Raw genomic sequence first — 121,538 nt, forward strand, 5'->3', positions numbered from 1 at the left:
ATGTATATAAAAAAAGACAATGCCCGTTGTACTATAAAATAAAGCACGTAGTGTAAATGGTGGACACCATTTGTAAGCTGATAAGCGAATTCGTGCCTGTGTGATGGATCGTGATAACCAGGTGACACTGAGCCAAAGGAAGAAGCTGGACTCCTTCCATTAATGCACTGCTGGCATTGTAACTAATATTTTACCAATCAACTGAAGCTAGTAGACAGATGGATGGAGAAATATCCCAAGCTTTGAACATTTTTTTTTCCTCTGAACCTGAATTATTGCCGAGCTCACTTTAGCCACCGGCTGGTTGTAGAGTACAAGCTTGGTGTGCGTGCACACATACAGAGCCAAATTATCTCTGGAGACCTGCTGATTCTACTTTTTGCGAAAGCTTCTCATCCAGCTGCAGGAGAAATAAAATATTCATCATGAGTGTTGAACATTCGGTGGCTGCACCGCAGGTTTATTTGTATGCCTGTTCAGGTGTGAAGAGTAAACAGGCCAGAGACGAGCAACAGAGAGTCTAATCTGTGTATTCTGGAGGCAGCAGTCATCTTGTGTACTGCTCTCTTCATCTTCGAGGACATGAAAACCCACCCTTAGCGCTTTCGACAACAAAAGGCAGCACTGTCAACCCCAGACAGACAACATCAGTGACAAACATTACGATACACTGCCTTAAAATGTGTGCAATGGGGGACAATAGGACCTAACAAAAACCAAAACGATCAGTTGTGTGTATTTCTTCCCTGGCAAGATAAATTAATTTCATTTTCTTTTGAAAACTATTACATAACACATAATAGGTCAAAGTGGTGTACCGTAGGTGGCTTCTGATTTGAGAGTAAAACCTGCACAGAAACTATTTGTCCTGTTAAATAGCAGTAAAGTGCTAGAAGCCAGATTTATAGTTTCTCCAATAACAACAAGAGTTTCTTGCTGTAAAAAATATTATAGAATATGAGCATTAAAGTGCGATACTATTACCTGTTTGTGTTCCATTATACTGTTGTTTTAATGGTCCTATTGTAATCTCTATAAACAGCAAATTGTAAAATGTATCAAAGTAATGTATAGTAAATGGTATGTTTAGAAAAACGCTATTCCTCATGCTGCACCATGTCCCTATTCATGCTTCATTGTAAAGACAATGTTATTGTAATTAACATTCAGCCACCCTGAAGATGAACACTGGCTGTAGGTCATAAATCTCCGTGATCATGTTGCTAGCTGAACCTTTCTATTTGCCACACAGACACCGGAAACCACAACCTACATCTGTACATACAGAACTGTACATAATCCAAACCACTGTTGTTGTTTTTCTTCACATTACTAAATGACGTGGTTATAATTAATGCAACAGGATTTCATGCAGATGAGCTGCAGCAGACTCAGACTTGTGTGTCTGTCCAGTTGTCAGTGGTGTTCCCCAGGGCCCTGTCTTAGGTCTCCTTATATTTATAATTATTATCTTCTACCTCTCATATAGTCATATTTTTAGGAAAGTCACATTTTCATTCTTACACTGATGACCCACAACATCATCTGTCCACTAAGCTCTACTCTTCCACCTTGTTCTCTCCACGGTTTGTTTACTTGAACTTGAATTGTGGTTGTTTGCTAATTTCCTCAAATTAAATAGTGACAAAAAAGTGTTGGGTTTTTTTGTGGTAAGAACTAAAACTGTTTAGACAAACTCGGTATGTAATGTATGTAAATGGAAGTTTTCGCACTTCCATTTACGTAATATTAGTTGTCTACGTCCATTTTTTACAGCTAACAATGTTCAGGGTACATTTTAATTCTACCCTCTCTAGCTTACCAAACAAACATACCCGTATACTTCAAATGTTTCAAAATGCGGCTCGTTACCAGAATCCCTTCCATAGGACATAATACTCCTATCCCTCAACACCAGCTTCCTGTAAAATACCACATTAATTTTAAGAATCTGATTCTTGCTTTAAAGTCTCTCCTTAACCTTGCACCTCCATATCTCTCTGATATCCTGCATATGCCCGCTCATTCCCATACTCTGAGATCCTCCTCCTCTATTAATCTCATTATACCATCTGCTCGTCTGACTACCATGGGCTTTAGAGCTTTTAGCTGAGCTCAGCTTCAGCAAGCCCGTACCCAGGTTAGAACCCAGGACCTTCCTGTTGTGAGGCAACAACAGGAAGGCTAACTACCAAGCCGCCCTGCTCCATTAACAAAGAGTGGTATACAAAATCCCTCTTATTTTAAAATGTTTGCTATTTTGATGCACAGATACAGATGAATAGATGTATATCCTGAGACTTATATGTGATTGGTTATGAGCAGAACAGGTTGTAAGGTGCTTCTGAGTTAAAACTCAGGTCAGGGATCAACTGTAAACATTTAATTTGATGCTGAAATTTAAGGTGTTGCACTAGAATACTTTTAATGCAAGATGTTCATTGTTTGACTACTACTATACTATTACTGTAATACCTTAAATTAATTAAATGTGTCACTTATGGCCTTTATGTTCTTAATGTTATCCATTCTGCAGTTTACATCAAAACAGCTTCATCTTTTCAGTCCCTTCTCAACTTGTTGAAAAAGTTTTATTCTTTTAAGGATCAGGGCTGCATGAAATTGGATCAAAGTATTGCAGTTCTGCAGTTCTGCAGACAGTGGCTAAAGGAAAAAGGTTGGCTAAATCTGAGAGAGACTTAACCTTTTATAACGAGCTGCACATAAATAACGTTATTATTCTTTTCTGTCTGTGGGTAGGCACGCAAAGAGCAACCTTTTCCCCTTGCCAGGAAGAGTGGAGATTACCATTCAGGCTGACCACAGAGGTTATGTCAGACGAAGCAAGCAGCTCATTCATTCTGCGAAGATAGCATCAGAGTTGCAGACACAGGGTATAACAACTATATTAATGCAGGAAGCATTCCTGAAACAGAGGACAAGTGAGGGTGAGTTCATTTACTTCATTCACTTGGAGCTGGAGGTGGAGGGTGCGTGCAATAAAGTCAGTGAGCCAGTAGATTTCCCTGCTGTGTAATTTCATCACCCTGCACACCTCCATATTGGACAAAAAAGTTATAGGCAATGTGTAGGAGGACAATGTGTAGGAGTTGTTAATGTCAACTTTTTATTATTCATAAGCAGGCACGTGGCACAGAATGTGCTTTTTGATGAAAAAAGCACATTTAAAGGAGCCCTCCATGGCTTTTGGACTTCATGGTATGTTTGCAAACATTTCCAATTTAGTCTATTATACTTATAAGCTTGTTTCACAGACTTGGGTATGGAGAGACTCTGGATATTGGTGGGCTTTAACAAAAGATACGGTTTAATTGTGGGAATTGTAAGATTTGGTTTTTTAAGCTTGAGCTCAAAAAAAGAGGATCAGAGCCAGGATTTGTTGGCCTGCTGCAGCAGTTTGAGTGCTGTAACTTTTCTTGAGTACTACATTTTTCTTGCACAAACCAATATGTGCCAGTTAAAAGACAGGAAAATTAAATCCATCAGCTCTTTGGTAGCAAGTCTTGAGCCTTAAAAGAAATTTCCTATTTAACCTGCAAGCATTGAACCTTTTCAGAGATGTCTTAATAGCATGTGCATCTCAGATAGAAGCTTTCTTGAGATTAGAATCACATTTTATAATCTTGATATGCTTCATTAGGTGATCAACATGTCAGAAACAAAGGCTGAATTGCAAATCAAGCCAAAAAGGCATCAGGAAACTGTCCTGAAGAGAGCAGAAGGCTCACCATGTGGTGCTTGTGGGAGTGTGATTGATTGCATATCTGTTCATTATTACTGTATGCAGCACGACAGTACAGTCACAATTAGGTGACACATGAATTATTACGTAATCCAGAGGCCAGTTTTATAGACTGGTTAAGTGATTATGGACCTAATCTCTATAAACAGCAATCTGCATGTGAATATCCTGAATCTGCAGGCAATAGACATCATGGTGTTTGGTACTGGAAGCTTTCTGGTTTCCTTCTCCTTGTCTGAGAGCGACTAATGAATCGCTTTGATGATCAGATAATCTACATTTTTCACTCGAGTCCCCGTAGATCCATGGGCAGTCAGGCCTCGGGTCTAGTTTTATTTTTCAGATCACTCAACATTTTCTTTGAGTCATAAAATGCTCACTTATGCTGCGATACAAGGCAAAGCTAGCAGAATGATTGGGACTTTACATTTCACCGAGATCTGCAGGTCACCACTCACAGCGCTGGCATCTAAACTGAGCTGCTTAAAGATAAACTGTTGGCAGTGCTGAGTCACTTCTCTGGATTCGTACTCCTTGGTCTGGCCTCTACTAGTTTTCACATCACCATCATTCACTGCAGATGATTCAACCTTATTACACGGCCCTGTGGCATGCTGGAGAGTTAGCAGAGGCGTCTGCAGTGGTAAACACAGGCAGCTAATCTTCATCATGTTTACAGAACTCGAATTAATCATCAGCAGGGTCTCCTCGCAGCTCTAAAGGTGGTGTCAGCCATGTCACATCAGATAAGGCCGCTTCTCTCTGATGTGCTGAGTGGAAAGAGCAGGCCAGCCAGGTTGCATTCTGCTGACTGGCTGGAACCACATGTCAGGCTGAATGCAGTTTTGCTAAGAGGCTGATACCGCCTTCACCCAAGAGCACATTGCCTGATTCTATTGCCTGTAATGCCTTAAGTTACAGACAAGCAACTGGTCAGGTTTGTTTTTCCTCCAGGAAGAGAAGAATGCACTGTTTATACCCAAACCAAGCAAAACAATCTCATGTGATCTGACCTAAATATTGACTCACACACACATGATCATTAAGTCATCCACATGTCTATGCCAGGGACTCAGCCAGGATCAGTCCCGGCTATGAATGAACCCCACAAAACACATTGTTTTATCAGAAAGGCAACATAGCAGCTGCAGCATTGTGGACTGTGGATAATCTGGCAGCAAGAGCCATCGTGGATTTGTGCTTGTGAGCTTTCCTGCTGTGTGGATGAGTGTGAAGAGCAGGGTGCATTAGAGGATCACCGCTGTAATGGTGTAATTCAGGATTCCTGTTTAACGGGATGTATGTTTATTTTAAAGAGTGGGTGGGCATGAGTGGTTCCTTTACTGGAGTGACCATTAACACAGGAAGATGCACAGGGATTACCCATGAAGGGAGGAATTAGGAAAGAGATGGAGGGAAAAGGCAAGAGCTTGAAGAGGAATTAAGAAGAGAGGAGTTTAAAAGAGAGAGTAAGGGGGGAGGAAATGAAATAAAAGAACTTCTAAGGCAAACACAAACCTTTTACAAGCTAGTTTAAGATTGTAAATATTGTTTAAAACGTATTCTGTGCATTTTTATTTAAAGGAATTATTCAAAATTTGGGAAAAGTTTAAAAAAATACACCTGTTGACACCTCTAAAGATCAGTAATTAACATAACACATAATACCTCGTTTGTTTAATCTATACATAATCCGAAATGTTAAGATCTTAGGAAGTTGTAGTTCAACAGGAAATTATGCTCTATATTTCATTAATCTGGATAAAGTGTGACCCCATGATCAACCCCACCTACCCTTTTGCAACATCTGTTTTTGAGAAAAAAGACTTTCGGAGGATAGAAAACATTCTAGCATTTGACCTTTCGGGAGCATTTCCCCAAGGCATCAAGCCAAGGAGAAGAGAGTGTGCTCATCTACTGGAGCAATTTCTATTAGATGAAAGATGAGAACAGCTCATCTGTGAGAGCACTAATTTCTTAGTATTTTAAACATTTCTCCCTGCTACACTTTTACTGATGATTAATTCATCAGTACGCCATCCATAAAACATAAAGCCTAGATTACAAAAAGCTCATAATGCAGCAGTCTGTAGAAGACCTTGTTTCACTGGTAACTGGTATAGAGGAACCGCAGGCAGGCGCAGCAACTTCTTGTAAGTCAGGAAATTCTTAAGGTGTGTTCAGAAGCAGAAGCTAATTTTAACCTTGTAGCATTCATGCAAATTGGAGCACTCGTAGCTTTAAGCTACCTAGCAATGAACACAGCCACTTCACATGTAGGAGCGTGCCTGATTATGTGTGACAACTCAACCCCAGTTGAGTTTTTTCCCTCATGTTTCTCTAGTTGTACTCCTTTCCTATCAGTTCTGTGATTCACTTGATTAAATATATGAATAATACCGCAGGATTAGCGAAAGGTTTCAAAAGAAAATCCACATTGAGTCACACCACCTGCAAAATCTGCCTTGTTTCTGTCCAACTCTAAACTGGGGATGTGATAAGTAGTAACTACCAAACCCGAAGATGACACCCACTCAATACAGTGAAATTGCTCTCCTGGGAAGTGAGCCAAAAAAAAGTTTTCCTTCACACCACTACATGTGCACATTTCCTTCCCCTCCTGGCCCAGCTGTGGGTTCATGCTCAGCTCAAAGAGTTTTACATTTTACAGAAATACAGCTGATTATTGTAAGCTCTGTGGAGGTTATACAAATGTGATTAAAGCTTCATAATAGAGGGGAAAAAACAACCTTGTTTAGAAATCTCTAGCTGGTTTTTATCATCCTGGTGTGTGGAAAAATAGTTTTTTGGCCATCAGGGAAATTTCGCGGTTGTTGTTGACCACTGTGAAAAACTGGCAGCAAAGACGAGTGGCAGCTGCTTATATTGCCAAATAGATGATAATTTTAACCTCTCCACAATGTTCAAACAGCAGTGCTAAAATTCCCATGTTTAAAAACTGATTTATTTACTTTTTTTTTTTTTTTTTTGTAACACTCAGTAGCTGTTGATAGGATATGCTCTGTTTCATTATAGGATAGCAAATCCTTCACCTGTATTTTTTACAGCCCATTATAAAAAAAAAAACATTATGAGCCAGCAGCAGTATTGAAACTGACTGCATAATTTCAGATTTCCTTAAAAAATAATTAATTTCTCTCAATAAATGTGTTTTCTGCAATTGCATAATTCCTCTGGAATCCCCCAGAACAATATTTTAACGTTTCACTTTCTTAAATATTGCATTTGAATCACATACATCAATAGTCTCTTGACAGATATATATAGAAAATTACATTTTTATAGTAGTTTAATTTTAATGAAGAGAGACAGAATATGAACCAACAATCCAGAAAAAAATGAGTGAAATAAGTATTTGATTTCGAAGCAAAACAAGCCTTAGTATTTGGTGGAGAAACTCTTGTTGGCAACTAGACATTTCTACAAACTCAGAAGGGATTTTGGCCCATTCATCATTACAGAAACTTTCTAAATCCTTTAGGTTTCTTGGCTGCTGCTTAGCAGCTCGAAGTTTCAGCTCCCTCCACAGACTTTCTAGGCCTGAGCTGGATACTGGCTAGGCCACTCCATGACCTCAATGTGCTTCTTCTTTAGCCTCTCCTTGGTTGCCTTGGTGGTATGTTTTGGGACATTGTCATGTTGTAATAACCATCCATGACCCATCTTCAGTGTTCTGGCTGAGGGAAAAGGCTCTCAAGATTTTATAGCCTCATCCATTCTGTCATTCTGTACCCTTAACAGAAAAACTGCCCCAAAGCATAGTGTTTCCACCTCTGTGCTTGACTGTGGGGATGGTGTTCTTTGGGTCAAATTCAGTGTTTCTGTTCTTCCAAATACAGTGGGTTGAGCTGATGCCGTAGAGCTCAATTTTGGCTTCATCTGACCATAGCACTTTCTGACAAACCTTCTCTGAATCATATACTGGGAAACTTAAGACTTGTACATGTGCTTTCTTCAGGAGGGGGGGCCTGCAGGTGCCACAAAATTTCAATTCATTACTGTGTAGTGTCTTACCTATGGTGTTCTTGGTGACTGTGGCTCCAACAGCCTTCAGATCATTAACAAGCTCCTCACATGTAGTTCTGGGCTGATCCAACACCTTTCATATTTCTTCCATTACTGAATAATCATACCAACAGTTTTCACCTTCTCACAAAGCTTCTTGCTGATGGTCTTGTAGACCATTCCAACCCCGTGCAGGTCTACAGGCTTGTCCCTGATGTATGCCAAGACTTGACAGCTCTTTGGTCTTTCCCATTGTGGTGGAGAGTTGAATGGAAGAAATCAGATCAGAAAGTAGATCAGCAGTTTCTGAAATACCCAGACCAGTTGGCTTGGCACCACCAACCATGCCACACCCAAAGTCACTTAAATCACCTTTCTTCCCAATTCTGATGCTCAATTTAAGCTTCATCGGGTTGTCTGGACCATGTCTATGTGCCTAAATGCCCTGAGTTGCCACCATGTGATTGGCTGATTAGAGTTTTTAACAGCTGAACAGATGTACATGATAATGTTTCCTATGGGTGTATTTATGTCACAAGTTCTTACCAAAAAAAATACAAAATTTTAAATGTCCTGAATCTTGTAATGTCTTTATCTTAGAGTCTTAGAGTATAGGTACAAAGGTGCATAAAATTTTTCCAAATCTTTCAAATGTCTAGTTTTAGCCATGATTGTTGGTTATTTAGAACCCATGCTTAATCTCAAAACCAGTAGAATGTCATCACAATGTCCATTTGGGCTGAGTGACAGTTCCATTTTTAGAGCAGGACATCATGGGATTTTTGTGCCTTATGTTATGTTTGAATATTGTGTGGTTTCATAGAAATTTGTCCCCGTTTCACATTATTACATTGATGTCATTGGCATTAAGTGGTCTGCTTAGTGAAGAGACCAGGAATTCAAAAGGGATTAAATTCATTCATCCTCCGATCCACACAGATGAATGGGTATGCACGACCAAGATGCTTGTTTTTTGAGTGCAGTTTGGTGCCAGTGACTACAGCGTGAAAGGCACAGGGGTGGTCAACCTGGGTATGGGTTCATGATATGACATCAACCGGCAGATTGGAGGTGCATGTTGAGTGGAAAGCAGCTCTCTTAGTGGCCTCCAGAGGGCAGAGTGGCCTCTCTGCCCCTGGGCGATTCTGCCCTGTGCTCTGGGCTTATCTGCTCGTTACATTAAAACAGGGGCTTCTGTGACAGAGTCAGCATTATGAAAGCTAAGAGGATTAGCTGATGGACATTTCTGGCGTTGCCGGTCAATTATCAAAATGAAAAGCAGTGACTGGGCAAGGCCTGGCATGCTCTATGGCACAGAAGAGCTCCTCTCTCTCCTTCTCATCTCCACTCTAGCTCTTCATCTCCCACTCAGCTTCTGTCTGTCACAGGTTACTGAGGTTTAGGCAGGGAGGCGGAGAAATAAATAAAGGCGTCATTGGTGCCTTTCTGAACATGACATGGTTATCTGTGTGAGCCACGGATTAAAAAAGAGCATTTAAAATTTAATGTTTCTAAAGTGCAAAACTGTATGTTATGCAACTGTGTAAAAACAGGCCTGCATGTGAGCCAGCCATCCATGCTCCTCCAACTATGTGCATGATCATCCGTCCCCACATACACTCCCTCACACTGCGTGCTTCGCTACTGTGTACGTGTGGGCATGTGTGTGACTGTGTAGCCCCCTGTGATTGTTTAGCACGCTATGATAATAGGAGGAGTCTCCACCACTGTGATGTCACGCTGCCAGCACGTGTGATGCTGGAGTGTTGGGGGTGATTTGTGGGGAGGCAGGATGGGGAGAGGGTTTGTTTTGGTATATCCAGAAAAGTGACATTCCACAGCTGCCCGTGTTAAGGATCTACCCCGGGGATTCACACAACACTGCGAATGTAATCAGCCGAGTCAGTGTGCCACCACGGCTGCAGCGGACACATCACGCCGGCAGTGACACCGTGCCTCCCCTTCCATCCTCAGCACTCGCTTTTATCGCCCAGCTTTAATACAAGCAGTCACACCTCACTGGGGCACGGCAGAGGTGAGGCTGTATATCCACGTGTGCCAGAAAAAGATAAGAAAGCAAATTGATCAAGTGTTTCTCTTATTATTATTTTAAAGCCAGGAAGGCAACATTTATGTTTATTTCTATAACTGTGAGACAGTTACTTAACATATAAAAAGAGCAGTAATCCTGGCTTACTACAAGCAGGCAATCCCAATTATCACTTGCGGGGACAATGTCATCTCGGCGCTGTATTACAGATGGTCCTGCTGCATGGGCAGATTTGATATGGGTATTCAGAGGCTGCTTACATACAGCTGAAAAATGTCTCCATCTGGTGTCACTACACAACTAGCTAAACTAATAGGTAGCAAAGTATTTGTAGTGATAGACCGATCAGCATATGTGACACATCATATGCTTATTTTTTTTGCGTTATCAGTCTGCAGTTAGTTTTGCTTATTGGCTTATTTTCATTTTTGCACTGGTTAGGTTTATCATTGTCTGGATTTCTGTTTGGTTGTGTGTTTATTCCTCAATATCAGTTGATCTGAATTCATCTCAAAGTGTAGATTCTGAGAGAACTAATATGAAGCTCTGGAGCTTTGTCAAGCCCAAACTGCTGGAACCCTGTTCTCTTTCCTTGCCAGTGTGCCTCTGCCGTGCGCAGTGAAAACATACCGAGGTGGAAGAGAAGATTATCGAATTAAATCGGCCACATTTTGGATTCGAATCTCCAGGTAGGCCGGGGCCTTTCTGTGTGGAGTTTGCGTGCTCTCCCTGTGCCTGTGTGGGCTTCCTCCGGCTTCCTCCCACAGCCCAAAGAAGTGCAGTGGTGAATCTAAAGTGGCCGTAGGTGTGAATGGAAGGTAGATAAAGAGCTTAAGTGCACAGCATAAAGTCCTGTATGAGTATATGTGAAATACGAATGTGGGCTTGTAGTATAAAGTGCTCTGAGTGGTCAGTAACACTGAAAAAGCACAATATACATGCCAGCCCAGTAAGGATTCTGAGAAGTTTTCGATTTTACCTTATATAAGCAGTAATGAATGCGTGAATAGGCAAGTGACACAACATAACTGTAGGACTGAATAGCCAGCATTTGAAGTTATGGACATTTAAGACAAACAGAAATACATCTTGGAAAAAAACGATTTTTAATGACAGATCTGGAGGCCCAAAACATTTACTTGGATGTGATTGTAAAGAGGGAGGACTTCAGAATCTGTTCACACAAAGATGTCAGTCCATGGAAGCATCTGCCTTTGCCATTATTGAGGTAAACTACCAATAAAAAAAATTACCTGGAAAAGAAATTATAAAAGGTACAGGAAAAGGAAAATGTACAACACGTTTTGCAGTGAAACAGTCGGAACTGCTCATAGGGATGAGGTACACGCATCTTCTCTGGGTAAAGTCCTTGTAAAGGCTTGTCTCTGTATTTCCATGGTGTGCTCTGCTGCAGCTATACAACAGCGTACTGCTGATACAGCAGCTCTCGGATCTTATAGTAGTCGTCACACAGGCAGCCTTCCAGGCCAATGCGTCCGGCCTCCGTCTGGACAAAGAGAGCGCAAACATGCACAGGTCATCCACCAGGTCCTCACACAGCAAGCCTTCACCAGCCTTGTACATCACACCAGACCTTAAAAACAAGTGTGTTCCCCATTCCTTCCTACAAACTTGGATGAAAGCGTCTAATGAATCTGCATCAAGATTTTACAGTTAAACACCGCACTCCTTTACGAGTCTCGGCTCTCTTTGATTTCCTTTTCTGGGTTGCATCTATTTTAAGTTCTTGTCAATTATGCAGGTTGTTGTTAGTATCCTGGCTCACTCCTACTTTCTCTGTAGCTCTGAAGCTTTGCCTGTGTTTCTTATTTGCATCTTTTTTCTGAGGTGAGATGTTTTAATTTGCTGCTGGGGCTTTGGTAGCCTACTTACGCACGCTGTATTTGTTTCTCTTTGTGTATAAACCACCATTTGGGGTATTTGTGCTTAAGTAAAGAAACGTTAAAGTACTCAATTTTTCAAGTCTGTCTTAGAAAAACAGTCAGGTACCTACAGAGTATCAACATTAAAACCAGTTTTCTTCCTCCTGTTCAGGCAAATACACTTTAAGAGAAAACAGGAAGCAGATTTACAGCCTATTGCTTCCACCTGTTTTTCTCTACACCCCAGATTTTCCCATGACATATAAAATGACGTGCTCAGTACACCGTAAGGAACTGCTTGGGATCCACAATCTATCATCAAACAAATGGACAAGCACGGTTTGTTGTAATTTTTTGTTAGTGTGTCTCATGCGATTAATTTTCAACTGTGCATCGCTGCATCCGATGGCTCAGAGTCTCATGTCACTATAGCCAGGAGTGTAAAGAGAAAAGGTCTTTCAAACAGCATTTAAAACACCATTATTTGTCATTATTTGAAACACTGGCAGGTTTAATATGACTAATTGACTGGTTTTCTATCTATCTAGTATTCTTTCATGGGAAGGAAGGACACTTACTCTGCGGACGGCCACCATGTTGTTGCATACCAGCACTCCTCCCACAAACTCGGCCTGGATGCCCTCTCTCAGCAAGACTTGCTTGAAGTCAGACAGACGAGGCTCGTTGATAAACACCGACTGATGCCCTGAAATCTGAAGAGAGAGTGAAACAGGGTCAAACTTGTCCTACAAAGACTCCTTATTCACTCTTTTGGACGCAGACTATCACAATCACATCACGAGCCTTGGGAAAAGTTTTCTTTCAGGGATCATTTCTGCATCATACGTTGGTCAAATGACATTAAAATGCCAAAATAAGTTTTACGCACTAATTGTAGCAGCTATTTGGGCCTAAAAGTCGCGTGCTGCTCATGTTGTTTCATTTGCCAAAACAATTTGCATTACTGCAAGGAAATGAGGCTACCTGTCAAAATGAGCAGCAGCAAAAACAAGCCTTACGATCACATATTCTCTCTGAGCTGAATCGAAACAAAGCGCCCTATTTAGCATTCGTTCCACCCTCTTTAGCTTTCTTCGCAGTCAGAGGTGGGACCACTCACTCGTACAACATCACTGACCCATCTAAATGTTTGGGGCACACTGGGAAAAACAGACTGTGTTTGATCTCTCATTCAAAAATATCTAACAACTCTACAGCAGCAAAATAAACTTGAAAGTGAATATTTGACAGTCCTCCACTCAAACATGTGTTTAGAACATGTGCAGAGCCTGACACTGGGAGACGAAGAGAAAAAGTTTAGAGCTGGAAGATATAAGCAGAATTTTGTGAGCTCACAATTAGGAGACTATCTCAGAGCAGCTAAAGATGGTTCATGAGAGTTGGCTGTAGCCCCTAGGCTTGAAAAGTAAAGTCAATGAAAACATGCCTTAAATGGCTATTGATCGACAGGGGGGTGAGAACTCTGTGTGAAAATCTGTCCACTCTTTTCTTTGATTTATGAGCTCATAAATGTTTTTCTACTTGTTTATGATCTCAGTTGCTAATTTCAAGTGTTCTTCAATAGAATGTGACAGTATTGCGACAATTATTTTGCAGGCCAAAAAGTTCAGCTTATTGGTGCGGCCGTGCATAGTCCTGATTTTTATGTGGCCCCTTGGGGGAAACCCCCTTCCAAAAAAACGATGAATAGATTAGAGTAGGGCTACTCTATGAGTCACATGTAACAATCAGTCTTAATCTAAGTCTAATTTCTGTACAGCAAAACAGCTGTACAGAAATTTGCTGTTTTGCACAAGCCAAAATTAACATCTCATTTCACATCACTAGAAAACACAATAGCACATTGCTAACCAAGCTAGCTTGTGATATCTTGTCTAAATATGGGCATGGTTGGAGATGGAAAGAAAGTCAAACTTAAAGTTTTAAAAAGAAAAGTTAGAAATACATGGAAGATTGTCCAGCTTTTAAATACAGTGTGTGGATGCATTATGCAACATAAACCATAACACAGTTTATAGGGCTAAGAAATGGTTATGCATTTTTTTGTCTTCTCTGAGGAGTCTCAGAGTCTCTCAGAAACTTAATTACTCATAATCAAATAATCAAAAAGAACTGCAAAATCATTCAAGACAGCAAGATTTCTGCTCCCCACCTCGTTTGGTGGCAGTGGTTCCAGCGTGGGAATGACATCACTCTCTTCAGAAAACTCCTTCTCGTCCTCTCCGAACAAGTTCTTCATGGCTCGCTGTGCCGTGACTGCTATGTTGATGGTGTCAATGCCAAGATCGGGGGCGATGTCCATAGCCAGCTCGCTTTCTTCCGCCTCGTCTTTCACACCCTCCTCCAGTATCACGCCGGTATCCACCTTCACTACACGCATGTCCAGCACACCGTCAATCCACGCTAGCTCCGTGTCTTTGGCCTTGCAGAACTGCAGAGAGCTCACCAAGGAGTCTTTTAACCGCACCTTTACCAGGACAGAAAACAAGATAGTATGAAGACCCTGACGAGTCTTGGAAGGACTGCAACACAATACTTCATATTTAAGGTCATAAAACACATTTAAGGTATAAGATCAAATGCACCCATTACTAAATTTTGGGGGAAAAAAGACAAATAAACACACTTTATTAAAAATATAATTACACAGGCCTTAAATGAAGCTAACCTGGTAGATGTGGGTTTCACTAGTGGCATCCACAGTTTCCTGCAGTTTAGGCGTGTAGACTTTGATGTCCTTGCTAAAAGCCTTGCAGGACTCTGCCAGGTCCAGACTGGCTTCTGGTGGCCCACGAACAATCACCAGCTGTCTGGGCTTCATCTGATTGATAATCTTCTTTATGGAGTCCCCGTCAGAGCGACCCTCGTAGTCTATGTATGTGACCCTTGCTCTGTGAAGAAACAGAGATGAGGTCAAGCTTTTGAACACTACCCTTGCTAGAACAAGAACTGCCCCAGAGACACCAGAGACACCAGAGACTTGTTGACTACACATAACAATTTTGGAGGTGGATTCTACTGTACTGTTTGCCAATGGCCAGTTAAAATGGCTGAGAAAACACAGCCAAATTATGACAATGATCACTGACCTTATTTCAAGACTTTCTGTGCTTGAGATGCATTTTGTGGGGACTACAGACAGATCCTGGTCCATAGGTTCATCTCCATTGGTCAAACCAGATTCTAATTTGCTCTTCTCCTCCTCTGTGGCTTGCAATTCAGGAACTAGAAACTCCTCTAGCCTTTAAAAGGTAACATTGGTTTTTATTATTATATTATCATTGATAAAAGTCAGAGTTTCACATTAGTGGCCTCCTGGATTCATCAGTCATCTGATGTTTTTGTGCATTAGTATCGAGTACCTGATGATTTCTCCATACTCGTCCCATTTGATTCTCTCCTCGTGTGTGGGGAACATTGGATATGACTTTTTGGCCTGTTTGAAGAAACTGCCTTTACGGTTGCCCTCGCCCTTCATCATCAAATCGTGGTGTTTGGTTTTTACTACAGCCGACTGATCCAGATCATCATCCATATCGCTCTCATCGCTGGAGTCCACATCCACCCTGCAAACCCATAAAATAAATATTAATTCTATACTTAAAAGTTTAATTTATCAAGGAGCAGACAACTTATTTTTGCTCGGTAGCAGAATATAAATGTTTGTCATAAAAGTGTTATGACTCATCTCGCAGTTACAGATTTCCTTTTAAACAGCATGTTTGAGATTTGCAGTCTAGACCAGTTTGCATTTGTGATGGCATTTTTTCCAAACCTAATTCGCTGTCATACTCGTGAACTGATGAAACGTTTTGTAACACCAAAAGCGTCACGGAGAAAATACATGCAACCCTTAAGCTACGAGTCATCTCATGTCTTTTTCTGTAGAAACTTACTCTTTTGCTTGTTCAAGTTTTTTAGCAGTTTCTTTCTTAAGTTTCTCCTTTTCCAGGTATTCTTCCAGCTCCTTGCCTTCAAGTTTTACTCTCTTCTTGACCTGTTGTAACAAGAAAAAGTGGCAAATGGATACGGTGTAAATGACAAACTGAAACGTTTTGTTTCTTCCTAAGCCGGGTCTGCATATTAGCATCAGGAGCTTCCCATGGGGCAGATATCAACCCTCTGGTACAGCAAATCAACATTATGACTGCAGGCCTCACCTCCAGATCCAGCATCTTTTCTCCAGGGTTGTCGATGAGGTAGCGAGCTAAGGTTCCAGGTGTGGTGCGGTACGTCAGGATGATGGAATTTTTTGCATTTTGACACCACTGGATAAAAAGTTCTCGAGAAAACCCTGACTCAAGGTCCGGTTGGCTGCAGAGCACCACCTTGGGGCTGGGTACTCGGGCCAGGTCTGCCAGACTGTGGCACAGGGTCAAATGTCGGAATTGGAACGGGTTGTTCCTCTTGTCCTCAAAACACCTCATGAGCTTGTCACTCATCCACTCCACCTAGAAAGGATCAGTGATTAATGAATTCATGAATTCTAATAATTATGTATTATTTGCTGTGCTCTCTCTGTAACAAAATTAAAGTTTTGACTGGAAAAATCTGAATATTTCAATAGTTTCTCCGATGTGAAAAAAAACAAACAGTTAACGGTACCTGGGACTTTGAGAACTCCACTACATTGTAGCTAACATTGTTAAGCAGAGCGAGTGGGTAAGCTCCGAGCCCAGCATCCTTCGTCCTCCAAATCTGGTCCAGGAGCTGAGCCAGTTCCAGCACACGCCCAGCTGTATCTACGGCAATAAGGACGTTGCCATCACCACGCAAGGTCTCCATCACATTGGCTGTGGAAGAACGGAAAAAGAGAATTACAAATGTACATAATAAAATCTGTAACCGTTAGAATATGGCAGTTTGAACTCGCATACTATTGATGTAATAGTGTTAGTGTTAAAGCGCCCAGTGGCTATTGATACGTACTAAGTAGCTGCTCATCTCTTTGCTTACGACGTGGTTGTACATACGCCGCATTGAAGGAGTCTGTAATAAGTAAGGATGGACGGCTGAGGCTCTCCAGTGAGCAGCCATTGAGGTGGCTGGAGTACACAGAGAAAAAGAATGCATTAACAATGAGCCAAACTAAAAACAATAAAATTTCATTTCACATTAACGTTTTCTTTGCTTACATTTCTCTTTTGTGGTTAAAGTCCACGGCGTAAACAATCTCCTCCTCCCCATCCTTCACAATTTTCCAAATAGTGCCTCCAATCATGTGACCGGCTGGAAGAGGAGTAATGGAAAGACCGTGCCCTTTTCCTGTCAGGTAAAAAAAATACATAAACAAACACATTGTTATATGTGGTGCATAAACAGGGAATAACACCTGACTTCTGATGTTCTGCAAATAAAACACACCTTTCAAATTGACAATCTGAGAGTATTTCAGCTGCTGGATCTTATCAAAAGCAGCATCCACATCATCAAGTGTGAACAGTGTAAAATCTTCACTGTTGTTTCGGGACTACATGGAAAGAAAGAGAGAATTTAATAAAGCAATGGTAATCAAGCCAAAAAGAACCTCTGTTAATTAAATCATGCATTACCCACATCCCCTTCTTACCTGATACAGATCGTACATAAACATCTGCCCCATCTTGTAGACAGGAATCGTGGCATAGATAGTACAGTTCAGCCCCAGTTTGCCCACAGCGTATGGCAGGGCTCCCAAGTGTATGGGGTCGGGATGGGAGAGCAGCACAGCGTCGACCTGATGAACATGTCTGGAGAAGAGAAAAAAAGAGCATTGCAGCAGGTTCAAGTCCCAGAAAAGTGGAGTGGTTTAATTCAAATCGTTATTCAATCGCACAGTCTCGTCTCACAAGATCAAAATTTCTTCTTTAAAGGAGAACAATACGCATTCACAAGGGGTCCAAACAGATAATAAAGCTTTACATTTTACAAGGGAAATATAGGCTTCTAGTGGCCTCTACTTTGAGGACAGTTTGCGATTCATTCAAGATTAGAAGGTGCACAGTTCCAGAAACAAAGCCAACTAACATGTGCACATGGGAAAGTTTTATTTAATGCTTTCCCCCTCAACAAAGATGACATTTCATGAACTGCCCTGTACCCTTAATGATGAGTTTTTGACACCTCAATACATATCAATAAAGACGTGACAACCACTGAAATAGTTTTGGTTTTTTTTCCAAGGGTAACTGAATAGGCAGAGACCACCCTCACCAATTTCTGATACAAACCCAGTCATTTTGCCCTATAAGCAAGAGCTTCAAGGGTTACTTCTGATACTCCTGGTGTTAAGATAGCTATTCAAATTGTGTAAAAATCACTTTAGAGGTTTCCTGAGTTTGCACTAAAATAAGACTTTAAAAAACATTTTTTCTCTGGAAGTTACAATTCAACCACTGTCTCTGTAGCTGTTGTTATTAGATGTGAGAAGAGAGGAGAGTTTAGGTAGTTTGGAAGCCTCAAGAGTAGAGCGGTGCCTTTTATTCTTGACTCTATAGACGTTCATCCAACCGATACAGTTAGAAATGATGAGTATGAAATTCGTCATTAGTGATAAAGCACTATAATACACAGGGTTTTACAGCTGGAGTGCTGATAGGGCAGTATGACTGTGTGTGTGTGTGTGTGTGTGTGTGTGTGTGTGTATATATATATATATATATATATATATACACACACACACACACACACACACACACACACACACACACACACACTTTGTCTCCAAACTGTTCAACCGGAACTGTCCTTCTGATCTAATTCTTTCGCCCAGTGAAAATCTTAACATCTACAAAATTGCCATTAGAGTATTAATTAGGATAATTCATGTTGTGTATATGTATAGGAAACAGCAATAGAGCAAGAATTAGAAGACATACATTTATCCATGCTAATGAAAGCATAAAGAAGCAAAGGAAAGAAATCTCTCCATATATGTTGAACCATCTCCTTGTGCCTGATATTCTTCTACTACAAGATTAGACAGAAAAAGTACAAATTCAACATAAGTGAGGTACATTGGGTTTTTGATGTTAAGATTTCTTCGGAGATGACTCTCAGTCTCAAACAAAACCTACACCCATCGTCTAATATGTGGTATGACAGAAACCAACAAACAGAACCATATAATCTGTGGACTAGAAGCTTTTTACTATAGTATTATAAATGATGGGCTACACCTGGACCCATCTAGAAAGAATGGCCAGGACAGAAATCTCTGGAGATCTACCTTTGGCGGTCCATACCCTGGGAGGGGTGACGGGCAGTAGTAGTAGTAGTATTATAAACTTTCTTTTATGGCAGTAAAAAAGTCGGCACAAGCTTTCTACCCCCTACTTCGCGGTGGGGAGGTCAGTCATCAACAAACCAGACTGCTGTGGGTGTACTGTTTAGTGAGTTCATAAAGGCACATTTACTTTTTGCAAAGAGTTTTAAAAAAAAGAAACATCAGCTCTTTCTGAAAGACTGGCGGTATACCGACCTCTTCATAGCATCTATGATTTCCGTGGAGAAGTTCTCATCCCACCCGCAGTCCAAGAGGAAGCGGAATTCATCCACCTGCAGCAGGTAACAAAGGGCAGACTCCTCCAGAACCCCTGACACGGCTGTCAGCTTGATAATGGACGTCATGGTTCTTCAGTTGTCGAGCTGAAATATAAGATTTGTGATTGCATGTTATCCTCACCACGAAACCTTTCCTACTAACTCTAAGGCGCGTGGCTCTTTATGTGTGTGAGTGCGACTCTGCGAAAAGTCATTCAATTTAATCAACAAAGAAAACAAACACAACCATGGTTGGAGTTTTCCATTAAAATGTGTGTGAGGCTAACAGCGTAATGTTGCACAATTTTAACCAGTGATGTATGCAGCTTACAGGCTGTAAGTAAATAAAATGTAAACATAGTTTTGTCGCTAGCCACAGCTAGCTCAGAGTTGTTAGCAGATTGCCCAGCAAAGTGTATTTACAGTGCTAGCTAATGAGTGTAAATGAACTAACAAAGGAGCGTGCACCATACCATTAATTGTAAAATAATGGATTAGTCTTCCGGAATAAAAAACAAACAATCTTTTTTCTGTTATTCCCAAATTAAACCATTTTGGCTCGCGTTTTTGATAGCGGCAGACATACTTGCCGCTGCATCATGTGTGAGAGGGCAAAGGAGCATACCACAAATGGTGGTGTCGTTACTAAATAATTCTAAATCTCTTCTAAAACACTACATTTAGATTTTTTTCGAAAGGTATCTGAACACATCACCTTTAACATCATATTTTCAGTGTTGGAACGTATCTAATATTCCACTACTTGTGCTTTGACATTAAAATTTATTATTTAAAAATATGAAACCACCTCATCGTAAGTTAACAGTTGGTAGAATCCGATGTCCTTCGCTTGCTGAATGAGGAGCTCAAGGCCGCGGCTGGTGTAAACAGAAGGTATTATTTTAGATATTAATATTATATTCATTATTCTTTTTTGGTCGAGTCAGTGCGTTTTAATGTGTTTGTTGTACTAAAAATACAGTAACCAGTGCAGCTTAGAAATAATCCTTAACTACATCTTGAAACATATTGCTAAGGCTAACTAGCTGACAGGCTAGCTAGCCAAGTGACTCTCTCTCTAGGACAGCGGTCCCCAACCCCCGGGCCTCGGACCGGTACCGGGCCGCGAGAGTTGAGGTTCAGGTGTGAAATGTATAGTTTTCAGGGTTTTTATCGGTTTTCAGCGTTATTTTGTTATCGTTTTTATCGTTTACTCGGTTTTCCTGGGTCTTTTCACGTGTGTTATGAATATTTTTTCTTTTTTTCCGGTACCGGTACTAGTTTTATTTTGTTGTATTTATCCGCGACACCTTAAAGGCCGGTCCATGAAAATATTGTCGGGCATAAACCGGTCCGTGGCGCAAAAAAGGTTGGGGACCGCTGCTCTAGGATACCAAAAGTTTGTGATGAACGATCTGCAGACTTACCGGATATTTAGTATTCAGCTTCATATATATATATATATATGCTGTAATGTAATGCATGGCTACCATATGATAACTGAAGTGACCGTGGTCTGTTCTTTGACATAGCTTGATGTGCATGCATTTAATGAGGTTTGCCTGTCAAACCTCATTGAAGTGCATAAAGAAGTGTTGTAAAACATTGTCAAGGTGTACACATTCTTAGAATCTAAAGTAGGCGTTTAAAGACACTCGGTTGTCGTGCTTATTGTGCAAGCAAATGTCTGTCATTTTTAGTTGAGAACATTAGCTGATTTTGTTTTCTAGAAGTTTTTTGCATGTCCTTTAAATCTATGAACATGGGCTACCCCCAGAATACTACATGTTGCTAAAGATTACAACGTCTCTTTTAATGGTTGGGACTCGCAGCATGATCAAAATAATGATGGTGGCACGATATAGATGTAGTGTTATGAAAAAGCATTCTCCCTTTCCTGATCTCTTAGTGATGATCTCTCCTGATCTTTTTTAAAAAAATATTTGTTTCACTGAAATGTTTGAGATCAAACAAATTTTAACATTAGACAAAGATAACCCGAGTAAATGCAAAATCTAAATCTGTGTAACTAAATGGAATTAAAAGCAGAAAGCTGTCGTTGCGTTCATTATTACTTTTAATAAGTCACTTCAGTTGTAAGTGATCTGATTTCCTACACTTTTAACAGTATTTCCCCTAATTTTATTTTAGTTAACTTTTACCCTTATTCATTTGAGAGCCTCGTTTAAAATCATGAATTAATAACTGATTTGTTTATTTAACAGGGGTATCTATGTGGTGCCAGTGTATCAATGGTGTATCTTAAAAGAAAGCAATAAGATATTGCTATATTAGTATTTAGCCTTTCAAATAGCTTAAAGTGGTAAATGTTCTTGTATCATGTATGCTTGTGCTTTCCTGTATCCATTCTTCTTATTATACAAATATGAATGTCCAACTGCAATCATAAGTTTAATTTGGGAGTATAAAACCCATGCTCTTTTTCCTTTTTTTAAGGTAGGAACCATGGTGAACTTGGCAGCCTTTGCCCGCCAGTACTGGGCGCACATATTTGTCCCCACGGGCTTTGTCATTGGATGGTACCTTGACAAGCAACAGGACCAGAAGTTGACAGCTTTCAGAAACAAGAGTGCTTTGTATGGAAGGTAAGAACGAGTGACTGTTCACCAAATAAAAACAAAACAAATCCCTCAGGTTATTCTTGAATTTAAAGACAAGCTACTATGTTGAATTCATGGTGATGTTTGTCACTGTGTACACAATAGCCCGTGGTCTGGAGTTATTAGTTTAGTGCATGGATATTTTCAATTTGGCAAAGTTATAAATACATGAAATCTGCAATTTCATAAAAAATCCACCTGTAAATTTTCCTAAAAAGCTAGTGCTATAAATCCTTAAGGTTACTTTGACTCCTATCTCCTTTTTTTTTTTTTTTTTTTTCCAAAAAAAGGCTCAATTAATAACCAACTGCCTTCTATATCTATGCAAATCCACTTTCATAGATTACCATATAACACTTTTTGTTTCTACACTTTTCCACTTTCAGCCGATAACTCCAGTAGTGATCTTCTGGTGTAAAAGTGTGCTCATACATCATTCTGTTCTGTGAAAGCCAAACATCTTACAAAACTTCAAATTTTTCTTCTTCTTATAGGGAACTGAAGCCTGGAGAGGAGGTGACCTGGAGGTAGACTGCTCTCTACTTGAAAGCCTGTGTCGTGTGGTGTGAACGAATGGGTGTCCTCAAATCACAATATTTAAGAAGACTCCTGTACCTCTGTTTTTAAGTTGTATCAACCAATAATAAAGATGCCATTAATTGAAATCATTTGGTACTTGTTAATGATTCTGGTTGTACAAGATCAAAAACGATATTAAAAAAAATTATTTTTAGTTGAACAGCAAAATCACAAATGCATTATCCATTTCCAGTCGAGCTAATGAAGGCTACTTGGAGCAGACATGTTCTCTGCTGAAGATCTTATTTTGTATAAAGTGATTTGATTTCTTCATGCAGTCACCATGATGGAACAATCTAGTGCTACAGTGGTTCTGCAGTGTGGATAATCCCCTTCTCAAAAAGTAGTTCAGCCAAAGCAATCTGGGAAAAAGTAAAGGGAAAAACATGAGGATCAACCACTAATGAGAAACACAGGACCAAATAAGTGATTTCACTGTGCAGAAACCCCGTTTATACAGGTACCTATCTAAAACACTGAAGATAAGCTGCCACATACGACACACCTTCTGCCAAAAACAAAACTAAACATAACAGAGTGTGTGAAGGTAATAATTACCCTGTCCTGCGCAGATTCACATGGGAGGCTTCCTACTGTCACAAAGCCGGGATATGAATGGATCAAAAACTCGACAGCATCTGTGTACTAAGAGGAAAAACAAGTCAACCCCATCATTAGCACAGTTTACGAGACCTGACATTTGATGACAAACACATCTACCAATCTTTACCTCTGGTTTTATTTCAAAACTCTTGAGCTCCTCTTTGTGGTAAACTCTGGAGTTGTCAGTGGTGTAGTAAAGATGAACGGCATCTCCGTCATTGCATAACCTGGCGATAAAGATTTACAAGACAAATGACAATGACACTTTTCTGCTTTAATTGGTAGCCTTAACATATAGTCAATAAAAAAATCCGTGTTACCGGGCACACTGAGCACGTAGAATTCTGATTTGAGTCTGGGTAGTGATGTGTACACCCACATCCTTTACTTGTCCACCTTCCCACCTCGTAGGTGCTCCTTTCACACTGGTGACCAGTTCATCTGTGGGTGATGGTATGAATTAGAATCAAAAGCAATATCGTGACATGCATCTCATTAAAAAAAAAACAAAAAAACTAATGCAACAATTACAGCTCTCTCCATCACATACCTGGAGTGAGAGTGGGAGGAAGGCAGTCAAGAATGAAGTCTTTAGCCTTCTGATCAACAGCAGCATCCACTGGTGCGTAATTTGTTAGCCTCTTCATCAGATTATCAATTCGAGAGAAGAACTTTGCCCTGCGCGGGTCTTCCTACACAAGGATAAGTTTTGTCTTTAGCTAGTAATTGGGAGTAAATGAGGACAACACCTGAAAAGTTGGTAAAAATCACTTCATTTAAATACCTTGTCGGAGTTCTGTACTCCCATGTACGTCAGGTAGTCCAGAGGTAAACCCCGTCTAAACTCCACGTCCTCCTCCATTGCTACTTCCAATGCTGCTGGGACCAGCTGAAAAAAAGAGCAGTAAATTATGAATACCCCTTTGTAAGTATAACTGTCTTAGGCAATCCTTAGGTTAAGAAAGACAGGTGATGTATGAACCGTCAGCGAAATACTCGCCACAGAAATTATTAGTATCATCTGTCAGCAGGAAAGACTGCTTTGATTATTACTCTTCACCTGCAATGCAAAACCACTTCATGCTGGATGCAAGATTTATACCCTTTTGCTCACTACTGGCACTGGTACTGGTTTTAGAGTTCGGCCGTTGTCTTCATCTGCATGCATCACAGGGGGAAACAGGGAGGTTTTTTCTACCTTTTGCAGCAGATCTCCCCAGCTGTTCTTCTGGTAAGAGGAGATGGTGATGTGCAGAGAGTGTGCATCTGGTAGGCAGTTGCCTTGATGGATAAAACCTCGAGGGAAGTAGATGAGATCTCCGGCTTCTACCACCACATCTAGGATTGGCTTACCAATGTCTGCCTGGTCGAAGTTTGCTGAAGAGAAATCACAAAGCAGACACCCCTGAGCATTAATTATATTTATTTATAATTCTGTTTTCCAAGCAAGAGAGACCATTTTATTTCCACAAATCAGTAATTTATCAATCAATCAATCAATCAAGCTTTATTTGTCACAAGCAGGTTGCCCTGGAGTGAAAATGGGACCCCCCACGACCTTACACACATAACACAGACATCACATGGGGTTACAAGTCGGAGATCGGTAGCGTTACAGAAAAAGAACACTGAAATGTACACAACAACGGGAAGGTACAAGAGGAAAAAAAGAGACCTCCACTCATGCTGTGCTTCCATGGTAGGACAGCACGAGAACAGGAAACAAAAAAACTCCTCTGCACAAAAAAAAAAGCACATGAATGGCCACAGCACAACATTGTGAAAGACATGACAAGCCACAGGGTTGGGTAGGGGATATCATAACACAATAAACACAGTGTGTACATCTGATCTGGGACTGCTGCAATCTTTCGACTGCGCCGCCAGCTGACCCGATGTCCACATCATGGGGGAGGTAAGCATCGAAGGCGTTGGAAGGGGAGGGGGGATGAGTGAGTGCTTATCAGTGTAAGTGTATGTGTGTGCGTGTCCATAGTTCAGCTGAGACAGTGTCCTTCGCCCTATCAGGCTAAGTAAACAGTCCTCCAGCCAATCCAGGTGGCCTTGCATGGGATGGGAAGAATAGTCATCACACAGTCGTTATCAGGGAGTGATTATTCGGCTCCAGCCTTGGGCCTGCAGCTGGCGCCGTGGTGGTGGTGTCCGCATTACGATGTTGATTTTGTTGATTTTCCATGCGAGCAGTCCAGGAGAATTTCAAGATGCTCTTTAACACTCTGACGCTGGTCTCTCAATCTCCCGTTGGAGAGCCGCGAGCCTCCCCATGATGGTATCAAACTTCTGTTCCGTGGTGTTGTCATTCTTTTGATTCTGAGACCTCACAACTGCAGTGATCCGTTCCGCGATGTGTTCCAACTTTCGCTCAAGGGTCTCATTTTGAGCAGGCCTCTCTCTGATGTATCCCCCCCATACGCTCAATGGTGTTGTTTTGAGCCTTCACAGCAGCTGTAAGCGTCTCCAAGGTGTTAACCATGCTGCGTTCGTTGTAAGAGGTCGCGCCTCGTCCCATCGCTTCGATTCCAGCGGGCAGCCTTGGGGGGGGTTTGAACAGCCGGTTCCGCTCTCTTATTTCTCCAATAAACCAGGGCCAAGCCAGCTCCGATCAGCAAGAACCCTGTTATCATGGTTCCGAATAGGTAGATATCTTCAGCGTCCTCGATCGACAGTCCCGCTAGGCACATGACCCTCCAGTTCTGCCACCCGTCCATCGTGTATCCGGCAGGGAAAGTCCCTCCAGGGCACTCGGGCTCTCCCGAGCCCAGACTTCTCGTTGAGAAAAGGGTGTCAATAGCATTCAGAGACCAGTTGATCAAATCCATAATTCTCTTTTAGGTTTTAGAGAACGACAGTGAGAGACTGTTCCAGGGAAAGTAATGCAGACGAGACAAGACAAGGACATAGAGGCTAAGCAGGGAAGATAAGGGTAAGGAGGAGAGGAGGAAAAGTGCAACCGCCTTCGCTGAGAGCCAAAGTCTGTTTCAGGGCTAGCAAATCTTTACATATTCATGCATTTTCTCCATGTATAATAATGTTTACATATTATGATTAGAAACTGTTTGTAATTTTTTTACTTTATTTGTAAGTGACACCACAAGACATGAAATATTTCTTTTTCTGCCCTCCTTCATCAAACCCACTCCACCATCATTCTCTTACTTTTAATTACAAGTGCTTTTTACAAAGTACCCATTCCCCTGCTGCCCCAGGATCCCATGAGGTTCAGACTCAAAGGCATCAAATAATTATGCTAATAAAACGCAACCGTTAAAAACTACTAAGACGATTAGTTTTGTTTTTACTCACGACTCGAAAGCACGGGCAAGACCTCATCGTCTGATCTAAAAGAAAAGGAAAAAAAGAGAAAATGAAAGAGTAAAAAAAATTATATATATATAGCAAAAATGAAACAAATTAAAACCCACATATGCAAACTGACTTAATTTATTATTGTTTTAATTGGTCTGAAGGTTCAATAAACACCCCAGTTTCACAAAAATGAGAATTTTCTGCCAATTATTTTATGGTTCAGGCTTCGCTGGGTTCAATCAACACTGATTTGGATGCTTAAGTAGTTTTGTATAAAACTTTAGTCCATCATGACCCACATACTATAAATAAGTCTGTTATGCAAGTTTGCTGATTTAAAACATTTGCAGAGGTTTACTAATGTAATGACATTAGTATAATGTACACTTTAAAATTGTGGTGCTCTTTTTTGAAAGTTTCCCTGCCGTTTTTCACCTTGGGCTGTACACTCGCCAGTGTTTCTTCCCCTCCAGCTGAACCACAAAGGCTTCAATGTCATCATAATGTGGAGCAAATCCTTGTGTGCCAGGTGGTGTCAGGTATCTGGTTGAAGAAAACACATACACAGATCAAGACCAAAACAAATGGAGTATTTCCCAATGTGACCGATTTTTGCCCCAAATACTAACATATTGGCTCCCGCCATGCTGCCAAACTGCTCTTGGAGGATGGACAGCACGTTCCACACCGTGGAGGAGAAAGCCTGAGGATTCAGCATGCGGAGGGAGCAGCCACTCTGGGAATTGAGACACCAAGATGACTACTAATCTGCAGCACAGAGCAGATGGCGCACTGATGCAGCTAATGGAATGACTTCTATCATGCGGCAATGAAAAATATTCAAATTAAAATATTACTTAGTACATAAATATACATCTGATTTTTCTCTTAATGAAGGTGGTCCCAGAAAATATGAAAATGAGGATAAGCTTTAATGATCCCCACAGAGAAAGTGAATGCAGCTAATTTGCATCAAAGGGCCCAATTATTAGGAAAGTAATCAGGACATTAAAAATGCAGAAATCACTGAAATCTTGCTTTAGACATAATCATAAATCAGCAGCCTGCAGCACTGTGTCCCCACCTCATAGAAGTCCCACGCAGTGTATGGGAGCACTCTCCCTGGAGGATTGTGAGTCTCTCTCTTGCCATTAGTGTAACTTGTGACATCCAGGTTCACTCCATACTGAACATCTTCCTTAAATATTAAAAAAGTCAACAAATATTCAGGACCTTTATTCCTTATTTATACTAACAAATATGACCAAACTGCTCTGGACGATTATTAGTCTGCACAATTAGAGCAGGGTTGTCTCTAATTTTACATGGCGGCTACATACGGTCGACCAGTGAAACGCCCCTTTCTATCAGTGTAAAGAAGTTTAACTAAACACTTAATCCCTGAGATATCTTAATTACTTTGGTAATGTGAATGGCTGTGGCGGAGGTCTTCATCAATAGGCAAAGCTGTAAAACTTCAGAAAAATACAGTTAAAAGCCCAAAATTTATGTCCGACTTCACGTGTTCCAAAACTGTCCAGTGGGCCAGATTTGCCTTTGACGGGCCAAATTGACATCCCCAAATTAGAGGTTTAAAAAAGGTGCCAGTTTGGTTAAAACATTTGTGAGACTTCCAGTAACAGATTACAATCCTTAAAAGTGCCAATAAAGCCTGCCATCCATCATGTCCCCTGATAAACACAGATGGGGAGATTATGTCTTCTGTTTATCCACCCATTCTCCAAACATTTCAAGTACTTGGTTCCACTTGCACCTTCCCCTGACTCACCTGGTGCTAATTCAATGTTTTGAAAAAGAAAAAAACGCATTATCCATTTTTAAGTTTAAGACTTAGTTTCAGGTTTCTTACCTCTCTGAAAATGCGATCGAGCTCTGCTGTGGAGAACAGTCCCTTGTAGTAATCAGGATTCTTACGTTGGACAAAGATGGGCTTTTTTTCCCATGTTTCCCTGAGGAAAGAGGGAAATGTATCAATACCCAAGACCTGTACTAAGAAGCATGATTTAAGTTAGTTGGTTAACCCTGGGGTTTGAGTATTGCTGCAGCAGTTCATTTCTCAGACAGGTCACTTGTGCTGCAGACCTAACCTGCTCCAGAGCAGTTTATGTTCAAGATTAAAGATCAACATGTATAAAAATCACTGGCTAATGGCCAATCAGGTCTCTGGAAAATGATATCACCACTCCGAGAAGATCCCCCAGACTACTGTGCATAAATAATAACGTTTTAACAGTGTCTAAAGTCTTTGGGCTTTCCCTGATGAGCATCAGAAAGAAATACAGATTCTCAGGCACAGCTTTCCTCCTTTCCTCCCCTATTAGCTTCAAACAGTTTTATTGTTTTGTGAGCATTAATACATGATCCTAAAACAAGGCCCCTGTTTGTGCTTGGACCTTATCACATGTAAATGACGTAAATGAAAAGTGAGGTAAAGTAACTGAAGGAGCAGAATATTAAAGTGTGTACTAAAAGTTACTGGGTGTCAACAAAGGTTGAAAAAAATATATATATACACACGTTACTTTATATATAAAGAGCTTCGAGATAAAGAGTGCCAGCTGTTTGTACCTGAAAAACATCTTGTCAGGAATGGGGGTGATGAGCCACTGGAACAGCTTGCTCGCTCTCTCCCTGCTGTTGTTGACTTTTGCCAGGTCTGCCAGCAGAGTCTCGAGAGGCTCAGCGCTCACACACTCCACCGTCACCTGATTCTGACAAATACACACTCTATTAGGCCTTACACGTTTTTGAAATTCAGAAGACATTGAACCTCTATCTTTACACTAGCAGGTAAACACACTCACGTGCGGAACTTCCTTCTGATTCTCCTCTTTTTGTGACGGCTTGTGAAGCTTCTTTCGCATCTTCTTCCTCTCAGCTTTCGCTTGAACTTTGACTTTGAGCTTAAAGGCTGCATTGTCCTTTTTCTTTTTCTTCTTAACTTCCACCTATAGAAACACAGAGGTTAAAACAATGCCCAGAAGACAGACGTGTGCAGATAAAGAGGAGAGGGCTGGAGTCATTGCTGCTTCTCGTGCAGCTGTCAATCAGACACTCAGTCTTTGGTTTTAAGTGTGTGTACCTGCACTGGAGGCTTCTTAGCCGGAGGAGGCTGGTCCGGTTTTAAATTTTGATACAAGGCAAAAGCTGACATGTGTTTGCTCTCCATTTCACACCCGATGTACCACCAACCCACGACTCCTACACATGCTCCTGTGCGGTCCTTCTTCTTCTTCTACGAATGTTGTGTCGATTTGTTCTCTAATGGACTCTTTACCGCCACCTACAGACGTGTGCTTGATTTGACCTGATTCAATTATTTCTCCTCTTCTCCTTGTTCTTCTTCTTCTTAAGTAAACCAGTGTGAATTTAAAAATAATTAAAACAGTTTATTGTAAAAAATGTTTTGTTGTACAGCAATATGATGGCAGGAAAATAATCAAAAAATTTACCAAAAACAAAAAGGTTTTTCCCAAAAGATAATGAAGCAACAGAGAAAGGCTAATGTTTTTTCTTTATTTATTTATTTTATAACGTTCTACATTGTTGATAGATACTGAAAACATCAAATATATGAAGCAAAATATGTGGAATTATGCAGCAAATACAAAATAGATTAGTAACTCAAATATGTCTTATATTTTTGATTCATCAAAGTAGCCATCCTTTGCTTTGTTGACTTGGTCTTCTCTCATTGAGCTTCATGATGTAGTCACCTGAAATGGTTTTCACTTCATAGGGGGGCCTTTTCACCCGCTTCGGATGTTATCATCCTATTCAGTGGGCGTTATTAGAAAAAATCATCAGTCCCATAGATATGGGCCTTCTACACCTGCTAGTTTGTTCAGAAGTGTTCTCGGGGTTCATTTGTGGAATTTCTTGCCTTTTTAATGGGGTTGGGACCATCAGTTCTGTTGTGCAGAAGTCAGATTGGTACACAGCTGACAGCCCTTATTTGACTTTATGTTACCTTAAATAAATAGACTCACATTAAAGGCTCAATTAGGTAATGGACAAATTCACATACAACAGTGATACAATATCTTAATAAAAATTAAACAAGAAAAAGAATGAAGGCAAATAATTGCTAATTAATGAACTCGTCAGTTGAACAATTAGTTAACTATAGGCCAACGCCAACTATAAGCAACTTCACCGTTCACCTGTTAGAAGACATCTGTTTTTTATAGTCCATAATGCCGGCACCAGGTGGCGCAGTTTCACTGCATTTCCAGCGTTTGACGGCACCGTAGCATCGACACAGTTTCCCATAATGCTTTGCTGCGTGCGGTCGGCGCTGTTTGTCCAGCCGTCGCTCCAACAGTGCAGCTTTTAATGGTGCTGGAAGCGGTGCGAGATGAAAATGCTGCAACACCGCAGGCTTGTCCCGAGACTGTAGACCTGCAGATTCAGCACACGGAGATTTCTGCGGTGTGTCAGATATTCCTGGCGCCTTTCACTCAGTTTTTTAGGACATCTTGGACTCCTCTATCCCGGTGAGTTGTAGCCGCTGAAGCTAACATCAGTCTGCCAGTGTAGTACAGACCAAATGCGTTTTGTTGTGACCACTGCTGGCTAGCACGCTAGCTAGTTGGAGAGATGAGATTTGTAAGCCCCTTGCGTGGTTCCCTGCAATCCCCTGGCCATCTTTAATATGTCCTCTCGTTCTCGTTGGTTCCTAGATGTGAATTTTCAAAGTCCCGAAAGGTAGTTGAGTGGGTTTCTGTAGCCCCTGCTAGTCGTGAGTGTGTTTTGCTTTGATCTCGGCACACAGCCGGTGTAGTCGAGGCTTTGCTGTAATGTTGTCTGAATATGACCCACCTGGGCTGCCCCGAAAAAATTTCGATCTTTAATATTTGAACCCCCGTTGTTTTTTTTTATTGTCACCTGCAAAACCTGCGCCACTTTTATGGCGTGTAGATTGTCACAAATGTTGCTGCCAGTTCAACATCGAGCTGCTTGTCAGTCGTGATAATTCATATTCATGTTTCATGTTAATACACTGACGACAGTTTCAGCATCTCACCGGTCATCGTTTACACACCAATAATAAATAATAATTTGCTTTTATAATAGGCAGTCAATTGTAATGACATTTTTTAGTTTTAACACAACGATTGGAAAAGTTTAAAAATGGCTTTAAGTCATGGACTGCATCTTAACCACTTAATCAGTTGGCTTTTTTCTCCTTTTTAGATATTATTTTCAGTGACTTTATCTCCTGGCTGTTCCACCCCATTAACTAGTATTGATTCCCATAATATGAGTAATGTGCTGCCTTGTGTTTTTTGACTAAACTCCGCATTCGTTACTCAGTTGCCATCTATCATCTCGTTTATTTAAACGAGGGTAGACCGAAAATTACGTAAACTCACCAGATAACCACAAAATTAAACTGAGCTCAAACAAAAACTGGACGTTATTGTTTAAGACTGAGTGCATGAAACTTTTTAAAAGCAGTAAGGGAGTTTTCCAGAGTATTGTCTTACACTCAGTGGCATCTTCTTTTGTTACACCTTTCTAGTACCAGGTTGGACCCGCCTTTGCTTTCTGAACTCTTAATTCTTTGTGGCATGGATTGAACAAAGTGATGGAAACATTCATGAGTAATTTCGGTCCTTATTGGAGTGATAGCATCACACAGTTACTGCGGATTTGTCGACTGCACATGTGGGGGTCATTTGAGTACAGTAAATTCATTGTTGTGTTTAAGCACTTTGAGATGATTTGATCTATGTAGGAAGACTGTTATCCTGCCGGAGGGCAGGGATGGACACTGTGAGCAACAATACTCTGGTACACTGTGGCATGTAAACGATGATCTGTTGGTACTAAGGCAACCAGAGTGTGACAGTGTTCCATTATACAACCAGCAGCATCAACCATTGATAAAAGGCAGAAAAGATCCAAGCTTTCATGTTGTTTACTCCAAATTTTGTCTCTATCACCTGAAAATCACAGCAGAAATGGAGACCAGGACCAGGTAATGTTTTCCCAGTCAAAGGATTGCAAAAAAGTGAAGTTATTTACATGCTTGGTTTGACCTTCAGCGTGCCTAAATGTCTGAATGCAACGAGGTGCTGTCATGTAATTAGCTAATTAGATATTTGCATTTATGAGTGGTTGTACATAACGAAGTGGCCAGTGAGCTCTTTGCAGATGTGGAATATAAAGCCCTGTAGCTGATATTAAGGCAAGGCTTGGCATGTTTTTGGGAAGCCTTAGGTTTCTGCCTGGGGCACTGCTTTTAAAGCATGTTTCTATAACCAGCGAACCAGTTTTCACTCACATGTCTTTGCCCAAGGTCTCCACTTAATAGCTGCTGTATCAGAGTTGTAGAGCTGTAGCTGTGAGGTTAATTCATTTGTGCCTTTAATGAATTGCATTATCAGATTATACCTTTTGTTTACTTTTACGTTTAAGTCAGTAGATCATATTTAAGAGACAAATGAGTTTGAGTACATGTTATATTTGTACTTGACGCTTGGTGAAAGCTGCTGAATACACTCTGATTCTGAAAGAGGAGTGCAGGGAAATTGGCTTCTGTGAACACTGCACCTGGAGCTTATGTACTTTCCCCTATCTTAAAACCAGTATTGATAATCGTGTCTGTATTTGTCATGTGTTATTAGAGTTCTGTCTGAGACTGGGCAGCAGTTTCTTCCTATCCGGTTAGTGCCGGTGTCTGATGTTATCACAGGAAGTGTTTTTATTTGAAGGAATTCTTCCATCTCTTGATGTTTTGCTTGCTGTGCTGAGATTTGAACAAGAGCAGGTTGTTAAAGTGTTTGCATCATGATAATAAACAAAAGAGACTTGTGTTTTTGTGATGATGCAGCACAAAATCTATCATAGAGCATGCCAATAAAGATCTGTCCAAAAGCTGAAATATCACCAAACAGCTGTTTGTGTGGTTAGAAATTTCCACACTTATACGGTTAGATTGTACGGAGCCCCTCTGATGACATGGTCCAAAAAATAAATAAATTGTGGCCACAAAATACTACTTTGTGGGCATGAAATGTATCAGTATATTATATGCTATACGATCAATAGTAATATAGGAGCTTTAGGGAAGTACTTGCTGCTTATGAACGGTGGGAGTCACCTTGTAGATGAAAATATGAGGCTCTGGATTTGAAGTCAGGTTTTTTTGGCATGGGATCCTGTTTGGGTTAGAAGTGAATATGCTTGATTTAAACCAAATGCATCTGGCAGAATCCTACTGTATGAGAACCAGTATAACCAGGTTCCAGACTGGTCAGTAGTGAAATATTGATAAGCACCTGAACAACCACAGTCGTTATCGGTGTTTATGCTAATGCTGGTCAGCTAGTCATAATGAAGCTGTTTACATTCTTTGCACTCTATTCAGGGCTGGCAGGGCAAAATATTCATAAATGTTAAATTACTTCACATTTTAATGAAAGTACACCTCAGTGCAATACACTGTATGCAAATAGGTAGTCATATGTAGGCAGGGTAACTCCAGCAACCTCAGGAAACGCACATGTGACCTTCCTTAAAGCAGTGCAGTGTGTTTGGTTGCTCTAAAAGCAGCAAAGTGGTTGCACTACCAGAGTGAGGTTTCCTGGCCCTGTTGCTGATGGGATTTTCCAAACTAACAATGTGACACTTGTTATTTTTAAAATAAGTCTGTAGTTACTCACTACTCATGCTTCCATCCATATCCAAAGACATTGATGTTAAATTAATTTTGTACTGGCCAAGGATGTGAGGTAGATGAAGGGCTTAAGTACAAAGAGTAAAGTGCTGTATGACTGTAGACTGATATGTGGTCAGTAAGACTAGAAAGCACTGTATGAATGAGCATCCAACCCATTCTCCACTGCCAAGTTCATTTTGGTACAGTATCCTCTTCCTGGTGTGAGCTGCACTGACAGTGAGGAGTAACTCATTTTGGTTTGCTCATGAATGTTCAGATGTTTATTATTATGATGTCGCCTGTGTAGGCAGCTGGACTTATTTTATAAGTTCAATACTCCCCATCAGCTGTTAGAACTGAAGAAGCTTATTGGATGAGAGGTGAAACATCTTCAGGAATTAAAAAAAAGGAATCCATTTGCCTTCAGCTCAGCCACTTGAGACCATCCCCATGTTACACAGCTGATTAAATCACATGAATAATTCTTGAATTCTGTTTAGGTGTCTGTTTCTCAGCTTCAGACTGCTGGGTATGTCCTTGCCAGCTCACTGAGATTCTCACACCTGTGCTTTTCTGACTGCTATCGCAGGCCAAAATATCTAAATATCTGCTGTGAAATGGCCCAGTTGTTATTTTCTCACTGACTGTGATGAAGAGAAAAGTGGTCAGAATTTGGCTTGATTGCTCGCGATGATAATTATACCGTGGAAGGAGATGGAGGTGCTTCTTTATGGCAGTCCTGATTTGTTTTTTACCACACTAGAGTGAGAGGGTTTGGCTGTGGTTTTCAAACACTGATGACATTAACTGCCTCGTCTTTGTGATGAGGGCCTGGATGAATCATCAAATAGAGCTTGTGCCTCTTGACTTGGATTCTATCAAACTATTCTGCTCTTGTCAGAGAAAATGCAGAGGTTTAGAGCTACTTGAATAGCTGACTGGTCACACTATGGAGGAGTGAGCTCTGCTACTCTGCATCATCCTCTAAATCTGCTTTAAACGGCAGGAAAAGTTAGGCAACATAAACCATGGACAGCTTGTTCTATTTGTTTATTGAAACACAGAAGAATGGTTCCTTTGCACTAGAAGACAGAAGTAAATGTTTTGAGTGAAGCTTCTGACAAAAACAGATGCAGCGGCTCAGAAAATGAGAAAAGAGCAGAATGACAGTCCTGCTTTTACTTAGCAAACAGCAGCTCTTCATGCACCGCCTGCAAGCAGTAGGATTTCTCGGCTCACTCATCTCCAATAATACTACAGTCACACTAGGGAAAACAGTAGTTTGGGACTTTGACATGATCAAAATTACTGCAACAAATAAAGCACAATAAACTTGTGATCCTTTTGCTTTTTAAATGGTTGTTTTGAAGACGGGTAGGGCAAGGCTGTGACTACTTGCAGTCAGTTCCCGTCCTTAGAGGGACTATGAGGCTTCAGGATGGAGATTAAACTGAGTCGGAGGGCTGAAGAGGATTCGTAGCAGCTTTTGGAAATTGGAAATAGTTTTATAGAAACGAGTTATCATTGAATTTGAACAAATATAAATGTTTAAAATATTATTTAAATTTGTTTAGATCTGTGTTATACTGATTGTCATTTTCTTTTCATGTTGTCTGTCCAAACATGGATGGAGTGAGTTCTGTTGACGTTATATTGACCATGTTTCAAGACACTAATTAGGAGAGTTTTGTATGATAATTGCTTTAAGCATTTTATCGGCCAGCTCCATAAAAATCTTTACTTCAAACATTTATATAAACTTATAAAATCCCCAATTAGGATCATTAATGATGTAGGATTTAGAGACCACACGATATTTTGTTTTCAGGTAAAAAACTGTGAAGGTCATGGATTTCAAAAAATGTAAAACTGCACAAGTTTTGTATAAAGTCAGATATAATCTGCAACTAGGAAATGTACAGAGGATTTTTTTTTTTTTTTTTGACAGAGAGGGAGACTATAACCCGAAGGCTAAGCTAAACTTCAAGACACCTAATGCACAAACAATAGTGAAAACCTTTTTTTTCATTTGTGGAGAGAATAGTTTCCCATCTGTTTCTGTCTATCTCTCTGTCTATCTATCTACTGAATATACATTTTGAGGCGAAGTCAAGGTGACGATTGTAAGTTGCTAGACTGTGGCGCATTGGGTAAGGATTATGAAGTGATTTATAAGCGTGCATAATTGAATGGGTCAGGTTTGCAATTACATGCAATCTGTTTGTGGTAATACGATGATAAATTGAAAATGGTTGCTATCTGCATACACAGAAATTCACACGAACTACTTGCCTTTAGAGTTCAGGCAGATCCTCATAGATTTGAAACAGAAATGATGAAATTCTGCCACACATGGTTACAAAGTTGCTGCAAGATTGCGAATTACCTGCAAATTCACCTTGCCAGTTGGCAACTAGTGAGCTGAGTCCTCTATTGTAAAGTGTTGTGGTGTTGATGAGTTGATTGCCAACACGTTGCAATCAGTCTGTCTGTTTAGAAATTAAATGGTAGTTATTTGCAAACCTTCACCGATCTGTTTGAGAGTGATTGTCGTTGCTCCAAGTTATTCTCTACAAGATACGCAGAGATGTCACCAAACTGGAGCTCTGGGAGAGATGTCACCACTTTCAGGGATTAAATGAAGCTGCCAGGGCAGACTGTGGATCACAAGTCCCCAAAATTCCTAGTTTCAGTGAGCGTTTGGTTGCTGCAACTATTGCCAGTTGGTTGGCAAATGTGAAAAATTTCATTGTGAGAATCCGTTGTCCAAGTTGCTTGGAGGTTGACTTGCTATATTGTACTTTAGCTTGACTGAGCAATAAGCAACGTGTTTTAAATGGGAAAAACAGCTTTGTGCACACCTAGTGGACCATAGTCATTTCATTGTTACCCTTAAGGTACTGTAAGAGCCACTCGTGACTGAAGCAGTTGAAAATAACTGCTTTATTGCAAAAGTTGATTGTCAGTCTGGAAGACATTTCCTTCACTTTTTAATACATTTGATTTAAACACGTGGTAAGATTTTTCCTTTTTTTTTGATCAGTGTAGCTTTAGAGTTCAGCCCATTGTGAGGCTGAGTAGTCATTAACAGCATCACTTAAAGTAGTGTGAAAGCTCTAAATTGACGCTCAGGTGCAGTCTCTTTTGGGGTGGTACACTGCAATAATTTAGCCTTGTCAAGGGGCTAATCACCCTGGCTCCCCTCCCACAATCCACCAGTGTCTGGAGGATGAGGCTTGCGGGCTTCTGGCAGCTGTTGTCAGGCTGAGTCAATCTGTTATGGTCTACGCCAGCCTGCACGGGAAGGGGGAGAGAAAGAGCTCTCAGGAGGACACGGCAAGCGGGGCTGCTGCCACTGCTATAGCAAGATAACAGGAGGAGTTATATGTTGAGAGGGCAGGATTTTACTATTTGTGTGCTAAATTTCTCTGTGTTATCTGCTGACTGTTCTGTCTGGAAAGTATTCATAGGGGAGAGTCAGGTTTGAGCATGTATGACTTTGTGAGGACCTGCCTTGACATTAGGTTTAGCTGTTTTTATGTATAGCCCTTTATTGTTGGGGTTGTGTTTTAACTGTTGACCTTCAGTTCAGACATGTCTTTGATTAAACACTTAATTGATAATTAATGACATAATAATAATAAAAACGGTTGGTAGCTGGTGCGTGTGTTATGTAAGTGCATCTGTCCCTGGTTCATTGCAATGTTAAGCTATTCTGCTGGTGTGAAATTTATCAGTTGAAAAATAATATACTTCTTGTAACTCTAGCATAGTGCATCACAAAAAGACAGCACCAGTCTCTGTTTAAGAACAAAGAACATCCCTAATTTACAGTCTGACAGTGCCAATAATTTCCAGGGTTTAACTCAAAGCTGCAGCTGTTTTGACATAAACAGCTTCCATGTCTTAAAATGAATTGTCAGTGGCGTAATATATTTACGCCAACACTGTCAAAGAGAAATGTGCTGAAATTGGTTATATTCATGGAGCAAAGACAGTGCTCTGTGGATTTAAATCACTTTTGAGTTTCAGCCAGACATAGGCTATTTTTCTATGTGATTATTGAGGCTTACAAACTAGTCCTATTTATGGCTTTAGCCCAATTGTTGATATTGCAGCCCTGGCACAGAGTGGTGTTGATGCTGGGAGAGAGAACTGGCAGAGACCTCACAATAAGACTCAGTCGTCAAGCAAATATTTGGAGGCATACTTCCATTTGTAGTCTGTTCAGAGTGGATGGCTGTCCGCAACTTTGCGAGGGCAGACAGAGAGGGAGAAATCTTTCAAATCGTGTTGGTGGATGTAACACTACATTTATAAAATAGCCAAAGGTCACAATCAAATGATGCAGCAGGGGCTTGCAGGAGTGGCCTTCTTTAAGGTAGATGTTAAAGAAGCAGAGGTGTGATTACTACTGCAGTAATGATTTTGTTTTATCTATGTTTGCCACAAACCAGGACGCCTGCATAGATTTTTGTTAGTGCATGATAAATTCTAATTTTGCAGTGAAAAAGATTTAAAAAAAATATCTGATTATGGCAGAACTTTAAACGCATGTAGCACGTGATAATGTAAGAGCAGCTTTTGGTCAAAGGAATAACAGATGATCTGCAGATCCTCTGCTGACAGCTGTCCATCGCCACATGGAGATCCCTCAGATTAAGTCGATGATATTGATCTCTCTCTGTGACTTAGTCACTATGCAGCTTAAAAAATATTGTCACAACATTTTTGCTCATATTGATCAGTATTGATCATTTTTACTGGGAATGCACCCATTGGATATTTGTACGGGATATTGGCCTGATGCTGACAACGTGCTGATCTGTTCAATTCAGTTCTATTTTTTTTTTTTTTCCATTTAATTTATTTGTGCCTGATTGTTTTCTCAGTTCTCCAGCCTGTAGCTCAGAAATCAATCTCAGAATGCTATGTTCCCTAAAGGGCATAACGAGGCGCGGCACACATGGCAAACCACGGCAGGAGGAGGACTCATCAAATAACTATTCCAATTATTTAGGATGATACATTTTTTTGCCCTTAACTGTTTCTGTGATCATTATAATTTTTTTAAAACGATAATGTTTTATCTGATTATGCCATATTGTGTTGTATAATGAAAAGTCTTCCTAAATATAAAACACGACATTAGTACAGTTAAATCTGAGATCATAAAATACAGCTGTAGTTGCAGCTATAACAAAGTTATTTATGATGCACTTGGGTTGTATTTAATCAGTGTTGCTCTAAAGTGACTGCTCCAAGGAGAGGATATGTTATTTAGTTAAGTGCCTGTTGCCTCGACCCCTCTCTCCTTGTGTCTCTACCACGCCTCCTCCACTTGCATCTCTGGTGGGAGGCGCTAAGGCGAGAAGAGGAATTGAGGATGGGCGGTTTGGGAAATTGAAGAGGGTGGTTTATTGTTCTGTGTTTACTTTGCCGCATGACAGCAGCAGCTAGCAGGACAGCTAATGTAGCATGAAGGAAGCTAATGGCAAAGACACAGCAAATGGGGAGTTATTCAGTGATTGAAGGACTTCAACGAGATGATGCTTTAGCTTCTCTCTCTCTCTTGCGCTAAGAGTAACATAAAGGTTTATTAGTCAGTGCAATCTCTTACCGTGTTTGTGTGAGAGAGAAGGTGCAGAAAAAGGAGAAACCTGCGTCTGCAAAAAACAATAGTAAGCATAAGCCTATGGACTCGCCTTGATTTAAGAATTTGAGAGGATTAGTCCAAAAAATTAGGCATATTAAGTAAATTTGTCAAAAATGTGTAATATTTTATATTGCCTTAAATTTAAAGGATTGATTTCAAGTGTATTAGTTGAATACTGTTATCAGATTTGTGCTCGATATCAGTAGTAATCAAAGCGTCTGTGTTGGTTTGGAAATGGAAAAACTTGGATTGGTGCAGCAATTATAATTACTGCTTGCATTTGTTACTATGAATGATGCAGGAGCTGCGCTGATAATAATGTAAACATAATGTGTTTGTGTGGTGTCAGCTCACAACGGTGTTGTTGACTTCTATAAGCTTAACAGAGAATTGGATGGTATTCTGCTTGGGTTTATAAAGATATCTATCTGTTGTTTGACGTTAGCATTGCAAAAGTCTAATATTAAAGAACTGTTCAGTTATTTTTTATTGTAAATAATACAGGTCTTTGCTTCTCTGGAATGAAAAAGGTTAATAAAAACAAACAAATTATGTATAAGCTCACTTAATTACATAAGCTAGTTTATTTTTATAGTTTCAAGTTTTATTGTCGTGTTTTCCAGTACAATGAAATTATTGCTTGTCAGGTGTTTATTGGCAGTGGGGTCGATTACTACCAGACCATACTCCATGATTTTAAATATCAATGTAACAACTACAAACCTGCTACAATTGGCATCAGTTTGGGTTTACGTTTATTGGACAAATTAACTGAAAGGAAGTTCAAGCAATATCATCTCCCCTTCTTCACCTACTTTCTCTACTTGTTAACAGGATAAAAGTAGGTCTGCTGTATCTGTGTTGAGACAAACTAATTAAAAAGTAACAAAGTTGAAGCCAACTGTGAATAATTGCATTCGGTTATATATACATAACCACAAAGTCTTAAAAGATGCAAGGCTATGGAAAAGGAATACCAAATGGGATGCTATAATTTAATAAGGAAAGTAATTTTTAATGTTGTCAGACATCTCTCCTTAAGGTTAGCATAAAGACCCCACCTCCTAGACGCAATCAGGCATTCGAGTCAGCAGCCGAACTTTTCACCAGTCGGTGCCAGACTTGTCTAAATGTAAAAATAAAATAAGCTACTTCCCAGCATTAATTAACTCATTCAGCCACATTTGTTGCTTCATATTTAATCCGCAGACATTAATGGTGTCGGTCTTATAAGTCAGTTTAACTTCAGTAAGAAAGAAAGTATAATCCACAAAATGCTTCTTTTTTTTTGTCCTATAATATATTCAGCATACATAGACAAAATCGGGATTTGGAACTCCCTGTGCTTTAGTGTATGTTACACAGCTTTACTTTAGATGTTGCTTCTTTGAGGAAAAAAGAGGGCTTTTTGACACACCAGAGCCTTTGCGGCAGTGAACTTGACATGTGTTCAATCAGAGAAGCAGTTTCCACTCTGGAATACGGAAAAACTCTTTCATTTTCTCTGCCCTCATTCTTCTTCCTGCCTCGGACGAACTGTTGTAACACAGAGAGACTGAACTTCGTGTAGTTGTGATTGCTGGATTCACTTTGCTCCAGATAAAGTGTGATAAGAGCCAAAGCGACTAATTGGGGTCGACCATGCCTTTTCAAAATTGTGACATCTGGGCTTGTGAAATGTTCTAAGATGGTGATTAATGAGATGAATACTTATTTTATTATGAATCTGCATAGCTTTAACAGGAAATGGATAATGAAGCACCTGGGCCCCCCAAAAAACCCACAAACTGAGAGATTCTGTACTATTTTGGCTGAAGATAAGAGTATAAATGTGAAGTGAACAGTATAAATACAAAGGTGAGAAATATACAGAGGCCACATATAATGAGTTAAAGTTATTTTTAGCTTAAATGGCCGTAGTTTCCATTTAGGGTGAGATTTTACTAGATTCTGCCAGGAGGAAGAGTGCATGAGAGGCTTGTTTGTGGCCTCAGACTCTTCTGTCCTATTTCATCTCTGACTAAAGTAATTATGCAGACTCAAATGTTTAAATGAGTACCATGTGGCAGCCTGTAATTAGATTTTTGGTAATGAATGGGTGAAATACCAGTTGCAGGCATTCAAGCACAGAAGTTCCCTGTAAAGATGAGGTTTGACAGTGTAGCTTGACAAGGGACAGGGATGTGTCATTTAGACGCGTCGTTACTTAGAGGATGAAAAGACGGTTTGAACTTTGGTTTTCCGAAAGTCTTTTCTTAGAACTGACTTTGCTCATCACTCGAGAGACTGACTGAAGTTCTCATTATTCTGGGTCTAACAAAAAAATAATTGATGAATCAGCGCTACTCATTTGTAATATTACAGAAGTGAATTTTAAAAGAAAATACCAGTGAGAGTCCTCCACATTTTCTGTGCGCAAAGAAGCAAATTCAACACACCTAGGGTATCTTCTCGTTATCTAGATTTACGTCCCTTACTAATGTCATCAGCATACGCAGTCACGCGAAGCTGGTTATCAACTCATTAAGTTAACCTAGAGTTTCTTCTGTGCATTCACATGCAAGGGATGGCATTGTCATCCTCTGACCAATCACAAACATGGATATATGTAAGGCAGTAAAGCGGCTGGTTTTCCAAAGGAAGTTAAAATTATACAGCAGCTGCTGCTGCTGCAGTCAAAGCACAAGCAGGAGTGCGTGTATGAGTGGAAGAGCAGTGTGGATAATATAGTATTTAAAGTGTGCGTTTTAAGTGCTTTGGTCAGTAAGACTGGAAAAGAGCTACTCTATTATTGAGGTATTGGTTATGATTAAGGTTTTATTAAATTCATGTTTAAAGGATAGTTTTAGTTTTTATTCTTTCTGCTGCAGCCTCTGTGAGTGTAAAGATAAAAGAAAAACTAAATTCAGTTCAAATGTAGGCTTAGTCTATGTGCAGTAGGGCTGCCACGATTAGTCGACTAGTCACGATTACGTCGACTATCAAAATCGTCGACGACTGATTTAATAGTCGACGAGTCGTTTGAAGCTTTGTAAGATCCCAAAACACGCAGGAATAAGTAGTAGGATTTAAGAGTGTAATAACGGACTGAAACAGAAGATGGCAGCACTGCATGTACAAGGATACCAGCTGCCGTTAAACTCCGAAGAAGAAGTAGTATCTCTGTCCCAGAATTCATAGCGCAGCCCAGCTCAGTTTCCAACAATGGCGGCAGCTAGTTAGTTTTAATATTACTCTTATTATTCTTTCTGGGTCACAAAATAAACGTTTAGGCTAGAATGTAACTGTGTAAACCTCAAATATCTGCTGTTTATCAAGACACCACATATTTTCAAAAGCGCTCCGACGTTTTCGGAGATGTCTGTTACCCACTAGCTCGATAGCTAGCCGGGGGCAAGGCTCACTAGAGCCCGTGAGAACACCGGACTCTCACGGGCTCTATACTTAAAGGTATATAAGTCACTTAGATAACTTAAAAATGTTATTGTTTGGCTTTTTTTTTTTTTTTAGTATTTTATTTGTTCCTGAGTAAATCGGTTTGGCTGAGATTAAAGTTATAGTTTTTACACAGCTAAATAAACGTCAAGCAGACAGCTGATTATCAGAAGTGTGAGATGCTGGAGAATATACTCCGGTGTCCTGTTATATTTTAGATAGCAAGGAGTTTATTAAACTTCACCGAAACAATTTCATTAAAATTTAATAAACTATCATCTTGTCTTTATTTTTAGTTAGCACATACCTTAAACACTTAAAGCTGTAAGCTAATGATAGTTATATAAGAGCAGATGCTGCTGGTGCAATAAGCTGTACGTTTTACGTCCAATGGATGATGATCTGATTAGTCGACTAATCGCAAAAATAATCGGTGACTAATCGACTATCAAAATAATCGTTTGTGGCAGCCCTAATGTGCAGTATAGGTGCAGGGACATGCAAAGACATTGGAAAATATTCAAAAACATTAAACCCTCGTACCATCTGCGTACAGATTGTTTAAGGTATTCCCAGAATGCTAAGGCTGTTTTCCAGAGCATTGATTGGTCAGTAGGTGGTGATTTCATTCTTGTTGATCTTAAATCTGGAGTCTAGCCTGCTCCAGAGCAAATTGTATTTGCATGATATGTTATCATGGTGATGTACCCTGGTAAGAAAGGAATCACCTTCACAGTAAAGAAAACCAAGCGTTAAGCCTGAAGTTACTTAGATAAGCTCAAATCCTGCTTTGTTGTTCAGACCTCTGGCAGCACTAGAAGCTCAAAAAACATTGATTAATCCATGCAACCAGTAAGCCCCAGTAAGGCTGTAATGTGGCAAAAGTCATAATCACAATTCCTGCTTATTTAAGTCACACACAGCTAGAGACTGGTTGCAGACCACCTGAGAACCACTGGTCTTAAGAAAAAAAAAAGTGGATTCCTCGATTGGTTGACGAACAGTTGCTAGCATTTGGTCACAAAGACGTATACAATTCCTTTGGTTGTAAGCAGATTACACTGGTTACCATTAATTTGCTTGGAAGACCCCAGCTTGTCTGTAAACACTTGCAAACCATTCACCAAGTCATAGTGAACCTATGAAAAGTGCAACACAAACCAGAAACAAGAGCATGTTTGCCTTCAAAGTAAAACTTGTGCCAAATGTGCAATTTCACTTGTATTTTTATTTTTTATTTTTATTCCTATTTATTCTATTTATCCCCTTTGTATATTTTATTTATATATGTCTCTGTATTTATATATGTGTGTGTATATACATATATATATAATATTCTGTAACTCTGTAACTTCTGTCGGTGCTGTGCTTTTTTGGAAACCGAATTTCCCAGAGGAACCCACCCGAGGGATTAATAAAGTTTTATCTTATCTTATCTGAAGCGTGTTGGTTGTAGCAGTATGGCACAGTTTTTACTTTAAAGGCAAACATTCTCTGTTGTCGGTGTATGTCACAATTTTCATAATTCAAATGCCGCTCAGAGAGTAAATTACAAGTGTTTGAAAACAAATATGTGACTTCCATGCAAACTACAGGTGACCGTGCAACCAATTTCATCCAGCAGCAGCCAACAACCTCCAGCAACCACTCTCCAGACTGTTTCAAAATATATATTTTTCCATAGAGATCGCAGGTTGCCAGATCTGACATGATTACTCTTCAAAGTCTTTTTAAAAGTTTTATAAATACATGGGCTTGGCATGAGCTTCAAATGCATTTCAAATGGAAAAACAAAGAAGTGCAATTAAAGACTCGCAGGTGGTTGCGGACAAAAGTTTGTCGTTTTGGGATTTGAGCCCAGACCGGCCTGTGATTTTTGGACAATGGAGCCTGTCTGGCACAGGCAACAAACTGACACCTCCATCACGCTGCTGAAAGCAGACCGGGTGAGAGACCTTTGGCAATCCGGAAGCAACTAACAGCAAATTATAGTTTATCTTTTATCTCTGTAGATGTAATTTTCTCCCTTAGCTTGTCTCCTCTCTGTCACAGTCAGATATTGTCTGCACTGTGGATAAAGCAATAACTGTGAAAAACCCAGTCAATTCTGTATGTCACAGTCAGTCTAAGCTTTTAGTTTCACAACAATTCTCGATACAAAACAATATCTGGGAAACTCTTTCTGCAAAGAGACCGCAGAAGGACGTTGGAGTATGTGAACCAATAGATGCTCTAGATAACACTCAGCTCCTAAGTAAATACAATTTTAACATAAAAAGCATGACCGTGCTGTTGGGGAAGAGGAAATGCCAAAGGAAAATAGTCAAATGCTGCTTTTCATACCACTTCAAGAAGAATTAGTTGCGCATCTCGCCTGAATTTTGCTCAGCAGGCACCTCATCTCATGCATCTGTTTTTCGGTAATGTGGATTCAGTGTAACTTGAGCGCATTCACTTCTCCTTCCTGTCCTCTGTAGCAAACTCTAATTCTTTTGTTGTATTTTTAAAATCTTTTTTTCTACATTAAATTGGACGTTATTTTGTCTGAGTTTGTGTACAAAGAGAGTCTGTCCAGCATCATGAATACGTGTTTTCAAAAAGCAATAAAACTGGAACCTTAATTAAAGGAAAGCGACAAAAACCAGCTTCATGTTTTTCTGCCAACTCTGCCCTTTGTTTTCAGGAAGGAGCAAAGTAACAAAGCTAACTAACCAGTTTTGGAAAACCGAAGAATACGTGATTATATTTTTGCCTACTGTGCGAATTTCTGGCAGGAAAAAAAGGCCAAATAAAAATTAAAGATGTCAGAGGATCTCTTTGGAGGCTTTTTGGGAGCTGAAACTCATTAGACAAAAAATGTGTGAGCTATTGTGTGGTGAAAAATGGAGGAGTCCTCTGTGTCTCTATGTCTGCTTTGACTTTAATTGGCTCTCACATTCGCAATTCTCACCACCACGGCGAGAGACTCTCCGTGCCTCACCCCTGCGGGGCAGCTCGTGCCACAGCAGTTAAACAGCAGAGGCTTCACTGACAGATTAGCACCTCCTGCAAAGGCAGAACGATTCATTTTGTTTATCGCTCTCCGAGCGCTAGGTCACCAAAGATGTTCGCAGATGTTGGTCTACATTACCGGTGTAGGGTCTTTCGATCATGTGGGTGATATTTGCATCTGTGCATGCATTTCATGTGAGATTTACACTGGGTTGTCTCTTAAATGATAAATATGTGCACTCCAGAAAGGACACGGGACTTTTATTTATTTATTTATTTTTAAGGCTCGTGTGTAATCGTTGTCATACTGCAGGAGCTTTGGAGGTTGGAAGTTACCCAGGCCCATCTGTCATGAACTCATTCCTCCTCTCCCGCCCCTTCCCCGGTCATCACTCTCTGTCTCTTTCTGTTTATCTACATCTCTGTCTGTGTCTGTCTGCGCAAAATGGTATTCAGCAGAGTTATAAATACTCATGATTAGACCTAGTGATATTCGCTTGCAAACAAGAGGGCAGTTTAGTGTGGATTTTCTGTCTGCCTCTGTTTGTCTCCGTCTCTTTTAATGCACACACGGATATATAAAGGTCATCGCACCCATACATTATGTACGGAGTAGGAGGTGATCCACACGGAGGGCGAAATTAATTGCTCCTTCTCTGGGCGATCATCGCACCGATACCCCTGATAGTGATAACGGCCTCATTGTCATTTCCTCAGCATTATTTGATAATGAAAGAGGGAAGAAATGAGCATCCACCGAACCGTTTTCAGTTCATAGAGCAGTGTGGAAAAGTATTTCATTCTTAAGTTGGTGTACAGTCAGAAATGTTTCTGCATGGTTTTTGGTGTGGAAGAGGTGTGTGTGCGTGTGTATGTATGTATATATATATATATATATATATATATATATATATATATATATATTTCCCCCCCCCCCCAATGTATATTCCAAAAAATAGCTTCTCTGTTTATGATATGTATGTTAAACACACTCAGTACCTGGTGGGGGTTTTTGTTTTGTTTTGTTTTTTGATGAGAATACCTTGGTAAAATCACTGCAGTCTCTCTGCAACACAAACTGAAGATTGTAAAACTCATAAAGTAAGGATTTATTGCAGGAATCCTGCCTGTGAGAGGCAATTTTTTTTCAACTGTAAGATCATCTTGGAGGGTGTCGCTTGTGGTGGTGTTGAACTGCGTTGCATAATATAGCAGTGTTTAGCCTACCCCTACAGTGCTTTTCAACAGATTTAGATTGATTTGTGACAGTTGCGGTTTGTAGGAAATGTGTCCATGAGTGTGGCTCTCTTAAATGAAATATTAAGCAGAAATATTTTTGTTTCTCATCTTCAGATATTTTATTTGTTAAGTACTCTATGACAAACAAACAACAATATAATCAGTTCCAGATGAACTTCAGCTCCATTGTCTTGGATGAAGTTGATGGCTATCATTCTTGTCCTTGATCTGCAGCATCTGGGCTTTCATTGTGCTTAGTGTGATCCTCTGCTAGCAACAGACCTGTCTAAAACTGAGATAGAGTACATCTGACTACTGTATGAAATCAATCAAACACAATGAATTAGGGGAAGCATCAGGGCTCACTTTGGGGTGAAAAAAGAATGTGAGGATTGTTTACTAGATTGTAGATGACAGGATAATGATGATGATGATGATGATGATGATGATAATAATAATAATAAAATATGTTAGACATTTGGCAAATATACCCTGGAATTTCACCCAAACCATTTGTGGAAAGACACTACTAATATAAAAGAGAAAAGTCTGATCATTTTTCATTTGCATGCACAGTATATGAGTAATGCCTTATGATATGCATTTGGAACATGAAGAAGTAATTAATAGGCTTTCATATATATATTATATAGTCTGGTATATAAGATTGCTCAGGTTAAGCAGTTTGGAAACAAAGCCAAAGAAGAGAGGCTGAGATGGTTTGGACATGTGCAGAGGAGGGATGGTGGCATTATTAGGAAAGGATGCTGAATGTGAAGCTGCCAGGCAAGAGGAGAAAAGGACAACCACAGAGACAAGTCATGGATGTGGTAAAGGAGACATGCAGAGGGTTGGTGGGACAGAGGTGATAGGGTGAGATGGAGGCAGATGATCCATTGTGGTGTCCCCTAAAGGGAAAAGCTGAAAGAAGAAGACGAAGATAATAGTCAGAGGTAGGTGTAGATTGAACTAGTTTGGGATCGGTGTGATTTTTATAATTGTTAAACCACATAAAGTTGCAACATCATTCACTGTTATGCGCTTATTCTGGAAGCATATTTACAACCACAAAATGAAACCGCAAACATCACAAATGAAATAAAATGCAATATTTCAAGCAAGGTTTAATGCTACTCATCAAGTAGCTTCAGCAATTTAAATAGGACCATCAATTGCTAGCTTTAATCAAGTACTCTCGTCTTGTCATAACTCCTATGAGTGCCTTACAGTTATTTCTGTAACATGCTAGTGATAAAAGTCCTTGAGATGCCTCTGTCAGCTGTCTGCAGATGAGCTGTGATCCATGGCTACAACAGCTGCTCCCCTCACACAGCCCTACCACTGTGCCTTTCCTGCAGCTGCCTCCACCTCCCCACCACCCCATCACCTCCACAGGGAATGCCATGCTTCGAACTCCTCGATGAAATTACAATTAATTATGGGAAAGGTAGTATGCAAGCACAATGAGCCCAAAGTCCCTTAAGGAGAGAGTAATGCATCAGGGTAACCTGGAGTCCCAGCAGGCATTAAGCTTTTCTCAAGTGCAGAAGCGTGTTCTCCGAAGACCTGTTCTTACTGGCCCAGTAAGCTAGAACTGTGTACATTTAAATTAAGGTTTCGGTTTTGCCTAGTATTTAACTACAGCGGTATGTTAGCGATGCATTAAAGTGACAAGAAAAACTGTTTGACCTTTTACATATGCTCCCCAGCTAGAAAAATAACAAGTAGTAAAATGAAATGCAAATATGATAAACTCGATTTCCCCCTCAGAGCTCTACTGTAAGGTAATAGGTGTTTAGATCATTTTTACAATAAGTGGTCCTGGTCCTACAGTGCATATAAGCTTCACACTGCTGCAGTATGTGCTAAGTGGCTGAAACTAGAGAGATACTGTAGCCTACTGCACTGTATTGTGTGATGCATTGCAACTTTGTCCTTGAGCGGTGTTATTTTTGAACATTGTCTTTTAAGTATACTGCAAGCTGTGGAAACAACAGGCTCAGCTATTTCACGTCATTGACAGTGGTGTAACCGTGTGTTTTTCTACAGGAGTGACCAGGTTTATTACTTATTCCTTTAATATAAGGATTCATAATGGAATAATAAGTAATTCATTGGATTTATACTTTTTTTATGAACTAGATTTGATTTTTAACATTTAACTGAATAAAAATCCCACATTGGAACATTTACTTGTGCAAAACTTGTGCAACATAACTGCTAAACAACTTGTTTTCTTTAGATATATAAAAAAAAAAAAAATCAAAACTGCTTTTGCAAGAGAATACAGGCAGTTAAATATTTCCTTCTGCCCTTGAATCTATGACTTCTTCTCGCTGTCTGTCAGACTCGTCATCTGCTGGTAGAAAAAAAAACCCTCGCTCTCGACTTTGTTGCAGGATATGTCATTCCTCAGAAACTTCAGCTTTTACTCATTCACCAGCTGCTCCAGCAGCAGCCTTCCTCCGTGTCACCCCCCAACTCATGAGATGTGGTCCTTGAGTCGGACCGATTGTAGCCAAGTAAAAACCTGTTATAGCTGAATGTCACTGCTGTCTGTGTTCTGTGTTTCTTAAAGGAATTTCCGGACCGTCTCAAAAAGCACTGCCAGGTTGCAGAGACTGTTCAAACATTTATACAAGCTCTTGCCCTCAAATGCCAGCAGCACCCCCCACTTCTTCATTCAGGCTCTGAGCCGAGCACCTGCTGCTGTCATTCTTTTCACCTCACATGAATACGTGTGTTAATTCCACACGATGAATTGCAGAATGTTTGCAAGCATCACAACATAGATTCTGTCCCACTTTTTTTTTTCTTTTTTTTTTTTTTTAAGGTTTTGTTTCCTGATTTGTCTCAAGCTGTGAAATTGATCTGGATTAATTTAAAAACCAGTCCTGCATCAAACCAAGTTTTATTCCTCTAAATCAAATTAACTCTCCTGGACTCCCACAGTCTGTGTTATTCATAGGACTGACCAGCAATTTGCTGACTGAGTCGTTGCTTGCTCATTGCACACCATGTTGAGCAAGAGTGTTTTTTTAATCTGGGTCATCAGCTAGGCAGCTGTGCTTGAGCTTCTCCTTTCCCTTGAGAAGACTACAGAACTCCTGGTTTAACTGCATCAGAGGATTTCATCCTCTGAAAAATGAATGGATTGCATATCAAATGCATATTGATTTTCTACTTGAGTAATGTTATATTTGTACTATAATATACAGTGATTAGCCATCATAATGGAAAATCTATGTGAATAATTATGACATTTGCTGCCTGCGGCCATTCAGTTAGAGTTGCAAAGTGGCTTTGTGTAACATTGTAAGTACACACCGTGATGTATAAGGTGAAGGCAAGGACAGGCATGCCGGTATCGCTGCGTTTCAGTGTTTTATGTGGCGCACTGTTACATCTCTTCTGCAAAAACCCACAAATGGAAATGGCTACAATAACAGCTCTTTAGGTGCTTCACACCAAACCAGCTTGCAGCTCAGCTGTAGGTAATGATGGCATTATCATTGATCCCCCACAAAGTAAGTCCACAGTGATCAATGCTCTCCCATGTGTTTTCCATGCAGACAGCAGTGAGATTAAGCCGCCTGTAGCAGGAGGCCAGACAGTCTGCAGATTAGAAAGTTACAACTGAAGGGACTGAGATTTGGTTTTATCTATGTGTGTGTTGCTCTGTCTCCCAGAAGCAGCTATAGGAAGAGTTTTAGGCCAGCATGTTTTTGGCTTTGGATTAGACCCGGCAGTAGTGTTTGCCAACATCTGCCTGCCATTACCCGGGTGACACTGGCAGTCATGCAGTGATTAATTGGACTGTTGTGATAGTTCCCGTTCGGTCACTCTGCACCTCAGGCACATCACTTAGCAGCAGGATGGGGGTCAGCGTTCACAGGGTCATATGTCCTGGGAGCTTTCTGTGTGTACCTTCCTAACTAAAGCAGAATGCAGGCCTGTAGTTACTGTGCAGGGCTATCTCATATTAACCTGTCATACTCTGCATTCCTGTGTGCAGTTCCACATTTGTAGCCTGCAATATATCTATTGCACACTGATACCCCGAGACTAAAACGTGTAGAAAATTTAAATCAGCTACAGATGGTAAAGTTATTTTAATCGTGTAAGTATGTGTGTTGCTGTATTACAGCTCTGATTTGCACTAGTTAATGAATGCTTTTGGCAATCTGTGTTTGGTTATTAAATTATTGTTTTTAAATAATGATAAATAAACATCTTTGACAAACTAAGCGATTAATGGTTCATAAAAGCAAACAAAACATCACTACTTGCTTTTATGTATTTAGTGTTTATCTGGTCGTTTCGGTGGTTTTTCAAGCAGAACTTTTTGAGATTTCACTCCTGGTGATGTGAAGATTTTCCCATTTGGGGTGGCTGTAGCTGAGAAGGTAAAACAGGTCATCCACTAATTGGAAGGTTGGTGGTTTGATCCCTGGCTGCTGCAGTCTGCATGCCAAAGTATCCTTGGGCAAAATACTTTCTTCAAGTTTCTCTCTGATACATCCTTTGGAGTGTGAGTAAAGAAAAGAGATGAAGCGCTGCCATGTTTTTACAAATATTCTAAACAGGTGCTCATCAGTAGGGTGAAATGACTAAAAAAACTTGCTGAGATTTAAAAATATCTAATAAAAAACTAGAAGCAAGGAAATGCACGACCTACGCGTATCGACTAAAAAGTCTTCATCAGGGAAAGATAGAAAGCACTTGGAAAATTGCTTGTATGAATGGGTGAATGAGGAATGTTGTATAGAGGTGGTTTGAGTGCTCAAGTAGAGTAGAAAAGTGCTCCAAAAGAACCAGTTCACTAAAACGTTGCAGACAAAATGGTTAGTTTATTCAAAATTGTTGGCAAAAAAACCTCGTTACTTTCCTGTGTTGTAAACCTATTTTTGAGGGATCAAAAGGAAAAAAAACCCAAAACATTTACACAAAGCTGCACACAAGTTATGAAGAAAAGATGTCTTGTCATCACAAAAACACAGATTTCCCTTATTGATATTATGCAACGTTTTCAGACTTGCGGCTTTCACAAACTTGCAGATCTATGGCGGTCATTCTAGGCAAGACGGGATCACATGCCTGTCGTGTGATTGGCCGGCCCTTTTCCTCATTCCTCTCCTTGACAGGCACGCTCACAGACAGATGCACAGCAGCTGTATTGCAGGATGCAGTTTTTCAGGGCGCAGTAATCTCTAAACATCAGAAATGCCAGCCACATGGATGCAGCAAGGCGAAGTGATCACTTGAAGCAGACAGAATGAAAAATGGCTTTTTCCCTCAGTTTGTTTTAAGATCTTATCTGCGTGCGCTGTGATCAAACCAGGCTGCAATGAAAGCGTTACATCCACAGATGTTTGAATCTACCAGTAGCCCGGGGAATAACATCCTTATCAAGAGGAGCTGTTATGTTGGAAAAAGGTAAACATCACCTGCATTCATCTGGTCTCTGCGACTGTGTCAGTTGGACCCGCTTTATCGAGGCTCGCTCTCAGTGTTGTGGGGTTGGTAACGTATTTGATAAGGTCTGTTTGGCGCTTGGCCTCTCGCTCGACATCCTCAGGGCTTGTGGTGTGATGGATTTGTGGCATGCTGCTTCTAGAAGGAAACGGTCTGTAGTGAAATTTAGATTATGCTTATGATGTAAGAGTCTTTAAGAGACATTCAGGGCTGTGGAAAAAGAGGTGCTGTGACTTTCAGTATTGCTGGTTTTGCCCTAGAGCTATCTTTTCCCAACATCTGCACACTGAAAATGCAGCTCCTGGGGTCTTTTTTTCCCCCCCTCTACTTTCTTTTTATTTTTTTTAACCAGTTCTGAGCTGTAATGTACGCAAGGTTATTCTTGCACATACCTCCACTGGCCTCAGGAACTGAAATAAAACCAGCAACCCTACAGCTGGTTTCCTTTGTGTGTGCCTGAGCCTTTTTCTTTCCTGAGCTAGTGAAGATAATTCAGCATCACTCTCTGGGATAAACTGTTATCAAGGATGCTGAGTAATTTGAGGCAGTGATGAGGCTGGGATGCAGGCGGAGGCCTTTAATGAGATTTGCTCGAGGTACTCTTGGTGTTGACTCGCTGTACGTTTGTAGTTTCGCAGTGATGGCTCTCCCTGGTTTTCTGCTCTTTCTGTGTGACTTTAAAAAGAGAGAACAATTGAAAGAAAAAGATACCTACCCCCTGGTATTTTGCAGCATACGGATGTTTTTTTCTTCAGGCAGTCATGCACAGAATGCAGCAAAAAAAACAAAAAAACAACTGGATGAGCTGCAGAGTCTTGCTCTATACAGAAATATTTATTGTAGCTGGATGTGGAAAGCTTAGCTGTAAATATTCCATATACACAGTTATTAACTGTATTTCTATTTCTGGGCTTTTTACCTCTTGCATATCTAAGTAAACAAACTAGGCCGCCCTTATTAATGGGAAAGTGACAAGTGACCAACCCTGCTGCGGCTAATGAGTTTGCTTTACTAACTGCACCCAGCCTTCATCAAACAGAATTATACATCTAGCTCAGCTTTAAGTTTTGAGGTGCATAAAAAATATAAATATTTTGCCATATTAAAGCTTAATGCCAAACACCTTTTCTTGCAGTTAAACAGAAATTCTTTTTTTTTCTTGCTGCAGATAATTATTGTCATTCATTAGTTCTTTTTTCTGCTATTCTCCCTCTCAGGTTTCTGAATCAAGGAGGAGGAGGAAGAGTGGATTTCTGAGGCACAGTCTCTGGAGAAATTTCTCATGAGGGGTGGATGAAAGATGGATAGAACCGGCCCCTCTCAGCTGTCACACTCTGACCTCTAAGTAGCTATGTATTCCCTGCACCCAACGAGGAGGAACCCCTCCCCAGATGTGGGGCTGTCTTCTCACCCAGAGTTGGATTAATAGCCAGAGCTCACAAAAACAGAATGGCATTAGCTTGTGCAGACTATGACTCATCAGAGTTCATATCAGAGTACAGGTGAGACTCAGTCTCTAGCCGATACCTGCAGGACTCTTAAGGAGAAGTAATCAGCCTTGGATGACCTTCACAGAAGGATAGAGTTATACCCCAGGTTTGATGAATTAGTGTCTATTCCACTACCTTGTTGACAAGGTCGGCCATGGCTGCTGCTGATCGCCAGAGCAATGGTTCCCTGAAGGGACGAAGAACAGACTGAGAGAGTCAACAATGCAGCGTAACGGTGGCGGCGTGGGCGTCGGAGGCCAGCCGTGGATGTTTCGCCGCGTGCGTCTCACGTGGCTCAGTTTCATGCTCTTCTTCATCCTGGTCTTCTTCCCGCTTATTGCCCACTACTACCTCACTACCATTGATGAAGCTGGGGATCGCGACAAGCACATCTTTGGGCCCCGGCCTGGCGGTGAGCTGTGCGAGGCCAAACATGTGCAGGACCTGTGCCGTATCCGCGAGTCGGTCAGTGAGGAGCTGTTGCAGCTGGAGGCAAAGAGGCAGGAGCTCAATGGGGAGATCGCCCGACTTAACCTGCGCATCGAGGCTTGCAAGCGCAGCATCGACAGCGCCAAGCAAGATCTGCTACAGCTGAAAAATGTTATCAGCCAAACGGAGCATTCTTATAAAGAACTGATGGCCCAGAACCAGCCCAAGCTGTCGTTGCCCGTCAGGTTACTTCCCGACAAGGAGGATCCGGGGCTGCCACCACCCAAGTCTCCACGCTCCTGCCGCCTGCGCTCCTGCTTCGACTATGCGCGCTGTCCCCTTACATCTGGGTTCCCTGTATATGTCTATGACACAGACTCCTACCCATGGGGAAGCTATATTGACCCTCTGGTAAAGCAGGCTTTTGTTGCATCAGTTAAGAGCAACATTTATGTAACTAATAACCCCAACATTGCCTGTCTGTATTTGGTTCTGGTAGGAGAGCTGCAGGAGTCCCCTTCCTTCCCACTGCCATCTCCTTCAGAGCTGGAGAAGCAACTGAAAGCTCTTCCTTACTGGAGGTCTGATGGACACAACCATGTACTGGTGCATCTCTCTAGAAAGTCTATGACACAGAACTTCCTGTATAATGTGAGCACAGGGCGAGCAGCAGTTGCTCAGTCCACTTTCCTGGAGCAGCAGTACCGTGAGGGTTTTGACCTAGTTGTGTCCCCGCTAGTTCATGCCCTCTCTGAACCCAACTTTTTAGAAGTGCCACCTCAAGTTCCCGTGAAGAGGAAATACCTTTTCACATTCCAGGGGGAGAGGGTGGAGTCCCTGAGGAGCAGCTTACAGGAGGCACCGTCCCAGTCTTTCGAGGAGGAAATGGAAGGAGATCCACCAGCCGATTATGACGATCGCATAATCGGCACCTTAAAGGCAGTGCAGGACAGCCACTTGGATCAGGTCCTGGTGGAATTCACCTGCAAGAACCCGAGGCCAAGTTTACCAACAGAGTGGGCTCTTTGTGGAGAGAGAGAAGACAGACTGGAGGTCCTCAAGGTTTCTACCTTTGCCCTGGTGATTGCTGCAGGGGATGGACAACTTGTAGCATCAGCAGGCTTTGGGATGAGGCTGTTTGAGGCTTTAGAAGTGGGGGCTATCCCTGTTGTCCTGGGGGACCACTCCCGACTGCCTTACCACCAGTTTATTCGCTGGAGTGAAGCTGCCATTTTGGTCCCCAAGCCCCGTGTAACAGAGCTACATTTCCTCTTGAGGAGCCTGTCAGACAATGACATGTTGGCTATGAGGCGACAGGGACGCTTTCTGTGGGAAACGTACTTCTCAACCTCAGAAAATGTTCTCAACACCATTCTGGCCAGTATCAGAACCAGCATCCAAGTTCCTGCTGCACCCATCAAAGAAGAGCCAGTTCATGAGATTCCTCACAAAGCCGGGAAGTTGGCTGGGACAGATGCCAACCTGGCCGACAATGGTGATCTGGATTTGGGTCCCGTTGAGACGGAGCCTCCTTATGCCTCTCCACGCTTTCTCCGCAACTTCACATATACAGCTGCAGACACTTACAGATCATGGAACCGGGCCCCGGGGCCCTTCCACCTGTTTCCTCACACTCCTCTTGACCCGGTACTGCCCTCTGAGGCCAAATTCCTTGGCTCAGGTACTGGTTTCAGGCCTATTGGAGGAGGTACAGGAGGCTCTGGAAAGGAGTTCCAGGCTGCTCTGGGTGGGAATGTTCCCCGAGAGCAGTTCACTGTAGTCATGCTGACTTATGAGAGGGAGGAGGTCCTGATGAACTCTCTCGAGAGGCTGAATGGACTGCCATACCTTAACAAGGTAGTGGTAGTGTGGAATTCTCCCAAGCCTCCTTCAGATGACCTCCTGTGGCCAGACATCGGCCTGCCCATTGTGGTGAGTGTAGAAAGATTTTATTTTTTTATGTGCAACAAGTTATCTAAATACCGTTGTTATAGTAAGTTTTTTTTTTTTTTTTTTAAGTAAGGAAATCATCTCGTGCTCATCCTTTCTCTCTGAAATGCAAAAAGGTAACCTGTGATGTTTGATGTGTCAGATGAAAAGTTTCTTTGAGTACATCAGGATCAGTCTCTTTGAAAATCTGTTGGAGTCCATACAAATTACCAGCAGCTTTACTAAAAGGATTGAAGAAGCTTGACACCCATGAATAATAAAATCTGTGCCTTTGAACTAAGGATGAAAAATCAAATATTCATGTGGTTCACATCCACACCATTAGGTTGTCACACTGACTTTCTTCACATGTGGTGAGCTGATGGGGAGGTACTAAAGAATTTGGTGGTGCCAGACTGAAACTGAACACAATCTTTGTCAGTGAATTATTTATATTATTAATCTGGTTAAATTCATCAACTAAATTAACCGATTAATGTGAGTCTTGATAGCAAAAAACAAGTTACATCCTTGTAACAAGCATTTTTTCCTTACAAATCGTAGATGACGATTAAGCATCATGCCCTCATGCTCCCATCACTCTGTAATAGAGGACTCATTAGACCACAGGACCTTTTTCCATTACTTCAGAGTCCAGTCTTTATACTCCTTGGCAAATTGAAGGTCTTTTTCCCTTAGCCACATAATCCCTTGAGTTGTCTTTGCTTTGTGCATGTGAGAGTCCTTTTACTTTAACTGTTTAACACAGCTGTGACGTCTACTTTCAATTTAAGATTTGATTTCACTACATTTTTAAGTGATTTGAAGTCAAGGTTTCGGTTCACCACTATCCCTATTGCAAGTCGAAACACATTAATCGCAGCACTAATTATCCAATTATTCGTTCTTACCTATTTACTTGGTTAAATGCAGATGGGAATGTCTCTTTCCTCTCATCAGGGCAGAGCTTTTATAAATGCAGAGAGTTAATGTTAGCTGCCCCCTTATTCACAGGGGGTCACCACAACAGGTAGCTCCACATGTTTGATTCGACCGTGTTTTTGTACCCAGTGTAACCCCGAATGGATTTCTCTCTTCCTGGGATTCCACCAGGGATCTGTTGGTTGGAAGAATGTGTTAATGACTACACTGCAGAGCTGCTGTGTTAGAGCTGCATTAAAAAGGAAGAATGACGTTTAACGTGAAGACTCCACACCTCAGCTAAGACGTTACTGTGTTGTATGTGCTACATACAGTTCTGAGATTGTAATGGAGACACAGCCCTGTGTTGATCAATCTATTTGATCAACACATTATTTCTACATTACCTCAAGCATCATCTTTCTGCATTACATTCCTGAAAAGGTTTTCACATGATGCACCAAACACAGATACCAATATGCATCTGTCATCAGCATCATTACAGGCTGACTGATATGGACTTGGGCTCTAAAATGCTAATTTTTGGCACCGTATTAGAATAAAGTGCACTTAAAGCACTTCAGCTTAACAGCTTGCATCTAACAGCGATTTGCAGTAAGATACAGGAAACAGCGTTTTTAGAAGCAGTCACTACATAAGCAGGTACCACTAGATCTCATCTAGACTACTACTACTTCTCTAAAACGTGCCTTTTATTAAAGCTCTTGCTGCCTCTCCTCTCCTGCCTGCAGGTGGTCCGCACAGAAAAGAACAGCCTCAACAATCGCTTCCTACCCTGGGATGCCGTGGAAACCGAGGCAATCCTGTCTATCGACGACGACGCTCACCTTCGCCACGATGAGATCATGTTTGGTTTCAGGTGAAGAAAAATGTTTTTGCTATCGCCTGGTGCACACTTGTCATTTCATTTGGTGTTTCGGCGTGCTTATTAAAAGCGTATTAACCCACCGTGGAAATTTTGCTGCAACATTGAAGATGAAAAGTTGATTTAATTAGAATTTTGCGACAAAGATCAACAGAAAAAAAAGTCCCTCTTAATTCTAATGTAATAGCAGAGCTCTAAAAAGGGAGCTAATTACAAATGCTAAGCACAGTACTTGTTTAATTATTTTCATTTTTATTGGTGTTGTTTTGTCTTGCAAGTCATTAACTGGAACAACAATTCATAGATAAATTAAAGATGATAAGTTGTGAGCGGTGCTTTTCTCAAGAAAAGTGCTTCTGAAGAAAACTGAACGTAAACATTGAGCTAAATAGAAGGAAGGAAGGGAAAATGCTCAAAATAATGTCGAAACATCACGTTCCTAAAAAACACTGGATCCGACAGAGAGACTGAACCTCCCGCTAGAGACCAAAGTATAGAAAATAAAAGGGAAATGTGCTGTCAGCGTCTTGCCCATACAGCACTCAGATGAGCTGAATATGAAGGCCGTGCTTAAACCAATTAAATGATCAAGCGCGCCGTTAAGTTATTTTGGTTTACAACCTCTCCCCTCTGTCAGACTTGTCTACGACTCGGTGCTGCAGCAGCTTGTCGAGGCAGGCAAAAACTCACGAGCACGAGTACGGCGGGGTCATTTGTCACGAATTATCTCAAACTCCCCCAGAATTACACAGGAATGTTTCCCAATCTCCGCTCTCGCCAAAGAGGAGAAGCCATTCGGCAGCCGAGTGCGTTAGACATTTTAAGTGATCTCACATGAACTCATTCGAGACTTTCATTTGCGCTTCGAGATTTCTTAGCTCTGTGAGTCCGAAGTAGGAATTTCAAGCATCCAATTTGAGGTATCGAAACACTTTTTGTGCACATTCCTGCAGTGAATCATAAGAAAAAAAATGCTATATACTAATGGAAAAGAAAATAATTAATGCTTGACAGGAAAATGGACACATTGCTTACTTGGCTAACAAGTTGAAACAGATGGATTTGAAAGGGCAGCATATGCACAGACTCTTGAAATCCAAACACAGAAATTTGTCTTTAACTTTAAAATAAAAGGGAACCATCACACAGTGTCTACATGTTGCTTAAGAAGTCTTCAAATATGTCAAATGCTTATTTATGAATAAAAGCCATTAAATTATTTAATAAAATTCAGTTTCTCTTTGGTCACAAATTTCAAGCGCACAGTGCTGCTGTTCTTGCACATTTTGTGCATCTAGGTCACTCAGTGCAACTGCATAGTTGAGGCCAAGCTTTAGAGTTTACTGACTGGGAGTGCAATGACCAAATATTACTATTGGCTGGCGTTTTCCCCGTTATCTGATTTTAAGCAAATCAAATGGCATTTATTGGTGTTTGATAGCTGAATTTTGCAAAATTGTATAAGAGCTGAAAAGGTAACAGGTAAAGAGGTAAAATTATGTCAATAAAGATACATTAGCTGTCTTAACTGTTGTAGCTTATGCCTATAAACCTCCCTAATGCAAAATTCTTCTATCCTCAGGCCCGGTGTTTACTTCTGAAAAAGTGTGTCGCTTTTGATTTGTACACTGCTCAAAGAAATTAAGCGAACACTCGATCATCACAGTGGAACACAAAACCAGTTAAACTTCAGGGATAACAATCTGTCCCATTACGAAGCATAAACCAGAACTGGCAGGTCAGCCACTGGCACCCGCTCTCTTGACAAATGAGAGCTGGATCACACCGACAACATGTGACAGGCGCGATGGAGTGTGGAGACACTGACAAATATTATCATGCCTGGAACATGATGTTTGAAGAGATTGGGCACAAGTGGCTGACCTGGTGCTTGTGGTTTCCTCTGGCAGTGGAACTACGTGATGCTGGTCTGTGAGCATAGGCCCCACAAAAGGATGTCAGGCTGTCATGCCGCCCTCACAGAGTCTGATCAGTCAGTCAGAAAACTGAGTAGCCTAATGGAGGTCATTTCAGCTTTTCCTCATGCAAGGGATGTTTTCAGTTATGGTCCTGCTGTTGTAGCTGTGTCCAGCTCTCCTTGTGTGGTCACCCATCTTCTGGCAAAACCTACTCGTGCACAAGCACATATGGATGTTCCATCCTGGAGGAGCTGGACTATCTGTGCAGTCTGAATGGACTGCATGATACCAGTAGTGACGATAACAATAACAAAAATTGAAACTAGAGAAATATCACTTAGTTTTTGCCACAGTGCACATTCAATTCAGTTTTATTTATATAGCAGCAAATCACAACAACAGTCACCTCAAGGTGCTTTATATTGAAAGGTAAGGACACCACAATAGTGGAGAGAAAATGTCTAAAATCAAAAAAACAGGTAAGAGACAGCACTTGGCTAAAATGGGAAGGAAGAACTCCCTTTTAACAGGAAGAAACCTGGCAGACATTTGCCATGACTGTTTGGGGTTGATTGTTCTCACTTTAATTTACACCAAAGTGGCTGAAATGGATTCACAGTGATAGATGCTTTCTAACTGGACAGATTTTTAACCCTAAAGTTTAACAGACCTGTTTATTAGACCTGTGTTATACTCTGATGATCAACTGTTTCTCTAATTTATTTTATCTTTAGGATTGTATTTCCACTGCTCAATAGTTAAGTTTTAAATTGGTTTAAAGTGGTTTATTAGGAGGTTCTCAAAAAGGCTGCTTATACATGTAAGCTATTAATGTATGTAGTTTTTGATTCAGAGTAGCAGTGAGTAGGTAAAAGGATACAGAACAGTAAACGGATTTTGTTGTGTTCTGACACATAGCATTATATTTGGTTCTAAACACTTAATTAGAAAGAATCCAGCTTTAAATGTTTCCATTAATGTTGTTGAGAGAGCCTGTGAGACCAAGCTCCTCGACAAAACATATCAATATCATAGTTTCTAACAGGGAAACTGTATTTCTGGTGTTAAAAGATGTGTAAACCTAAATCAGTCAGACGATTTATCCTGGCTTTGATATTGTCTCTTTGTGATTACTATCCAGTAGTATGCTGTAGTGGCACAATGTGATTAAAGAAGTGCAAGTGTTAGAAAATAGAGAGGCATGTGTCGTCCTTTGTATTTGTATTCATGATAAATATTATTGTTACAAAGACTCAAATTGTTTTGTAAAAAAAATTGCCATATCAGTGAAGACGAGATTATTCTGTCAGACGGCCTACAGGAGGACATTTTTTATTAGGCATAGCACGACACAGTTCAATTAAAAGAACATGTTTATACAACTGATGGAACTGAATTCATTGGCAAAACAGATAATACAAAAAAACCCAGTAAAAGTGGGTTTAAAACAATCTCTCTATTTGATTGAATTGGTGCGTGCGCTGTAATAATTGGTGATTCATTAAAATGTTATGTTCTATTATGTAATGTCTCACAATGCTTTTCCTAATATGGGCCACAATTTATGTTGTAAGCCGCTGAGTGTTTGTATGTCGTTTGTTTGTTTAGGATGTTATAGTGCGCTATCAAAGATTTGTGACCGCAGGAGCTGAAGCTGCTGTATTGCTTCAGCTAACAGCAATCGTGCTAAACTAAACTGCACATGCAAACACCCTGCATCTTAATTAACTGATTTAAATTGGAATATTTTGTGGACTTCTCTGGGTGGCTCAGAGTGTGGCGTGAGGCCAGAGATCGCATCGTAGGTTTTCCTGGGAGGTATCACGCGTGGGACGTCAACCATCAGTCCTGGCTCTACAACTCCAACTACTCCTGTGAGCTCTCCATGGTCCTGACAGGAGCTGCCTTCTTCCATAAGGTCAGAAAATGAAAACGGCTACACCCCGGTAGGTTCACATGTGGCTGTGTTGGAGCATGTCATTTACATATTTCCCCTTGTCCTTGTCTTCTCGCAGTACTACGCGTACCTGTACTCCTATGTGATGCCCCAAGCTATTAGGGATATGGTGGACGAATACATAAACTGCGAGGACATCGCCATGAACTTCCTCGTCTCTCACATCACCCGCAAACCACCCATCAAGGTCAGTGACAGAGCATGCAGTCTGGCTCTGGGGGCTTTGCACCTCCTTCAGGACGTGGGTATTTATATTTCTGCCTGCTTAGCCTTGCCATTACTCAAACTGGCATATCCAATATTTCGCACAAATTATTCTTTTTAAAAACACAAGATCGAATCTGTGCGTTACGGCAGATTTCTTTTCTTCTCTCTTTTCTCCTGGATTTTTATTGGAAGAACATTTATTACCGCCGAGCACACTTATGGCTAGACAAATAATTATAGCAATCAAGCTAGGGAAGCTGTTAGAAGAGAAATGTCATCGCAGCCCTCACTTTAAGTTCTTTTTGATTTAGTGGGGTGTTAATATTCAGGGGCGTTTCAGAGGGGAATTAAGGACGTCTTTGATGGAGTGTGTTGCATGACAGTGTTTTCGCTGCTAGGAATAAGTCTTGTGAATAATGAATTTGGGGCAACTTTGAACGAGTCCTAAGCGGTGAGGGAATCTATTTTTCTTTAAAATAAGACAAATAAAGAAGAAAATAACTGGATTTTGTTGTGCCACTGGTGAGGAATTGATATCTTGTGCAGATTTTTCAAGCTTGTTTCTTCTCCTCTTCCTACAATAATAAAAACAGCTGCTAGAGTTTGCTTTGGTTTGTTGTCAGATTCAGTAGCTTGCTGCAATCTAGCTGATTGCGCTAAAGTTGACATCAACTGTTTGCTTGTAATGTTTCAGGCTAACATTTTTTTAAACAACTAAAATATGATAAAAAGGTTTGACATTGATGGCTTGAGAAATTATACAATGCTAGAAACAAACGATGGACATGTTTGTCAGGAAAGTCAGCATGGGCATGGTTAAAAACATGCACTGTTTTTGCAGCATATAGAGTCATGTTTCAAACTGTGTTATTTTAATAGTTTCAAAATAAAAGCAGACCACTTCACTGCTGCAATAACCTGATAAAAATGAGAGCAAATTGTAAATTAACTGGTATTTGTAGCACCTTTCTACTCAGGTGAGCGCTTTCTACTACAAGACTCAGTCAAGTGCTTACAAAGAGTCACACACACTCACGCTTTGATGGATGCATCCCTGGAGGAGTCAGGGTTCGATCCACCAACGTTGGTTTTATATTAATTTCCCTGTTCGCCTTCTGTGCTCCCTCCGACTCTTTTTCTTTTCCCGTGCAGAGTTTCCAAAAGTTGCTTCAGTTTTTCCAGCATCAACCATTTCAGCTACTTTGGAAAATCTATCAACTGTTGCTGTAGGAAAACAGAAACGTTATCCTCTTTCTGCTTTGTTTAGAGTAGATGTCCTACCACATTTGGTACAGGGCATCAGTGAGCTACTGGATCTTCCACAGTGCTCTTCACCATTGTCTTCGATACATTAACATCTCAGCGGTTCACAGCTGGATTCAGGTGTGGGGAATGTGGGGTCCAGTCGTTGGCATCAGTGTCCTCATGATCCAGGTAGTGCTTACAAACCCTGACTACATTAACCTGGGCGTTGTCCTGCACCAGGAGGAATGCAGGGCCCACTGCACCAGTATTAGGTCTGAGGGTTTCATCCCTGTACTGATGGCTAGAATCTCGAGGTCTGTGTGACCCACATGATCACTGATTCACTGCCAAACTGGTCACGCTGGATAATTTTGCAGGCAGCACAAAGTTTGCCACGACATCTCCAGACGTTTTCACATCTGTCACATATGCTCAACATAAAGCTGCTCATCTCTGCAAAGAGAACAGGACATAGGTAGGAGACGTTCCAGTTCTGGTGTTCTCTGGCGTTTGCCGATCAAGCTGCAGGGTTTAGCATGTATTAAATCATGGTGCATTTAATGATGATTAATGGCTGTCTATTAATGATAAACTTCTTCCCTCTCACAGCAATGTTGTGAAGCAACACTTGCTGAAACTACATATAATTACATTTCAGTAATGCAAACTCGAGTTTCTTACATTTTAAGCACTAACCCCCTGCTGTCTATTTCAGGTGACGTCTCGTTGGACTTTCCGCTGTCCGGGCTGCCCTCAGGCCCTTTCGCACGACGACTCGCATTTCCACGAGCGACACAAGTGCATCAACTTCTTCGTCAAAGTCTACGGCTACATGCCGCTGCTGTACACGCAGTTTCGTGTGGACTCGGTGCTGTTTAAGACTCGATTGCCCCACGATAAGACCAAGTGCTTCAAGTTCATTTAGCGTCTGGGCGAGCGTCAGCAAAGAGCCAAAAGCAGGGTGAACTGAAGGAGTGAAAATAGGAGTGAAAAGCAGCACCTTCCACTGCAAGCAGTAATAAAGATGGATGGGTGGGCTACAGGGCAAATGGAAAGTAAGCCCAGAAAGACAAGTTAAAAGCTGTTGGCTGGCGGTCTAATCAGCAACACTACTGAAAATGTGAGGAGTGGAAGCTGGAAGGGACCACTGCCAACAAAAAGAAGCCTTTTCAGTGGATGTCACTCTTTTTCCCCGTGTTCTCTAATCATGCTCAGTCATCAAACCACTAGCTGCAGATGTCATTTGCACCTCTTAACAGCCTGCTGAGGAACGAGGGCGGGGTGTACACAGTGTACAGAAATTCTCCCAGGTTAGCAACACCTGATGATGGGGTTGGCGAGTAACTGACAGATGCCAGGCTGCGTTTGACCCAGCAGACTTTTAACGGTTTCAGCTGAGAGATCAAACAGCACACGGCCGCCACTACGCTTTTGTTTTACGGTTACAAACTGTACGTCTTGTACATGTATATGAGGGAAGCACTGAAGGTCAGAAGTATTTTATTGATCTTTTTTTTTTAATGATGTCGTTTAAGTGTAAATCTTTATGTGGAGTGAACCTTTTCCACAACCCCTGCCTGTGGGAGATCAGGCAGGACCTCGATTGAAAGTCAGCCCAATCATGTTTTAAGTATCGTCGAGTGCTCAAGGGGGAAAATTCACTTCAGCGGTCACCATAATGCCTCAAATTTGTCATGAAAACCAGCCACCATATTGTCATTTCATATTGCTTACACGATCTGGACTCAGTGGAAGTGTTCGAAACAGCTTGATTTTTTTTAATATACTATGATGTTTGTAAAATTAGACGTTAAAAAGTAGTATCGGGTAATCAATGTTCCCAGGTAAAGTGCAACAAAGTCAAGAATAACAGCTGCCAAAATCAACAAAACATTGACTTTATTATTGCTGAAAGTTTTCAGTGACGGTCAGAATTATAGGAAAATCTTAAAGAGAACAATGATATTTTGTTTAAAAACACTTACTTTGTTTCTGGTGGAAAAGTGGAGCAGGATATCAATCCCTTTCTCCAAACCGGCTCTTAAATATCAAATCAAAGCCAACAGCTGATGACCCTAACGTAGCATAAAATAAAGACTGGAAACTACCGTGGCTCTGCTTAATGGTACCAAATACTGCCCAATTGCACCTGTAAAGCACACTAAATAATCCAATGGTTCTCAAACTGTGGGGCCAGCCCCATTCTTGGGGCATAGATCCCCTGAAGGTGGGGCTTGGAGGACAAGGAAAGAACTCCTAGCTAAAGTGAATGGAGATGGTTTTTGTATTGTAAATAAATTGACGCTATGACGCTGACATTTATTTTACTTTAACATTAAACTTGTTATTGTCACAGACAAGTGGGAGTGATTGAATTGCGTTTGATTCGTGTATTGCTTTCCACCTGCTTTAATACTGAGGATTATGGCAGTGGGCTTGTGTATGTTCTCTACAGAGGAAATAAAAAGAGGGTGATGGGGAGAAAATAATGTGTAGTCAGGTCCACAATAGTGTATACATACCACCAAGGAGAGCAGCCAATCATATTCAACCTTGCTAACACACAGCAACGAATGAGCTTATCAGCAGAAGGGATAAACAGTGATGAGTCATAACATTTGCCTGGCTCTTTAATCCCCTTCTTACAGTTAATAGGAACCGTACACCAACAAGATGACATTAGCAAACTTGACTGTTGTAAATTCCTGGCCTGATGGGCGGCTGGGTTTGTATACAGTAGTGTAAAACCCTGGGTGTTGGGCCATATAAAAGCTTTGAGAACCATTGAATGAACCCTTTTTGATTCATTTTATGGGGAGATTTGCTAAAATGTTTATACTGTTTCCAGTCTTTGCATTAAGCTAACAGCTGCTGGTTGTAGTTTGTTCAGTCACGGTAGGGAAAACAGGTGTTGGAAACTATTGCAGACAAGTTGCACTCATCAGCACTGACTGACTCAGATTGATTGCAATCAGTTACCACAATCTGTCTTCATTTGTAACTTAGGCAGCACTTCTGTGCAAGCCTTTGCCAACCTGTCAGAGTGATTGCATTCGGTTGAAGTCACACCACGACTGTTTGGAGACGGGTTGGGTTCTAATAGGCAACTGGTGCAGTCTCCTCTGAATCAAAAGTGCCCAGAGTTTGAGGGTGCTGCTTACTCAACCTGTAGGCAACCAGTTGCAAAAATGCAACAAAAAAAAAAAAAAACAAAACCTTCAATGTTTTGTTTTGTTTTTTCATAGTCACAAGCAGGTTGCCATCCTATTTTTACTCCAGTGTGACCGAGCCATAACAAATATGAGCTTGCTTTCCACCAGCTGGCAAGCCTGTTTTCTAAACTGTACAACTTGTCTTTAAACACTTCTGACTTTTCAGTACAGGTATTCAGTATGTTCCACCATAATCACGTCATCCCTCTGCAGAGAACTCTCCCACCTCGGACAGAAAAGTCACTTTACAGTGTCGCCATATTGGTTTCACTTCATCTTCGACTGTTGCTTGATGAATGTTTTCTTTGCCAAATAGGTACGTTGTCTGCTGCTTTCCAGCGTAGTTTGCAGGTGCAGATACTAGGTGAAAGGATGCAGTCTGGTACACCCACTTCCACTCTGCATGGTACTTGACCAGGAGTCAGTCCACTGGAGCCCAATCCATCATGTACGAGTGCTTTATTTGACCTTGTCAAGACTTAATTCATGCAATCTAAATAAAAGGCATAAGATTCTTATAAATGTCATTCAGATTATGTTCTGTGAGGATGTTTTTATCAAACAAAATGTCATAAGGCCAGGGTTCCTGTGTATTTATTGAATATATTACTGAAAAAGATTTTTGTTTTTTAAACAGATACTGAAACATGCAATAAACTGTCAAGATATTGTAGTTTAATAGACCTGAAAACAAAGAAATCTCAACCTGACTGTCAAACTTGTCATTGCCAAAGAAAACTAGCTGGTGCCACTGACTGAGAGCTAACGGATGACTTGTTTTTAAAAAGATTAACTTGCAAACAGATAGTGAGGGGACAATAGTGGAGTTTCTTTAAATCCAAATCTCCGCCTGCTCCATATTGCTACTCTTGCTCCGTAATCCCTCCAAGTGAAACATAAAAATGTTGGATCAGGCCTTTTTACCCAAGAGGGATAAACACGGAGCCAGATTTCTAATTAGTGTGGGTGAAAATGGCTGCGCAGAGTCCAAATTTCCACTTTGTGTTGCTGCACTGAACTAGAAAAACCAGCCTGGCTCCTAACCTCATCACGTCTGAACACTTTTATTGGCACTCCAGGGGCCTCATAATTACCTGGCTGACTCTAAAACAGTCCTCGGGGCTCTGTTGGGGTCAGCTGGTGTTCCTCCGGTCCCTGTAGTTCCCACCCTCGAGGATCTGTGGCACAGCTGGTTTTCTGTGGCTCTGAGCAGGATGAATTTTCCTGGAAGGCTGCAGTCACTCTGCTAGGTGTAGAGTTGTGAAAAAGGAAAAAAAAAAGTGCTCCTGGGTCTGATCCCCAGCTGTGGGCGAGGCTCCAGCCACCTGCAGCGTTGTACCAGACTGATGACTGATGACAGCGTCAAACATACCATTGAAGGCCAGATGAAATAAAAGCTCTCAACGTTGTTAAAAAAATATGACTCTTGTCCTTATTCAGGTGTCTGTTGGAAATCTGCTCCTTAGACTTGGATCAGGACATTTTGGGAAGTAATTATTTGCTCTTTAGTGGAGTTCTGTCAAGGGGGGAGGTACTGCATATATTGGCAACCTACTACTTCCCAGAAATTTCCCATTTCTGACCACAATGCACTAATAGTTGGAGTTCCTACTTGGTAAACTTTGGTGGGGCTTCTCAGCTTTGACATTAATATTTTCCATCATTCCCCGAAATGACAGCTTTTTTTCCAGGTAATAAAACTAACCACCTACCTTCAGGTGACCTTTTTAGCTCTTTGGTGTCTTCGGTTAAGTGAACAACACTTACCTGTTTAAATCTTACTAATGCAAATATCTCATCGGCTCAAAATAGTCTCACTGTTTTTACGGTTTACTTAAGTCAGAGAGTGCTCAGTCCTAAAAAGGCCTCCAAAGTCACAACCTAACCTCAACCTAATAGAGCATTTTTGGAATGTGGTGGAACGAGAGATCCGCATCATGGATGTGCAGCTGCGTGATGCTATCATGTCAATATGGACCAAAAATATCTGAGGAATGTTTCCCGCACTTTGCTGAATCTACGCTATGAAGAACTGTGCCTAATAAAGTGTCCAGTGAGTGCACTATAAGTAATTTTTCCCGGAAATAAAACACTGTTTGTTCCACTTTGTGCGCAGATCAAAAATTAGTAAATGACTTTTTCCCCCTTTGTAGTTTTGTGAAAATTAAGGCAGAAACCGTAAGAGATGTGAGACGTATATCATGTAGTTACTAGTTGTTCATAACCTGCTACACAAAAATTTGATTTGTCGGGCAGACCTTTATATCTTTAGTCACAGCCACTTCCAGGGCTGCCTGCTGTGTGTGTGTGTCACAAAACTAACTCAGTGGCCAGAGTTGGGAATGAGAGGCAGGTGTTTGAAGGAGGAGAGCATTACAGCACCATGTGCTGATCTGGAGTCTGGATCTAAGTAAATATTTTAACTATATTTTTACAATGTACTTTATTAATATTTTTTTAAATGTCATTTTTATGCGAAATGCATAATGATCCATCTATCCAGCCAGCCCATGAATATTTCATCCCACACTTCGAAAGCAGCTCATTTAAGCAGGAAAACCACAGACCTGGCAACCCTGGATGTTTTCCTCCATTTCCAGTCTTTAGGCTACATTAAGCTGGCTCGGACTGCACATTTGCCATTAAAGCTAACTCTCCAAGAATGCGAACAGGCCTGTTCCCCGATATTGTGTCAATGGTTATCAGTGCTGGCTAAACACAACCTGCACTTTAAAACTAAGTGCACACCAAACTAAAAATTTTCTGTTATTCCTGATTGTGAAAAAAAATGATCATCTATTAGAAAATCTAGATAACATCTGTTTTTTATTAAAACCTGCAAAAACCTCTTTTGAAAACTTAGAAATTGAAATTGTCCCAACAGAAGCTCTAAAGGGACGAGGAGTGGTTGCAGTATTCATAAGTGAGAAGAAGGGTTCAAATCTGACATCACTGGGACAGAGAAAGAAGAATGCGCCCCACGCCTCTCGGTTTCAACCAGCAGAAGCAGGGGAAAGGGTTTCATTCACTAATACAAGGGTGTGGCTGTGCAGTCTTCAGCATTCTTATCGGGGGATTTTCTGACTCATAGCTGCTCTTTCAGAGGAGTTTAAAATGGCCTTTGTTCCAGATGAACCCCTCGCCTGGATAATAAGATTTCTCAGTTCTGAACATTTTTTCCCCGTTTTATTTTAGCCTTTATTTAATAATGAAAATGAGAAAATATGATCATCTCCTTCTTGTGATTTGTTTCGCCACTCAAACTCAAATTACAGCGTACACAGTCGAGGCAGAAACGGCCAGGTTTACTTGGCCTGTGCAGGCTTTTGCATATTCCTCCTCAGCGGGAAGCACCATGTTTCTACATGAATGAACATGGCTGAGTTGTTAGAAGGCTGAATAGTGAAACAGGCTCGATCTGCATTACACAGGAAAGGAAGCTGCTCTTTGATACCGGTGGCATGCAGAGCTGTGTCCAATTCTGTAAGAGACTCGGCAAGCACAAGAAAGAATTGCATTCCTCTCGTCTAAAGTGGCATCAGATGCATAGTGCACTGAGTTATGCAAGACCACGAGATAAAAAAGAAAATCTGTCTTTGTTTAACGCACAGCCCACAGAAACGACCATAAAACTGGTAGACTAGGAAGAATAACCCAAGAACCTAAAAGGAAAAACCAATGAATGGATCTTGCATAATGTCATGTGCGTGTAAACAAACTGTATAAAGCATAGCTTGTAAGTATAGCTGCAGCATGTTATAGGCCCTTTGTAACAGTCTTCTTCATTCATTGTCTTTTGTCGGTGGCTACGACTGATTGAGTAATGTCTGGTATGCTGGTGGCAGCTGAAATCCAGAAAAGGAAAGAAGGAAGGAGCCTGCTAGTACTGGACCGAGCTCTTTGGTCCAAGATTCAGAGGCGGAAAAATGTCTGGAAGTGTCTTAACATGGTCCTGTAAACAAGGCGGAAGCAGGAGTCAGCCCATCTGTCTCAGAGAAAGGTGGCAGATTAAAGGGTATTCATGCAGCCTGGCAGTTAAGACTGGGAACCCATGCTCACCTCTCACACCTCTATGCAACACACACAACACACATCCCACAGGGAGTTTTCTTGCGCTCCGAAAATGTAGAGGGAATGCTCTTTCTGGAAGTTCGGTCTTGGAAAATCGTCCTCCTATGTGTCGGTGAGGGTGTGCCAGTGGCAGACCTGCTGTCCCTCCGCCTCCTTCATCTCTGTCCAGTGGGCCTGCTGCTCCTCGCTGGTGCTGTTGAGGCCCAGGGAGACCCAGCCCAGCCTCTCCCTGGGCCTCATGCTGCTCCGGCGGCAGAACACCGACACCACCAGTGACACCTCGGACAGCTGGAAGAGCGCCACCTGGAACACGAATGTCTCCTTGTAGATTGGATTGGGCTGGCCACGGCAAACGGCCGTCTTACACTTGGACATCTCCTTTCCCTTTGAGTCCAGCATGGTCAGCTTCACATAGGTGTCTGAAAGGAAACATTGGAGGAGAGAAGTGAGACATTGCCATCAAGTGGTCGGACATGTGTACTACAGCAGGAGGTACGGAGTGTCTTTTAATAATAGCTCTCAACACCAAGAACGCTATAACTGCCTCACTCATAAAACTCATGCTGCTGATGGATTTTTTTTTAAGGCAAACTGTGGAACTCTTTGAAAACTGCAAATGAAGTCACATTAATCTATTTCATATTTGCTGGCAGCAGATTTCTGAAATATTCTGCACATAAATTATAAATGATGCCAAACGGAAGTGACCTTTAGAACATGCAAGCAAGTCAGTGCAGGGTAGAAAACTAAAAACTTTGTGTCTTGAGAGGAACTACTGACTATGACTGACATTTCTGGGAAGCTACTTTCTTGCCAAGATACTGATCTCTATCAGCTTAGTAAATATGGAGTTAGAGCCTGGAGAAAGTTGGATTATCTCAGAGTAACAACAGGAGAAAACAGCAAACCAGCCAAGGGCTGACCTAATTTAACTAATTCTGTAGAGTCAGTCTAATGCTCCTCCGACTGTGCCACTTCTCATGTTAGCAAGCTGTTCCCTCGATGCTTACATTTGGAAACAGCATACCTGGTTTACTGGGGTTACTACTAAAAAAAACAACTGTGTCTGTTAAACTAAAAACACATTAAACGTTAATAAAAAAAAAACCTAAATGCACTACATGGATCTGCACTATTAGCCAAAAGTTTCCTACCAATCAAATCTTTAATCCATCAAATGTTTTTGTAACTGACATTCGTTCACCACATTAATGCACAACTAGCTAAGCTCCCAGCTCTAGATTTATATATAACATAAAGAAGTGAGAGCTGAATTCACCCTGTCTGACAAGAAAGCAAAATGCTGAAGTCTGGCCTCAGAGGACCAAACCTAAGAATGCTACAAACTGGTACCTACGGTGCATAATGTAGTGCACAAAAGTCTTGATCTACCTCCCATTTCTTTATATTTTGCAAGAATGAATGAAATGAAATGTGCAAATAAATACATGGAAACATGCAGTAAATAAGGGAAATAAAACAAAGTTTGTAAAATTCTAACAAACTTGGTATGACCACCTTTGTTCTTCAGCGAACTCTGAACTCTCATAGCCAAGCTTTCTTGTAATTTCTCTAAGTAGTCTTCTCCAGGCTTCTTAACAGACGTTTAAAGCTCTTCTTTGGATGTTGGCTGCCTTTTGTTCTGTTCTCTGTCAACATGATCCTACACTGCTTCAATAATGTTGAGGTCTGGACACTGGGGAGGCCATTCCCCATTAAATTAGACCTGCTTGCACTGATTTTCAGTTCGGTTCTTGCGTAATTTGGCATACCTCATCCTTTTCTCCTCGTTTCCCTTCCTTAAGAGTGGTTTCTTGACAGCAACATTTCCACTGAGACCACTTCTGCTGAGGCTTCAGTGAACAGTAGATGAATCAACTCAAGTTTCAGATGCATCTCCTGCAAACGCGGTGCTAGATTTTTTCTTAGTTTGTAAGGATGGGACTCATAGCATTCCTCTGAAAATGGTCAGGTACAAGGACTGGACTGAAAATGAGTGAAAAAGCCTCCAATGCCCAACAAAAAGCTCTGAAGGTCCTTCAGAACTGCTGGAGAACATTGCTCAAGATCACTTTTAAAAATTACAATACAGCCTGGCAATATAAAGAGAAAAATGTAAAGGAATGGGAGATGGGGCAATACTTTTACACAGTTCTACACATCTGTACAACCCTCACCAAATCTACAAACGTACAGAAAGCTTACATTTAGTTTACTTTTGTCTTACCTCTCATGATATAAAGCTGTCCCCCTACGAAGTGTTTTACACAACAAAACAGACCATCTGTGGCAGACACATACCATAGCACACACACCATTGGAAAGAAGAAAGAGGGGAAGCAGTTTAAAGATTTCAATATACAGCAGAAGGTCAGCTTTCACGGGAAGAACGGCGAGCATGACAAGCAGCCGGTCCTTCAGCATTTTGGCTTTAATAGCTTAGGTTATTAAAAAGCTGGTGTTCGTGCCAGGAAACGTTCAAATGTAATGATCCTCTATTTGCTTCTGTTGCATGCTGTTGGAAGTCCTGCCCATCTGCTCGGCCCAAACAATAGCCTGACATATCAGCACCCATTGGGGGAAGAGAAGTTTAACTGAACAATTTACAGCGTCATTCCACACTTCAACCCACGCTGGCACAAAAGCCCAAAGTTAAATATATGTACTTACTGACGGGTTTATCAGATGCTGTCGTTTTGAAGTGATTTCCCTTGATTACCTCAGCTGAGAGCTGCCCTGTGGCAGAGTTGTAGATGAGACCCAGGAGGATCTCGGGTGTGGATGAGTCTTCAGTGGAGCGATAGGACAGAGCCCCCGCACTGCGAGACACGCTCACCACAGAGCCACAACCCTGGCAAGGCAAAACCCAGAGGCACTTTATTTGAGTCAATTACCACTTAATCATCAATTAAAACAATAAGAAGCCAATAATTCATTAATCAACCTAGGAGTTAGGAGGGGCAGAGTTGAGTGTGACAAAGACAGATTTCTGAATCTATAGAGAATGATGGTAGAAATGTAACTTTCAGTGGAAAAAAGCATCTTAAACCTTATTCACCAAAACTTTTAAATGTTTTTTTTAAACCAATTTAAATGGTGACACTATACATGCAGTTTTTATGTCCTAGATGCCCACAGTTGCTTCTTAATAACTGCTCAAATAAAAAATAAAATAACTGCTTCTCCAAGGACATGTAGATGAAGGAATGCTGAAGATACTGATAAATAAAGTAGAAATGGTGTACAGCTGATATTTGAGATGTAAAGTATATTTAAAAAGTGTTCTCACTGTAAGTTCAGAGCCAGGCTCCAGGGTGACAGGTAGAGCAATTTTGCCCTGCAGGTTGAGCTTCGTCAGGTAGAACACCTTCTCTCCCAGGACCTTCTCTTTTTTCATCCGTCTGATGCTGTACAGGCGGAAGCGAACAGCATAGTCTCCCAGGGCCTCCTGCTCCACCCTGGAAAACTTGAATGTTTCTGTGAAGATGGGACACGGGCCCTTCTGAACGCCGGTCTTAGCACGTTGCTTCTTGGTGGGCAGCAGGACCAAGTGGACCTGCCACGAGATGTTGCCGGTCTGTTTGAGAGCAGGAATGTCAGTTGCAGCTGTGACAGTGACGGCCAGCCACTGCTCACTGGAATCGTACTCAAAGGCGACATCCAGGGTGCCGTATTTGGCGAGGGGCTCTGGCTCGTAGGCAGTGGGAAGCGGAGGACCAGAACCATCCTGAATGTGCAGAAAAGAAAAAAATAATTTCCCCCTCCTTTATGAATTTTACTTTAATTTCTGGGATTTTATTAATTTTTCACCATTCTGACATAGTACTAGAACACTCAAATAATTAAGTCAGTTCAGAGTATATTTCCACATTTTTACAGAAAATACACAACAAAAAAATGAAACTTGTCAGCGAACATATCACCCAGCCCTTCCTGTAAGTGTTGATGAAGTGTTGCTCCCAACTTTGATCATTCCATCAAACTACAGGGTATCCAAAACAAACTGCTTAGACACAGAAAAGACAACAAACAGTAGGTCTGATCTCCCACCTCTGGCCCTAGAACAGCAGTGCTGTCACTGGGTATGTCCTCATCACAGGCTTTGTTGAGGTAACTCTCTGTGTCCTGGTCCCCGCTGGCCTCACTGGAGCAGTGGGGGCTGTCACAGTGCTGTGTGGACGGCGCCCTCCTGACCCCTCGCTCTGAGCGGGATCGAGAACCCACGCAGGCCCCTGAGCCCTCGTCTTGGTACGGTGGAGGCTGAGGTTCACCGATCGAGGAATCTTTCTTTATCCTCTGGATGCTGCTGGCTGCTCTCATAACAATGACAAAGAGGGATGCAGAAGGAGTGTTACTGGAATCGTACTGTGCTCTGCATGGAAACTCACTAGGTATGCAACATACAGTCTAGCGACATACAGTGTCTCCTCAGTCTTTGCAAACCTATATTGTCATTTTAAATTCTTGTTAAATCTTGAAAAAACAACATTTCATGTACTAATATAGTGGTGTCAACCATAAGGTCTGGGGGCCATAATCGGCCTAGCAAAGACTCTAGTCTGGCCCACTAGATGGAAAATTATAAGACGTGCAAATATATTTAGACTTTTATTGTATTTTCATACATTTTACACCTTTTCCTACTGATAAAGCCACCCCCACCCCCCAACCACTGTGCTTTATACTACTCCTGCTTTTGTGCTATTTAATGTAGAAATGTGTTTTTGTTTTTAACAGTGAGTCCACTTTTTTTAAGGGAATAAATGGAAAACTAAGTTTTATAATTTTATAATTCCAGGGTAGTCTGGGAAATGAACTACCAGAACTTTTGTCATTTTATACATTTATCATGTAGTTTGACTCTTCAGGCCCACTTATGGCCAAAATGAGCTATATGCGAAGAAAACGTTCCCTGTAAGCCAAAAGAGAAAGTAAAGAAACACATTCTCACTCATTATGTGTTTATACAGCTCTCTGCACTGAATCATACTTGGCTCTCTTCCACAGCATGTCTTTTGTCCTGTTTTCCTCCTCCTACCACAACCAGTCGCGGCAGACGGCCGCCCCTCCTTGACCCTGGTTCTGCTATAAGCTTCTTCCTGTTAAAAGGGAGTTTTTCCTTCCCACTGTCACCAAAGTGCTTGCTCACAGGGGGTCATATGATTGTTGGGTTTTTCTCTGTATGTACTATTTTACGGTATACCTTACAATATAAAACGCCTCAAGATGACTGTTGTTGTGGTTTGGTGCTGTATAAATAAAACTGAATTGTAAAGAAAGCTCTTAGAACATTAGTTAGTTATCCCAACTGGCAAAGATGCACAGTAAACAAGGTCAGACAACAATAAGGGAGAAACAAAATGACAAACAGAACAACGCTGTCATCCCTTATGTAGCAGGTTTATCGGATAAACTCAGGAAACTCTTCTCCAAGCACGACATCCCAATGCACTTCACACACAGCCATACACTCAGACAAAAACTGGTTCATCCCAAGGACAAAACTCCCAAACACGAACTGGACATCGTAGTGTATGCAGTGCAGTGAGGAGTGCTCAGACCTCTACATTGGAGAAACCAAAAAGCCACTTCATAAACACATGTGACAACACAGAAGAGCCACCTCAACAGGACAAGACTGAGCCGTACATCTGGATCTAAAGGACAAAGGTCACTCTTTCGAGGATGTCAATGTCCACATTTTGGACAGAGAAGACAGATGGTTTGAAAGAGGATGAAAGAAGCCATCTTTGAACAGAGGGTGTGGCTTACAACACCAACTGTCTGCCACCTAAAATGTAGTTTTGAGATCCCTTTCCAGGTGCCTTTAATTCCCATTAATACCTTGCAATGGTTTCACATGAAACCTCTGCTGATAATAACCCACACCCTTTTTCACACTTTGGCTCGTGTGATGAGGCACATGATCAATACTGGCTCCTTATTCATATTCATATGAAATCTATTCATTAAGTATGTATCCTGTGATTATTTTCCTCATCACAATATTTGACAAAAGCAGCTTTAATTAAAACATTTAAAAGATCATTTTACAACAATAAAGATCAACACCACATTATGTTTGTGCAGTAAAGAAGGCAGATACAGCCAGTTAGGTTAGATTGCCCTGGCATCTGAAACAGGTGAACACAACACAATCAAAACATATCACTGCATAAAGATAGAAATAGTGACTTTTAGAGATTGTAGCATGAGAATATTTGTTACTTCTGGATCAATCTGGGTGAGTTTTTTCCCCATTAGTCCTGAGGGTAGTGTCATTATTGAATTATAACCAGATTCATGTATTTGGGTGTTAGACTGCTATCAATTTTCTATTCCAAGTCTGGGAAAGAAACCAAATAAATTTTACTTCCTTCCAGTAACAGACATTTAGCACTAACCCAAGATGTTTAGAGAAAAGGACACTCGCCAGAAATTCTCCATATGATCCACCAAAGAGACATTGGGGCTCAATGAAACGAAACCCAAAATATGTAGCTATTTCTATTAATTAAAAAAAAAGAATAGACACTACAATTACAAATAAATAAACACAAAAACATGTTATGCATTTGATGTTCCGAGTTTAGCTTTTATGCAATCTTAGATGATTCTTGTATGCATTGTGTTTTATGATTCTCTTCATATTGTATCTGATTTTGTGGGGTTTTATGTTCAGCGATGTACCGTGTACGTACTCTTCCACTACATGTGCTCTCACCCTGTTCACTGGAGGCCTCGCTGCTGTATCCTCCGTGCTCAGATGACTGTTTGCGTGTGCTGCTCCATGCAGAGGCTGTGTTCTGCTGGGCCTCGCCCTCTGGAATTCTGTCCTCCTCACTGTCTGATAAAACTCCCTCTGCACGTCACACATGGGCATTAATTCTAGTAAACCACAGATTATAACGTGTGCAATATTTAACGAAGTAAGAAACTCAACCAGTTAAACATGCAGCTGCTGAAACTGGCACACAACAGGTCGAAATTGTGAATTTTAGTGCAAGAACTTGAAAACATGAGCAGAAGAGAAGATCCAAAGGGCAGTGAGGAGAGAGAAGCAGCACACTCTCTAACCTTGGTTTCCTTTCTTTTTCCCCTTTTTGCTCTTCTTGCCTTTGTCCCTCTTTTTCTCCACATCCGAAGCCTTTTCAGTTTTTTTCGAACCCTCTTTTGCGACTTTCCCCTTTTTCTTATCCAACGTTTTCACTCTGGAAGACGATCTAGAAAGCTCAGATTCTTCCTCATCGTCTCCCTCTCGCTCAGTGCCGTCCTCTACCTTCTCTCCCTCCTCCTCGTGATCTTTTTGCTCTTCCTGCTTTGACACCCTGCTTTCACTCTCACAACCAGGTGAATGAGGAGTTTTATCATTTTCACCACTTTTTTGCTGAACAGCTGATTGGTCATTTGACTTCTTTTCTGTGTTTTCTAAATCATCAGCCTTCTCCTCTTGAGAGTCTTCTTCATTTCTCGGAGACTTGGCTTCTTTCTCCAGCTGCTTCTGCCTCCTTTCTCTTCTCCTCTGTTCTCTCCTCTCCTGTAGCTCCTTCTCCTCTTTCTTCCTCCTCTCTTCCTCTGCTAACTCGGCTTCTGTCTTTTTAACTCGCCAACATCCGTCCCTCCATTCCCACTCCAGCTGGCTCTGAGTGTTCTCTGCCTCGGTTGTATCACTAGTTTGGCTGTTCTTTGAGCCTGTGTTCCCCCCCTCTGAGTCTCTGGGCATTTGCCACATGCTTTTACTCCCGGACTTGCCTTCTTGCAGGGTGGAATTCTGACCCGATTCCTGGCTGCCGTTTTCTCCATCTTCCTTTTCTTGCACCTTGTCGATGATAGTAGTGACCTGTTCGGTCAGCTGGTCACTGACAGCATAGGTGACATCGCTGACGGCATTGGCGAGATCGTCCACACGACTGGTGACTGAGTCCAAGATGGAGGAAATGTTGACAGATGGGAGGTTCTGCTGGAAACTCTTGAAGAAGGCCATCTCTCAGCCGGGGTTCCTCCTGTCACCGTGCTGATCACTAGATTAGCTCATCAGAGGCACTGACACAACATGTGTTTGTTAGCATGGTGTGCTGGCAGTGTTACAGTGAGCGCTGACATGCACATACGCACCAATGTGGTTGTAATAAGAATTATACTTGTTTCAGGTCTCATGCTTAGACATTATCGGTCAGTTTCACGGATGTAGAGTAAGCCTAGTCATAGACTAAAAGAAAAATACAATTAAGACCACAAAAATAGCTTTCAGTTCAAGACTTAGACAAAACTATATCTGTCACAGCAAAAGCAATAAAATGTGTATTATTCTGCCTTCAAAATAAGAAAATACAAAAACTGCAGTGTTACACATTTAATGGTTTAAGCCAACTGTGCTAACTCTTACTTCCTCTACTCTGACACTGTGCTGGTTTTGTCTTGGTGCTTTTTGCGAACAGCACACATTATGACTCGTTTGCAAACCGAACATTCAATAATCATAACAGCCTGAATCCACGGGCTGCAATGGTGACTTATCGGTGGATGAACTGTGGTAATTGTTGGGTCAAGCTTTTTGGCATCAGCGCTAATACATGCAACCAATTCTACACTGAACAACACATCACCACAATTCACCATCAGCCTTTTATGGCTGAGGGATAACAAGAGTTGGATGCACAAGTTTGAATTTAGTTTGGATTTTCCCTATTCAACCCAGGTTCAAAAAATATACATGCAGGCTAAAATATGCTTACTTAAGCCTTCTAATAAGTGGTGCTTAAGGTTCTACAATGTCTTAACTTGACAAGGCCAAGGCCTAATTACTTCTCCTTAGTGATCATGATTGACTACAGAAAAATCATTTATTTGACAGAACTCAATGGACTGACCAATACTGAGAACAACAGGAAAGTCCAAGGAACCTTGGTGAAGACCTAAGAAGGACATAAGTAGACTTAGACAAGTTGAGAAGGTTTTAATTCTTAATCAGAGAGCAAATTCTGTACAAGTGTACAAATTAAGAAACAAAACAGTAAGCCGAGGTAATAGAATGACATCGTTTTGACTTGGAGACGTGTTGTCTCAGTTCATATGCCGTTGTATTTTTTTTAACAGAACACAGAGATCGCTAAGAGGATGCAAAGCTGCCATTAATATCATAATGCAGCAGGTACAATGTTCAGTTTAAGCATGGCTCATAAAGATGTGGACGCGCTGTCATTACAGTGATGCCTACACGATAAAGCCGAGAGCAATCCAAACGTCTGCAGAAATTTCTACAGATTTAATAGCGTAATAAATCTTTGAGTGTGTTGAGTACCTGGCTGGTTGTTCTTATAGTCACTGAGATGTGACAGATTGTCAGGACTCTCCATTGACAATTTGTTGTTGAGGTAAAGAAAAAACAGAGCCATCAATGCCATGAAAGCTGCAATGGAAGACAGGACACCCAGGAGCTCGGGAGAGACTGAGGAGAAGAAGAAGAAGAGGAGGAGCCATGAGGAACAAGCAAAGCAAGAACTGACAGAAAAAGAGAAATCCAAATGTTAGACTTAAACAGAAGTAATACCAAACCAAGGTATTTGATTAAGTAAGAAAAAAGAGCCCCATGTTTTTCTAATAAAAATACACAAGGTGGTTACAAGCTAAAAAAAAAAGCCTTTTGATCAGGACTCCTGAAAAGCCGCAAACAACCCCAGTCAAATAATTTGTTTTGTGATAATATCTTAAAGTTGCAATAAAACTCCAGCATTTTGGCTTGTCAGAGGAGAGTTAGATATTGTTCATTTTAACAGATCCATTTCAAAGGCACACCAGATAAAATCTACAGCACTGTATGTAGGCCAACCATACTTCATGTAACCATGCAGCCCTGTGCTATTTTTATAAGAGCCTCAAAGGGACTGTATCTAACTGAAACCTAGACTCAGCAAACCCAGGGAAAAAAAAACAGACCGGGCCTTGGTTTAATAGGCTACAACACAGACACAGCACAGTGTAATAGCCAGGGAAACGGGGAAGAGAAGGTGGACAGTGAAGCATGAACTGCATTTCTAAAGATCACTTGAAAGGGCAGATTGCTAAATAAGAGACACTGAAACTGAGCGAGTTATAGGCACATATTACTGCCTTAACAAAATTTAATCCCAGTAAAAAACTAATCCCTCTGCATTTCCATTTTTAAGGATTAGGTTGTTTTATACCCCTAATCCAAATTGTCCAATCACGGCTTATCGATTGTAACTAAGCAAAATACCAGAGCAATAGTATAAAAGAGTTTCGAGGGTTATGTTGAGTTGTTGTGTTATAACATAGCAGAATTAGATCGCACGTATCTCACAGCATCAAACAACCAACTTTACACTGTAGTTACTCATTTAAATACTGTCTAAAAACGGCCACAGGCAGCTTCACGTCCCTTTAAGGTGAAATCTTACACTGCTTACTGAAACCCTCATTCACAATATTGGCGTGTTGTTCCATTTTCATTTGTGACACATTATATTTGGTGGTATGAGTTTGGTGAAATTGAAGATGACTGTTTGTTTCAACATTAAAACAAAACAAAGACATAAACCTGAGGTATATTTGGGCCAACTTGACGGAGCTTGACAGTTGTTACACGTCTGCATTGCAGCAGGTGGTCACATCCTGAGGACCAATCACCCGTCATTGATCAAATTGGTGTAAAAATCCCGTCTCAGATGAGAAAACGAGAGAGGAAAAACAGAGGTATACTTTTGCAAACCTTGTTACTGAACTTATTATGGACCGACTTGTCTCACCATGGCAACAGGCAGAGATGACTATAGCCTGACAACTAGCTGCTGCCTGCTGCAGACTGCCAAAATGGTGAATGCTAAATTCCCAAGAACTGCAAAAGAAGTAGGAGGGAGATAAGAGAGCAATGTGACAACAGAGGCTTACCTCCTCTAAATGAATATCCTCTTTAAAGCCAGCTGTTCCCAAAAAGCACTGCTTCTTAAAGCATTGATAGTAAATGATCTAAGAAGAGGGAGGGAAATAACAAAGTTGTCCAGCTCAAAAGTAATCCTACATGTAACAAATCCCTGACACTTAGTCTGGTCCAGCACTCGCCAGGCTTACGTATCAACTCTCACTCCCGACAGCAGTGTTGATTGAGGCAGAATGACCTCTGAGGCTACGAGAGCAGCAGCCATCTGTCGAAAACGAACAGCTTATGGTCCTGAGCTGCGGCAAGCGATGACACTTCATACATGGCCATATTCTGTAAATGTCAACAGTAGCTGAATAATTCAGACACCTGGGGTAGGTAACCTGAGCCCCGCCCCCCCCAAACGATATACACTGGAAAGTGGAGCGGAGCAGCAAAGAGGCCTTTGAAACAGTTCGCCCTCCTGTTTTTACATAATACCTAGGAAAGTGTGATATCTCTCTTAAGAGCAGAGCAGATTAAGGTGGATTTTTTAAAAACTCCGCTCTTTCATCTCATTTTATCCTCCCTGAGTGTGTGTGCATGTGCGATCTGTGTGTGCAAACTGAATAAACAAGATAAAAATAGCAGAATAAATCTGTTTCTTACAGCATGTGAACTCAGGCTGAACTCAGGATTCTGAAATGAGCCTCAGGATTCAATCTACCTTTTTTTTTTCCCAGGTAATGACTCCAGCAAGCTAACAAACAAACACGAAAGCACAGCCACTGAAGCATTCATTGAGAAAATAAATAACAGCCTGAGAGAAATGTGAGCTAGTTTGAATGAAGTGTCTGTGTCAAATAAAACAAGGGAAGCAAATTACTCTTTCATGTTCCTAATCTGCTAAGACACAGAATGACTAAAATTTCCACATTGCGAGTGCTTGATTAATTTACTTTGTTTAAAGCTTTAAAACTCAGTGGCGTTTCTGGGACATGCTCGTTATGCAATCTGGAATTGTTGCTTACACATGGACCTCTGATACGAAACAAAACCTCCACTCTGAATAAATCATGAACACACAGCTGCCTTCTTTTGCTGAAGTAAACCTAAACTTGATACGCTGTGCATAATTCACACATGAACCGTGTGCTTACTGAGAAAGCTATAGAAAAGCATTCTATACATCATATTTCAGTAAAAATTCACAAGTAAAAGAGAGTGCCTGGGGGTGGGCGATGAGCCAGTCTTCTCCAGTCATGCAACAGAAAGGCTTAAAAATGCACGCACAAAGGCCTGCTTAAGAAATGGCATTATATCAAAATTTTATAATCTGCTTACATCAGAAGACTCACAAAATAAAGCTGAAACAAAGATCTGGAAACTTAAATCTTAGCAGAGGATTGAAAATCAGCTTGTGCTGTAATGCATAACAGATGGTGAATACATGTGTCAGATTAACTCGTTGTAACTGGTTAATGCGCACATATGTAGCACCTGCCAAGTGGTAAATTGGTAAGATAAAAAATATATGCACTAAATTAACAGCCGCTAAAGGAATATTTATATTCCCTGTATTTGTTTTAATTGCTGTTATGTTTGTCCTTTTTGTTCATTTCTTCTTGATCTTTTTGCCAGGAGGGATAAAGAGTTCACACATCTACATCCCAAATGATTATTTTATACCTGATGAGGGTAAAGCTTTTACATCTTGAAACAGGAGTGGGTAATTCATTTTTCCCCAAGGGTCCATATTAGAAATTGGGATTGCTGTAGATGGCCTCAAACTATAGCTCAACTCAATTTTGCTCATTTTATAAGCTTATTGGTCCGTCCCTCCACAACAGTCCTAATTTCTCATGTGGCCCCTTGGTAAATATTAATTACTAATCCCTCGTCTACTGTGCAAACAACAATAAAACTAACAAAAACAAAACATTGTCATAGCTTCCATGTTGGAAAAATGAAGCCAATGCATAAGTGCCTTAAAGCTGGATCGTGGTATTACCTACTCATTCAATGACTAACAACTTGCCAATCGTAAATCATTAGCAAGTTAGCAAGTGGTTCCCAGTCAGACCAATCTTTTCAAATCACATCCGTTTAATGCAACCAAGATGGTGACAGTGAAAAGGTTTCAAAATGGAACTTCAAAACCCAATGAAATTTTCACAGCAGCAACTAGGGCTGTTCGATATAACGATATATACCGGATGACGATATAAAAACGTCTATCGTTTAATTTTACGCTATCGTTTGTTTCGTGGTGTCGCAAAATAAACTGTTTACGGCAATATTTTTTCATCGTTTTGATGGTCACTGTAGTGGCTATATTAATTTCTTAAAGTTCTCTCTTTCTCTTATATTTAATATAAACACACTACGGACGGAAAAGCGCATGTATTTATGCGTTGACGTTAGCAACAACGACGGTAAAACCATCGCGTCACGTGTCCGCTTGTTTATGTTCCACATAAACCTTTCACAATAAAGCTCAAGATCCTGTTGAGACTTTTCAAAATAAACTGAATCGCGTGAAAGAGTATGCAGAGTATTTTCGGATGAGACGCAAAAAAAGAGCCGCCAGGTGCTAAAAAATAAACCTTAGACTCAAACGTTAGAACAGGCTGTTCCCCGCAGCATGCTGTGTAATAAATACTCACAAAGAAAACGGCGGCCGTTACAACTTATGTCTAAAAATGTATAGTTTCATGCATCGGTTAAAACACTCGACTCCAGGTACAGGACGCCCAGGTGGAAACACTCCACGCAAGTCGAGCTGCCCGAGATTCACAAAATTTACAAAAAAAAAAAAGTCAAATTTTTGTGATTTATATCGTTATCGGACGATAGATGTCTTATATCGGGATATGAAATTTTGGTCATATCGCACAGCCCTAGCAGCCACAGCCATCTTTTAATACTGTCTATGGTTACAACATGAAAACGGAGCATCAGATTTTATAGAAGCCTCACACAAAATCTTAGAGACAATCCTACTGCGTGCCAACCACTTGCCTCATTATCAGAATTTGCTACAGAGGTGAATTCTACAACTTCTTATTTCAGTTTCTGGATTTGCAGTTATTCATCAGGGCTGATGTCTGTGACATTCAGCATTTAGGAACTCTTTTTTTGAAGGGAACCCTGTCGGGAGGGCTGATAGACAGGAACAGCTACACTCCTGTGTGGAAAGATCATCCCTGACCTGACCGTTATTCACTGCATCATTCAGAAGTCCATAATCAGTCCAAGATGCTGTAGAACACTTTACCTAGCTGAGTCATTTTCAAATATTTCTTGATATTTAAACTCCAAAGCCTGCTGTTGATCTAAAACATGATGCCGCCCTTCCTGTCTGGAGATGCAGATGTGGGAAAGAGACCAATGCACCGCAGATGACACTACACAAGAAATCAGAATCATCAGTACATCATCCAAGCAGGATGTTTAAACAGGAATTTACTGCAATAGGATATTTATTATTTCTCTGAACTAACTGCATTTTGTGCTGTTGCATTTTCACATTATTACATATTAAATATTAAATGGCACAGCTAGTCAAAGTGGAAGAAGTGGAAGTGGGGATTAATTATGTCATGTTAAACCCATTTGTATTCTTTAAGTTTTATTGTCTAAAAAAGAAAAGCATAAGACTTTTAATATTATGAATATTAAATTAATTAAATATAAATGCAATATTATTGTAAATACCCTGGTTAATTTCTTTTCTTGTTGTTTAACAAAATATACTCTTGAAAATGCACACACGCACGGTTTTAAATGTGTGGTTGCAATGTGGTCTTACCTCGTCTGGCACAGATGAGCTCATGAACACCACAGTTCCTCCCCCCTCCTGTGAGAAAGACGATGTAAAGCTGGGAGTCAGAGTTTTAAATATGACTTTATGCAATGTAGAAACATATGGTCTGTCCTCAGGTTAAATGAGACAGATGAACATGTCAGCAAACATAAAACCAATAGGCTTGAATGACCTTGTTTTCTTTTCGTGGTCTCTGTTTCTCTGTCTTTAATATATTGATGGGTATATTAGCCTATAGAGCAGTGTAGGCTATCATTAATCATCTCTATACCAGTAATAACCACGGGCCACTACAAAGGAACACTTTTAAAAATGCACTCTGCCACAGCTACTCTGAGGCTCAATGATGTCAAGAAGTCATGCATATTAAAGGCAGTAATTATAGCTCCATGCATTTTTTATAAGGCAACTAATAACTCATTACTGTGATGACTGGCATGGATTCTACAAAGTAATTTCCTGTTTTATTTTGTAATTCCACTTAGCTATGATGCCTTGTCAGTTTTACTCTGTGTCTCTGTTTGTTTTCCGGACATTTTTTTTTTAATAACGCCTCTTTTTAATTAGCTGTCATTGTCCCTTGTTTATGCATCTCCTGTAAAGCTCTTGCCACTGGCCTTCAGTTCCCAGTCGAGCATTTTTTATTATTGCTTCTCTGTATCCTTTCCTGTAAGTTTTGAGCACAGGGTGGGTTTTGTATTCTAGATTGATTTTTCTGGAGACATTTACTGCACTGTTTACTTTGAACTGCCTTCCTGTGTAATCCCTTATTACTCACCTAGTCACCAAAAAAAAAAAAAAAAAAAACAATTAAAAAGGTAGGGTTCATTGATAGGCGCATTTTAGCCTTATGCTAAACAAGAAAATAGAATATTTCATCTTTCAAATAAATGCTCTTACATCTATTTTAGCCTTGTAGTTCTGTGTTGTAAGGCTTTCCTTTTCGGTATGTCAAATAGAGGAAAAAGTCCGTGTATAGTGACAGATGTGAACCCAACCCTTCAACAAGTCACTAAAAGTTCCTCTGTCAAATTCCTATATTTGGGTCGGCTCCTTCTTCAGGGGCCCTACAAATATAAGCAACAGCGTAGAAATTTAAAAAATAAAGTTACATGAACTATTTCCTCGACAGATGCAAAAGCCCTGGCATGAGTTGCTTTGCTGGAAAATTATCAACATGATTTTGTAACGCAATGCAATGCAATATGCTGCTCTGTTTGGGTTATAGAGAAATAAGTTTTAGGTTTTAGTATTTTCACTGGAATACAATTTCATAATGTGTCAACTGGTTGTTTTACATAATCGCTATGAGGCTTAAGTTAACAGTGCTTCCTCTCCTTCACATCCCCAAGTTTTTACAGTGACACATAATCTCTCTTGGCTGAACAGTTCAGTATTGAGGCTTCAGTATCACCATTAATTAAGGTGTCTCTACTTAAGAGTTTGGCAAGGTCACGTCTTGGCTCTGAATTTAGGTTTATTATTAGATTAAAAATAGTGGCCATGTGTTTATACATTCTGAAATTTGTTGCTGAGTTGTGTCAAACCAAGAAACAAAATTTTAGTGCATTAAGAATCCCTTCATAACGTTAAAAAAAGGTGTATTAGTTTCTTCACATCCAGGACTGCACAAGATAGTAGAAGTGGCATGAGGTCTTGACTTTAGTGCCAGAGCAAAGAGAAAACTGTGACTGAGGTAGCAGACAGACCCTGACCGACTCAATTCATTCTATTAATTCATTAGCAGAAATTCTCTGTTGGCTATTCTCACCAAACTTTAGTAATTCTTAGTGTACAACAAGTACTTGCCTTAAAAGCACTAAAAGAGATGGATTTTTACAATAATAGAAGTAAATGTTGTCACTGTCTGTCTGTGTACAGTTGTGACTCATATTCTGCTTTCACTGAGCCAGACTTTAGGTTATATTTCTCCAGATTTTCTGAAGGTCCTTCAGAGACCTTCTATGGAAACTGCCTGTTTTTCCACTCATTTTTAGTCCAGTTCTCATATCTGACCATTTCAGGAGAATTGCTTTTTTTTGTTAAGCCACTTAACACTGACCCATTAGTTAATATAACAATGCCTCCACATCAGTGCTGATACAGAAGGAGAAGAAGTCAAAACAGTAGGCAAAGAAATTGTTTTTTCCACAGTATTTCAAACTGTTTCAACAAGTCCTCTGTATAATCTGCGAATCTTTGAACTTCTGTTCGCCAGCCACTGCATAGTAGGTATGGTGACGCCCTTACATTTAAACACTGGACCTCTCCACACCCTCATCCAATGATGTTCTAACATCAAGGTCTAAGACCAGCTTCTGGACCAGTGATTCCCAAAATGTGCCCCGGGAAGGTACTGCAGGTGGGCCGTGGTAATAACAGAACTTCAGTTTGAAATTACTCACAAGTATGTACAGTTACAAATTTATATAAATGTATTTATTCATATGAAAAGTATTAAAACTGGTAATATTTATAGACAACAGCATTTTGAATAAAAATTTCAAGGAAACATATCACCCTCTCTTATATTTGTATGGAGTAACGGTTTAAGATTCGTTGAGCCCCACAGATTTTCTGGTTTTTAAGTGGGCCGCAGCACTCTTGACTTTAGGAATGGCTGTTCTAGACCAGTGGCATTACTGGAATGGTCCCCAGGATGGGAATTTGGGGCAAGTGCCACCCATTGCTACCCTTCTGTACACGCCCCTGCTCAGTGACGACAAGCTGCTGCAAATTTCATTAAAAATTTGCAATAAAACATCTAATTAAAAAAAATTACACTAAAATTCTTCTGGAGCTGTCTATCTTTAATTAAACCACACCACCTCTCTCAAGTGTCACTGCGCAGGAACAAGCGCCCGTGAAACAATAAGACCCGTATCCGTGACAGCACGGGACAAGGCACGAGCCTACTTTTTGTCGCTGCCTGGTGATGTGTCCCGGTCACTCTCACTAAAGCCCGTAGGAGACACTTTTCCCTTAGCATGAAGGCTGTTAGATCCGCTGCACATGTTAGCTATGAAAGTATCTACAGCACGTGCAGCCATCAAATAAAGTTTGACAGCAGCGGAGTGTTCTTCAAATATTACAACCCTATTCTTCCGCCAAGTTATATAGTTCTTTAACGGAAGAAAAACAAAAAGTCATGTGACGCTAAGCAGCGGCATGCTAAGACTTTATGTTAAAATATTCAAATTAATCGCTACGTGCTCACAGGTGTCCCATAACTGACGCTTTTGCTGCCGTCTAAAAACGTCCCTAGTTTAAAATCAAAGCACCAGGACTGCCTGCTTGTCTCGGTTTACTCGCGTATCACTTCACGTGCACATCCCGAGAAGATAATGAGACCTCAGCGGTCCTGCATCAGTGCGGGTGTCCGCACTTCAGCATCAGCCCCGCGCCTCCGGAGCACTGCGGTATACTCGCCGTGTCAGTTACAGAGAAACTGGACCAGAAATTACACACTCGGTGAATACCGCGTGAGATTATGGAAAGACGTCCTCCTTCAGTCCCGTGCAAAGTTTCCCACGAGTCCCGCAGGACACCTGAGAGCGAGTACCTACCGTCAATCGCCATGATGCTCCGTCCCGGACTCTACCAACTGTAGGGGGGTGTGGGGGTGTGATGGAGGCGGCCGGTCATTCATTTGTGTGTGTGTGTGTGTGTGTGTGTGTGTGTGTGTGTGTGTGTCAGAGAGAGAGCGAGAGAGGTTGTGTAACAGTTCTATATGTATATGTGTATATATTTAATTATATAAAACAGGCTACAAATAATAATATGTGCAGTATAACTGTATTATTGATGTAGGTTGGTTATTTTTGTTCTCCATGGTAACATTCATTTCGATTTCATTCATTTGTCCAGTTGTAGTAACCTACACTTTAGAAGTCTGCTGTTATGCTACATTATTCCAGTTATTCCACCTCATTTCTGGGGCAAATATTGTGCGTTTAACTGCAGTCCAGTTGCACTCTCTTTCCAAAAAATTGTAAATGTTGAATAAAAAACCTAAGACCCGATATTGATAAGATAATGATAAATGCTTCTGTTTCTTCTGGAGGAGGGACCCTCCTGCTTCCTCACTTGATCATGAGAAGGCGTAGCCCATCTTCCTCCACCGCTTTTTATCTCCTCAAACCTCTACCTCCCCTCTCTCCTTCCACCTCCCCATCACTCTCCATTTTTTTCTTTCTCCCCTCCCTTCTTCATCCTTTTTCTTTTCTTTTTTCACCCTCGCTTAACTTATTCTTAACTAACAATAAATATAATCAACCATATTTTTACTTGTGCCAAATCAATGTCTTCATTCAAGAATAATTCATCTTAAGAATAAAAACAACAAATGTGTGATAGCTGTGTGTGTTGATGGACCGGCACATATATGTTTTACATTTTAGCAGTATCTGTTGTGATACGTCTGAGAGTGAAGTTAAGTAACTTGGGTTACTAGTGGTTCCGAGAATATTTAAAAGTGGAATGGGAGCCAGAGCCTTCGGCTTTCACTGCCTTCACGATTAAGCTTAAAACTTTCCATGTTGATAAATGTACCTCTATACACCTGTGCCCACTGCCTGCTGCTGCAGTAGAGTTTATTCTGTGCTTACGTCTTAAATTGGCGCGGTCGCGATTGCACAGCCAGGTAACTTAAACAATCACTTGTTACAACCAAAGTAGAAACAAGGCTGTTAGATGCTCTTACAACCAAGAGCTCTGAATACACTACCACGCGTACCTTGAAGCAGCAGCAGAGGATCACATCGTGTGACACTCCTGTTAGCTAAGAACAGAAAACTGAGGCTACAATTCACAGAGACTGAAAATTAGACAACAAAACTTTGGAAAAACATTGCCTGGTCTGATGAGTCTTGATTTCTGCTGCGCCATTCAGGTGGTAGGGTCAGGATTTGGCTTAATGGTGAATATGAACGCATATGAATATGAATGAATAAATATGAACGCATAGATCTATCATATTGTATCAATGATTCAGGCTGCTGGTAGTCTAATTATGTGGGGGTGTTTTCTTGGAACATTTGGGCACCTTAGTACCAACTGAGCCTTGTTCAAACACCACAGCCTGTCCAAGTATTGTTGCTGACTATGTCCTTCCCTTTACGACCACAGTGTACCCATCTTCTCATGGCTGCTTCCAGCAGGACAGCATGCTGTCTCACTGCGCTCAAATGGCCTTCACACGCACCACATCTCAATCCAACAGTGCACCTTCGGGGTGTTTTGGACCCGTAGATTCACATCATGAATGTGAAGCTGACAAATTTGCAGCAACCGCATAAGGCTTTCATGCCAGTATGAACATGTCTGAAGAATGTTTCTAGCACTGTGTTGAATCTGTGACATGAAGGATTAAGACAGTTACGAAAGCAATAAAAGAGTCCAGCAAGTGGATCTAATATTGCCTGTGAGCTCAATAAAATAAAATATAGCAGAAAAACAACGCCAGATCAGTTTATCCTCGTCGTTAACAAACAATCAAGCGTTACCCCACACTGCTGACGTCACTACGGGAAGTCACGCCCATTAGGCTTCCCCTTACTTTACATTTCCGCAAAGTTTTGGAGTTGTGGCAGGCTTCCCTTAATCAGGTTTATTAAAGTTTTGTTTATAGACATTTATAAGCTAAAAGAAAAGATGAGTGAAATTAAGCCCAATGATAAAGGGTCGAGTGAAGAGAGCGCCGAGGAACAAGACTGGGCAGCGGCTAAGGCTGCTTTCGACAACCTCAAATCTAACAAACCCAGACCTGTGAGTGTTTTAATGCTATTTTCCTTTTCGTTAGCATGTTTGCTGTGTTATATACTTTCACGAAGAGTTGTTTGGGTAACAAACCCCTGAACATGTCTTGCATTTCTTTTTTCTCCTTGTTCATGCACCCCCAGCCCAAACCCAAGAATGCAGTCACCATCGCCGTCTCCTCTCGCACTCTCTTCAACATGAAGGCCGAGAGGAAGATCTTTGAGGAAGAGGGCTTAGAGAAGTATGTCGCTTTCCAGCAGGAACATGAAAACGAGCCCCTAAAACCAGGACCTGCTTTTCCCTTCGTCAAGGTAGGCCTGGGCCCCTGTACTGTCAAACCTGCTGTGCAGGGCGTGTCCCCTCAGAAGTGTTCATTCACTGTTACAACTGTCTGTGATCACATAGTTAAAGCCAGGGAATACTTATTGATAAACAGTAATAGCTAACAAGGGGCTGCATATCTATCCCTATACCTAAGAGGAGGTGGTGTAAATGCAAGTGTTTGGCTGTTGTCACTGCTAGAACAAACATGGCTAAAATAAGAGAAATCCCTAACACCGCACCAATTGCTTAATATTTAACTTCTTCATTGCTTTAAAACCAGTTTTACCGGTGCTGAGAGCTGATGTTTGCACAGGTTTATCAGGTTCATTGTCTCACAGAGAGTTATTTGAAAACAGTTCTGGTTTTCTCGTTTGACAGTCACTGTCCCTGTGGTTCATAATGAGTGCTTCAACTTTGCTGGCACAGCTGGTACCATAGCCACTCCTGCCATTCATAACAGCCAAACTGTCCAAACACAGAGCATTACAACATTAATGAATTTGGTACTAAATGCAAGGTTAATGTATTAGGTTGAAGTCATTTTACATAATAAATTATCAGCACAGTATGTTTTTGTGCAATAATATACAAAGGACCCTATCATGATTTATACATATATACTTTCTATTCCAACAGTTGACTGTTGGATAATAATACATGGATGAAAATATACTGGTAGTGCCCACAGCGTGGAATAATAAATGTGACTTTTTTAATAGTAATTTCTCATATGCATGCAGCCCCGAAAGTCTACTCTACCTAGAGGGTATTTTAGATGTAGGTGTCAGATGGGTTCAAGGTGGGGGTGGGACTACATCAGAGATCTGCTGTTGATGGATAAGTTGACAGAAGAGGTCAGCCAGGAGTCTCCATGGACTATGATGTTTGCAGACAACATTGTGATGTAGTGGGAGTAGGGAGCAGGTCAAGGAGAGTCTGGAGAGGTGGAGTTATGCACTGGAGAGAAGAGGAATAAAAGTATGTAGAAGCAAGACAGAATATCTGTGTGTGAATAAGTGTAAGAGTGAAGCTGTAAGGAGGAGAGGTAGTGAAGGTAGATGAGTCTGAACCATCCAAATCAACAGACAGTTCACAAGAGAGGTGCAGAAGACTGCAGGCAGGGTGGAGTGAGTGGAGACGAGTGTCAGGGGTGATTTGAGACAGAAGGATCGCAGCAAGAGTGAAAGGGAGGGTTTACAAGATGGTAGTAATACCTGCTATGATTTGGAGATGATGGCACTGATAAAATGGTAGGAGGAGGACCTCAGAGAAGGTTCCTGGATGCAGTGTGAAAGAGGAGGTGGCTAGGGATAGGGTGAGATGAAGGTGAATGATCCACTGTGCCAACACCTAAAGGGAGCAGCTGAAGGATGAAGATCAAGGGGGAAAAACTATTCATGGCAACAAGAATTATAATGTTGTAGGAAGTTTTTCTTTTTTCACTAAGTAGTTAAAAGTAAAGACAGACAAGAATGTGATGAATGATGTATAGTAAAGGTCAAGCCAGCTAGGAATTAATCTATTAAGTCATTGCTGGCAGCACTGCCGGTGCACCCATTTGCTATGTATCACCAACCAATCATCGCTCTATAAAGTTTATATTTGTTCCCATTTTTGGCAAATTAGCTCCATTAAAAATATACCAAATGATATACAGGCAACTATCATTCAGTTGCTTTGATACTGGAGAAAATGTGAAATCGTGATGACCTGTCTTGCTGTGAGCCCTCAGAAGATTTATGGACATTTTATGGCAGACATCAGAGTAATGTCTCGGGAAAGTGTCCCACAGAATCTAAAAATATATGCGTAACCTTTCTGTGTGCAGATCTGACCAACCTGTGACTTTGAGAAGTAGTGCAAATTAAGTGCTAAAGGTTAATTGTCTTTAACCCTTGAACCATTCTGCTTCCTCGTGGATAGGTGCACAAAATCCTCAGCGCTCTAATGCATACTCATAGCAAGCATCCGAGACGCACTGACTTGGTTCTGCATTGCTTTAAAAGTGTGATTTAACCAAAAGAATAGTGGTTACTTCTATTGAGCACTCATATGCAATATTCTTGCTTTGGGTGTATAACATGGTTTGTTTTCTTGTGCCTTCTTAAGGCGCTGATGAACGTCAACACTCAACTGAGGGAGCTCTATCCAGACAACGAGGAGCTGTTTGATATCGTCTTAATGACCAACAACCATGCCCAAGTGGGAGTGCGCCTCATTAACAGCATTAATCACTATGGTATGCTGCGTCGAGGTCTGAGTGTGGAGTGTGATGTTGGATCAAGTCTAGCAATTGCGCGTCTAAAATGAGGAAGTCTTTCTTTTTCTGCACATCTTACTTGTTTTTTCTCCTTGCTTCAGATTTGACCATAGAAAGATTCTGCATGACAGGAGGGAAGAGTCCTATTGGTTACCTGAAGGCCTACCTGACAAATCTTTACCTCTCCAAAAGTGCAGACAAAGTCATACAGGCCATAGATGAAGGTAAGTGATGTTGGTCTAATATTTTAATCAGTACTTTGCAGAGTCTTGGACTTCCTTCACCACCTTCTAGATGTTTAAGTACTTCTTATATTTACAAGCCTCAATGTTGACTTTGTGACTCATTCACGCTTCAGAGGGAAATCTCGACTTCATACTAAACTGCAAGAAATAGCTGGTTGAAGGCAGCATGAGATTTACAGCCCGCCCACCATTCAAATGAACACAGAATAAGCTTGTGTGTTAACCATGATATTTATTTAAAACAAAGTGAATTAAGGGCTCTTGATAGGCTCAATTTATTGTGTACATACTATATACTGTTTAGAGATTTTAATCCTTGCTTCGCTTACCTTTCATCAGGAATTGCTGCTGCCACAATGTTCACGCCGGACACAGAGCAGGAGCTAAGCGACACTCAGTTGAGAGTGGCGTTTGATGGTGACGCTGTCCTCTTCTCCGACGAGTCAGAGATCATCGTGAAGCAGCATGGCCTGGACTCTTTCTTTGAGCACGAGAAACATTTTGAGAACAAACCTCTCGCTCAGGTAACATATGGTTGTTTCCATCTTCTCCTACATCACTGATGATTTTTTTCTTCTTTTTTATTTTGTTCTTCAGGAAACAAGAAGTGAGCATTTTCAAAAAGTTTGAGGACACACAGAGAGTGCATAATTATAGCTTACATAAAATAGAAGGTGGGCTTTGCCCATGCCCCTCCAAACCTGTCTCAGGCATGCCTTTACCCACACCTCACCATGTGGGATCATTTCAGCCCAGGCGACACCTGAAGACTTTGCACTGCCACTGCAAAGACAATAGTGGTTACAGAGGGGTGTAACAACATACACAGAAATTTACATTAACTGCTTACATTTAGAATCTAGATTCTAGATTTTTGTTCTGTGAGCTTCTATCTAGAGTCTAGATAGAAGCTCACAGAACAAAAATCCCTCCACAAATACTGACATAGTTGGTGCAGGATGTGGCAACATAATCAAAATACAACCAGTTGGCATATGGCTACGTCCCCTATTGCAGATATATATATTCTGCCCATCTGTGCAGACTGACTCAGATCCATTGCAACATGTTGGAGACAGGTCGCAACCTGTGCAATTACCTTGCAATCAAAAGTGGTCACCCAAAGGCTGAGAGTGTTCCATGCTACTTGTAATTGAACGCCATATCCCCCCAAAAAAGCAATGCTATCACCAGGCAACTGCTGATGATCCTTATGTTATTAGGATGTTGTCTTGTATTTACTGTATTGTATTTACTGTTGCATGACTGAGCCACTAGTCAAATACTATAAGTGTAGCCATTCACACTTTTTAACAAGTGTTTTGCTCTTTGTTTTCACTGTGCAGTCATGGTGAACTGTTGTTTCAGAAGCTGACTCAGTATCAGTAGACAGTACTGGCTGTCACCGCATACTAATGCACCCTACTAGATTCCTCATTAATTACAGTGCAAGCTGCTGATATGAGCATATTACGCTCTGAGAATTATCTGTGGGGTTTACGAACCCCCTTGTGAGTTTGTAAATATGTTTCACATCATCTGAAGCATTTATTTTCCTTGTGTGTGCTTGTGGTTGTGTATATACTATCTGTATTATCCGTCCAGATTACAAGTAGTAGCAGTTTTTCAGTAACTGTGATGTTCTCCACCCAGTGCAACCATCCATCGAATGGAAAGATGATTTAAAAGAGAGAGGGCTCTATGTAAATAAAAGCAAACACATTGCAGTGGATTTCTTCAAATCTAACCTATCACACACAGCTTTTTATCTTCACAGTCCTCATTTTAAATTCAATTTACTTTTATTCTTTGACTCTTTCAGGGACCATTAAAGTGTTTCCTGGAGGCCCTGGGAAAGCTCCAGAGAAAATTCTATGCCAAGAACGAGCGTTTGAACTGCCCCATCCGAACCTTCCTGGTCACGGCCCGCAGCGCTGCCAGCTCTGGAGCTCGTGTCTTGAAGACCCTCCGCAGCTGGGGCCTGGAGATCGACGAGGCTCTCTTCCTGGCGGGGGCTCCGAAAGGGCCCCTGCTTCAGAAGATCAGGCCGCACATCTTCTTTGACGACCAGATGTTCCATATTGAAGGGGCCACGGAACTGGGAACCATATCCGCACACGTCCCGTATGGAATCGGACAAAAGTACCACAAGGGCAAACTCATCGAGCAGCCTAAAAAAAAGGAATAACCTAAGAAAGGTTAAAAAAAAATAATATTACACTCGCACTACTTTTGCTCCAGATTAAATATTTATATTCATAAAAAAATGTCCATTAAAGGAATCCTAATTTTTAAAGGATTTTGCTCATGAATTGGCAATAAGCATTTTCCTCATGAGAGGGAATAACTGCTGAACAGCAGAATGTATTTTCACACCAGAGTTACACTAGGTGCTTTACTTTCACTTACTGCTGTCGAGGAAAAGCAACCTTTTGGTCGGTTTTAACGTATGTGCTTACCACTTGAAAGATCTGCAGAATAAGTTTTCTGCTGTTTTTTTTTATTATGTTCATAAAAAAAAGTTTATCCCTTTTATCTGTGAGGTTTTTGGCAAATATATACATATATAAGTACTGGTACAGATCACCAATTCCATTATTTTTGGTGTTTGGCAAAATTCTCACCCATTTCATATTTTTAAAAGGGATTTTAGGAGGTAGAATAACTTCGGCTTACAAGGAGCGCTGATGCTGTTTCTGTGTGTTACTGTACTCATTTATTTTTGAAGTGCCACAAATCTTGATCTTGTTCTGTAGGCTGTTCACGCTGAGTCTGTGTGTCAGCCAACAAGCTGTAACCAGACTTTCTAGGATGGACTGACTACACCTACGTATGCCTTTGTATATGTTTGCAGATATTTATGAAATTTATATTGCATAAATATGTACCTTAATGGTCTGCATAACTAAATGTCAGGAAGAAGTTGCACAGATACTCACATGTTTTTATATGCTGGTATATTTAATCTTTTTCATTTTTGTACTCACATTGTGGTAACACAATGATAGCTTGTCTACACCATTTGACTTTTCTACCAGCGAGTAGTTGGATAAATAAAGGAATGCGATGAAACCCCAGTTGTTGTGTTTTGACAGTGTTGGGTAGTACCTAACTGCACGTACTGTAATTATTTGGAGGCACTTTATCCTGCTTTATTCTTCATTTGACATAAAAATATACTAAAGATTCTCTCAGATTGTTGTGTTTAGGCAGAGTTTGCCTAGTGAGAGCAACATCTTTCTATAAAAGAGCTACAGAGCTGCTTTTTTCTTTTCTTTCCTTATGTCAGGATGCTTCTGATTTATCTCAAGGCCTTTTGAGAAGGCCTGACTGACTCACACACAAACAGATTAATGGCACTTAGTGTAATACTGCAGTTTATACTAATATTTCATATTTTTGGCACACAGGTTATTTGCTTTAAAAAATGACACATTATGTATATAATACCTTGGTATTTATAGTTTAATAGGATTTTGGTTGCAGAGCTTTTACATTTAAAGGTATTTTTGTCCACCGCTAGGTGGTGCTATTTACCTGTAAGTGCTCCTCTTTACATTCAGGGCCTCTGGGATAGTCTTTCTTTTTTTTTTCTTTTTTGTTTAATTGAAAGAAATTTTCATATACAAAACAAGTCAAGGAAACAGACCAGAATTGTAACAATTTACATTATAAAGATGGTGAAGCAAGTCATTATAAATGTGTTAAATATATATTTTCTCATCTAAATGTCCACTGAGCTGTGAGCCAGCTGTGATCATAATTAATCATCATCATATATGGAAAAAATGAAGTTCCTGAAGTCTCTAAACAAGAAAAGAAGGACACAGATTCTGAGTTAGTCTCATTCAGAGAAGGCCTTCCTTTCTATGATGAACCATCACTTTAGTGTGATCTTTATTAGTTTCAGACCAAAATACATTTCAAAAGGTGTGTGTGTGTGTATGTGTGCGTGTGCGCTTTAGTTTTTAACAATATATAGTATTTAAAGGAACACACTCCACTTTTTTTGGAAATAGGCTCATTCTCCATCTCCCTCAGAGTTAACAATGCAGCGTCTTCTTTCTAAATCTGTAGGTTGATAGGACTTTGGAGCGGGATCTTAAGGGATGGGGCGTGGCCAGGATTTTTGCTCGAGGCGCCATATCAGCAGGCCAAACAAATGCTTGCTGTGTGTGGACACACAGACACGCATACACGTTTACACACACAAACCATCATATAGAAGAGAGATTTCTGAATAGGGATTTTGTTTCTGTTTTTTGTTAAAGAGACATGAAAGACCTCAACTTAAGGTTAAGTGTATAAACTTGAACTTGAAACATCTTTATGATGCAACCGAAAGAATCATGAATCTGAAAAGCTACATGATTTTTCTGGATTTTATTTTTGTCGACTTATGAAGTTATATATATTGTTTTGTATATTTTTGAAATTTCTTAAGGAGAAGATTGCTGATTGGTCCTAACCAATTACTGTATAAAAGATGAACGACACGACAGCACTTCCTCCCATTGTGCAAAAATGAAGCCAAAATATCCCGCTTGTGGGAGCTGCCATGTTCCACTTTTGGAGCCAGAGTCTGCTCAGTAGTAACTCGTGGTGGAGCGTCTCTGCCCACACACCCACTGGACGTGACCGTGAACACGCTCCCTTACACTTTTTACATAGCCCGGCTGCTCTGTCTCTCATTCTGCAGGGTATGGGTAAAATTTATCATACAAAACATGCACTCTGTGCAATATGGATTAACGTTACTGCTGAAGATGTGAGGACATCTGATCTCTGAAAAAACAACTGTTAATGGAGCTGGAAAAACACACCCACGTCTTGATCCTTAAAAAAGCATATTAATATATAGTAAAAGCCAATCAGAAGTAAGTAGAAGTAAAAGGCTTCAGCCTACTAATATTAGTCAATAAAATACATTCTCTGCGTCAAAAGTGATGAGTTAAGGTGCCCATGGAGGCAAGGGTGCCAACAGGCATTTGGCCCCGGGGTAGACCCAAGTCAGCCTGGAGAGATTATATCTCTTGGCTGGCCTGGAAACGCCTTGGTGTTCATATTCATATTAATATTCTTATTCTTCTATGACAAAAAAGTACAAGTGTCCATTTAAAGAAATAAACAGAGCAGTAAGAGATGTTTTTTTTATTTTATTTTTTTTCTTTATTTTCATTAGCCGAAGGCCGTATCGTTTGTTTTCTGACCTGGGAGTTGGATAGTCCTGGCTCAGGGACTTTTTTGGACGCCCTGTGTCACTACTGCTTCTGGCCTCTTGTTGTCTTTTGGTGTGTTTGGTGTGTTTTCAGAGGTTTCACTCAAGGTCATATTGTTCATTTTCTTAACTAGGAGTCGGATAGTGCTTGGCGTCCAACTTTTTTGGCTGCTCTGTGTCACTGGTGCTTGTCCTGGCCTCTTGTTGTATTTTGGAGTGTTTTCGAAGGTTTTGGTATCACTCGAGGTCGTAACGTCCATTTTCTCAACTAGATGTTGAATAGTCCTTGGCGCATAACTTTTTTGGCTGCTCTGTGTCACTGGTGCTTGTCCTGGCCTCTTGTTGTATTTCAGTGTGATTTCAGAGCTTTTGGTATCGCTCGAGGTCGTAACATCCATTTTCTCAACTTGGTCTTGGATAGACCTTGACAAAGAACTTTTTTGGATGTTCTGTGTCACTGCTGCTTGTTCTGGCCTCTTGTTGTCTTTTGGTGTGTTTTGAGAGTTTTTGGTATCACTCAAGTTCATATTGTTCTTTTTCTGAACTTGGAGTTGGATAGTCCTTGAAGAAGAACTTTTTTGGATGCTCCGAGTCACTGTTGTTTCTTTTTTCTCAGTGTCTACTCTCATCCTCTTTCTCTCTGGAGAGTAGCTCTCAGAGTTGTTTTTGCTGCCTTTGGAAATCTGACTGTATTGTCTTTTCAACACAGTTTTTTCTTCACAGATTCGTCTTTTTTTCCTTGGTGGAGAGCAGCTGTCGTCACTTCTGCAATTCTGTGCAACATAATTCGGGCCTCGCTTCCTCTTGAGTGGAAGCTGGAAATGTGTTTCATCAGAATTTAGCTCTGGATTTTGGTGGTCCATTGTAGTAAAACCAGCGTAAGCTTGTTGGCTTTTGCTGTGTTTACTCTGAGACATGTCAGAGTGTTGATGAAGTGACTGTCTTAAAGATTCAACTATTTTAAAATTTTTCTCAGGCGTACCTTTGAATGCTGCAATCTCGAGTGTTACAAGTAAACGGACTGACAGTTTGGGCTTCTTACCCGGATTTAAGGATTCACAGATCAAAGGCATGTTATGACATCATGATGATGATGAAAACTCGATTCACCAACGTGAATCGAGTTTTTTGAGTCATTTGATTCACTGAGTCAGTCGACCAGAGAGTGCAAAAAATGTACATTTTCACTCAAACTTAATTTGTTTCTATTTTCATGTAAATCCTACTGCTAAGATGAATGATTCTAAAAGAAAACAACTAAACAGCAAAAAAGAGCAAAAACATTTCTAAAATTAAGCAATTTCCTATCAAAATTGCTTAATAAACATTTATTTTATTTTATTTTATTTTTTATTTTATTAGTATTTTCCTTAACTTTACAGGGAGAAAATAAAAGTTTCTAGGGTAAAGTAATAAGGAACATAGACCTTTTGACACAGGCAGGAAAATTAGAATAGCAAGTATTTTGTGATTTTACAGTATAGTACGGCAGTTTTTTTATTCATATTTGAAATAAGCTTAAGTGACTTAAAATATTGACAAAAGTAATTCAAGAAGACGGTAAACATAGGAGAGGCATTCTTCCACTTACATAAATGAATAAAAAACTTACATAGCACTATTACAAAATTGACAACATCTGAGATTTCAGAATCCAGATTGTCCATAAAGTAAAGAACATCCTTAGATGTGAAGGAAGGTATATTGGAAATTCTGAGTGAAACCCAACAGTGTATTTCAAACCAAAAAGCATTAACATACTGGCAAATGAAAAATAGATGCTCTATTGTTTCTAGATCGGAAGAACAGAAAGCACAAGAGTCGGCCTCAAAATTAAACCTTTTATACAGGAATTCTCCAACTGGATAAATGCCAGATATGATTCTGAAGTGTGTTTCTTTCATTTTAGGCACAAGTGGGTATTTTAGGTAAAAAGAAAATGACTTTTCTTTCAAGATGCTATCAAGGTCATGTCTGACATTGACATTATAGTTACAGAATACTATTTGCTTAAAGGTATTAGAGATGAACTTATTATTAAATTGTTTGTCCTTTATTGAGGTATTACCTATCGTCAGTGAAGGTAAGCATGTTCTTATTAGTAAATACTTTAAAGTATTTACGATAAGATTTAACAACGGTGTGGGTACTGCTTTACAAACCTTATTATAATTATTAAATGAAACGTCTATTTTATACTTATCAATAAATTCTTCATAAGATAGCAAGTTTCCGTTTTTATCAAGCAGATCAACAACAAAACATACACCGCTATCATACCAGTCTGATTTAGATAAGGACTTCTTATTGATGACTATAACCCTATTATTCTTTTACCATTTTTTTTTTCTATTTTTCTGTTTTACCATCTTGGTAAATCATTTTTAAGGCAAGCTATGGCATTTTCTTCCCAGACTTGATCCTTGATCCATGATTATTACGACAGCACTTGAATGCACATCTTCAGTTACCTGTTTGACTTACAGCCTTAAAATTTTTCATAAGGAGTCACTTTCTTGCAAAAATAAATCTGTTAAGGGCCGCTACAGAATATTTCTGCCCTCCATGTTCAATCGTCTTAGATGTGCATGATGGAGGGAACCACAAGGGGGCGCTCCAGCTTAACTAGATTAGGTTAGCCGTTACATTTCCTGCATATAGACTCAACTGTATAGAGAAAAAAATATATAGTAACACACGCATAGTTTAGAGAAGCCCATTAAAAGCCTTAAAAATCATCCTACCAATGCCATCATAAGAATGCTGAACCGTACAAACCCACAATAAGTCCTCTTTTTAGATTACCAAGTTCCCTTTCAGCACATTTCCAGGTATCAAAATATCACTGCCAAGCGCAGAAAGAACAGCGAAATGCAAATCACTGTGTTCTCACTGAACATTAAATCTAATTAGAAGTTAATGAACTATATCCTGCAGCTTCAGATATATTAGAATATCTGAGGTTTACCATTCTTGGACTGAGATTGCAGAGATAATATGTGGTATATGAAATAAGAACACATTTTATACACACTGACAGTGAACCCTCTCGCTGCCGAAAAGCCAGTCAGGCCATTAAAAAAAAGTTCGTCTGTGGTGGGAAGGTGTAATTAATTCTGAAATTGGTTGCAGCGAAAAATGACGACAGGGAAAAGGAAAGATGATTTTCAAGGTTTAAGTCCGCTAGATGATGTGAGTTCATGATGATGATGATGATGATGAATGAAGACAGAAGAGCAGACGTAAATTTAATCTATACCGTGTATGGACTGATATAACTAGATTTGGAGGTACATGCAAACATATATGATATATACGTTATAGCTGATTCCACACGATTTTTCTTCTTCTTTTTCTTCTTCTCAAAACCTAGTGCTTATATCAAAATCTGGTGCTTTTATCAAAACCTGGTTCTTATATCACCCAGAATGGCAACAGGTGGCTCGAAGATTATGGTGCGTAATGCAAATATCACTTAACGCAATCTCAGGTTGTTTGTCAGAAGTAGATTTAAGAAAATGGTTACAGATGTCTGAACATGATTCTTTGTAACTCTAAACTTCAACCTTAACTCGTGCATCATTTGAGGTCTTCATCACCCAAATGAGTCTTTACACAGCTTTTTCCACCTGTGCACTCTTACTCACTGAGACCTTGAAACCAGTAAAGATGTTAAAATAAATGAATAAAGATAACATTGAAAAGCAGAAAACGATTTACATTTATGGAACAAAATGTAAGTAGCATGTCATGTTGTATTAAGCCAAGGCTAAGGTGGAGTAAAGGATTTTTAGAGTTACTATAACAGGAAAAGTGAAAAATGTGGCTATGAAAGATAGTGAAGATTAAATATAAAGTGACTTATATGAGTAAAATAAATTTCACTAATGTAACTTAGCAGATTTTTACAGATTTTTTGTGTCCCTCTTTCTGTTTTTGTAGAGCTTGAATTACTGCCAGCATCGCTGCCAATGTGAGGTTGTTTTTTTTTTTTTTTTGGGGGGGGGAAATGCTCACTCGGCAGAAGATATTTTTTTAATTTGATCATATAGTTGAGTTATTCATCTTGTCAGGGGAGTAGCTTTGCAACGAAGCAAGGTTTTGTCAGGCAGAAGAAGTGTGTGCATCCCTGAGAGCTGGGACCAACTGGCTGTTGCCATGGATACTTGGTGCTGACACCACAAGAACTGTGTAGGTTTGTTGAAGATATAATTAATAACAAAGGATTAGAGGCAAAGGTAGCATGGGGCTCAGTATGAGAAACCTCATCACACAGTTACTATAATTGGCACCCTTTCCGTGTGTGTGTGTGTCTGTCCGTGTATTTGTGTGGACACCGCAACAAAAGTTCTTGAAAAAAACAAAAAACAAAAACAGTAGCACCCTCATTCTCTGCTGTCGCATTTATCTTCTTGACAAGCAATTTGCTCTAAATATGTTCCCTTGGTTTGAGTTTCAGAATGTTTTTTGGAAAGTAATTTATTTGTACCTGCATTACCGTGATTAGTCCATTGATGCATATCCTGGAGATCTTGGGAACATTTATTAGACATAATTAGATAATTGATATGTTTTTATGATACTGTGGCTTTCACGTCGCTGTGCAGAATCTTAAATATGGAACATGTTTACAAGGAGTAATGTACAGACTTAATGAAGGCAAAAGGCTTTATAACAATAAGAATCAATGGATACTGGATGTGCAAAGAAAGAAAGAAAGGATTTGTTAATCTGTAATTTTTCTGTTGTGTTGGCTGCAGCGTTTTTAATTGCATTTTTCAGAAACTACAGTCATCCTAATATCCTAATCATGTCTTTTCTTTTTCGATAGGCTTATTTAATATAAAAGATTTACAGACCACAGGAGTGTGTCTAAAGTTACGGCTTGGAGTGGCCATGATTTTCCCTATCATATATACCACTGGACTAGTGCTTCTTGAGATTCAACACATTTCATACTTTAGTTTTAATAAAACAGGTGCAGGTTGCACAGCACGGTCAAAAACTATGAGAAATCACTTGGTTAACCGACTGTCATAAGTTCAACCAATTGTTTTGCTAATACAACACTTTCATTTTTCAGTGAAATTTCAAAGTCTTCAGTTGTCTCCAGCAGTTCAGTAAAAGTAGCCATGAAACCACTGGCTTACCCATCCTAGCTACTTTTCCATTTTCCATTATTGAGCAGTTTACTTAATTTATTTGTCATGTTTAGCTTATACGTAAAACCGTTTGACCCTTTTTTCTTGCAGTTTCAGTAGTTAATATATTAGCCAACAGTCCACAATTTCACAAATTTATTAATTATAACTATTTCTGTGATTTACCTATGCTGTTATCTTGCAGTTTTAGAAAGCAGTTTAACTCCTAGCCATATTTTATATAGCTTCTGTAGCTTCTTAAAGTGTTTACCCCAATGATTGTATGCAGTGTATGATTTATTTATGATTTAGTTATCAATTCTGTTTGCTTATTTATACTATTAGCTAATAGTTTTGTTTTTGTTTGTTTTTTTTTCTATTAGCTATACCTTTAGCTGGTGATTTTAGCCATATATTATATATTCCCTTTTTGACCTTTCCTATTACTGTTTTTTGAGGCTTTTGGTCTTTCCTGTGACTTATTTCTACAATCTTCAACCGAATAAGCAGATGAATAAACAGAAATGACAGCAGTGAGTTGTCCCTACTATTTTAATTGAAGAAAAAAGACAAATTAATAGTCTAAACAAGAGAGACTTATATAGCAAGCACTGAAGTGACTTGTAAAACACTGGGTGATATAATTTCCTTGTGCAGTAATGAGCTACAAATATATTATGTCCAAACAAATCCTGTATATTTTTGTACTAGAGTGAGGACACTTTCAAACTGAAGGAATCAATTTTTTAACAGCCATTACAAGAAAGCTAAAAAAAATCCCCTTGGTGTTTGAAGATGCCATGCATAGATAAGCCATTTAAAAGAAAAGCAGATATGGTCGTAGGATGTGCTACACATAAGAGTTTGGATAATTTTAGAGCTTCTTCTAACCAGAAACATGGCAAAGGCAGGAAATCCCACACCATATCAATAAAAATGTCAGAGGCCTTTAAAGAGCAAAGGGTGCACATAGGGGGTCAGTAAACTTGCACATCAGGTGCATCATAGGAGGTGTTAAGTAGGTTCTTTTCAGTGATATAAGCATTCAGAAAGTGTAAAAGAAATCTGCAACAAAAGTAGCTATTAGCAGATATATTATTTTAGTGATTTTTTTTCAGTGATTCTTTCAACCATTTGGCTAGCAAAAGTTGCAAAAACGGTGAGAAATGTGATCACAGTAATTCCTTAATATTCTGTGAATCTGCAAAATGGTAAAATTGTTAAAAGGAAAAAGCAGCTTATCTTCACATTTGAGAACTGCAATTATGGAATGTTTGACATTTTTACATGAAAAATGACTCAACAATTGTGCGCACTCCTTTCGGCTTTACTCACGCTCATTGTTAGGTAACTGCTGGCAAAGCAGAGCCTTTTTGTTTTCATTTACTTTTCAAAGCTGTCATATCATTGTAATAGGCCGAAACATATAGTGTTATCTGCTAAAATGTACTTAGGCAAAAGTATTGTGCCATGAAACTAAAGTAGTTAAAAATGGTACTCAAGTGGAGTACTGTGAATGTACTTTCACCACTTTTTCTGTAAATACAATTATAGTGTGAATTTGTGGTGATGAAGTTTGGATTTCTGCAGGTGGCGCTCACTTCTTCGTCTGTGCACCCGTGAAGATGGTCAGCACTTGCGATAACAGCTCAGTGAATCTGCCGCACGATGCCACGCTCACCATTTGCTGTGTGACTGAGTTTGTGGAACACATTAAGTTTTGTGGCATTATTTGTTGAAAGAGGACTGTCGTATAATAATCGCATGTATTGAGGTCATCTGGTCCCCCTCCTCAGCTTCTTATGGAAACATAATGCAGAGTGCATACACTCTCACACAAAGCTATAGACGGAGATGTTGTTAATCTACAGTATTCACATGAGGAATGTAGCTTTGCTGAACAAACTTTGATCAGGTGCAGAACTTTTGGTAGGTACCTTTTAAAGATTGCTGTTGTCTATGCTAACACACTGCCTGTTTGAAACAGATGCTCATCACCCTTGTGATATGCATTATGTGTTTCTGTAATTGCTGCCTGACTAGTGTTATTGCAGACCTAACTGTGTGTTCTGCAGGGATCCCAGGAAACCTATTTCTACACCTCCAGAATGAGCTGGCTCTTATTCAGTTTAGCCTATTCTCATTTGATTGCACAGTGTGGTTCTCTAAAAGCGACCCCACAGGTCCGGAGGCATTGACAAGTGTCTCTGCATGAGATGGATAACTGAAGCCACATCGGCACACTGTTTCCTCCTTTTGGCCTTTCATGAGTGCACCTGTTAGATATTATCGACAGGCTCACCTAAGATACAAAACACAGTTGGGAAGCTCTAGGCCTGAGCATCTAATACACATATCTAATGATGGGAAGAGTTTAAACGATTCTCTGAAAATGGTTTGAATGATTTGAAATCAATCACTCATCACTGTTGCTCTGAAAATCCAAGGGGGACAGAGAGGGAGTGAGCTTGGTGGTCCTTTTCTCAGGAGCTTTTAATTCACTGGCACATTATATCATTTTGTAGGGTAAAAACATTAAATAGTGCAGAGTGGAAATAAAAGATTTGTTTTTCTTCTAGTATTTTAGATTTATCTGGCCTGAGTGAATGGCCCGCTCTTCGTCACTGACGTCTTTGATGCATGTACCCTGCATTTCTTTTTCATGTAATTGAGTTACGAGTTAAACTGGCTTTTGTCATCTTGAGAAGCATCACACTTGCTTCTCGTCCAACCAGTGTTTAGCGTGAGGTTGCGTGGGCAGAAGGGAGAGCAGTATTAGATCAGCCGTAGTAACAGATGAACGCCGTACAGTCATAGTACTTCATGGTCAGCGCTGATCAGCTGTGGCATTTAGACTGCTCTCCGGGCTTAGTAGAGGACACAGAGTGTGGTCCCGGCAGGGGCTCAACCCAGCCAGGCAGCAACACAACTAGCCGGCAAGGGAAAGCAGAGTGCAACTAGTGAGCAAGGAAGCATCACCAATTATCTCCACCTCTGCGCTTGTAGCAGGAATCCATTTCAGCACCATTACCTCTGGGCAGCCATGGGCTGACAGTCTCTCCCGTCAGGGCGATAGTTCTAAATTGGCTCCCACCCCTCTCCTCCTCCAGAGATTGAAAAGAGATTATTAAAGACATTTATCATAGAAGAAGCCTGAGCCTGTCTGGAAAGTCTGAAAATGGTGAGAAATGGCAGCACAATGGAGAAGGCCTGAAGAAAGAGGGGAAAAGAGGGATGGAGTAGGAAGAAAATGATGAGGAGGTATGTCTTTGCTGAAGGCTTGGTGCTCCTAGGAGACAGGGTGGTCCCATGGGTAAATCCAATGGGATGCAGCAGTAGACGGGGTGTGGGGCCCAAGTCTGAGGGAACACATGCGAACAGCAGGCCACCCAGTCATGGCTAAAACCCTACATATCGGATGCAGCACTAATGATACCCCTTGAGACCGTAACAGTCTGGTTACAGCACAACAAGATGCTCCATAACAATCTGCACAGTGTATTATTTTTGTCTGATCCAAGTTGAAATCTTGGAGAAAGACTTTGCAAGCTGGACAAGCTGAAGGTCTGCTGTTGTTGTAAGCGCAGACATTAATTTACACCATAATGCCTTTGACTATTCCAGCCAAGAAGATTCCGTGTCCTGCCCTGGGTCCTAGCTTTGAACATGTATTGTAAGACTAATTTTCAGAACAACTTTGTACACTTTAATGCAGTGTTTTATATCTGTCAAACACTCACTTGCCAGTCTTTACACTCCACCCATGCACAGACTAACAGAGGTGTTATTGATGTAGTTATATAACCACCTGAATATTGATGAACATTACAGCTACAGTATACCCATAAGAATACATGCTCCAATATTGGAAAGCTGTCCTCATGATATAGATTGCATGCATATCAGAAAACGATTAACCTGAGAGTTAGAAGACAATGAAGTGCAACAACAAAATGTGAAGAAGTTTAAAGAGGAATTCTGACAGCAGCAGTGTGTCAGCACACGAATGTGCATATTTTACTGTATATACATATGCGGACAATTTTAAAATTGCATTTGGTAATAAAAAAATAAAAGAATCTCCTTTTTTGGATTTACTCAGTACAAGTACAGGTGAGGAAGAGGGTGCAGGCAGGGTTGAGATGAGTGTTAGGGGAGATTTGTGACTCAAGATACAAGAAAGAGTGTAAGGGAGGGTTTACAAGAGGGTAGTGAGACCTGCTGTGAGGAATGGTTTAGAGATGGGGGCACTAACAAAAACATAGGGGGTGGAACTTGAGGTGAAAGAGTCGAAGATACTAAGATTTGGACAGGATGGGAAATGAGCATATCAGGGGGCCTGTTTTATGCTGAGGGTACAGAACAACTCCACTGCACTGAGGGGGTCAATGATCGGGCCCAGGTACCACAGAATATTGGATATAATTTTGATTTGAGTAACTTTTATTTGATGTACTTTGGTTGATCTTCTGTCTCTCTCCATTAAATGAAAATTACCATAAATATTAGACACTGTTTATTTCTTTCGATGCGAGCAAACATAAAAATTCAACAGGGTATCAAATAACTATTTCCCCCACTCCAAATAATCTTTGTAATAGAAAGGACTTTCAGCTGCTCCTTTGTCACATATTTGATTCTGCAGAGTTTTACACCAGAGTACAAACCCTCAAATTTCTGCAGTCTGCTTTTGATGTAGTAGAGTCCTATTTAACACGACTTGAGTTGATATTAAATACAGGCAAATCCAAGTTAACGATTTTCTTAAATAACAAAAAGTTGTTGTCAAAAAGTTCCTAAGATTAAAATCGTTTAAGGGTTTAAAACTGAAATAGTTAAGTATTTAGGGATCGTAGATCAGAATTTCTCATTTAAAACTGACATTAAAAGTATTGACATTTAAATTTCTTTTTTAGAAATGAAACTTTTTTCCCCTCTACAGTTGAGAAAAGACTTGGATACTGTCTACCACTGTGCCTGTAACTACATTTTTATTAATGACTGTGGAAACTGCTTCCATGATATACCCTGCCTTTCTCACTATGACAGCTGGTAAACTGGAGTTTAGGTTAGCTTAGCATAAAGACAGCATCTAGCTCTGTTTACAGTTTAACACTATGGATATCTCAGAGCATTTGGCTTGGCTCAATTGGATAATTAACAGGCTACATCTGGCCACTGAGAAGTAGAGAAGACAAGAAATGCCTGTAAAACAACAAATTAGTATATTTATTAAGCTAAAGCTTGTTACGCTAATAAGGTAAGCTAATTCCTTAGTTTTGATTTCTGTCTTTGTAGCTACTTCATCCCTTTGTAAGACTATACTCCACTCCACTCTGCTAGCAACTTTTATTAAGACTTAAAATTTGCATCATTACTATTATCAGGGACCACAGGCAGATGTATGGGCGCAAATTGTGGTCATAAATATTTTGTACTTGTAAATCAGGATTTGTATGTGTAAAAAGAATTTGTGTGTGTGTGTGTAAAAAGAATTTGTGTGTGTGTAAAAAAGATTTGTATGTGTAAAAAGAATTTGTGTGTGCGTAAAAAAATTTGGATGTGTAAAAAGAATTTGTGTGTGCGTAAAAAAGATTTGTATGTGTAAAAAGAATTTGTGTGTGCGTAAAAAAGATTTGTGTGTGGACTTAGCCAAAAAATAAGTGTGAAACTCTGCACTCAAGTTACAAGTACGAATTTTGACCCTATTTTTCTTCCTTTCATGTGATTGGTCAATGTCATGTCAATCACAAATTTAACTATCCAATCAGAGCACAGATGGGTTTGGGTGTCGGAGGGGTGCTTTATGGAGCTTCAGGTCCTTGAAGGGAATAAATGCCCTTTTACATGCCAGCCCAGCATTTTCCTTCATCACCAGGAAGGAAAACAGTCTGTGGTGGTTCGAGTTTGGTGATTTTTGTTTCCAGAGGTTTACGTGCTTAATACAGGGACCTCCAGAGCCTTTTCAACAGCGCTGCGGACCTCGGGGGGGCAGTGTTGTGGAAATGACGGATGATCTGATATCCTCGTGTTGGTGTTGTTCCCAGACCATCATGAAAATGTTGTTCCAGGTTCAACATTGCAAGTGACCAATCACATTGTTGTGACGTTATTCTTTTGCGCGCCAAGCCATTCGTGCATTTATGAAATTCCAATGTTGCAAGGACAATATCAATTCTGCTTACTGTTTATTAAAGGGTTACGGTTAGGGTTTGGGTTAGGGTCCGTTGATCGGTGGACAGAGGCGGTTTCTCGCAGCCTAAGTACAGTTTTTTGTTTTACACCGGTTTTTCCCGAAGTCGCAAAAGTATGACGTCACAACATTCTGATTGGTCACTTGCAATGTTGATCCTGGAACAACATTTAGTAGTGATGTGCGATACCACTGATTTCCTTTCCGATCCGATACCAAGTAATATTCAGGGTGGTATCGACGATACTGATCCGATACCGATACTTTGTACAAAAACTTATTTTATTTATTGTATCTCAAATTATAGCATCATAATGATTACAGGACATCAGAGTACTTGTTTCCAACAATGATGGCAGCTGCTTAGTTTTAATATTACTCTTATTTCTCTTTCTGGGTCACACAAAAACTTTTAACATATTTTCAGGTGAGAATGTAGCCGTGTAAACTTCAAATATCTGAGCCGATCGACCAAGGGCGTAGATTTGGCATGGACGGGGGGGGGGACATGTCCCCACCAATAATTTGATCTCTTCGAGCAAAGAAAAACAAACCCAATAGTAAGAGAAAAACGATCTGTCAGCGTCTCATTCAGCGAGCGGTGCAGAAAGAGTTAAATTATGTTCTCTACTGGAGTCCTACCTCATGTGACAAATATGGCCAATGTGATTGGCTGAGCCTTTCAGGGAGCTCTGTTTAGTTTCAGCAGCGGCAAACCTGCGCTGCGAGGAGGATGGCAGCAAAACGGAAGAACCTGGATATAAGAAACTGTTTTTCAAAGAAACCTGTAAGTCACTTAAAGTCAAGTTCTCTCATATAATGTGTCCCTCACAATAACGTTACAGGCTATGCTAGGACATGCATGCCAACACTCCCGATTTTTCCAGGGAATCCCGAATTTCAGTGCCCCTCCCGAAAATCTCCCGGGGCGACCATTTCCCCCCCAATTTCTCCCGATTTTCCACCCGGACAACAAAACTGAAAACCATATCCCAGACTGGCCCAGCCAATTCCAGTTTCCAACAATGGCCACTATTACTGCAGCTACTTAGTTTTAATATTACTCTTATTACTCTTTCTGGGTCACAAAACAAACTTTTAACACATTTTCAGGCGAGAATGTAGCTGTGTAAACGTCAAATAACTTAAACATGTTATTGTTTGGCCTTTTTCAGTGCTTTAGTTGTGTTTTATTTGTTGGTGAGTAAATCGGTTTGGCTGAGATTAAAGTTATTAGATTAAATTAGATTAAATAAAACTTTATTAATCCCTCGGGATGATTCCTCCGGGTTCTCAAACAGCAGTTTATTCGACCATCTAAGCCAGCGTCCGGTTATATTTTAGACAGCAAGGAGCAGACGGCAGGTGACGTAATTCTGAAGGCTAGACGGTCCAATTTCACAGTCGCTCATTTCCGGTCTACCCGGCTTTCGGAGGACCCGGCCCACTTAGACCACAAAGGCCGGGTCATCAGGTGGACGCAGCCTCTGAATTTGGACACCCCCCGGCCTGTTTCCGGTCGGACAATAATAACGGTGACATTTAACTTATTTTATCCGATAAATAAACACTGTAAAATTCAAGATTTTTGTATATATATGTACATGTATACCTCCCCTCAGCCCCTTTGAATGTCTCCCTAATTCTGAGGTCTCAAGGTTGGCAAGTAGGCGCTAGGCTTGGTCCACATCAGTCTAAAATTGTATGTAACCATGAATAATGTGATGCCATGTCCACCAGGAGAGACTGGACAGTATAGATGTAAAACAAATATGCCAGCAGTTCATTTCAGCTAACGAGAGGAGCAGGCATGTGTTTGTTGTGTGGGGCATGTAGTCCATGTCTGTTGCTGTAACAGTAGTTCATGTTTAGAATAAAACATCCCAGCTCACTGATCTGATAGAGGGCAATAGTGCCTAAAATGTTGCATAATGTTGCTGAGAGATCTTTTACTTTGTGGTAATCTTAGACGAGTAGTTTTATGGACAAAACCCACCAGGTCATTCAGTGTTCCCTTAGTGCTAATGTGTCAGAGATGTTGGTGTACTATAACTGAAGTAATGATGTTAAGTCCTTAAAGTCACATTCTTTTATTGTCATGACTGTATTTAAAGCTATTTTTATTTTTGTATGATACCTGATTTATATGGAATATGACTGAAGTAAACTAAAGTCTAAAATACTTAGTCAGTCATTTGTTTAATAGTAATTTAACATTATATAATTCACATAAAACTATGAATTGTAACTTTAAATGGTTTAAAAGCATGTAGAATAGCATATGTAGGCAAGTATATTTCTCCTTTTATCAAGAAGCAAAAACAAAAAGGAAAAAATAAGAAACGGGGCAGGGTTCAGTGGTTGAATCATCCGTCCCCACCAATTCCACAACCAAATCTACACCCCTTGCGATCGACACATCGTTTTCAAACCCCCGCGGTCTTTCGCTACTTGGGTTAAACATGATATCATATAAGTCACTTAGATAACTTAAAAATGTTATTGTTTGGCTTTTTCAGTGTTTTATTTGTTCGTGAGTAAATCAGTTTGGCTGAGATTAAAGTTATTAGATTAGATTAAATAAAATTTAACTTTATTAATCCCTCAGGAGGGTTCCTCGGGGTTTTCACACAGCTGAATAAACGTCAAACAGAAAACTGATTAAACAGAAGTGTGAGACGGTCGAGAGTTTACGCCAGCGTCCGGTTATATTTTAGATAGCAAGGAGCAGACGGCAGTTTCACTCCACCGAGGGAGCTCGTGCCGTATACCCGGCTTTCTTTAGACCGCGAAGGCCGGGTCCTCAGGTGGAAGCAGCCTCTGAATTTGGACACCCCCGCTGTATCCGGACATTTAACGTATTTTATCCGATAAATAAACACTGTAAAATGTATTTATCCCCACCCCCAACAGCCTTTTTGAATGTCTCCCTAGTGTGGCCACAACACCTCACCTTTTTTCCACATGTATGGCAAACCACGTCTCAGTTTTTGTGGAGGTAAAACAGGTTCGCACATGACTCCAATTACGCTCAGTCAAGGGCGTAGATTTGGTTTTGGCATTGGTGGGGACAGATGATTCAACCACCAAACCCTGCCCTGTTTCTTTTTTTTTCCTTTTCGTCTTTGCTTCTTGATTTAAAAAAAGGAGAAATATACTTGCCTACATATGCTATTCTACATGCTTTTAAACCATTTAAAGTTACAATTCATAGTTTTATGTGAATTATATAATGTTAAATTACTATTAAACAAATGACTGACTAAGTATTTTAGACTTTAGTTTACTTCAACCATATTCCATATAAATCAGATATCATACAAAAATAAAAATAGCTTAAAATACAGTCATAACAATAAAAGAATATGACTTTAAAGACTTAACAACATTACTTCAGTTATAGTACACCAACATCTCTTATACATTAGCACTAAGGGAACACTGAATGACCTGGTGGTTTTTGTCCATAAAACTACTCATCTAAGATTACCACAAAGTAACAGATCTCTTAGCAAAATTATGCAACATTTTAGGCACTACTGCCCCAATCAAATCAGTGAGCTGGGATGTTTTACTCTAAACATGAACTACTGTTACAGCAACAGACATGGACTACTGGTGTCCCACACAACAACTCAATGTCCACTATGTGAAGCAGCCAAACACATGCCTTCTCCTCTCATTAAGTGAGATAAACTGCTGGCATATTTGTTTTACATCTATAACATCCAGTCTCTCCTGGTGGACATGGCAACACGTTATTCATGGTTACATACAATTTTAGACTGATGTGGGCCAAAGCCTAAAACGATGTGCCGGGAGTTTGCTGTTCTCCCCGGTTCAGATATTTGAAGTTTGCACAGTTACATTCTCGCCTGAAAATTTTTTAAAAGTTTATTTTGCAACCCAGAAAGAGTAATAAGAGGGGCACTGAAACTCGGGATTGTCCGAGAAAAAAACGGGAGGGTTGGCATGTATTGCCTTGCATAGCCTGTAACGTTATCATGATGGACAGATTTTATGAGTGAACTTGACTTTAAGTGACTTACAGGTTTCTTTGAAAAATACTTTCTTATATCCAGGTTCTTTTTGCTGCCATCCTCCTCTCCTCCTTGCAGGTCCTCGCAGCGCAGGTTTGCCGCTGCTAAAACTAAACAGAGCTCCCTGAAAGGCACTGCCAATCACATTGGCCATATTTGTCACATGACGTAGGACTCCAGTAGAGAACGTAATTCAACTCTTTCTACACCGCTGGGTGAATGAGACGTTGACAGATCGTTTTTTTTTTTATTTCTATCGGTTTTGTTTTTCTTTACTCGAAGAGATCAAATTATTGGTGGGGACAATTCAATAATCGCTGGATATTGGTGGGGACATGTCCCTTCCGTCCATGCCAAATCTACGCCCTTGCGCTCAATCATTGTTGTGAGTGCGCACGCCAAGGGGCTGCGAGACAGGCAGCCTATTTCGCAAATGACTATGAAAGGCGGAAGAGGAAGTAGTTCCTTTGAATGTAGACAATCCGAATGTTATAGTTTCTTTCCACTGTGTTCCTGTTAATGATCAGTGTTGGTCAAGTTACTTGAAAAAAGTAATCAGTAACTAATTACCGATTACTTCCCCAAAAAACTAATCCCGTTACTTTACTGATTACTTATTTTCAAAAGTAATTAATTACTTAGTTACTTAGTTACTTTTTAAAAACACAATTTACAACCTGAATAGGTGATAAAGCGATAGATCTTTCAGCTCAGTTCTACTTTTTCTGCATAATCCATCATACAAAATGTAATCAAATGGAAAAGTCCCTTTTTAAAACTTGTTTTATTAGTTTTAATCTTTTAACTTTATGCATCAAGCAAAAATTTAATTATATGCAACATTCTCTGACTGGAAGAAATTTGTTTAATATTTAAACCTATTTTCTGCACATTCCAGCACATAAAATATATATTTTTTGTGTTTACACTCAGTCTTTCAAATAGATGCAAGTAAAACACAGCAGAAAATAAATAACATCAAAGACTAGCGGTCCTGTTGCTCTATTTTCACCTGTAAAGCAGGAGAAGCATAGGCGGAGGTTTGCCCTGGTGCAGGTGTGCCGCAGCGGTCAGTTGAAGAATCCGCGAGTTTCTCAGCGCACTCGGTGCTTGCTTGGAAGTTTAGGGGTTTTTTCGCTGTAAAGAGAAGTTTTCTTCCCACGCACAACAGACGCTAATGTTTTTGTCACTTTTTATGGAATCAAACTCAAAATAAGGTCAGTACTTCCACGCTTTAAACGCTGCACGCTCATACTCTCTCCTGCATTCTATATATGATCCATTGTTGATCTGCACACAGCTGTTGTCACAAACGTAGCACTTGCTTACGTCACTGTCATGAGACATTCTGGCAAAAAAAATCACGGTTTTAGTAACGCAGTAACGCAGCGTTCCTACGGGAAAGTAACGGTAATCTAATTACCGTTTTTGCAATAGTAATCCCTTACTTTACTCGTTACCTGAAAAAGTAATCAGATTACAGTAACGCGTTACTGCCCATCTCTGTTAATGATAAACTACAAATTTACCCTAAATTACTAAAATATCGATATTTTAATGTGAGAATCGATTCTAGAACATAAATGATTGGTATCGGAGGAATCGATATCTCAGGATCTATCTGCACATCACTAACATTTAGTATGATGATCTGGGAACAACACCAACACGAGGAAATCAGATCGTGCGGAAATGACACAGTCTTCACTAGTGGGGATAGTTACAAAGCTTTCTTCGTTATGAATTAGCGATACATGTTTTTATTGAACATTTAAAGAACCAGCAACAAAAACAGAAATTCTTGTAGAGGACATAAAGTCAGGGATAGAAACGACAAGAAGCAGGTGCATCTAGTACAGGTAGAGCTACCGCAAAAACCCACAGAGCTCAGCAGCCAGCGCAACAAATTCTGGATCTTTGGCTTTTAGTTAGCAGTTAGCATTAGCAGCACATGCTGCGTCTGATGTGAAAGGACCTTTATGCTGCGTACTGTGACTCACAGCCATGGTCCCGGGTCAGCCCTGACTTTGTGTTAAACTAATCCTAAAGTAATAATGGTATTTCTAACCACTGATATACCACAACTTTATCCTTTCAACAACTACTGTAAGTTAGGTGACCTAGCTTCTATCGGATATTTATATAGAGATCCTCCAGCTTCAAACTGTATTACCCTTCAAGGACCTGCAGTTCAAAAAAGCGCCCCTCCGACAGCCAAACCCATCTGTTCTCTGATTGGATAGTTTAAATTTGTGATTGACATGACATTGACCAATCACATGAAAGGAAGAAAAATGGGGTCAAAATTCGTACTTGTAACTTGAGTGCAGAGTTTCACACTTATTTTTTGGCTAAGTCCACACACAAATCTTTTTTACGCACACACAAATTCTTTTTACACATACAAATCCTGATTTACAAGTACAAAACTGATTTACAAGTACAAAATATTTATGACCGCAATTTGAGCCCATACAGATGCAGTCAAGCTGTAGGAGCCAACAGCTGTGTGGTAGCTAACTACTCGTGTGTTTTTTGGTGCATTTTTAATATAGTTAGATTCCTCTTCATTTATCTTTAGTAAAAGCCTGCTGCAGTTTTGATGATGAAAAGTCTTGCATGTTATTTCCTGTTAGTTACCAGTAACTAGCAGGCATTTGAATCTATGTTATATGGATGCTTTGCTAATGTTAATTGATGGTAAAAGCCATAAAGCTAAAATCAGGACTTTGGAATGCAGGTCCTTCTTCTAACATACACTATGGGATATACACATAACACAGAGACATTTGAGAGGAATAGATTGAATAAAGCAGTATAATTGCACACTGTAAAACAATTTCTAAAATTCACTTGCTTACTTTTGGCATTATTCTGTAACAGACAACTCAAATTCCAACTTATTATTATTTCTCTTAGAATTTCTTAATGATTACGACTATTCTTTTAATGAGATATTAATGAGATCCCAGCAATCAATTACTCGACAAGCCCATCTAGTCTGTGTGTGTGTGTGTGTGTCAGCTGCCATGTGCTCAGTTGGATCAATTCTCTTCTACAACCACTGACCTGGAAAAAGCTGAAAAAGCTTTGCCTGCTCTGCTATCAATAGACAGTCTAATTAAGACCAGCACTGTCTGCTCAAATAGTAAAGACACTGGCTAGGATTGTATGAAAATTCCCTGTCAGTAAACCTAAACCTGGAGCTTCTGCAGATTAACTGTGACTCTCACTGTATTTGACTGTGGCCTCAGACTATGGATGCCCTTGCCTGTGATAGCAGGGAGTTCGCCTGGCACTGAAGGAGGCCATCTGTTCAGCCTAGAGTGAAATGTATTGGATCGCTGTGAGGTTGCTTACACAATAGTGAGACAGGATTGGGTTAGAACTCTTTAAAATTGGAGCTATCCATTGGACCATGGATCATCTGCCATTTAAAACAATTAGAGAGAGGACACATCTGTGTAGACTGGACTTAAGCCGATGGATGGGACAGGCAGCAAAGCCTGCTCCCTCTCTCAGAGAGGCACAGCAAAGAAGGGCCAGCATTTCTCAAAGTCATGGGCCCCCTTGAGTCCGGCTACCCCCATGTTCAATGGTGATCAAGTCTGGCTGGAGGAGCTGATAGACCCTGCTTCTAACCAGTCCTCTCCCAGTCAGCCATCTAGCCCCAGCGATCCAAGCAGCAGTCCAGGAGGCAGCAGGAGTAGCAGTGACGGCACTGACAGCCTGCACAGCTGGAACTCTGGGGTGACCTGCATCCTGCACAAGTCTATCAAGAAGCAGAGCCAGGAAGCTTTTCAGACTCGACTCAGAGGAGACAGAGAGTCTGAAAAGCTTGGAGCAGTTCCTTCTAGCAGGCCTCATGGCAGAGGACATCCACAGGCAGAGCAGGGAGGAGACAGCCACCGCAGAAATCTGCATCAAGGGAGGGGCTCTGTACTTTCACACACCAGCTCTAAGAGTGGCAAACCACAGTGTGTACTGGAGGAAAAGATTGAAGCCAAACTGAAGTTTTCACAGTTCCTGGATGAGGTGACGTCTAATGTGCTTGACCCAAACAGCCTGCAGGCATTTGGAAAACCAGCATCTCCCTCTGGCTTCACCAATACAAATGCTGATCAGCCTCAAGCAGAGATCCACGTGGTGAGCCCCAGGCTACCCTGCTCAATGGCCCAGCAGCAAGGCCCTTTAGCCGAGCAGAAGACTCCAGAAGAGCGGACTTCTCCTGACCTGGTAGAAAAAAAGTATCTGGAGACGGACATCGACACTGTAAGGAAGGGCGATGAGCTGCACGACCTGGAGATAAAAGCAGACACACCAGAACAAATAGATGAGAAATATGTGATTCCACCTCCTCCAGAGTTCAGTCAAGGATTTAAGATGAAGAGTCACTTTCCTGAGTTTCACTATGACTTCCCCAGATACCCCTACAGATCTATCTCTCTGCCCAGGGGCATCAACATGGTGAGTGATGAAAGTCTTCCCAGTCTTTAATCAAAGCCAGGCCTCTGAACATATGTTGTGATTGGAACGGAAATTGTTCCTCTCAGTTTTTGAAGAGACGTCTGAGTAAATCAAGCCTTTGTATGATTTGAGTGAGCCATTCCTGATTTTTCTGCTCTATTATTAAGAGCGTAAAGAGCTCAAGTAAGCACGGGCATGTCACAGAGTTACATATGTCTTTGTCTAGTGCAGTCTGTGGAGTTTTGTTTGAATAATCCAAGTAGCAGTTGCATATAAAATGAATGCTAGAAAAATAAATAAAACAATAAATTATTAAAGCCAGAGTTATAGGGAGAAAATTTAAAAAGAAACTTTTATAGCCCCACTACAGAACTTTGTTATCGCTATCTGAACCAGAAAAACATTCATATACTTGACATTCCTGCCTTTATCCCATTTTACAGTCTGTATGTTATATAGAGGCTTACTTGCATACACATATAAGACAAAACGAAAGATACAAAACATAATAGTCATTCCAGCATTTTGCCCACTTGAGGGCAGTAGAAATGAACTGCAAACACCACACAGACACCTTAAATGTTGTTGAGTTTCTGACCTCCAACCTATGCGCTAATTTTAGCTCTGATTTGCTCTCCACCATCTGTTAGTTATTCAGTGTGTTGATTTGACTCATATGCAGTTGTTTTTCAGGCTTTTTATTATTTTGCTGAAAAGAACACTGGGATAAAAGCAAAACATTTAAAGTTATGACCACCGAAACGCCTCTAGGTCTAAAAGAAGTTCGAGCTTTGGGGCGATGAGTCTCTCAGAGTCTTACACAGAGTCATTCAGTTTACTGCTAATTATAAAAATATGGCTTGCAATTGACTTGGGTTCGCCCAAGTCAAGCTCTTTAAAGTTGTCACCTCACTGGTGATTATTGAACCTAGAATATGTAGTCAGAAAGCAGACAAAGCATGTCATCCTGGTGATGACATTATGAGTGTTCCATGCAAGTTCTGCTGAGCTAAAGCTTCCAATTAATAGTAAATCATTTGGAGCAAGAATGAGCTGTGGGTGTACGATTTCTCCTGCTGACCCACATAGACATCCTCAGCTGATTCAATAGACTGGGTATACTGATGTGTCTGTAAGTTTGCACAGGAGCGCTGCTTCATGCTGACCAATAAGCAGACTTTTATGGGACTCCTCATTAGCATTCTACCCATTAGCAACTCCTCCACACAAACAATTTGAACTGAACAATGCTGTCATTTACTGACTCAGCCCACTCGCATTTATTTTGTGACATCCATCATTTACTCAGTTTGAAACATAACCTTGCTAAAATGGCTGTGAAAGCAGCGAACCTTGTTGCACAACTGTTTCCTTCTTGAGTAGCAACCAGTGTTTCCACTGGCTTACACCACTAGAGTGCATTACACGGGAGGACAAGCCTGAGGGCTCAATCAGCAATTACTACAACCAGTGAGGGTATTTTTGCAGTCTCAGCATGACATCCATGTCAGTGGTGGATGATGAGGATGATGAAGCACTTGGCTAAGGTTACCTAGTTGCTAAATGTGCACCGCTTTGCTGACTAGGAAGCGTGCAGGCTTATTGTTTTACATCTCCGGGTTTGGGGTCTGTTTTTTTTAGCATTTCTCACCCCCCAAAAAACAAAACATACTTGACAGATCTTCAAACTCTGTGTCGCTCCCATTTAATAATAAAGGAGAAGATCACATTGCCTTAATTTATTGTCTGATTAAAATTCAGCCTTTGCCGTCACCTTAGCAACTGCTTGAAAAAAGGTGGGTGGTGTGTGGGGGCTGAGAGGCAGGCATGTGAGCCTGTTGGCGTTCATCTCAGTGTGAGTGTCTGTGTGTCGCTGCAAAGTTTCATCTCCTCACACAAGTCCTTGTACTTGTAATGAAACATTCTTTGCACTTGACCTTCTGCTGTGCACACACACACACACACACACACACACACTGAACACACATTCCCCCCACCCCCCGCTTTAAAGTGTGTTTTGTTGGTAATCTGACTCAAATAATCTCTTC

The 121,538-nt window shown here is 40.5% G+C and overlaps 6 protein-coding genes across 11 annotated transcripts; 3 read left to right on the plus strand and 3 right to left on the minus strand.

Annotated features, from left to right (window-relative positions):
- Positions 1–10,928: 10,928 nt before the first annotated feature.
- On the minus strand, positions 10,929–20,163 carry cpsf2 (cleavage and polyadenylation specific factor 2). 2 transcript variants are annotated; one of them, XM_084953208.1, is made up of 15 exons: positions 20,073–20,163; positions 19,203–19,369; positions 17,313–17,472; positions 17,108–17,213; positions 16,879–17,008; positions 16,673–16,788; positions 16,349–16,536; positions 15,904–16,194; positions 15,640–15,740; positions 15,106–15,309; positions 14,833–14,985; positions 14,412–14,634; positions 13,896–14,210; positions 12,301–12,435; positions 10,929–11,346 (listed from the first exon to the last, which is right to left on the minus strand). In XM_084953208.1, exons 2-15 carry the CDS (start codon positions 19,349–19,351, stop codon positions 11,254–11,256), a joined length of 2,364 nt encoding a protein of 787 aa, XP_084809334.1. In that variant the 5' UTR covers positions 19,352–19,369; positions 20,073–20,163; the 3' UTR covers positions 10,929–11,253. The 2 variants fall into 2 exon arrangements, with proteins under 2 accessions (XP_084809334.1, XP_084809333.1); XM_084953207.1 differs by lacking the exon at positions 20,073–20,163 and adding an exon at positions 19,738–19,887.
- ndufb1 (NADH:ubiquinone oxidoreductase subunit B1) lies at positions 20,072–22,550 on the plus strand. Its single transcript, XM_084953211.1, has 3 exons — positions 20,072–20,158; positions 21,722–21,870; positions 22,380–22,550. Exons 2-3 carry the CDS (start codon positions 21,731–21,733, stop codon positions 22,414–22,416), a joined length of 177 nt encoding a protein of 58 aa, XP_084809337.1. The 5' UTR covers positions 20,072–20,158; positions 21,722–21,730; the 3' UTR covers positions 22,417–22,550.
- On the minus strand, positions 22,545–29,656 carry riox1 (ribosomal oxygenase 1). Of its 2 annotated transcripts, none has more exons than XM_084953210.1 (15): positions 29,498–29,656; positions 29,220–29,363; positions 28,984–29,120; positions 28,265–28,364; positions 27,479–27,592; positions 27,024–27,130; positions 26,830–26,937; positions 26,392–26,426; positions 24,266–24,444; positions 23,852–23,956; positions 23,618–23,759; positions 23,388–23,508; positions 23,195–23,294; positions 23,023–23,109; positions 22,545–22,826 (listed from the first exon to the last, which is right to left on the minus strand). In XM_084953210.1, the coding sequence occupies exons 1-15, from the start codon at positions 29,582–29,584 to the stop codon at positions 22,767–22,769; spliced, it is 1,626 nt and encodes a 541-aa protein (XP_084809336.1). In that variant the 5' UTR covers positions 29,585–29,656; the 3' UTR covers positions 22,545–22,766. The 2 variants fall into 2 exon arrangements, with proteins under 2 accessions (XP_084809336.1, XP_084809335.1); XM_084953209.1 differs by having other exon boundaries at positions 28,984–29,126.
- A 1,033-nt stretch (positions 29,657–30,689) lies between these two features.
- extl3 (exostosin-like glycosyltransferase 3) lies at positions 30,690–68,490 on the plus strand. The gene is made up of 6 exons (XM_084954372.1): positions 30,690–30,911; positions 54,095–56,728; positions 58,399–58,526; positions 62,225–62,369; positions 62,467–62,595; positions 64,576–68,490. The coding sequence occupies exons 2-6, from the start codon at positions 54,590–54,592 to the stop codon at positions 64,783–64,785; spliced, it is 2,751 nt and encodes a 916-aa protein (XP_084810498.1). The 5' UTR covers positions 30,690–30,911; positions 54,095–54,589; the 3' UTR covers positions 64,786–68,490.
- A 2,159-nt stretch (positions 68,491–70,649) lies between these two features.
- syt14b (synaptotagmin XIVb) lies at positions 70,650–89,492 on the minus strand. Of its 4 annotated transcripts, XM_084954376.1 has the most exons (9): positions 89,412–89,492; positions 85,831–85,878; positions 80,445–80,591; positions 77,868–78,005; positions 75,194–75,453; positions 74,433–74,870; positions 73,814–73,994; positions 73,371–73,427; positions 70,650–71,562 (listed from the first exon to the last, which is right to left on the minus strand). In XM_084954376.1, exons 1-9 carry the CDS (start codon positions 89,422–89,424, stop codon positions 71,246–71,248), a joined length of 1,599 nt encoding a protein of 532 aa, XP_084810502.1. In that variant the 5' UTR covers positions 89,425–89,492; the 3' UTR covers positions 70,650–71,245. The 4 variants fall into 4 exon arrangements, 3 of the variants coding, with proteins under 3 accessions (XP_084810502.1, XP_084810500.1, XP_084810501.1); XR_014802820.1 differs by lacking the exons at positions 80,445–80,591; positions 85,831–85,878; positions 89,412–89,492 and adding an exon at positions 78,221–80,402 and having other exon boundaries at positions 70,650–71,024; positions 71,132–71,562; XM_084954374.1 differs by lacking the exons at positions 80,445–80,591; positions 85,831–85,878; positions 89,412–89,492 and adding an exon at positions 78,221–80,402.
- On the plus strand, positions 89,012–97,503 carry LOC146371939 (cytosolic 5'-nucleotidase 1A-like). The gene is made up of 6 exons (XM_084954377.1): positions 89,012–91,611; positions 91,746–91,913; positions 94,036–94,165; positions 94,288–94,410; positions 94,771–94,955; positions 96,254–97,503. The coding sequence occupies exons 1-6, from the start codon at positions 91,498–91,500 to the stop codon at positions 96,617–96,619; spliced, it is 1,086 nt and encodes a 361-aa protein (XP_084810503.1). The 5' UTR covers positions 89,012–91,497; the 3' UTR covers positions 96,620–97,503.
- The last annotated feature ends 24,035 nt before the right edge of the window (positions 97,504–121,538 follow it).

The sequence above is a fragment of the Perissodus microlepis genome, chromosome 15 (genome assembly GCF_051167445.1).
Source record: "Perissodus microlepis isolate ML-2025 ecotype Zambia chromosome 15, ASM5116744v1, whole genome shotgun sequence".
Taxonomy (NCBI): domain Eukaryota; kingdom Metazoa; phylum Chordata; class Actinopteri; order Cichliformes; family Cichlidae; genus Perissodus; species Perissodus microlepis.

What these genes read in the sequence shown, in the direction of transcription:
- extl3 (XM_084954372.1), top strand. Translation starts at nt 54,590, where the DNA reads ATGCAGCGTAACGGTGGCGGCGTGGGCGTCGGAGGCCAGCCGTGGATG. An exon ending in GAGCTGCCTTCTTCCATAAG is followed by an intron (nt 62,370 to 62,466) that starts GTCAGAAAATGA and finishes GTCTTCTCGCAG; the next exon opens with TACTACGCGTACCTGTACTC. An exon ending in CCCGCAAACCACCCATCAAG is followed by an intron (nt 62,596 to 64,575) that starts GTCAGTGACAGA and finishes TGTCTATTTCAG; the next exon opens with GTGACGTCTCGTTGGACTTT.
- LOC146371939 (XM_084954377.1), top strand. Translation starts at nt 91,498, where the DNA reads ATGAGTGAAATTAAGCCCAATGATAAAGGGTCGAGTGAAGAGAGCGCC. An exon ending in CTGCTTTTCCCTTCGTCAAG is followed by an intron (nt 91,914 to 94,035) that starts GTAGGCCTGGGC and finishes TGCCTTCTTAAG; the next exon opens with GCGCTGATGAACGTCAACAC. An exon ending in TAACAGCATTAATCACTATG is followed by an intron (nt 94,166 to 94,287) that starts GTATGCTGCGTC and finishes TCCTTGCTTCAG; the next exon opens with ATTTGACCATAGAAAGATTC.
- riox1 (XM_084953209.1), bottom strand. Translation starts at nt 29,584, where the DNA reads ATGGAGAGCAAACACATGTCAGCTTTTGCCTTGTATCAAAATTTAAAA. An exon ending in ATCAGAAGGAAGTTCCGCAC is followed by an intron (nt 29,127 to 29,219) that starts GTGAGTGTGTTT and finishes TGTATTTGTCAG; the next exon opens with AATCAGGTGACGGTGGAGTG. An exon ending in TGGCGAGTGTACAGCCCAAG is followed by an intron (nt 26,427 to 26,829) that starts GTGAAAAACGGC and finishes CTTTTCTTTTAG; the next exon opens with ATCAGACGATGAGGTCTTGC.
- syt14b (XM_084954374.1), bottom strand. Translation starts at nt 79,127, where the DNA reads ATGGCCTTCTTCAAGAGTTTCCAGCAGAACCTCCCATCTGTCAACATT. An exon ending in CGAGGCCTCCAGTGAACAGG is followed by an intron (nt 75,454 to 77,867) that starts GTGAGAGCACAT and finishes TTATGAGAGCAG; the next exon opens with CCAGCAGCATCCAGAGGATA. An exon ending in CTGCTGTTCTAGGGCCAGAG is followed by an intron (nt 74,871 to 75,193) that starts GTGGGAGATCAG and finishes CTGCACATTCAG; the next exon opens with GATGGTTCTGGTCCTCCGCT.
- ndufb1 (XM_084953211.1), top strand. Translation starts at nt 21,731, where the DNA reads ATGGTGAACTTGGCAGCCTTTGCCCGCCAGTACTGGGCGCACATATTT. An exon ending in AAGAGTGCTTTGTATGGAAG is followed by an intron (nt 21,871 to 22,379) that starts GTAAGAACGAGT and finishes TTCTTCTTATAG; the next exon opens with GGAACTGAAGCCTGGAGAGG.
- cpsf2 (XM_084953208.1), bottom strand. Translation starts at nt 19,351, where the DNA reads ATGACGTCCATTATCAAGCTGACAGCCGTGTCAGGGGTTCTGGAGGAG. An exon ending in AAGAGATGAGCAGCTACTTA is followed by an intron (nt 16,537 to 16,672) that starts GTACGTATCAAT and finishes GTTCTTCCACAG; the next exon opens with CCAATGTGATGGAGACCTTG. An exon ending in ACAGAAAGTCTTGAAATAAG is followed by an intron (nt 14,635 to 14,832) that starts GTCAGTGATCAT and finishes GTTTCTTCACAG; the next exon opens with AGCAAGGGTCACATACATAG.